We start from the raw sequence: 140,391 nt of genomic DNA on the forward strand, positions 1-140,391 counted from the left end.
TGTTAAAACGTGTCACTGTTGTTTGACCTTTCTCTGATGTTACCTGTTTACTTGGTTCTTTGGACTTCAGTACACAGGGTGAGTTTTAATGTGTGTGTGTGTGTGTGTGTGTGTGTTGACAGATCAAATGAGTCTTTGCCTGAAGACGACAAACGGAAGTGAGTCATCCATTTTGGATTTTCGGAGAACACACGTCATATCTGTTTCTGTATTACTCCTACCATTTATCTAAAAAAATAATTGTGTGTGTGTGTGTGTGTGTGTGTGTGAGATCAGAAACTATGGAGGTGTGTACGTGGGTTTACCTACAGACCTGAGCAACATTCCTCAAGTACAGATAGGATCACTAAGAGGTAACACACACGTTTATGCATTTACATCTATGTATTATATCCACATTTACACAAGTAAAAGTTACTCTCTCAGCGTCTCCAACAGCATTTAATAGTTTTAGTACCAGTTTTAACAGTGGTGCCGTCTTTCATTGGCGTTTGCGACGCCGACCTCAAGTAAAGGACACTGTGGAGGATCTTGCTCCGAACTGAGATTTAAAGGAAGAGAATCGCGTTCATTATGAGAGAGATTTCAAAGGCGCGGCCTCTCAGCCGTGCTGGTGGCGGGGCCCCTTCCCGACGTGGGTCCGTCAGTCGGTCCCCCATTGAGGTATCCCAACAGCCACACAGACCTCGACCCTCACTGGGGAGCTTCCGTCGTTGTTTGGCTGTGCCTCAGTAAAGCCTCACAGAGCCGCCGGCTTTTTATCCGAGCGGTGAACACTTCGTTCGTTCAGCCCGGTTCTGGTCTTTGTGCGTCGATAGGCTTGACTGGGACACAGAGACGCCGTTATCAGTTTATTTAAGATGGTTCTGGGTTGTTGTTTTGTTTCTTCTGTTTTTTGGAACATTTCACAACATCAGATTAAGCCAGCTGTGTGTGTGTGTGTGTGTGTGTGTGTGTGTGTGTGTAAGATATTGGAAACTGGATATGTAGTATTCTCTCCTGTACTCATGCTGCCTCTTAAAACACACACACACACACACACACGCACAGCCTCAGTTTCCTGTTGAATCTCCAGGGTCATGAGAGCATGGGAGAAAGAAAACACTGATCACTGCACAGGCTGCGTGTTTGTTGGTGTTTTATCTTTGTGACCCTAATATGTGTGTGTGTGTATATGTAAGTGTGTGTGAGAGTGTGTTTATGTATATGTATTTTATGTTTTATTAGCGCTACAAGTGTATTTAAATGATTACATGGTGTGTGTGCTAATGAAAGTGTCCTCCGCAGAGACCGATAGAGGCTCGTTGTCCCTCAGGAAGCCGCTGTGGGGGAACGGACTCTAATTTTTAATGAAGAGCCAGGTCTGTGCATGCTGGTGTGTGTGTGTGTGTGTGTGTGTGTGTGTGTTTTGACGACCTCCTCCAGCTTCTCTCTGCCTTTCCGTTAATTAGAGCTATGATGTCATGTCAGCAGTTAAAGGACCATGCTGGTGTTTTTTTTTTTGCATGTTCCAGTCCTGTATATTTATGTGTATATTTACCAGTGGTGGAAAAGTAACTGAGTACATTTACTCAAGTACTGTACCTTAAGCACAATTTTGAGGTATTCCACTTTATGCCACTATATACTTCTACTCTACTTCAGTTTATCTGCACATATTTAGTAGTATGTAGTTAATTAGTTGATTAATAACTCAAAACTGAATCAACAAATATATTATGATGTATTATCAAAGGTTATGATAAGACTTTATTCGTCCCTTGGGGAGAAATCAACAAGCTACCCAGCAGGACATACAGTCGTTTGGAGCTGCAGCAACTTGTTGATTAATCGATTAGTAGCGCAAAAGAAAAACGAATCGGCAGCGGTTACGATAACCGATTAATCGCTTGAGTCACAAACAGTGGATGTTTGCGGAGAAAGGAATGGGCGGATTAATCGATAAAGAAAAGAGTCATTGGCTGCAGCTCTGGAAGCACTTGATATCAGCGCCACCTTTACCAGCTGCAACCTCAGACGTGAACGTTAAAGCGCCTCCCCGGTGGTTCGCAGTATGATAGGAAAGAATCTAAGCATCTAATCCTGTCACAGGTAGAGGTCAGACATACTGGCCTTGAAATGTCCCTAAAGTACCAACAGAAAAGTGACCCACTATTATGCAGGATGATGTCTGTTATATCGTTAGCGTGACGGTCGTCCCAAAGGAGATGGAGCTTGTTAACTGGAGAGCTTTGGAGGTGCCGGTAGACCAATGGTGTGAGCCTCAGACGGAGCCCCAGGTAACTGGGGAAAAAAAAAGTCTCAATGTTTATTTGGGTTTAAACGGAGTATTTCCCCATTTAATTAGCAACAAATGATTCAGTTCTTTCCGGGGAAAGCTTCTTGGGAATTATCACGATACCATTTGGAGGTTGCAGGCCTGTAAAACTAAGCTTCAGCAAAAAGGGGGTAGAAATTCCGTTTTGTAAAATGTGCCCAAGTCGGGTTTTTCCATCAGGTAAAAACCAGCGATTGCGATTCATCTCCCGCGAGCTTCTGCACTTTTGGTTTCCGTGCTATACCTAAAAAATGTTTTGCAGTGAAGGGAAAGTATGGTAAGATGTAGTGGGGGATTAAAACAGCAATGGTCCTTTAAGACACATTCTCTCTCCCTCACACACACACACACATACGCATCTTTCAAAATAAAAGCTCTAAAGCTGCTGGTTATGGGCAAGTCATACACGGTGGATCACGGTCCCTCTGTCAGATAGTTACAGGCACAGTGAGACCAAATAATTTGTCCCTCATCAAATTCATTTATATCAGTTCTAGCAAATGAAACACAGTCCGTCTCCTGGAAGTGAACAGTGTTTGTGTTCTTCTGTGCCTCTCTGTGAACCGAAGGGCGTCGCAGAAGGGATGCAGCGGGGCGGAGTTTGGCGGCGGAGAGGAGGAGGTCCTCCGGGCGTCCCTCGGCGGCATCACCACGGGGGAAGAACGGCTGCACCCAGTGGCACAAGTCTTCTCCCCCGGCGTCCCCTCTAAGGAACGGAGTGACCGTGGATCCTGCCGCGGCGGCCCTCGCCAACCGGCTAAAGACTTGCGTGCTCTTATGGAAGCAGATGAGGTGCATTGAGGTGCCAGGGGGCTGCAGGTTTTCATTCCAACCCCCCCCCCCATTGCTTAAATGAACATACCTTAGGTTATTGGACTATTGGTGGAAAGGGCAATATTTTTTTTTTTTTTTTTTTAGAGGCCCAAGCGATCAACAAGTCGCATAATGAAAAGGTAGCTACCGGATAAGGACCGGGCTAAATATGGCACAGCAGGAGTGATAGTCAGTACTTTACTCGCTGTGGACAAATCCCATGAAAAGGCCATTTATCTGTTCACTTCAAGGATATTTCCAAGAAAGACCGACGCCATTCGGTACCAGTGAGAAGGGAAGTGGAGAATGAGATTTCATAAGATTTAGAGATTTCTAACAAAGTGCTTTACAGTATAAAAGTAATAAAGGCGAGATAAAGATTCTGGTTCATGGCATTTTTGGTGGTTCTTTTTTTTTCGTTTGCTTTGCCAGACCTCACCTGTAGTTTGGTTTTGTCGGGGACGTTAACCTGCTGAGTCTCGGGCCTCGGGCCTCCGGGGTACGAACCGCAGCGTGGCTCCTGCCGTGAGAGATGACGCCTTGAAATGCAGATGTGACCGGGCGGAGAGTTCGCTGCGGCGTCTGCCGGGTTACACGAGACCTACTCGGTAGGAAGGCAATGAAATAACCCGTTTTCGGGATGATCCTGGCCGGAGCATGAGAGCATAACAGGAAACCCGTGGAGGCGATATGGCTTAAAAAATCACCGTTTCTTATTAAATGTCATCTGTTCAGTGGTTCCCAGGGGAATATAACAATAATTCCTAATTAACTAGTCGCTTAAATTAATGTACTACTGATTAAAATAAGTAAACTGACGTCTAACATGTATCCATAGTATTAAAAAATAGACTTTTAGAAATGGGAACTGCAGACTTTTGAATGGCTTCCAGGGCTTTGGGAGAGTTGAGCGCCTGCAGTTGCCCCGTCAGTCGCTCGGGCGGACCAAGTGACTCAAATGCTGGACAAACTTCGGCGGGGCACCGGTGCGGATGAGGCGTGAGCCGATCTGTTCAAATAAACAAATAGCCCTGGAACGTAGCGGACGCAGCAGCCAACCACAGAAGCTTCTGTCCACGTGTCTCCACCCCATCAGCCCCTAAAACACCAGGGGCTGATGGGACGGAGTAGTCGTGTCGTTCAAACCCAATGATTGATTGTCTTTTTGGACAGTGGCAAGAGAAGGGAAATAGATCCCGTTTCACTTCTAGTCTCTAGCTGCGTCTGTGCAAAGGCGCATTTAATCATAGTAATAGTGTATTTCAGATGTGCTTTATTAACCATTACCGAGAGAAAGGTGGCATTGATTTCAGGCGCTCGTCCACCCCGGTATGTAGAAGAGTTGGATTTGGCTGTAATTCGGGGACATAATGAAAACCCGCCGCTTTGAATGATAATCTGAGTCTCACATGGCTTTTGCCTGCGAGCTCAACTCCCCGATTTAAAGCGTCTTCAGTTCAAGCGGAACAGTCAAGGAATTCACCGCTTCAAAACTTGGTTCGGGCAGTCCAGCTTCTGGTCTGTGTTATTGTCCGAAAAGCACTAGAGACAGACACCTTGTTTCTCCGTAGACTACAGGACACTGCCACTACCGAGAGGTCTCTTTTTTCTGGTTCCAGCTTTACAAAGGTGAATGTTTTTGTCGGTTTTCCCATCTTCCGCGACCTGTGCTGTTTCCAACGGATCCAAAGTGCCTGTAAACGTTTCCCAGAGGCCTCGTGTTTTCACCGTCTTTAAATAAACACGTTTAAATGAACGTTTTGGCCGGAGGAGGACAAGAGTGGAGCTTTTTTGCAAATCACCTGTCAGTTTCTGTCTCGGGAAATCAAGTGTTTGTCCTGCCCCCCCCCCGACGGGACGTGACTGGATTTGATCAACCGGTTTTCAGCTGCATCCCAGAGGAATTTGGATGGAAACACAGGGAGCGGGAGAAGTTTTAGGCTCAGGGGTTTTAAAAATTCAGTCAGGTTCTTGAGTTAAACGTCAGAACCCCGAGAACGAGACGCTCGGCGCGTCTGGAAACACAGCGACGGGTGTGTGAATACCGACGACCTCAGTCGGAGCTGCGTCCGATTTAGGAGCCCTTCGAACTGGACTCGTGTCTCCAGAGGAGCTGGTGTGATTTTCATCCCGTCTGGAACAACAACCTTGTGTTTTAAAGTGAGACTTTTTTTTTTTAAATCAGCTGTGTGAAAATGGAGGAAGTCAAAAGTGTTTTCCTAATCTGACTCCTAACCACGTTCAGAACTCACCAGGTCCGCTGCTGTACCGTCAGCTACAGGTAGGTACCGCCCTTCTCCTCTGAGCCTTCTCCATTTTTTAGCCTGTAGCGGTTTGTATTTCCACCCACCGGCACCGGGCAGTGTTTGCTGTCAGCAGTTCCGCCTCCCAGCTCTCTGAATAGATTTCTGGACATCGTGGACATCAGACACGTGTCTTTTGTCTTTGTCCCGCTGAACGTCCTCGTCTATTACTAATCACGCCCTGTTCATTTCACCACAGTTCAAGTTCCTGAGGAGCACAGTTCCCCGTCCCCACCTGTCATGTTCTTCCTGTCTGAATGGGGCCTAAAACCACATTTTCAGATCAGAATAGAAGAAATGTCCAAAGTAATACCCACTGAGCGGAATGAGGATGCGTGAGGATGCATGGTTTTCAGTTTTAAGCAAAAGTTTTTCTCAAAAGGGAAATTTTGCTGCTTTTCTCAGTCTCATGTGGTTTGTAAACTGAATGTCTTTGGGCGCTGGGCTGCTCGTAAAAACACACTCGGAGACGTCACCTTGGCCTCTGTCAAGATACAATGGACATTCCAAAAGGTGGTACAGTTAATCCATGGATTGAGAAAACAATCAGCGGATCGAGCCATGGTGAAAATAATTCTTAGTTCCAGCCCTTATACGTACTGGACCTGTACTTCTCATACCACCAATCTGCATCTGTGCAATCTTCCTCACGGCCCTCATTTAAAATACTAGGAAGGACTTTGCTATTGGAGAATATCAGTTTCTCTCTCTGCGGCTTTCATCAAACAACAAAAGTGAGGCCGCAACTAACGACTGTTCATAAGTGATTCATTTGCCAATTATTTTCTCAATGAACTGTTTTGTCTGCACAGTGAAATAAAACAGTGAAAACGGTTCATTGAAACTTCCCACGGTCCAAGGTGAAACGTTCACATGGATTTTTTTTGTCCGACCAACAGTCTAGAATCCAAAGATTTTCACTTCACTATCACGTGTGACAAAGAAAAGCCTTAAATCCTCACATTTAAGAAGCTGACAAACGTTTGGCCACTTTGCTTGGAAAATTTTTTTTTTTTTTTTTCCAGCCGATCAATTACAGTATAAAGTCAAAGTAATTATTGATATAAACTTTCAGTAATTAAAAAGAAAAATGCTCTTAAGCTGACAATAAATATTTAATTTGGACAAAAGCTCAGCTCTGATACAGTCTACTTGACGTCAGTTGATCCAGTTCACAATGACAGAAAAGCGTTTAATGGAAGAAACCACAAACTGTCAACAAAAACGACATGTCAGCTGGGATGTGCACAGGTGCATTAATCCATATAGGGCACAAATCAACGTAAAGTGCTTTGGAATGTGTGTGTGGTGTTTAACATACCGAGGTCTGTGTGGTTTTGAGGTTAGACTGAAGCGGGAGAGGAATGGTCTCACTTGTAAAGCTGCTATAGAAGCTCATTGTGTTTATCACACACACAAAAACAGCAACCTGGCAGCATGGAAGGGAGGCAACGGTGCAGTCGCGCTGTGAGCGACACGATCAACCAGACAAACTGCACGTATGTGCGCAGCAGGGTCTGAAGTTAACTTTGTGAAGGAAAAGGTTTTATCAACCAAACGTTGGGAGGCCCTGGTCTTGTCAGATGTTAAAGGTGAAACAAAGCGGGAGCTGCAGCTTTGGCCTCATCCTGTTTGATTAGAACAGACCCTCTGACCATAATGCTTAGTGTGAACGCCTGTTTGCTCTCTCTGTACCCGTTGGCATTGGTAGGACATTAATTCTTGCCATTTATCCACAGCTTTGGATCTACTGTGGACAAACGGCGGCCCTCGGTCATGCGAAGCCCTGACTTCCCTTTCTGATGACCACTTCCTCTCCTGAGGCCAGCTTCCTATACAGTTGTGACAGTTCATCGGGTCTTGGCGCCTGCGACTCCGGCGTGCAGGGGATATCGAAGTCGGACGACGCCTGAGACTCTGACAGCTCCTCCGGCTCTGATGGGAGGACTGGACCGTCGCTCTCTTTCTTCTGAGACATGGTGCTGGGCCTCGCGTCTCCCTGTTCCCGCCCCCCCTGCTCTGGTTGGAGGATCAAGGTGTCGGGTAAGCACGAGTCCATGTTCTGGGAGGAATGATTGGACTGAGAGGCGGACAGCGTCAGGCTGAAGTTTTCGTTGTTGTCTGGAGTTTCTTCTTCGTCATCGCTGAACAGTTCGGGCGTCTGGGAGCCCGTCACCCTGGAGGGGGAGGTGGTAGTGTTGGAGCAGCAGGATTGTGATTGGCTGGTCTGGCTGTCAGTCAAGATTTCTGCAGTAAAGAAGTCCTCCCATTTCGGATTGTGCGAAGCCTCTTTGCTTTCCTCCTTCATCTTCTTTTCCTCAGGGTCTTCATTCCTCTGTCCTTCTTTTATCACCTCCTCCTCCATGGGCTTTGTGTCCCCCTGTTCCTCATGCTCTTCTTCCTCCTCGTCCTCGTCCTCACCATTGGACTCAGTGCAGTCAACGTAGTTGCGTGCAACAGACTGTGCGTCGGTGATTGCCAGAGGTAACGGCTCCTCCACACACACAGGGGGTGCTGTTCTCTGAGGGCTCTGAATTCTCTCTGAAATGAGCAAATTAAGAAAACGTCAATTTCGTAAATAATCAATGCATAAAAAAAAAAAAAAAAAAAGTTCAACCTGCAACAACTGATTTTTTTTGGGGCAGCAGAAACAAGATGTGATGAACTTGTTAGCAGATAGTTGCTTATTTCCACATCGAGCAGTTACAGAGCAACATGATGATTCCTCTGGAGTTGTGTTTGTATCCACCTGATGAATCTAGGTCCAGTATCCCCTCCCTTTTAGCTCTGGTTTTGGCCTCGAAAGAGGGGCCGGTATACTCTGTCAGACCAGCATGTCAGATGGTGGGACAGCTTCGGAAACAACGCCCCCCCCCCATAACATCCCGGAACAGACGATCCGACATTCACATCCACTGCGCACTGTGATTGGTCAGGTGAGAGAGTACGCTGGGTTGGAACTTGAGACTTTTTTCATTTGTTACACCATGAATGTCTGAGAGACTGTCTGAAAATTGTCAGCGTCATCCCCATATTAAACGATGCTGCGTCTCTCCCCTCGACGGCCAGCTTTTCACTCCACCTTCCACTGTGGCCGTCAACCGTAAACTCCCTTGATTTCCAGCGTGGTGGGACGGCGCGTCTTGCGAACTAGTCCTGACCCCGGGCGTAACCCGGCCCCCGTGGTGCGAAAAGACAGCTGTCACGGAGAGGGTGGAGATGCAGTGTCGTTTAAAAACAGGAACAACGCTGCATATTTTCAGACAAGTGTGTCCGGGAGGACATTCATAGTGTTGCATTCAGATGTTCACATGAAACGTGAGAGAAATTACAGGAGGAATAAAAGAGAGCGCTGAGAGTCAAGTTCAAACCCAGCGTACTTCCTGTCCTCTGCACGGCTGACTCATCGGTGTGAAGTGGGCTTTGTAAGGTTGTTTTGGGAGTTAAGTTCTGAACCTCCTGTATTGGACCAACCAACAATTGTCATATTGTCAACTGACACGTTAGAAAAATATGGATTGTAGTAAATAAAGGTGACAGTGGCTTTAAGTGTTGCACCTTTTTTTACTTCGGGGTTCAGCCCCGTCTTCCTCCTCACTGGTGCCAGGGCCAGCCCGTCAAACAGGTCGTCGTCGCTCCCTGAGTCTGAAAACAGAAAAAAAACACATTTAAACATAAAGCTGCAACGAACTTATTTTTCATCATCAAATATTCCGCCAAGTGTTTGTGGTTTGCTCATTAATATATGTATCTATACCTATATCAAGATACAGGTATAGAAACATACCTATAGATCTCTAGAGATGTATCTATGTGTGTAATATCTTTCTGTAAACTGTCAGCCATTGTACCTCTGAATTAATGAAGAAAAGGTATTTCATATGTTCCCATCGTAAATGACCTCTAATCTGACATTTTATCATCGCATTTCTATTTTTACCACCACTTCAACTGAATTTGAGTCGTATGCTTTTGTGACCAGATTTGATGCTGAGGGCACAAAAATACTACGACATAGGTCAATCTGCAAGACGTTCAGTAAAAACCGACATCACTGTATCGTGGGTTGGCGCTGGAGGTGCTTTGAACCATCTAATTTCAATCATTCTTCAGTGCCTGTTTGATGTGTGGAGGGACCAGGTGGAAATGGGGTCTGAGCGTGTTCGAACAAAGTTAGAATGCACATAGAGCGTTCTGCAAATTTCTGTAAATCATACCATTTACATTTCATATACCATAGGGTGACAGGCATCACAGCTACAGGGGCCGTCACACATGTTTCTGTGGGGAGCACCTGTCACGGGTTTGTGTGTGTGTGTGTGTGTGTGTGTGTGCGCATTTGTGTCACCGTATGTAGGTTGCTCCACCCTGCTGCGTTTGAGGACTCCCAGAGGTTTGTAAATCGACGCTGCCTGATCAGACTGGTTCCTGCACATCAGCTTCAACCTGGTCAGACACACACAGTCAGTGTCATCAGGTTCGATAAGAGTTCAGTCATTTATGTAAACATTTATCACATTTTTGAAACTTTGGTTCTTCCACCAAAATGGTATCTTTGTGCATTTTATGTACTGAATTGAATTTTGTAATTTTTGTCGAGCAAAAGCCCTGTAAAATAATTCTAAAATATTCCCATAGTTTATGAAGCACCTGGTAGGATTTGGTGACTTTACAGTTACCTTCACATATTTTGACACCAAATTAACGAGTGAGCATGTCCATCACAAACAAATTTGTTCAGTAGAATTATCTAAAAGGAATGAAACTTCGCTTACATCCGTGTAACCTCAGCCAGTGTCCGACCAACAGGTATGACACTGGGGTAGATGTTGACTGGTTGAAGATACGTCAAGAAGTCTTTAAGCTGAAAATGAAGACAAACATTACGAGCATCACTCCACCTGTGAATGGGTGGATGAACAAAACAAACAAATCTACTTATCTAGTTTTCTTAACCAGATTTAACTTTTTAAAGTAAAAAAATAAAAATGTATATATAATTATTTCTAATGTTTACTGTTAAGCCACTCTGATTTTAAACCTATGATTTAAAATTTTTTTGGACGGCTGATAATATAAACAAAAGGCACCAAATCAGTGCTGAATCCAACAATTATTTTCATTATCAATTGAATGAGCATTTTGTCTGTTTGATTTCCCACAGTCCAAGCTGGTATTTTTAACAGTGAGCAGTCCCAAAGATATTCAGATTACTAACATTTACAAAAATAAAAAAGCAAATTTTAGAGGCTTGATACAGCAAATATTTGGTATTTTTGTTTAACAGTTATTCAATTATTTAGTCAACTAATCGATTAATCGACTATAGAGCTATAGCAGCTCTACTCCAAATTACAAGCTTCTTTCACTCTTGTCAGGATAGAAAAACAAAAAAAAACAAAAAAAAAACAAAACAAACTCTCCCTATTAAGACTCAGCATGGTGGTAAAACATAATTAGCTGAGCTTCAGGGTATTACCATAGATATTTAGTATGGCTCTGATCAGTTAAACAATAAATATCTAATTAAACAAACCACATTGCCAGGAGTAGTTCTGGGACCATATTCACAAAAACAGCCTAAGGCTAAACGTAACTCCTAAAAATAAAACGTGTGTCAGCCCTTTCTAGTTTAACCCTGGTCTGAGGGAGGGTAGAGGCAGTCCAGAGGACTCCTAAGACACTAAGACCTACCCACAATCAATCAGCTGCCGCAGGTCATTTACCTTGTGGCGCCAAAGTTTTAGAATACGACAACGATAAAACAACCCATCAACAGAGGAAGAGTTGTTCATTCAACCGCAAAACATATCGCATGCAGATACAACACTTAACATGGAAACATTTCATTTTGTGTTGTGTATGAAATCTTTGACAGTTTCTATTTGCGCTCCTGTGTATTCATGAGTACGACTTCACATCAGTGTTTAAGTCAATTCATACTAAAATAAAGTGTCTCTCAGAAGCTTTGTGAATAGCTCTTCAGAGGAAGCTCTCGGTGCCGTAAAAGAAGAGTCCTAGTGGTAAGATAGTAGTGGTGCTTTGTGAATACGGCCCCGAGTCTTAATAAAAACCTCACATTAAACTCACGAGTGAACAAAATAATGACTTGTCTATCCACAGCCACATAACTCTGGTTAATTACATTAAAATTAAAATAAATAAAGAATCAAAGTACCTCAGAGTAGGAGGAGTGGAAACTGAAACAGGCTCTGTAGGAACTGGTTCCTGTTCTGAAAAACATCAAAGACGCTAATTTAGTCCTCGTAGGAAACGATCTAAATGTGATTTCTAGTGAATTCTTCAAGCGTCCTCATTTATCTATCGCGTCATCCGGCTGAATGTGACCAAGAGTTAACATTTCTGCAGACTGAGACATCTGAAACGGCTGTTACCTTATTACAACGTTGGTCTTCTTGGTTCTCTCTCCGAACCACATGGTGGACGGTTTAATACTGATGATACGAAGAGGAGTCCCGTCAGTGGCTGTACAACCACATGGCAGCCTGTTGCTTTGGAAATACTCCTCATCCTACACACACACACACACACACACACACACACACACAATCCACATAATGACATCCTTTCTCATGAATGAACTTTTTAAAAGGAGCAGTTCAACATTTACTCACTTTCTTGCAGAGTTAATGAGAGGAGAGGGTGTGTTAATTAATCAGCTTCAGAGAAGCTGGTAGGTGGAATTTTGTTACCTCTGGACAGAGCCGGGCTAGCTGAGGGAAAGCCTGGATGTGTGTGTGTGTGTGTGTGTGTGTGTGTACACGTGGCTAAAGTGGGACCTTTGGGTGTCGACAGGCATGAATCTGTGTCCGGCGATCCGTCGTCACATAGCTCAGGATCTCTGGCATCTTCTTGAACATCGCCAGATTTTTGACATGGACCTGTGGGGGAAAATTACACAACAGCATGTATAAAACTTCAGTTGTGCTTTTACACTCTATGGATTTGTACATGAAAAGACATACGTTAGTGTAGTCAAGTGTGTAAAGCCCCGTTCGGACTGGATTTGTGTCCCATGGGGAGGTGGGGGGATTTTAACATTACCAAGCAAGTTCTGGAGGCGACTTTTCTCTATAATTTTTAATAAGATTTATGGACGTTTCTTCGTGATGGAAATCAGCGACAACAATGTCCTCGGGAAGTGCGAGTGAATAATATCAAAGTGATGTTTCTTGTCTGTTTTTTTCAGATTTGAGTTGTCAATTATGAATCCCGTTCGAACGGGGCTTGTCTGTCACCTGTGTGTTGAACTCTTCTCCCAGGTTGGTGAACAAGTATTCATATCCGTACGCAGCTTTACAGTTGAGCCACACGACATGATAGGAACTCTGACGGATCCAGTTTCCAATAAGCTGTGAGATACCGTTCAGACAGACCTCCTAAACACACACACACACACACACACACACACACACACACACACACACACACACACACACACACACACACACACATTACATCCTTGACAGTCATCAGTTAAAAGTAGCATGTAAGAAAACATATATTAAATATTAAAATGGTTCCAACAAAAATGCACATTAAAATCACAGAAAACTGACTCATTCTCAGTGATCTTATGAGTTTTTCCAATGAGCTTCCCATCACTGTGACTGTTCTATGACTTTCTGTAACTAAGAGAAAACACGTCGATAACCTAAAATGTTTTCCCTCTTGATTGTCTTTGCAGTTGTTAAATAAGGTAAGAAAAACAAGAATTAGAAATGAATTGAATTGAATTTATGTTGCATATTAAGTGGATAGCGAAGCCAGTTACGATTGTGTTGGCCTTTGGACTGAATATGTAACATATCAGATGTGGACCAATGAACTTTGATCCAGGTACATTATAGAAAAACTGAAAAACATGTTCACGATCAAATAATGTACATTTTTATTTTCAGGAGAGAAAAAAAATCTATGTCATTGCTTATTTCTCAGCAACAGGGCGTGTGTATGTGGGTTGTTTTTTTGTTTGTTTTTTAAAAAAAAAATCATTAACATCATCTGCAGGTGAGTGTATTTTATGCAATTGTGATTTGTGATCTTGTTATTTTTTTGTTATTTTTTCTTGTTATTTTGTAATGAAAGAAAATGTTTGAAAAGCCTTTCATGAGGGTCTTTCCACTGAGTTGCCGGTTAGTGAGGTAAATCTGGCTGGAATAGATGTCGTTTGTGGTGCTGCTGAACTGTATTGCTTCATTATCACGGAGAGGTGTTTCTGCTGGAGTGGACAAAATAATAGAAACACCTGTCGGTGTAATGCAGTACAGTTCAACAGCACCACAAACTACATGCTCCAAAATGACCACCCAGTTGAATCAACAACTCTTTCAAACAGTTTCAATCAAAACCGAACATCATAACCTTCATGAAGGAGGATTCGTTGCAGGACTGTTGCATTAGTTTTTACCTTAGCGTACCTAATAAACTGGCAACTGAGTGTATATGCTACTATAATTGGAAATTATAAGTTAATTGTAAAAAAAAAAAAAAATCCTTACTATCCCTGTCTAGAATACAGCTTTAAAAAGTCTTCATATTCCAGGAATCCCACAGTAAATAAACCTTATTTAAAATCAAAAATAAATAAACAAGTAAGTAACTCACCCGCGTGGGTATTTGATAGAAGCGTCGGTCATAGAAAGTGGAGTCCAGATACACAGTCTGAATATCTTTGACCCTGTGGAACATGAAACAGTGTGGAGAACTTTTTGAAGATGCAAACGGAAGAAACAAAACGCTTTTTCAAGCAATTTCAGCGCTGTTTATAGAGGAAAGTGAGCACTTTCCAAAAAAGTAAACCAATAATCCACTAATCCAATACAGTGAATCATGAGCTAGAAAGGTCAAAGTAGGCTTATACAGGGAGATTTAAGTTTAACAAGTGGGATTCGATTCTTGGGTTTGTGAGGGAAAATGTTAACTTAAATCTAACAATCTGATTTTTCCAAAGAAATGATCAAATCCCTAAACATTGACTGCCTGTCGGTCTTCCCCAGCACTGCCGTTACTGTTGAGACAGGAAACAGTGAGGGTTTTCATCGGAGACCGACCTGCTGCCAGAGTGTAGATGTTCTATCCTGGACGCCTGTCCAATGGACAACCTGAAGTCTCCTGTATACAACACGTTTCCCTTGGAACCCTCAAACAGGAACCTACACACACACACACACACACACACACACACACACACACACACACACACACACACACACACACACACACACACACACACAGAAACACACAAACCATTTCATGCTTTGACTTTTCCATTAGATTTCATAGCACTTGTTTGTGAAGTGGGACTGTCACTTTTTTTTTTCTTTTGACCTGCTTGAATTCAAAATTTAAAGTCTACAACAGCCTGTCTGAAGGCATTTGCCTTGTGGTCCAGCTCTTAATATCCCCCATCAGCCCAGTGCATGTCCTGTCGACCTCTCGGTAAACTCATCTAATAAATAAAAACAGAGGATGACGCCACAGGCAAAGCTGAGCTGAGCGACAGCGTGTGGAAATACTTTAGGTTCTTCACCACAAATGGCAAAACTGTCAACCGAGATAAGACAGTACATAGAAAATAGTAGATCTATTTTCTTTGTCTCTGATTTTATTTTTATTAATTTTTATTCATATCATATCAATAACGTCAGCTTATAAACGTAATAGTTTTGAACAAGGACTTTATGGTATTTAGATCAAGTTGCTCATGAAAAGTAAGTTGTGTCAGATTAAGTGGCTGGCTACAGCTGTCATTTACATATTTAAATCAACATTTAGGTAGTCCTAAATCAGTACCGGATCAGACTCTGGATCAGCAGATACTTAATGTTAAAGGACTGGGATCTGGGCCAAAAAAAAAAAAAAAACGTGAACAGACTTCACTGTTTTCATTCTAAAAGAATCTGCTCCGGCTGGTTGATCTTTTGTCTATAAAATGCCAGAAAAATGTGAAAAAAAAAAAAAAATGCCTGTTAGAATTTCCCACAGAACAAGGTGAGACCTTCAAATGTCTTGTTTTGTCAGACCAACAGTCAAAAATCCAGAAATCTTCAGTTTACTATCAGGTGTAACAAAGAAAAGCATCAAACCTTCAAGCTTGAGAAGTTAGAAACAGCAAATGTTTGACATTCTGCTTAAAAACATGAAATGATGAAATTATTATTTGATTATCAAAGTAACATGCATATGAATTATCTGTCAACAGACTATTCAGTAAATCAACTAACCAATGCAGCTCTACATTGAATAGTTACGATGACATGATCATGTCTATATTTCCCCCAAAACTCTCCATGCTGCTTTGTGGCAAAATATAAAAGACATGGCAGATCAGAGAGTGTTTAAGAATGATTTAACTCACATAACCGAGCCGGGACAGTGACCTGCAGGGAGCAACGTCACCAGTATCTCTTCTTTCTGTCACACACACAAAAAACAAAACAGACAGGATGGTAAAGAAAACATGCTGCAGCATATGCATGAGAGGTTTCATCTACACCTACATGTCCAACTGAAGGTTACTTCTTTCAGGAAAGTACGGAAACAAGAGAGAAACACGTTGAGAGGAAATAACTGGGAGCACAAACACCATGACCTGTCGGCTACTATGTGATCCCTCTACCCGACAACTGGAACCTTTATCAAAGCCAGAGAAAATGAGGAAATAATCAGTTTATACCTCTCCTGTTGCCTCGTCCACTATGGAAATCTGAGTTGGGCTCTCCAGCTCCAACGGAACCTGAACAGATCATTGATCGGGACAGAAATCCATCGTATAAGCAACAAAAGTTCCATTTTCACCACCCACAGCATCTGACGCCTCAAAATACCACCAGAGTGACGGAGTAATAGAGGGGACTTACAATGTATTCCTCCCAGAAAGCGTACTTTGAACTGTTCAGCAGAAGCTCTTTGGTCACGAAGGAGCAGTACAGCCGGACTGTACGACTGCAACAAAAAGAGAACGCGGGGCGAACGTCTTCAGTTCAGTATGTATGGTATGCTGTCGTAACTTGTTTGTTTGTTAAATCACTGCTGCCGGACATGACGGCTGCTTACTTGTCTGGTTGACCTCCGTGCTAAGGTCAGGGATTTTGAGACACACCCAGTATGTGTGGACAGTGCTTCACTGTACACTGGAGGCAAGAGTTTTTGTACGAGCAGGATAAATACATCTGTTTATTAACGTCTTTCTCAGATGCATACTTCAATTTTTTTTTGACTAATACAGGGCCCTTTTTTTAAACGGACATGCCGAATGTAAAATTGATTACATGAGGCAAACCTGGGGAAGAGCATTGTCAAGGTAAACTTCTTTTCTTTCGTTTTGTTTGACTAACACGTCTAACACAAGGTCCACTTTTTTTTCACCTCAATAAAAAGTGCGCAAACTCCATCTGATGATGAAGGCCACAGGATGTGGCTGAAAGCTTCAGAGAAAAGGGCAAGTAAGTGGACCTTGTGGTGAGAATTTTCTCCGCTGTTTCTAACGTCAAGAAAGAACCTTACAGCTCAAGTCCGGTACGTTCATTTTCAGGACAAACTTTTAATGCCAATAATGCTCCTTTCCTATGGAAACCCATTTACACCAGTAAAAGGAAAAATAAGGAAGAAAAGACAGTCATGGTAAAAATAATTGCTCATGGTACGTCAGAAGTTTGACTGATAGTTTGTAAATTATGATATAAAAAGTCAAAATATAAGTTTAGTAAGTTAATATTTGGACTTTTTATCCGGCAGCAAGTCAAACTTCTGCCTAAAAGTTTGTTCTGAAAATTACTAAGTCAAAATTTAGACAAAATTATGATAAAAAGTCAAAGTTATGAACATAAAAACCAATACTCTGATTTACTAAATCCAAATTATGTGATAAGCAGTCAAAATATAGACTAATGAGGTTTGACTCTTTCATAATTTAGACTTTTTTTAATCACAAACTGACTTAATAAGTCAAAATTTGTCTTAGTATGTGACAAAATCAGACTTTTTAGGCTCATAATTTTGACTTTTTAAATCAAATCATTTTCACCTTCTCTGTACAACTCTTGACATACCAAGTCATATTTGTCGAGATACCGTGAGCATTTTTTTTTTTTTCCCATCATGACTAACTTCTTCATTTTCTTTCCCCATATCTCTCAGGATGATTTGTGATGAGATGTCACTGCGGGGTCAATGAACTGCCCTCACCTGGACTGCAGCTTTCTCTTCAGCAGAGGTCCTTTCAGTCCTTTCATGTGATCTGGTGGAGAGTGATAACACCGAGGTGAGACTGATATAAACGGCGGGGGGGGAAACCTGCCGTCATGAGGCTCTGTAAATTGCAGCCACTGACACAATACAGCGTAGATCTTATAGACTTTAACCAGCAGCCGTGGCTGCCGAGGGGGATGCTAGCTAGCTGCCAGGCTCACCTTTGTGGCAGTGAGAGAGGAAATACGCCCGGGAATGTAAATTCTCCCTGTCGAACCGGTCCAGAGAAAGTGTAGGATACTCCTTCATTCGGCCTGCAAACGTACTCATCTTTTATGCCGAACCTTTTGATGGTATCTTCTTAAATTAATCATGTGTTGTTTTTAATGAGCGCGGCGCCGCTCGCTATCATCGCCGCCGGTGTTTGGTTTGGTTTGTAACGCCCACCGAATTAAAATTCCTCTTCTTCTTCGTTCCCTTTTAACCGCAGCTCAGGTGCCTTTAGCGAGCATTGCCGCCATCTATTGTCAATACAAACCCCGGTATTCTTATTTTTATCTAATCCCCTCTCTTTGGACATTTCACATTTTAGCGTGAATAAAAACACGTCGGAGTTTTAAATGCTTCCGTTCTTCAAACCCCAGCATAACAACACCCTCGTACCCCGACGCGCGGTAGCCCGGTCTGAGGGCATCTTGGGAGGGCATATCCTCTGGCGCCATCTGCCGTAAAGATCGTCCCACCAACGGGGAGGAGAAGGTTCGCGGTAACCAGGCAACCAAAGAAGCTATAGGTTACAACTGCTAGAAGCCACCGCTAGCCAACCGCCGCCTGGGAAGCGTTTTGAGGCAACTAAATAAAATAAAAAAGAGCGTGTAAGTAAACTCTCCGATGCTGCTGTTTTCAGAAATGAACGCGGAAATTAGTGATTAGTGATTAAATGTGACCGCGACTCTTTCTACGTTGGCGTAAAAAAAAAACAACAACAAAGCAAAGGTAACTTTTCGTCTGTGAAGCGCGACCCTCACGAAACTCCATTCAATAATGTCGCATTTTAAAGTCTCACTGCATATAGATAAGCATATGAAAATAAAACGTGTCGATATTCGCAGCCTTACCTTTTTTGGTGTTCATATTTCAGCTCGGCATACATTTAACAGATCAAACAGCGCTTATTCATACGGTAAAATATCGCTTTTTATAACTGCCAACCCTTTTCGTCTTTGAAGCACGACACTCGCGAAATTTGATTCAGTAATGTCGCATTTTAAAGTCTCACTTTTGTTTAAAGTATCATACTTCGATTTCGAGTTTTTACTTTTTTTTTCCAGTGTATTTTAGCTCGGCACACATTCCGCATATCAAACAGCGCTTAGTCTTTGTAAGATGTCATTTTTTTTACAACTGCAACCTTGTGACACTCAGTTTTTTGCCAAATTACGTCGCCAATGGCACCGCAGTCCAACCCAAACACAACTCGAAATTTCTTTTAAATAAAGTGCTCCTCGGTGAATAATTTATATGCCGAATTTGACAGATATGTTTAACCTCTTATGCATTGTTCTAATTTTTAAGAAAATCAAAAATGGAGCAAAATATTTACCCTGCCAGATTTAAAAAAAAAAAAAAAAAAAAAAAGGGAACCAATGAGTATTTTACTGTACGCTTGAAAACCTAATGAAAGCATATTTCTGTCATGCCTCGTCAGTTACCAGACACCCAGTCCATTGACACCAGGACAAAGCATCTCTGCGACATCTGGGCTGTCATCAACGCCATGTCCTGTACTACTGATAACAACGCCAAGCCAAAGTCCATGAGCAGAGCCAAAGGATGGACTGCAGAGGTGGAGAACCTGTTCAGATTCCAACAGGCAGGCTACAGAGATGAACTGGAGTACATACAAGTCAAACAAGGGGCTATGGTAAATATTATTCTCCAATTTTCTTTTTTGGAGTTGATTTGTTTGAGTAGTTATTTACTTCAGGCTCCCCCCTCATTTATCATTTATCAGCATTATACAAATATTTAATCTTTGGGTTATAACACAGTATAATGTAGTTGTACACAGATATAAGGACATTTGAGATGTTTATTATTTACAGTATTTACCAACAAAAATTAAGACATATGTTGTATTATTAGAACTGTGTTTGAATATATATTCATTCATTGTCTGTTTATAGAGCAGCCTCCACTTATAGCTGTCCACGGGGGGGTTATAGTTGTTAACAAATAGATTCATAAACTCTTATCTGCTAATAACGACATTACAGTGTGTTATAAACCATTTATTACAGGTTTATATACCTTCACCTATAGATTCTAAATAACGGGACTTAAAGTAAAGTGTTGATCAGTGACAACTGATTAATCATTGAAGTAATATTTTTAAGCAAAAATGTCAAATTTTCACCAGTTTCCAGCTTTTTCAAATGTGTATGTTTATTGATATTCTTCAGCCTCTATGATATTAAAGTGAATATCTTTTGGTTTTGGACTGGTGGTCAGACAAAACAAGACAAACATTTGTTTGTCATTTAAAAAAAAAAAATGTTTTCTTACATCTTACAGGTCAAACTATTAATGTACCAATCCAGATTAATCGATAAATATTAAAAAGAGAAAAAGACTGAGAAAGAACTGAATGTGAATGGAGGATGTGAGTTTTGAGTTTTAGTTTGAATATTCCCTCTGAATTTTAACTCTGATATTATTTCTGTCATCAAAGCAGCTCTGCCTCTGAAACATCTGCAGAAACTTGTCTTTTCTCTATCAACTGCAATATCATTCAGAGACAGTCCTGTTTGTCTGCATGTTGCCAGGCGGATATTTGCCGTACAGTACCCAAAAACACAGTAGGATGTCAGCACTGTCAGGAACGTGATACTGTGTGATATTCCTTCAAAATCACAAGATTAAGAGCTGTCACGAAATGCAAAAGTACCATGGTGGACGATGTCTTGATGTACTAGTGTAAACTTAGTTTTATACAGTAATCACAAATTGATCATGTCTCTCCCGGTCTGTGTTTCTGTCTCAGATTGACAAATGGCCAGAGACCGGCTTTGTGAAGAAGCTCCAACGTCGAGACGACACGTTTTATTACTACAGCAGGAAAAGAGAATGTCAGGACTGTGATGTCCATAAAGTCAAAGTCTATGCATATTAAGGTGTTCTGGACTCTCCCATCCGCCGAGGATGGAGCTGCATCATCCCACTTATCAATAGGATACAGCCAACACATGTCAACACACACAATAGGGCACAGATGACGCCCCCTCTGAAGGCGAAGTAGTGGCCTTTTTGTTTTCAATAAATGAACTTTTAAACTGCATATGAGAGCTGCTTTGTAGAGGCTTCGCAGTGTGCTTCTTCTGGATTGGGAGATTTTTGTTTTCCGCAGAGTGAACATAATTATTTCCCACACGAAAGTCCGTGTTTCTCTAAACCAGACTTAAGTTTGTAGAATTCATGTTCATGTTCAAGTCGAGCTTTCATTGTCATTTTCAGTCGTATGGGTGAGAGAGAGTTTGTGTGACCAAACTCAGCAAAGTTGCCCCTAAAGTTTGTTTTAACCAGATGTAAAACCAACAGTCAAGGCTGGATTACAAAGCAAAGCAGGTACTGCCTGGGCAATCGAGACTCTCAACGGCCCCAATGGCCCCAGACTGCAAAGTACGCATTTGTTTGGTAATATGAACTAAAGCACAATACCAGTTGAAATGTTACTGGCATTCTCTCTCCCTTTTCGCCTGTACCACATTCGCTTTTTTACCTTTTCTTGAGGCCTGAAGGCTTATTCACATTATCACAGAATAACAGCTTTTGCGTGCACCTTCTCCACTACTGTTGTTTGTTGTGGTCCAGCCAGAGCGGGGGGTGTGTGCCCAAAGTTCAGGTTTCTTGAACTTCGACCTTTGTGGGCCCATCCATTCGCTGCTGATGACTGCTTGAACTGAAAGATGGACTCTCCAGAACTGTAAAATAGCAATGCAGACAAAAAGGATATTCGCTTGGTGAAATATCAGCATGCAGATGGTCTTCTATGGGTAACACAGTTTGTTTAATCAAATACTGGAGTAGAAAAACAATATTTTGCTCCTTTTACTTGCTGACAAATATTCTCACCGTCTGAGGATTAAACAAACAACTCATCTGACTCTCAGGGAGAAAGAAAATACTCATAATTACTAAAAAAGGCAACGTATTCCTTTCATAAATCTGCTTTTAATCAAATAATAACCACACAAACTTGGGGAACCTGGGATGGGCCCTGGGGCCCACAGCTCATTTTTTTGCTTCAGGGCCCCTTGTAATCCAGCCCTGAACACAAGTAAAATGTTTGTACTGTACGTCCTGCACACCATTAGAGCTGAACACTAGGTAAAGTCGTTTGGCTACATGTCTGTTAGATAGTGGAGATGCAAAGAAGCTTATTTACCAGCCCTGCTGAAGAACCAGTTTAACTGTCAAACAATTCATTTTACTGCTGCTTTAATCTGTTTTATAGGCATTTATGCTTTGTTTTTTGTTTTTCTGACATTTAAGATCCTACAAACTATAAATGAGTTCCAGTTGAAGAGAGGGTGTATGAAGGCAGAATCGTCATGTTTGGGCAAAATATTCAATAAATTGTGTTAGTTCTGTTTTTTTTTTTTTTTAAATGAATCTCGTGTCTTAAGTATCATCATATGTTTTTTTTTTCTGTAATAAGATACAAGGTTTAATGAGGAGAGATTTCATGCCTACTCACTGTAACATTCATGACCTGTTTAAAAAATGTGACTTAAGATTTCTTTTCCTAGGATTAATCGAGGTCTGTCACACTCTCCTCATGTGATGGTAACATGAAGGGTGAGATTATGCGTGGACCCCCCCTCCCCCTCAGATCAAGAACATATCGCTGCATTTATCTGCCTTTGGAGGGAGAGATTTGTGCTTATTAATTTGTAATTAGAAACAAAGTTGAACCCTTTGTGCCGCGCAGAGAAATTTGCAAGCTGATGTGATCCGCACCCTGCTGCGCCACAGTCAGCCCTGCCACAGCAAGGCAGGTGAGTAACTCAAGATTGTATTTTAGCTTACTTACTTTACATCAAGTTACTGGGGATAACTTCATTTGACTTGACTTTTTCTGTTTTAAAGTATGTCAGGTATCTTTTTTTATTCCTAGAAAATAGTTGTTGGTGCCTGAAACACCGAACATCCTGCGTGTTGCAGCGGCTACATTAGTGCCAGTGTCATTACACCAAACTCCATTCAAAATTTTGACGATTTAATGTACTTTCTCAAGTTTCTTGGGAATGGGTTTACAAATAAGACAAACAAATCCACTGCGCTTTTTAATACTCGCCCGTTTCGATTAAATAAGTTTGTGTTGATATTGAAGTTGTTCTAAAAGTTAGAATTCATTAGAACAAGTTGTATCTTGTCGTTTTGCACACTGACATCTGCTATTTAAAAAGCTCGTGGGTACTTAGTCAACGGCACGTACAGTACTTCAATTATAACCCACCGTTAAATGGTTTGATTTCTGCACGAAGTTCGGCGAGCTGCGTGTGCGTGATGGAATCCGGCAAGTCAAGCGGTGCCGTGTTCGGCTCGAAAGTAATGGAACTCGCCTTTAACAGCCAGAGTTGAAGCTACCGGGTCGAAAGTCGTGATTTATTGAAATAATTCAGCCGGGTGATCTAGGTTATATTTTTGCCCGATCGTAGACTGCAGTCGCGTATTTTTTTTTTTTAATGGTCTTGAAAAAGTAGACAGTACATCTGCCAAACAGAATCAATGTTAAATTGCTTAATTTTTGAATGGAGTTCAGCGAGTTGCGTGGGCGTCAGTGGACCTGACCAGCCGAGCGGTGCCGTGGTCGGCTCAGCAGTGATTGAACTCGCCTTTAACAGCCTGAACTGAAGCTACCGGTCTTGCTCCCTTTAATTTCGACCCTACTACTCGGCTTTTCTGAAGTTATGTTTCCAGCGGAGTCAACACGGGAACTGTGAGGCAAGTGTTGGGGCTAAATTTGGAGGGAAACAACCGGGTTACCAGCTACTTAACTAACTGCGTTTTGCTGATTCTTGTCTAGTGGTGGAGGAGCTGCCTGGATGGTTAGCTTAGCTTCGTTAGCCTGCCAACCTGCTTTACGGTTGGCCTTGTAACGGGTAAAGCTCAGGTTAGCTAACATAACGTTATCGTTTAGTGTTAAACTCACCGGTTTACACCTGGTTAGAAGCACTGATTTAAAAAAAAAAAAAATTATGGGCGTTTTCTCCACCGTAACGGTAACATATGGTTGGTTAGGTTGACTTGACGCCCAGGTGAGTTATGTTAACTTACACGGCTAACGAGCTGTTTGGGCAAACTTAAACGTATTTGCTCGGCTATTGTTAGCGCGATAATCTATTTGCTAATCAAGCTAATTGGTCAGATTGCAAGTAAGTGTCTGTAACATTAGCGTTATGGATGATGGATGTGTCAGGCTGCTCAACGTGTTGATGGTTGACAGTCAGATTGTATCTCTCGATTGTCCCACGAAGATACACCGACTTCGTCTTGACTGAAGCCGCAACGTTATCTCCTCTCGGGGGTGTCCCTGCAGCTCTCTTACAAAACGACGGGGTCTTTTATTTTTGCTTTTATTTTATTATCATCATTATTATTAATTTAATGTATTTACAGTGCTCGGGCTTAGTTGTGAGGGGAGTGAGTAAAACTTAGGACCCAGGGCCCCAGTCATCAGAATTACATGTTGGCTGAACGAAGAGTCTGACAGTTCTTGCATCTAAAAACATTATTAGAGCAGGTTGAGACTTGTTTAATCTAAATAACTTGAGTTATTTTTTTTTATTTTTTTTATATGTATATAATAGAAAAAAATATCCATCCCAGTTTCTCAGAGTCCAAGGTGAAGGTTTCACGTCTGGTTTTGTCCGACCAACAGTGTGAAAGCCAAAGATATTCTGTTCACAGAAGATATAAAACAGAGAAAAGCAGAAAATCTTACTAGTTAAGGCTGAAAACATAAGCAAAAAAAAAAAAACTTTGTGGGGATTTTTGCTTGAAAAATGACTCAATCAGCTAATTGATTATCAAAATCGATTAATCGAGTAACTATTGTAAGTCTTAGTATATATTGTATATGTGTGTGTGTTGTGTCTTTAGGTTTCTATACTACTTCTGTGTTGCAACGTAAGGCGGCTTTCCACCTTTGTGTTATGCCAAGGTTATGATAAAGACCTAAGAAAAACAATGGCAGAGGTAATGTTTTAAAACCCCATAGCGAAGGTTTCCCACAGTAATTATAGTACATTGAGAAAAGAGGCTGGAATACACAGATCTTAAATGCCTTATGAAATCTTGATTATTGATTATCCTAATAACCACTGCACGCATGTGTGTAGTCGCTGATTGGTTTATTTGTAGGCGTAACAATGGGCATATTAAAAGGCCTACAGAGGCTGCATATGCACATGTCCCAGATTTCTGTTCTACGCCACTGGTGCTCGGTACGGACTGTCACTGCACCCAGATCTGGGTGGGGGGTTCAGTCTCACTGAATACTGAGAATGAACCAATTCTCTATGCTTATATTTATAGAAAAAGTGGTTGAATCACATGTCAAATACACACTAAAACCAGTGTATCTGCGGTACAGCTGAAACAATTAGTAGATTAACAGCTATTTTGATAATTGATTAATTGTTACAGTTGTTTGATGAAAGCAAAAATGGTCAATATGTTCTGCTCCCAAAGTTTCCCAAATGTGAAGAGCTGCTGCTTGTTTTCGTTTTTTTTATATCATTGTAAACGGGACAGTTTTTGGACTATTGGTCAGACGAAATGAGAAATTTGGATGCGTCATGTGCAATGGGCAAACTTTATAAATACATTTCTCATCATCACAGTCATTAAATTACCCTAAATGTGAATTTATTTTCGTTGTTCATTGATTTTAAATAGTTCTTTTTGGCAGAATTAGAGCTGAAACCATGTGACATTTCATTGGTGAGTCGATCATCAGATAATTAATCTTCAGCAATTGAGTAAAGCTATCAAGTAATTTTCTAACCAAGATGCCAAAGATTTGCTGGTTCTCAAAGGTGAATATTTGTTGCTTTTCTTACTCAGTTTACTATTATCAACGACTACCTTTGGGGTTTTATCTGTTGGTCGGGCAAAACCAAACACTTTGGAGAACTTGTAATGGGCATTTTTCACCACAAGACTTATCGATTAATCAAGAAAGTAATCGCTACATTAATTTGATAATGACAGCAATAACTAGCTGCTGCCCTACTCGTAACTAGTTGCTTTCTTGAGCAACAGGCTCAAATATTTTTGGATTCAGATGGTCTTCTAATAACCAAAGGCCAATATAAAGCTGACCTATATTCTCAGCTGTAGGAAAAGGACCGAACAGATAACCTAAATAGATTAGAGTTGTCTATGTTCCTGTACTTTCAGCTCACATGTGAACCAAATATTTTTCTTCTGAGCTTGGTTAAGTCGTGGGTTTTCTTTTTAAGAAGCCTAGTGAATCACAAGGCTGTGGAGGAATGTAGCTTTAGGCCAGGTTTATGCTAGTTTATAATGAAGCTCTTGTTTTCCACTGTGTGTTTTCTGCTGAGAAAGCTCTGCGAGGGTTTTATTTCCTTTTCTGCTGCCACCTCACCCAGAAAGGAAGAAACAACTGCAGCTGCTGTTGCCGTCTTTTATGAAAACGGTTGTTAAACTCTGCATCAAGACGTCGTGTGAAACTGTGGTGTGAGAGAAGTTTTTAATTTTTTTTTAATTTATTTTATTTTTTTTACCTTTTTAGATACGTTGTTATCCTGACCTCCTGTAAAATTGCCTCTACGGTTATGTACTTTATAATCCCCTCTGAAAAGAACTAGATGCAGAGACTTGGGTTTCGTTGTTCGGGTCTTGCCCAAAGTGTCAAACATACGCTGATGCCCCCAGGTGTGCAAACAGAAAACGGATGTGGGCTTGTTTCTAACAGCAAACCGAGCCTCACCCCCCCCCCCCCTTTCTTTCTTTTTTTTTTCCCTCTCAAATTCAAGCTTATAAAGCCTCCCCTTTAATCTGGTTTTGGTTTTCATTAAATATCATGGTCTTTTGAGACTAGAGAGAGCTACAGAAAAAGTTAAGGGATCATCTAAGTTATAATAATTCATCTGGAGGGAGATGTAAATGTCTGAACCAAATTTCATGGCAATCCATCCCATAGTTGTTGTGATACTTCAGTCTGGACTAGAGCTACGACGGTGAAATGAGACAAACTCTGCGATTAACAATCAGCATCATTATTGATCAACCAAAAACACCAAAACTATTGTGGCAAAGAACAAGGAACACTCTACATTTTGTCCAAGCACACTCATGGCAGAATGACGAGAGTAATGATGCCGCAAGAAGAAACCTGATTCAGGGCTCTTGTGCAGGACACGACTCTTGTTTTAAGACAGACTTGGAAAAATTGTGAACCTGTCCTTTTTAAAGCTTTTAATCGTGGGAGGAGCTCTACCTCGAGAAGTTCTGTTTTGGTCAGAGCACAGGCTCAAACCTTGTCTTAGTGAGACTGTCACTGAGGCTGAGTCAGTATGAAGAAAACTATTTTTGTTCAGATTTCAGCTTCTTTTATCTCTCAACACCATTTGCATAAAGATGGAACTGACTGCGGTTTGTTATCACACCTGAAAATAGAGGAAGTGAAGCGGGAGGAACTACAGTAAAAACCTGTTTTCTGTTGTATCTGATTTTCTTCAGAAGTGTTTGACCACTGTGGAAAGAGAAGCACCAACCCAACCCGCTTGAAGGAACTGTCAGTGTCGTTAATACCTTTATACTGAAGTTATGTTGTAGCACAACCAGAACACAGCTTATCGAAATTCTTGCCTATTAATCTACTTATCCTTGCAGCTTTAGTTGCTTTTCATCGGTCGGCGTTATGATTTCACATTTCTATTTATTGCTTTGATATTAGTAGAATAAGACACAGATATAATGTAACACTGGATTTTTTTGGGCTTTTCTAGCCAGTGCAGGATGTTGCAGGCAACACTGACGATGATGTGACGGTGTTTTTGCGTGATTCACCGTCAAGTTTCTTTTGATACAAACTTATCATAGTTTCACATCTTCTTGTCACACAGGTAAAGTAAGACGCCTACCAACCTGCCATAATGTCCCCATCGGTCTGTAGACACTGACGGCTTTACTGACACCGTGCAGAGGGAAGGCAGCTGGAAGCAGGCCAGCTAGCATGCAGCACTGGCCCGGCATTTCAGGGAGGTGGCGCTGCTGAGGGGTGAATGGTGGGCGGTGAGTGTGTGTCTGCTGAACCGGCCATGGATGACTTCACCACCAGGACGTACGGCACCAGCGGCCTGGACAACAGACCTCTGTTCGGGGAGACCTCTGCTCGGGTAGGACCCTGCTGGAAGTGCGTGGGTGTGGGTGTGGGTGTGGAAGTTGTGTTTTGTGTGAGTGAGACTTTGAATAATAGTAGTGATACATGTTGCGCCTTTTATTCATTATAGATTTCACTATTTCACAGCAAAAAGTGAAAAAGGTATTTGGTATAAAGACCCAGAATTGTAACAGGAGCACTTCGGGTTTCCACCCGCACCCAGTGCTGCTGCAGACGGGGAAATGGAAGTTATTTTAAAGAGACAAAATGTGCTTGTGTCGATTTATTGATCGACAGAAAACTTCGCTGAGATTGCTGCGCCTGATGAAAAGCTCTTACATTACCGTGTGTTCAGAATTGGCAGATTCATTGATAAACAAAATAATCATTAGATGTAGCCCTACTTTAAAAACATCCCTGGGTAGGATGTTGCAAAAAAAACGCTTGCATTCCTCTGGGTGTCTAATGTGTGTGCCTTATTTATACAATGTAGTTCAGGCGGCTGCTGTTTCTATATTTTTCTTACTGTCAACAAATACCATGAAAGGACCAGAGTAAGAGTAAGACCAACAACTTTGGCTGTGATCTGTTGGTTCCTATGGAAAAATGTAAATCTTTAAAAAGGCCTCAGTAATTTTCTAAAGCAGCTGGAAACTGTACTCTTCGGCTTGTCCACAACAGCAGGGCAAGTCCTTTAAATGCAAGTGTCCAAGACTGACTGACTGATAGTTACACCATTGGTCAGCTGAATGCCGTGTGACCGAGGGCTGAAACTAAACCAGCCGTTGCTCTTTCAAAGTGAGCTGCAACCGACAGTTTCTATTGCGTCATCAGGAGGGAGTTCACAGCCAGTGTTGTCAACTTAGATTTACTGACTTTTCAACCCCCTTTAACGTGTTTTCTTCACAAAAGCACCGAGCGACACATCTGGCGACTTTCTGGACGAACCTTTGCTACTTTCCGCAGAAGAGAGTCGCCAGTGTTGCCCAACGAGCGCGAGGTCGGGCGTTTCCTCCGCAGGCACAGCTCTCTATTAGTCTCATTCAATTGACCGCATCAAGTAAATGCAGCTGAAATCGCAGCACAGGCGTCGTCTTCGACTCATGCGTCAGGTGACTCCGTCAGACGGCGTTTCGGTTATAAAATCAGGATTCTATCAGAGCAGAGCAGCAGCCGGGAAGTGACCGCTGGTTAAGACGTGGCCTTAACGGGCCGCGTGTCAGTCACCGTTTCGTACTCGTTCCGTTTTCTGAGACCAGAAAGAGAAAAACGTGTAAACGAGAGCAGCTTTATCGTGAATCCAGCTGCATTAAAGTACTGTATATGAGCAGGAGAGAGGCAGACAGATAAAGGTCAGGCCAGACATGTACGAGGTGTTGACCTAGTTTTGTTAACCAACAAGAGGAAATAGCGTGTTTTAGTTAGGGACTATTTTCAGCAGCGGGTTAATCCACATTTGATGCTCTAGTGAGTATTTGGGGCAGCAGGACGGTGTGTGAGGGGCTCAGTCAGAATAAACTACAGTGTGTGTTCTCATGTTGATGAAGACGTACGTCACCTAGAGCAACAGTGGGAGTGACGTGTTTTTAACGACTGTGGAGCTCTATGGCTCAGAGGATTATGATATATCAGGCAAAGCATTAAGGGCTGCAACTCACAATTAGTTTCATTACTAATGAATCTGCTAATCTCTCATTTTTTTTCTGCTGATTTATTATTTTTTGATAATTTAGTCTATAGAAAGTAAAAAAAATAGTGAAAAAAATGCCCATTGCAACTTCAAGCCATCGCAGAATCCAAGTTGACATCTTAAATTATATTGTGTTGTTTAACCAACAGCTTAACAAGACTGAGAAACCCAAAGATATTCAGTTTATAATGATATGACGAAGAAAATCAGCAAATACACCCATTTGAGGGCCTAAAGACAGAGAATGTTTGGCATTTTTTCCTGTTTTCCAGTTGTTTCAACTCTAATAGCATTAGAGCACCATTCATCTGGTCTGTGTGTGCTCAAGAAAAACACAAGTGTGTGTGTTTACTTGTGCATGTAAAAGAAAAATGTCTGTCCAGGATTTTATTAGTTCAAACGTCTCGTAGAGTAAGATCATGCCAGAATTGTTATGTTGATTTGTATAAGCTGGTGAAATAAACTCGTGTCTCTCTTGCAGGATCGAATCATCAACCTGGCAGTGGGGGGATTTACCTCTCTGGTTGTTCTAGTAAGTACGGGGGGGGGGGTCTCGTCAATGGTTGGTGTTGTTCTGTTTAGTTTATGTTGACCTACCCAGAGAGATACCACAGCTGAATTCGGAAAACTGTATGAGGTGAACTGAGCAATTCAGCATCAGAAATCGTACTCGTTCTCTGATCCATAACTGGGTCAATTCCGAACCCACAGACAAGATACATGTATTTTTACATTCAGGGTGACTTACACTCTCCGAGCGGATCATTATCGCTGATGTCCACTGAGAATAAACGTCCACAAATCTGCTTAGGAATTATAGACAAAACACACGCCCTGTAACTCCAGAACTTGCCTGATAATCGTCATATTTTAAAGTTTTCTTCCGTATCACAGTAATCCAGCGACAGTTGTCTTTACATCCATGGGTACTCTGCGAACAGGAAGTGCTAATAGCTAATTCGGCTACTTTTAATGGTGCAAACTTGCCAAAATGTAAACAGCAGGTCTATCTGCCTTTTCGTTCCAACAGGTTTTCCATCATGCTTTATCTTAAAAATCCTTAAGTTTAACTTGGTGAGTGCTGCAGAACCCCTGAACAAATATAGTCTAAAAAGAAACCGGGTTCAAGTCGTAGCTCACCACTAACTGGCTGTGACATTATACCTCCTGTTCACATAACCCAAAGCATTGTGGGAACTTTAGTTCTAAAACTTGGCGCATGATTATCTACCAAACAGAAGTGAGACAAAGAAGTCACTGGAGTGGAAAAAAACCCATTAATAAAAAAAAAAAAAAAAGTATTTTTCTTCAAATTACTATATCTTGGAATGTCCCATTGACATGGTTCTTATATTACACGCTCCTCTATCCATTCACACAGTCATCTGCAATGTGTTTTTTTTTTTTTTTTTCCATTTTTGTCTGAGGGGGAGACCCACAGTGTGTGACTTTGAAAACCCCTGGCATGACACACGATGATCGCTTATTGCTCGTGTAAAGCCACTAAAGCAAATGACTCTTGATCAAGGTGTGGGTGGATGAAGGACAGCGAGGACCTTCTTTGTATTATGCATATGTCGAAAATGCAATAAGCAGATTAAAGCTGTAAGGGATCACCTACCGCAGTTTCTTTTGAATGAGAATATCGTCCTAATATTTCGCTCACTTGCGGTGAGATCACAGGAGTCCCGGCGGGTACAAAGCCTTCAGTTAAGCTGTAGTACAAGCAGTTCTGAGCTGCACTATGGCTTTGTGGAAAATGCGGTTACCGCATGTCGGGCCATTTATATGCTTGCACTTTGCGTGCCTTTAGTTTTTTGTTTTGTTTTTTCCTTCCGATATTACCACCAGACAGGGTATGTGGGGTCCTTTTTAGGTCTTGAATGGTCGTAGATGATCTGACGTTAAGGCTTCAGTGATTTAAAAGTCTTAAATGCAGATATTACACATCTTATTTTAGCACTGCGCAGTACTGCATTAGGGTTACTAGCACGCTGTGTATCATACCCGCTTTACTGAACGCATTAAGGGCTCCTCCGTTATTCATTTGCTTGTCCTCTTGATAGTTTCATAGCTTCATTTGTCAGTGTTGAAAAGGTGCAGAAAAGTCTCAGGTCTGGCAGAATGAAACCACACACACTATGACCGCAGCAGCCTCTTAACGTTTGGCCGTTCTCATGTTGGAAATCACTTTCCTAGTAGCCATCCAGATTTTTTCACTAACATAGGAGGGAAGGAGTGTCTGCGGCTAAAATAATGACTCGGCTGCTTTATCTGTACTTCTTCTGAATTGTGTTACTCAGTTTTTTGTTTTTTTTTCTTCATTTCTTTTCCCTCCCTTCCTGTAACTCTTAAAAAGGAGAGAAAGAAGAGCAGAGACTCGTGTTGATCATTTTTAAACTAGGAAACCCACAATGTCAGGAGTTTTAAGAACCATTAAAGGGTTTTTGGAAATTGAATATATTTAATAATGACTGTTTGTCTTCCAGGTGACTGTGATCGGTTCATTTGTGTTCCCCTCGTTGCCTCCACGACCGCTTAATGTCTTCTTTGCCGTGTGTATCCTGTTAGCCTGTGGATCCACCATAGTGCTGGTAACCGACACACACACACACGTTATAAAATCACACTGATAAATGTTGTAAATGTTGGACTTTTCTTACAAGGTCAGATCCTGTCCGGTCAATGTTTTCCAACAGTGATTCAGTGAAAAGGGATTAATTTAGTGCATATTCAGCTGATCTCAGCGCACTTGTGTTTTAGTAGCATTTTACACTGCATGACAGCCATGCAGACCAAACTTTATTTCATTACATTGCATCGTGGCAACAATGTGCCTTTATCAGAGCTCTCTAATCAAAATATTGTTACGTTTTATTCTGATAATCTGAACGTCTTGTGTGGTGGAGCGGGCCTCCCTTCAGGTTGTGTAGCCTCCACATCAATGTCATTCAATAAATAAAGAGCTGCAACAATTTACTGATTAGTCAAGCGACAGAAAATGAGTCCAATCTGACTATTTTGATAATGGATTAATTGTTTTAGGGCTTTTCAAGCATAATGTCCATATAGTTGCTGGTTGTAGCTTCTCAAATGTCAGGATTTTACCCTTTTTCTTTGTCACATGACAGTTTTTTGGATTTTGGACTTGATGGTTCAAGCAATCAAAGTAGACAAAAATCAGGAATGAAACTTCGAGGTGTTTTTCTGAGCTGTCCTCGCCCCCGGAGGACCAACGTGGTACTTGTAGACTTAACAGTGAAACAGGAAATTGTTTTGAAGAGGAAAAATGAAATCCACGTAAAACTCAGTTGCAAAAAGTCTACCTCCTTTTTAAATAATCCGAGGTTCTATCCATGTCTCTCGCCCTCAGATATTCTGGTACCGGCAGGGCGATCTGGAGCCCAAATTCAGGAATCTGATCTATTACATGCTGGCGTCCATCGTGCTGCTGTGTCTATGTGCCAACCTCTACTTCCATGACGTCAGGTAAAGACGATGGTGAGGAGGAAGAAGAAGGGAAGACATGGCCTTGACAGACAGAAATACGCGTGGAAGGACTAAATTATGGACCAACAGCGGAAAAATCACATGACCAAAAAATAAATTAAAAAAAAAAACAAAAAAAAAACTAATTTTACACACTAACTTGAATGGATTTCCCACTTGACCTGCAGAGGACTCTTGAACCAAAACCAGTGAGACTTAATGGTTCCAGCGAGATGAAAACTGTCTCGCTGGTGCCGAATCGCACACAAACACACACACACACACAGGACTTCACAGTGTAGAGATCATGACGTACTGTAAGAGGCCATAAATCTGCCTGGAGACAGGCTGCTGGAGGATGAACTTTGAGATACAAAGGTGTGTTTACATGCACATAAACATCATCATTAACCATCATTAATCATCATCTACAGTCACATCCTGAAGCACTTAAATTTTAGAGGAAGTACAATGGTTTTGATATGATGGGGATCCGATGATGCAACAGTTAAAGGAAGAATCTGCCCTGTCATCCTGTTACTGTAGCTCTCATTTGTCTGTAATGTTATATTATTATAAATTTGGTGTCTTTTACGTTTTCTTGGCCATCAAGTACCTGATTAACTATATTTCTATCTTTAAAGAACATTTCAGGGGCATATTGTTATAAGACACAAGTTGTGTTCTATTCCAAGCACCACTTCCTTTAAAAATGTGTTTTTCAAGAGCAGTCTCCAATAAAACGCCTTCTGAAGCCCCATTTGGACGGAATTAACAACACCGGCGGAGGTGGGAAATGAAATATTCACTGTGCTCAGTGGTAATTGAAGTTATCGGTCTGAACAGCATTATAACCATCAGGAAACGACAGGATATGCTCCGTCAACTATCCAGCGATAGTTGTGTGTACATCACGGATACGCTGCAAACGGGAACTGCTAATAGCAAACTCAGCATATTTTTAACGGGCACAATTGAGCAGAAGGTATACAAATATAAGCTTAAAAAAAAAAAAAAGCAGGGGTCACCGGTGCCATCCTCTAGCTGACCTTACAACAGCTCATTTGATGAGCTTTTACGGGGTTTTACTCTCCTGGTGGCTTTAATTTTTTCGTTGTCGTCATATTGGTTCCCACATCGTCCTGTATGTTGTGTGTTAGCAGGTTTCCATCTATCAGATCAGCAAAAACATTGTTGACTTCCTCTATTTTCACACAAAAGCCAAATTTGCCTCTGAGCTGACTTAAAAAAAAAAAAAAAGCAGAAGGACAAGCAGCTCTTCATATGGAAACATCTCCTTTAAAATACAAGGACTCGACTCTGGATGGGGCTAAAATCACCAACCAGCGCAGGTAACGTTGTAATGATCCCACTAGAAACATAAATCCAGTCCGAGTGGAGCTTGAGAAAGCCTTTGGCCACAGTTTGATGACTTTTTTTTTTTTCTTTAAGTCTTGTTCGCTGCCTGAACATGTTAATCACAACATGACGTGGTTTTCCTCTAACCAGGGTGAAAGTTATGAGCACGTAAACACACCGAATGAAGCAGAGCGAGGGTAATGGACCCTCCTCTTCCCTTCAGTACTCTGGACTGTAGTATAAACTAGCTAACACTGCAATAGCACAAGCAGCATCAGGGTTCTGTGATAAATATATGCAAAAGTTTGTATGTTTTCTTTTTTTTTCCTCTCGCTCTGCTTCTTTTCTGCTTTTTCAGCTTATCTGATTATCATGGTTAGATTTAATTAATTTTCCAAATCAAATCTTGCTAAGAGGATTCTTTTTTTTTTAAATTAGATTTAAATGCCGAATTACACTGACTGACTGCCAATTCTTGCACTAAGCGTGGCTGAATTACACTCTTGTCTAAGCCATACGTGCACACACACAAACTCAGGCCAGCTGACTCACCGATGAAAGTGAATAGATGTTTTCCACTGAAGCCGCTGCACATATAAAGCTGTAAAGGTTTCTATATCGTATTGATGTGTCTGCCATCTAATGTTTGCACTGTTAATCCTGCTGGGCCTCTAGGTGTCCGTCTTACAAAGTAGCTTCCAGTTACCGTTTGTCCATCAAGAACGAGAATTATAATCATGAAAACTCCTGGTACGGTAGGTTTATTTTCACTCGACACAGCCACTGTGTTAACATGTTCGGTTAGAACGCTATGGCTTACAGACCGATCTCTGTCCACAACGTGCCAGTACAAAAATAACAAAGGTCAAGCTGGGCTTGGTTTCCAGTGGCCCCATTTGTGACCTCGATATTCTGTACGTCGCTCCCTGATTAGCTTACATAGTGGTGTTCCCCTAAGGTTTGCGCGGGAAATGCTAACGACACCCTACGGGGCAAAAACCGTTCACGTCAGCCGCCGACTTCTGATTCTGAGTCGAGACATCAGGAATCTCTGACAGCGACGATATGTCCCAGTGAGAATGGCTCTCAGTAGAGCGCAGACCTCCGCCAAGGCCAACGTCAAACAACGTACACCAGACTTCAGCGGAAAAAAAATTCAAATTCATGGTAAATGATCTGGATCTGCCCCAAAATTGGCCCTGGCTCATGTCCCAACCCTCCACCGAGTTCGGAGCAAATCGGTTCAGTCGTTTTTTGCGCAATCCTGCCGACGAATGAACAAACACACACGGGTGAAAACAGAGCCTCCTTGCCGGAGGTTTTTAGCACTATCCAGACCCTACAGCTGAGGCTGATGGGACGGTTTTCAGTCTTGCAGGTATTTGGACATAAACTACTGTGTTGGACAAATTAAATATCGACCTGATGATGGCGCTAGAGAAAAAGTGATGGATCACCAAGGTTTATTATATTTCAGTCTGGACGAAAGTTGAGGACCGGCCAGCAGACGCTTCATCGTGCTGCTAGCATGGCTGAAAATCAAAACGTGACATCTTTCTTTTTTATCCAGCCGCAGGTTGGATCTTGAATGAATTCTTCGTGATCCCACAGATTTTCCCCCGTCAGCTCAGAAACCCGCGATCAAACATTACTTTTGCTCCAGGCAGCATTTTATCATTTCAGGCAGAAAGCAGACGCCTGTGGGATCATGGATAAAGAGCATAAATTTAATGTTTTGACCTCTCCCCTAAGGTTTGCGTACAAGAGTACTGAACTCAAACATGGGGCTAGGTTTTGAAACACAGCATAACGCTGAAGTTTCATTTGGACAAAGTGACTCTGGAATTCTTAAATTGAGCCAAACTAAGTTAAAGTCGGTCAAGATTCAATCAAAAAATCCGGCTGCAGCAAAAAGACCGATCCCTCCTCAGTCATTAAGACCCTGTAGATTCACCCTCTCTGCCCAAATTTAGAGACTGTATCTGAAACTCCAGATGAAAATTCAAGCTGCCCAAAGAAAACTGGACTCATCGAAGTTGAGTTGTTAAAGAAAATGACTGGTGTTACTCTGTTTCTTTGTTTGGTTTTTTTTTGTCAACAAATCTCATATAAAGACCAAAACCAACATTGTTTTTTATTGTCTGACTTTTTAAATCTTTAAAAACACCCCACAAATAGTTTTTTTTTTTTTTTTTTAAACTTCAGCAATGTCCTAAAGCAGCACAGACGTATCAGACTCTGGATACAAACATGACACTTGTTCATATGGTCAGTTCTTGGTTGCTTTTGGTCTTTTTCATGGGATCTGTTGACAATGAGAAAAACACAAAATATCAGCAGGCTTTTCCTTCAAGCCCGTCTCTCCTCTTTGGAATCCTTTTAATATAAAACGCCAGACAAGCTGAAGCTTTAAACTGTAAACGGCAACTCTCAGCTTTGTGTGCAGACGACCTGCAGTGGAGCTTTGTGGTAAACTGAGTCAACGTATAACTGACAACACAGTAACAAGGCGCTGAGTGCAAAGAAACTTCCATGAGAAGAGCCAGCCTCGCTGCGACTTTAGGACGGTCGGAGCCAGGTGTTTCTTTTTTTATTTAATGTTTTATGGAATAAATAATCGTGTACCCCGACTGCCTCTCTCAGTTTTTCAAGTACAGCCACAGCTGAAAAATGAAACCAGCAGAAAAAACTAAGACTCGATTCAGTTCGATTCAGACTGTTTGAGGTGCTGTGAAATCATAATTAGAGCTGAAACAAGTAGTCGATCAGCAGAAAAATAATCATTTAAGTCATTTTTAAAGCGAAAATACCAAATATTCCCTTAATTTGAGTTTTTTAAGATTTGCTGTTTCGCTCCATTCATTATCCAGCTAAACAGAGTATTTCTTTTTAGTTTTGGACCATTGGCCAGACACAAAAGGACACTTGAAGACCTCATTTTTGACTTTTGGAAAATGTAACATCCATTTTTCAATATTTTCTGACATTTCATAGGACAAAACGATTAATCATAAAAATAATCAGCAAATAATTCAATAAAGAAAATAATTTGTTGCAGCCTCAATCATAATCATGAGCTTGTACATTATTTTGTGAGATTCGGTGGTGGAGGAAGTATCCAGAGCCTTTACTTGAGTAAAAGTACGAATACCCCACTGTAAAAATACTCCATTACCAGTAAAACTATGTATAATCAGGACAGTTTAAGAAGTATTTAATGCAGAAAAATTGCCTGTGTAATTATTATATATTATTTCATTAACTCATTATTTCTCTTGCAGTATTCTGTGAGCAAATTTCTACTGTGGTAATTTTGGCATTTTTGCACATTAATTAAAATAGCTTTAATTTTCTGTCGATCAACCAATGGATTAATCAACTAATCGTTTCAGCTCTAATTTTATTTGCTGTTGGGCAGTTCAGTCTATGACAAAACTTAGCATTTCACAAGCTTTTCATATGTTTTGTATGTCAAGTCCTAAATCGGTAAAGTAACTAAAGCTAAACAGGTTGTGGTGGAGTAAAAAAGTACAAGTAACTAAAATGTGTACTACATTACAGGACTTGAGTCCATCTACTTAGTTACTTTCTAGCACTGGTGAGATAACATTAGAAAAATCCCCCTTCTTTGACTTTTTTGTTTGTTTGTTTGTTTGTTTGTTTGTTTTCTCCCCCACTAGGGACCAGTTAATTTTAGCTTCAGCCTTTTGGCATCATACCATGTGCATATTAAAGACCCTTTTAGAGGGTTGTCATTTTAACACGAGCCGCCTGGAAACAGCCGACTCACCTAATTAGAGTTAGTTAGCGAGCTGGCCACAGCTAATAAAATCTGTCAGCCGTTGTCACTTCAGCCGACAACGTCAGCAGATTCCGTCTAACTCCGTCTGGAAATGACCCATTGTTTTGATGGTTAATATGCCACAGTTAAATATGAACACACAGACTGTGATTTACGGCATACGTCCCACAGATAGCATCTCCGATGTCCACTGCTAAAAAAAAAAAAAACGCCCATAAATCTGCTTGGAAATCACAGAAGAAGAAAAAAAAAAAAAGAAGAGGCTTCAGAACCTGCCTGAGAATGATCACATTTTTAAGTTTTCTTCAGTATCACAGTGATCTGGTGATAGTTGCCCTGTACATCCACTGTACAGGATGTACGAGGTCGGAACTGATAATAACTAATTCGGTTACTTTTAATGGTCTTAATGTGCCAAGATGTCAACAAATACAGGCTAAAAAAAACAGCACTTACCTGTAGTCACTGGTGGAATGTAACTAAGTACATTTACTGAAGGACAATTTTGAGGTACTTTTACTTCACATGAGTATTTTCTTTTTCTGCTACTTTGTACTTCTACTTCACTAGATTTCAGAGATAAATATTGTACTTTTTACTCCACTACTTTTATCTGACCATTACACCTATTTTCCAGAGTAGGATTTTATCCGGCAAACACATGACGGGTTTACAGAATATGATGCAGCGGTTTACTTTTAAGCAAACCAGTGGTGTGTAAAGTACCTGCTATTGGCTACACATTGACAAATCACAAGATTACATAATCATATCCAATAATACACTGTATTATTACCAAAATAAAAAAAGGAGTGGTTCTGCTTAATGAATACTTTTAATACTTGAAGTATATTTTGCTGAAAATGCTTTTGTACTACCGCAGGACTTTTACTCGCAGTGGAGTATTTTTTTCTACTTTTACTTAAGTAAAGAACCCGAATACTTCTTCCACCACCGCCTGTAGCTTTTACCGGGTCTTGCTCCTCTTTAATTTTTCTCTGTTGTCATATTAGTTCCCCAATAGGCCTATATGTTGGCGCCAATGTATTTCTAGGTGCAATCACATTAGCGCTTTTTTTTTTTTTCCTTCATCCATTTTCACACAAAAGTCAAATTTCACACTGAGCTGATTTTAAAAAAAGTAGAAGGACAAGCAGCTCGTCACTCTGAAAAAACCCCAGAGATCCATTTTAAAATACGAGGACATCGCTCCGGACGGGATTTATTAATCATTCAGTTTGCCACTAAGAATCTCCTCTTCATGTTTCCATAATTATATGTACATATTAACATGGTTTTTTTTAAAGGGCGAAGGTCAGTTCACATTCCGGCCCGATGAAAGTGCCCAAATTTACATCCATCACAGCCTTTAGAGTCTCTTTGGCACTGCAGAAGCTGTGAGGACGTCTGCTGAGGGCTGATGGCCGAGGGCTAGCGCAGCGCCGGGTTCACATTTCATCCAGGGGTTCAGCCTGAAGCTTTAAACACATGAGGTTCCGTTTCATTCACAGGCCCCGCGAGTCTGCTCTAAAAGCGTTCCCTTCCTGGTTTAGAACAGAAGAGGAGTCTGGGACTTTCACTCACAGTTCAACACACAGACAGGTGCTGTCTTTGTCGGTGGCGGCGTTGACCTGTGTAGCAGCAACAGTAGGTCTTCGCCGGGGTTAACAGGCTCCTCCTGTAGTCCGTCTAACCGCCGTCTGCCACGATGAAAGTCCAGCTCAGTCGGAGCCGTCCTGGTTCTCCAAGATCGGATCTGAGGACACAGACAGAGAACAAATGCGTAGGCAGATTTGAGCCATGGGTTCTCTCCGCCGATGTTAGCAGAAAAAAAGCTCGGCAGTGCCGGGAATCGAACCCAAATGCTTTTTGAGTGCCAACCAAAATGGGTCCTTAGCACCGAGTATCAAATTGTGTCAAGTACCAAAAGTTGCCAGAGCGTGCTTGGTCAGATTCTTCCTGAGGAAACCCTCCAGAAGTGAACAAATCGCCTGTGTAAATGAGCAACTCGCACCTTCTCCCACAATCTACGTGACACTGTGCCAAGCGGCACTTTGTTTTTGTGGGTATCAGTATCAGAAAAGAGGGATCCCAGGGAGTACAACAAAGATCTTCTCCTCCACAGACATTCATCTACCGCAGGTAAAGGCAAAGCTTCCTGTCCCATCACTAGTAGGCAAAATACCGGAACTATTTTTTTTTTTTTGGTCTTCCTAGTTGTTGCATCGGAATCCCACGATGCCACTCAAAGCAATTCGCTCGTGTCCCATACAAAAATAATTTGGGCAAACTGTAAAGAGCCCATGAAGGAATTTTAAGATTTCAGGCAGGAATGACCACCGACGTGAAAAACTTAGTTTGGATGAAGTTGAAAAATTTTAAACTGTATGCAAACGAGAGTGAAATTCACCTGGATAATTTGCAGAAAAACCGACTAAGAAAGGAGACGTGATGTAGTGGTGGGAGTAGAAATTGATTGTTTTTACCTGCAGTGGAGGAGAAGATCTTTGTTCTACTCTCTGGGATCCCTCTTTTCTATCTCTTCACCTGCTAAATGCTCATGTATGTTCACCAGCTGGTCTCTGTCTGTGTCTGTCTGCTGTTTGCTGCTGAGCAGGTGGTGGACGGTGGCTTTCTACAGCTGTTTATCTGAGAACGGTGCTGTGAGAGCGGTGAGAGGGAACCGGAGCAGTAAAAGAAAAGTTGCGATCCCGGAGAGATAAACACTGAGCCGAACACTCACATTAAAGCTCTGAAGGGAGCTGAAGATTCAGCTGATGATCCTCTGTAGTCCATCACTACCAGAGGCTCCTCTCACACTCTCCCATTGTTTTCACGTTGTCATTTGATGAATTGTTATTAAAAATTGTGGCATTATTGGCATCAATGTAGAAAAATGTCACGCTGCCCTAAAGCTCAGATTTATGTAACCTTTCTGCAAAGTAAATCAACCTTGATCTCTCAATAGCTAAAAGCTGCAACACGAATCCAAGGGACCTTGACGGCCTCTTTTTGCTCGGGAAGGTCAGTGTCATCCCCTGCAGACCTCAGGAGTGTGTGTGTGTGTGTGTGTTTGTGTTACCTGTCAGTGTGCTGCTGATGTTGGGAGGAGACACAATCAGCACAGCGCTGTCAGAGGTTATCCCAGAATGCACCACTGGACCCTCAACAGAGGGGGAACTCAGCTCCTAACACACACACACAAACCCATACACACACACACACTGTTAAACAACTTAATGTTCATTACCGAGGTGGTAGAGGCTGGTGGCGTCGAGCTGGAGCGCATGAAATTGAAAGGAGTTTCCAAAAATGTCTCCACTCCTTTTACATACAGTGGTGGTGGGGGTGGTTGGGTGATGCCATAATGGAGATGAGACATGAGAAACGTCTATGAAAAGAAGGCGAAACAAAGGAGCTAGAAGGAGCAATAACTGACCAATAAGAGAGAAAACAAAGCAAAAAAAAAAAAAAAGTGTTTTCATCATCTCTAGTCATTTGTGATCAGTCTGTATTATGATGTTTATTATAATGTCAGAAAAAAGAGCTAAAGGAAGCTGTATTACGTAAGACCATGTAAATTATGGATTTGGAATCAAAAACTCAATATTCATAACCTGGATCAATATTTGAGGCAGAACAGAAGGACCACGGTCCATGTTGATACCTTGTCAGTGAAGCCATCCGTCATTGGCTCCTGCGTTCCCCTGACAACGCTCTCTGAACCCTCCAGGAGACTTGTGGCATCGAGGTGGTCGTCCTGGCTCCGCCCCTCTGTCTCCACGACCAGCTGTGATTGGCTGAGAGGGTCGACGGAGGCGGGGTCAGAGGTGACTGTCTGGATGATGACACCATCGCTAGAGCAGAGGCCGTCCGTCTGAGGAGGGAAAACACACACACACACACACACACACACACACACACACACGCTAGTTACATGACTTTATTGACATTTATATCACATTTCTGTATATAACAACAATTATACAGGAATATAATTAATCAAATAACTTGGACCCATGTATGAGCAGGCCTGCATGTACCTAGGGGATCGAGGAGTCAGGGGGCCCAGGGCCGAAGCCCCTGCATGAAGTGACTGTTGGTATTTCTTGTTTGAAAGTCAAAGAGCTCAGTTAAAAGACTATAAAGACCAAAAAAGAACGACAGAGAGATTCTGAGGGACCCAAAGAGACACAGAAGCAGCAGTGTCATCTGTAGTCTCATGTCTCTTTCCTTCTGGGAGTCCTGTGTAGGAGGGGTTGGGGGCCTTTTACTTGTCTGTACCCAGGACCCCACTGTCTCTTAATCTGCCACGCCTGGCAAAAAACATGATCGACTGACCAGTCACGGAGCCAATACTCGACTTGTTAATTTAAGTTTCAGCTAAAATCTAAAACTTGCCCTTCATGAGTCGACGAGCTTCCAATCAATTGTTTCCTGAGAACCAAAACTAACTGGGCAGGCTCGAAAAAAACCAAACATTTAAGACCTTTGTAAACAGCCTTCAAGACTTCCTGATACCTTCTAAGGCCTTTTTTTTTTTAGGTGGGAGCTGAACGATGTTTAAGACTTTTCAACACCTGCAGAAACGCTGCGTTTACCTGCTGTAGCATACAAACAGGGCAGGGCTGAAAACATACCACAAACACTGAGGCGGCGACTGTCTAAAACTGACCGACAGGCTGTGCAGGATGATGTGTTCGTGTGAGGAGGGAGAGGAGCCCGTCGTCAGGGTAACCGTGCTGTTATTGGCTAAACTGAGCGGAAGGCCCTGACTGGTGGAGAGGCTGAGCGGCAGGCCCTGATTGGACGTTGTCTGGAGGTAGTAGGTCCCCGGGGTGCCGGTGGGCTGCAGGTGGAAGGACTGAAAGAAAAGATGAGGGAACATCAGAAATGCAGGAGGGAAACCAACACTTAAAGTGTTACCCATATAAAATAATATCTACTAATACTGGCTATTTATCAGAATTCCAGTAAAAGTTCGTTTCCTCCACTCACATGATGGATTTGATGCAGTTTATCAGAAGTACATCAGAGCATCTGATCAAATCTACTGAAACATTTTAGTTGGCTCTAAAGGAAATCCGCTGCAAGCGGCGTGTCTGCGTGAACCAGGGGCCTCGTTTAGAACCACTGCCTCACCAGGTGTACCACCGAACTCCCAGTGCTAGACGGGTATTATCGCACTCAAACCAGTCCCTCAATTACATCTACACAAACCCCAACTCTACTGCCAGCCATGTAATACAGTGGACAGATCCTAAACCACCGTTCCAGGAATCGTGGAAGCCTGTTTTTATTTGGAAATATTTGGTCATTAATCTCTCAGAGTGAAGCCGTGACATTAATGCATCCATCTCATCTTGTAATTGATATAACTAAGTCATCTATATTTTTTATGTTCCGTTGAAACTGAAAAATTGCAACAATAATAAAGCAAATTAACAAAAGCCGCTTTGGAGTGGCACTCATGAATCACCACTGTACCTTTATTTATCTTTATTTATCGTCCATGCATACTTGGGGGTGTCTTGTGAATCTTAGACAATTCCAGCTAACATCAGGTTCAGCATATTAAAGCTTTACAGGGTAACTGTATCGCCTGTAAAATAAGTAAATTAATAAATAAAATGAAAATAAACAAATAATAAAATACAATCTTACCGGCAGGATCTCGAAGGTCTGCAGGGATCCCGTGTTCAGGGTGATGGTTTCACTGTCGCTGGCTGCTGCGGAGGAATCCGAGGCTTACGGAGAAACACGAGGAGAGACACGGTCAGGAATCAGTGACTTACAGGACAACGCTCGGTGCCAAGCGTTCAAAGAACATCTGCAGTGTAGCTGGAATCTAGGTGGGTCTAAGAGGAAGACGACAAGAGTCTGGATGAAGCCAGGCTCACCCAGGTGCGTGATCTGCAGCGGGATCTGCACGGGAATCTGCAGCGCGGCCACAGAGCTGGGCGCGGGGCTGCCACCGCTCTCCTCCAATCGGGTGAGTCGGATCTGAAGCGAGGAGGAGGAGGGACTCCCCGGTCCGGATCCCGTCTGTGAGGACGCCATCAGCTCCTGGAGGCCCTTCAGGAGGACTGGGGACACACACGTGCGCTTGATTTGTCTAACTCTGACTGCAAAAGCCCCAGACGAGCTTCGGACAAACTTCAGGATAAATTCCTGCACAAAATGACGACTGTGGACTTTGCCCCCCCCCCATCACTTACACTGACACCGCATTGGGAAGGGGTCTTTTAAGGGTCAGCGTTAACAGGATCTGTTTCAGTTCTCATATGGGCACCTGATTACTGTTTTTAAGACAGACCTAAAGAATTGTGAACTTGTTCTTTAATCTGGACTCTGTTACAGCTAAAAGGCCTAAACCAGCAGATCTAAGAGGCCTTTGGGGACAGAGAGCGATTAGAAATTCACTTATGTGCTCCGACTTCTGGTCATGTGACGCCTTCTAACTAATGAGTAGGATTTTGTTGTGGGTTTTAAAAGAAACTGGTAACCAGCGCAAAAAGGCTGAAACTCTGGTCACTGTCAGGAGCCTGGCAGCAGAGTTCTGCACAGTCTGAATCTGAGCCACCGACACAGAAATAAGACAAACAAATGTCAAGGAGAGAAATTGACACCATAATACGTGTGTGTGTGTGTGTGTGTGTGTGTGTGTACCACTGAAGGGGATGTCCTTGTGATTGGCTACTTGTCTCTTGATGCTCCACCACTTAGATCGCAGCCACTGAGGCGATCGGACGCTGCTCCACCCGCCCGCAAGATCCTCCCAATTGATTTCATTCTCATCCTCCACCTCCAGCTCCGATATCCTGAAACACATCGTTTGACTTTACGGATTCGAGTAGTTTATACGGCGGATTTACGCTGGGACACGCGCACACAACCCTTCTGCACCTGCGTACGAGGTTCAGGTCGTCCTCCTTGGTCCACTCCGTCCCTCCGCTGTGTTTCCAGTTCAGGTAGTTCAGCCACTTCGACCGACACTGTTTCTCCGAGCGCGTGCGAACCTGATCGGCGACCGACGCCCAGGAGACGCCTCCCGTGACCGCCGACCCCGGCGACACGCCCGCCATCTCGTACACGACCTCGGCGAGACGCCTCTCCTCCTCCTCGCTCCATTTACCTGTTTCAGAGAAAGACCAACAAAAAAAAACAAGTGAATTTTATTTGAAAATATCTTTATCGTCTTTATCTATTTAAAACTTTTTAATACCACACAGAATGTAATTTAATACCTGTTTCACAATCATACTGGTCAAAGTCTGAAAGTATGATGGAAAACCTGCAGGGACAATATGATCTATGATTATTTTATTATTGTACCACATTTTTGTGAGTCCATACCAGCTGAATATAACAACAATTCCTACTGATCTAATCAATTAATCACTGAACACGACCTGGACCCGCAGAAGCGGCAGAAAGCGGATGAACGGATTAACCAATCAATAAATAACCTTTTCATTTAAAAAGGTCCACATGTGAATTTTACATAACATCAGAGGTTCTGGAACAATAGTGCTGATTGTACACGGACAAAAAAAGATTTTACAACTGAGGTTACTGCCTAAAGCTGCCAAGAAAAATTATTTAAATGAAATTCAAGACTTTTTCATTCTTCCAAAGGCCCTTTTTAATAATAAAGGTTAGAGATAAACCAAACATATTGGGCTTTTACTGAAGATTCATACACTAAAATCAGTCTGATATGAGTTTAACACTGAAGTTCCCGCCAATACCCAGTATCTATAAGTGTGATCATTTTGTGCCAGTCCAGCTGTAGTTACTGAATCTGACACCTTACTTTTCAGAAGCTACTTGATCCAAACGCTGAAGGTCCGGATTGATGAAAAAATATTGAGTTTATAAGGTTAGATTCTTAGTATTTATCAATGAAAGTTTAACCAGGCGAACGTGACTTCTGAATTCGACGCGTAACGATCGGCTTAGCACAAAGACCGGAAGCAGGGGGGAACCTGCTAGCCCGAAGGAAAAAAAAAAAAAAAAAAAAAAAAAATCATCCTCCAACGAATACAAAACGGGATGATAGCAAATTTCAGACTTTTTTGAAGAAGGATTTTTATTTTGGACATAATTAGCGAACACACACACACACACGCTCCATTGTACCTGTGTTGCATGTGTCCTTCATGAGTCGGCAGCGATCTTTAACAGAAGAAGCACTGCGGCCCAGAGCTGCTCCGATGGTCGCCCAGTCGTTCCCGTGCTTCTCCCTCAACCTGATGACGAACATCAGGTATAAACAAACCTGATTTTTTTTTTTTTTTAATGTTAATAGACACACAGAGGTTTTACTCACGATTTTAGCTTCTCTATCTCATCAGGAGTATACCTTAGGGGGGGAAAATAAAAAACAAATTACAATTCTACCTCAGAAAACGCTTAAGTTTCGGTGAGTTTCGCGTCACCTTTTCTTTCGTAAACTCACTTGCCGACGTGGTTGCGGTTGTCGTACATTCGCAGAACTCGTCTGTAGACGGCGAACAGCGGCCTGTTCAACCCCAAGGCCACGGAGCGGTAGAAGTCCTTCCTCTCCTCTTTGGACATCTCAAAAATGATCTCTGCCGGGTCTTCGATGCCCCGGTCCTGAAACGCGGTGCAGTCAGACAAAACATGTACAACGAGTAGGCAACAGAACTAAAGACGGTGATGAAAGCAGACACAGCGACAGGAAGTAGCATACCTTCACATATCGATCGATGTTGCTCATCAGAATGTCAATCTCCTCTTTAGACCACATGCCCTGCTTCCACTTATGACCTAAAGTGGAAGGCATGTTTTAATAGACACTTTACAAGGCGTCTCACTCATTTGCTTTCGCTGTGTGTCGGTTACGTTTACATCGCATGACCCGACAGTTATCAATACACGGTAAAATGTGACAAAATTCTGCAATTGTGGTTACAGCCAAGTCAAACCTGCGCAAGGAAAAAAGAGGAGTTAATAGAATAAAAAAGGGGATGAATTAGGGACAGAATATTTTAACAACACTAAACAGGGTCTTCTCACAGCAGGATCATTCTGTCCTCTCATCCTTTTTAAACTGAATAGAGAAGAGGATGAGTAACATAACTTCCCTCTTAGCGCATTTTAAAATCAGCCACTTTTCACCCCACTTGTCAATTGCCACTTGCTAAAGTCGCTCTTACTGGTACAGGACGCCTTTGCAGTTTTAAAATTTCCACTTTCCAAGCTAAGATTAGTCGGTTTACAGGAAGATCGTGTACTTCTGCTCTGGTACGGCCGCCTGTATGTAGCCGGTGAGGTGAGACCCAGGGCAAAAAAAGAAATGAAAAAATTCTATGACAACACAGGAGTCTATAAACATTTCTATCTCTTCTATCGTCCTCTGAAGAGTCTGAAGAATAAAAGTGAGGGGGACATGTCCTCCCCAATCCTTAGTGGAAATTATGCTCTTGTGTGTACCTTTGTTAGCCAGTGTGTCTTTGTCTTCTTTCGTAGTGAACCAGGCCTGACTGACAGGTGACACCTCTGTCTTCTGATTGGGCGAGAAAGAGTCCTCGTCCTCCTGCAGAATCTACACACAGACACACAATATAGTATATAAACTACAAGCAGTCCTCAAACAACTAGTCCATTAATTGTTTGCTCAATCAACAACAATTTTGATAATCAAATATTAATTTAAAGAATGTATTAGTCAAAATGAAAAACAGCTTAATTTATCCAATTTTTGAATGAAGTTTGGTGCATCTCATTGCATCACATATGACCTGTTTCTTATGAACCTACAAAGAAACAGTGGGAAACAAGGGTTCTCAGAATGGTAAGTGATCACTCACACACACACACACACACACACACACACACACACACACACACACACACACACACACACACACACACACACACACACACACACACACACACACACACACACACACACACACACACACACACACACACACACACACACACACACACACACACACACACAGGAGTGGAGCTGTTCAACGAAGAAAAGTGAGAAAATTCTGTTTTAATCTAATTCCACAGTCCCCTACGGGCGCATAGTCGTTATTATTACTAGTCCTCTAATGGAAAGGACGTCAGACTTCCTCTTCCTGTGCTCTAATTATAGGTTTTATTTAGAACATTTATAGCCGTGTTTGTTGCTTCCTCACGTCTGTTCTTCTCTTTCATCGACAACAAAGTTTAACTTTCTATTTGTGTTGTTATATCAGTAACACTGTGTGACCGTCTGACGTTGCATGTATCTGCGCTAAGTATCAGAGCAGGTGTGTTTTTTCTTTTAAACCGTTCTTTTGAACGTTCGACAGTTCAGAGGCTGAGCGTCATTTCCTACGTCCTCAAATCTGCCTTCCCTCGAATGATGGAAAAGCGGAACCAAGTCGGCCGAATGGAAAGCACCCGATGTCCCGGCTACTTCCACGGCTGCTGCCCTGTGGTCAGACCTCACCTCTGACCACCCTGACATTACTACATTACGGTCAATTCTGGTTTTGCAGGGACACCAATGCACAAAAACGGTAAAAAGGAAATAAGATTGGCTCTTTGGAAGGCTGAAAAGCAAGGGCTGGTTCATCTAGGATCCAGAAAAATGCAGAAGAAGAGATGGAAAAACGCGGAGTTTTACCAGTACCTGAATCTGAGCAACGCCGTCGTCGGAGAGATCACCATCTGCTGTGGCCGTCATCGTCACCTCGAAGCCTTCATCGTTCTCCGACACTGTGGAGAAGAAAGAGGGACAGAAAAAGACATTAAAGCTACAGGGCCAAACATCTTGTGTTTATTTACCCAGAACAAACCTTTCATTAGTTTGGCGGTGTCATTTAAAATGATCTAGAAACTGATGAGTGGCCTCCTCCACAAGAAGACCAAGTATTTTCAGATGTCTAACGATTTCAGGAAAGTGAAAATCTAAACTTGTTAAAAACAACCAACATTTATTTGGTTCTACTCGTCTGGGTCACACTCAGTTCTCACCACGAGCGGGTGTTGAATTGCCCTGGGTTTTGCCTCTCAGGCTGTCCTAGTGTAGTGGTAGAGGTTGTTACCTGCAGACATTACTCAGGGCTAGAAAAAGGTACTGACAACCTTGTTTCTAGCAGATTATTTTTAGTCTACAGTTAATATTTGCCAAAAAAAAGGGTCGACGGGGTTTTTAGACGTTACGTCAGCAACACAAATGCAAAACAGTTGTGTGTGTCTCACTCGGTAAGGTGACCACAGAGAACTGAGGTGTGTCCAAGTCTTCCTGTTCTTCTGTAGAGAGACGCAGTTTCTTCTGAAGGGGCTCCAAGTCCTCATCTACACACACACACACACACACACACACACACACAATTAACACATATTCTTTACTATCAGACGCCAACACTTACATTGGCTGATTGACATAAACGTACAGCTGCACTTAACAATTATTTTAATTATGGGTTAATCTGGCGATTATTTTTACGATTAATTGTTTTGTGTATAAAATGAAAGAAAATAGTGAAAACTTTTCTTTCTCACAATCACATTTTGCTCAAGGAGACGTCTCAAATCAATGATCCGCAGACCAATAACCCAAAGAAAGAGGCAGAAGTCAGGGAACCCTTTGGAATGACCTGGTTTTCTGCATTAACTGGTCATAAAACGTGATCTGATCTTCATCTAAGGCACAAGTACAGACAAACCCAATTTGCTTCAGCTGATAACAAAAAAACAATTATAATCGTCCGTGTGTTTATTGAACACACCCATTAAACATTCACAGTGCTGGTGGAAAAAAGATGTGTACAGTGGAATTGTAATAACCGGTCGAACCTCCTTTGGCAGCAATAAGCTCAAACCAGTGCTTCCAGTAGCTGCGGAGACATCATTAAACATCATTTCTTCAAGTCCACTCAACATTTTCCCAGTCAGTGCTTGGGGAGCGCCAAGTCGCTCTTTGGCAAAGGTCATGTGTGCAGTGATGTGTTTTTTTGTGGAGCAGCAGTTTCCTCCGTGGTCTCCAGCAACGGATACCGTGCAGCCGTGCTCCGCGTGTGGTGGACTCATGACCAGAGACGTTGACCAGCTCCGGCGGTTCCTTCAAGCCTTTAGCTGTTACTCTGACTTTCTTTTTTACCTCACTGATCATTCGCAGCCACAGAACTAACCCGTCGCCATTTACAGACAGCCCGTCTGACCGTGGACTGGCTGATGAATATCTAAATTCCTTAAGACGACTCTGCGAACCTTTCCAGCTTCACGCGAATCAACAATTCTTGATCCGGAGTCTTCTGAGATCTTTTTCGCGAGACATGGTTCACGTCAGCAGACGCTTCTCGTTGATAACAAACCGAAAATGTTTTAGAAGTCAAAGTGGCTCTGACCCAGACTTCCAACCTACACTCTGAATGTTTGAACGATCTATTCAATATGGACAAGAGCAACACAATAAATTGTGTGTTATTAGTTAAAATAGATTGTGTGTGTTCATAATTGTGACTTAGATGAAGATCTGAACATAATTTAAGACAAATTTATGTCTTTCCAAAGGGTTCACTTGCTTTTTCTTGCCTCTGTATATTCAGTTTACTATCACGTAAGAAAAAGAAAAGCAGCTCACAACTGAGTTGGAACTAGAATGAGAATTGTTGTCTTGTTCTGCTTCGATTAAAATAATAGTTGCAGATTCATTTTCCGTTGATCAACTAATTGATTAATCATTGCAGCTCTACAAAAAAAAATCAGTAGCCAGATATGTAATTAATACATATTTGATGCCAGATGAACCTTTCTTTGTCAATCAGAGCAAAAAGGAAATAAAAGCCAGTGTGTGTGTGTGTGTGTGTGTGTGTGTGTTAAAGCACCGTTGGGAGGACAGTGCAGTATGATGCTTCCGTCACTGTCCTGGGTGAGTGTGACGGACTTGACCGTTTCTAACGTTGCAGCCTCCTCGTCCTCTGCCGCTGAACTCATCCTGCGCCTGCTGATGGATCAAACACACTCACTGCTATTACCCAGCCACAGGTTCGAGTCGCCATCGCAGACTTAGAGGCATCGGCAGCTCATAAGTGCCGGTGAGGGAAACCCTTTTAATTCTCTCTCCGTAAACACTGTGCCATAAAAAGAGGCGGCACTGATCATCAGACAAACCTGACTTACAGTACTTCACGTATATATATATATATCTCAAATTTTCACACAGACCAAGGTTTTGTTTTGTCCAAACAACAGGCCAAAACCCAAAAATACAAAACAGAGAAAAGAAGCAAGTCTGAGAATATTTGGTGACTGTTGCTTACAAAATGACTGAAACCAATAATTGATGATAAACGTTGTCAGCAGTTATTTAGTAAAGTAGTTAATTTTTCTGTCAATCCACCGATCAATTGACCAATCGTTGCAGCTCACCACATTGTATAGAGTCATTTTGTAGCATATTGGTTTTAGAACAGGCTAAAATGTTTAATAATCTGCACAGAAAACAATTTGTACATTAGTTACTCAGTGCTAGTTATAGAAATGATGGGATATTTGTTCAATTTTTAGGTATTTGTGTCAGTGCCGTGTGCTTTCATTGCATATGAAAAAAAAATGGAATATATATTTATTCAGATTATGTATTAACTGGGATCAGAACTGCAACTAACAATTATTTTCCTTATTTATTTAATTGGCAGATAGTTCTCTAGACTAATCAATTACAATATCAATAAAATAGTGAAAACCAGGCACTATAATTTACCACAGCCCAAGCAGACGTCTTCAAATGTTTTCTTTTGTCCAACCGACAGTATAAAACTCAAAAGGTATTTGGTGACAATGAAAAGCAACAAGATCTCACATTTAAGATGCAGGAGCCAGGAAATGTTTGGCATATTTTTTACTTGAAAAAGACTGAAACTATTGATCGATTATCAAACTAGTTTCCAATATATTTTCCTGGCGATCGACTAGTTGATTAACCGAATAATCGTTGCAGCTCTAATTGTCATTGTCTTGGCAAAGATAACAATGCTCAACGATTAGTCTATTAAGTGATTAGGACAGAAAATTAATCGGCACCTCCTTTAATACTTGAATAATTGCCTAGGTCATTGTTTTAAGCATGAAAAAAAAGACTGAGACATGTTCTGGTTCCAGCTTCTTAAATGTGACATTCTGATGCTTTTCTTTGTCATAAATGATCATCTTTGGAGTTTTGGACCGAGGGTCAGACAAACCATCACATCTGAAAACGTCACCTTAGGCTGTGGGAAATGACACCGGGCGTTTTTCACTATATTACTACATTTTATAGACAAACGGATTAATCAACAATGAAAATAATCTTAAATTACAGCCATAAATATTATAAAATGTTTGTATATGCACACGGCTGGTGCTGAGGGAAGAGATGTGACCATCTGCGTGTACTGAGGGTAGGTAGCAATACTTTAATGAATAATGGCTTTACACTGATACAAAAGTCCCAGGTGATTAGCAGCAACGTGAGATACCCGTAAGTAGTCAAGTATTATCCAAAGGTCGCTCTGCAATGTCATGACAGCTATGAAGATACCACTGCGTACTGACTATGTAGGGAGCCCTAACTTTATCACATGCCAGTTAGTGGGGTTTGTTTTTTCTTTCTATGCTTTAATTCACGAAATAAAAAGTAACACTGCATTTGCGTTTGAAGAAAGGCTCATTTTAGTGTCTTTCTGCTGCTGCGGGGATCAATAAAAATCAACGGAACATTTAAAATGCCCAAACTACTGCACACAACTGTATATTGAACTTTTATTGAGTAGACATAACTGGACAAAAACACGTTGTGCTTGCTGGACAGCGCGTAAGCCAAATTGTAGGCTGGATCCCTTTTAAAAGGTTTTACTTCAAGTCGATATTGGTGATGCGTTTATTGTTGGGCGATCGGCGAGACTTGTGTAAAATCGGTCTATTTTCAAAGGGAGTTTTGCGGAACGCCCCGTGCACCGCTACATGAGCACCGGCAAAAACACTGGGACTCAGCGCAGAAACGGATGCGTGGTTTAAGTTTACCTACACCAACGTTACAATACATTAAACGTGTATATACTGGTTTGAAAACACAAAGGCAGTACTGCAGTTATGTTAAATGACGGTTCCAGGAGACAAACAACCAGCGACGGACACTGTCGGAGAAGCTCTGGCGCAATGCTAACCATTAGCATCCAGCAAGCTACCCCGCTAAATGAAAGACGAAAAGTCTCCGGCGCCATGTTAGTGGACAAGGAGAAGCTTGTGGCGTCTGTGCGGTTTTTGACGCTGTTCTGTCGCTTTATTCTTTGTTTCTGCGGCGATTTTTTTTCTCACTTTGGGCTTTGTCTGCTTCGACCAAACAGAAACTGAATTTTACTTTTGATTCGGATACTTACTTCCTGTTTTTGGTCCGGGGACTTGTGAGTTACCAGGATGAAGGCAAGTGCCAGGATGGAGGCTCGGCGTCCGAGGGCCCACGGCCGGGTTGCCAGATAGGACGATTCTCCGTAAACGGCAGCTGTACGTGGTCTATTTATCTGTAACCACAACTAGTTCGATATTAGTAGTTCGTTTAAACTTGTACAATTGTGTTTTATTTTTACATTAGGAACTAACATTTGTATTTACAGCGGTTTTAGACCTTTCCGCTCCATTGATATTTTTGAAAAACTCCGTTTAAAGACCCATTTCTTTTCTTTAATTTGTATTTAAATAAATATGATAATAGCTCGGTCTTATTTGAGAGCCTGCTTGTGCAGATATTTTCACATGCAGCTCAGTTTAGGAGAAAATAACAGAAAAGTCAACCGCGACTTTACTGAGCGTAAAAGTTCACTGTTTACCTTGGACATAATTCCGACTCAAGATCAGCGATGAAGGCCGAGATGTGGTTGAAAAAGCCCCGTAAAAAGCCAGAGAGTGGAGCCTGAGCTGCGATGCAGTTCGGTTCGCGTTTAGGAGCCAAACCTGGCAACCACTGTGTCAGCCCCAAAAATCCGTCCGGGCAACAACCGGATTTATTTATTTCTTGGATTGACTTAAATACTGTGAAGTAAATATTGAAAATCTATGCTAACGGACAAATAAATGTGTTTAAATTTTAATGTATATCCTACAACTACATTCAGTCGGCAAACGCGGCGTGATTTGTAAAGACGGCAGTGGTTCCACCTTTTCTTCCATGGGACCGCTATCGGCGATGTACGCAACATTCAAGCTGCAAAAATCCAAACCACACAATTTGACACGTTCGGCTATAATTTAGCCAAGACATGGGGGAGCAACCAGTGAGAGTGTAAGTTTACGTCTGACCATTATAAATGCTTCGCCGGCGGCTTTACTTACGTCCCATCGCGTCGCACGGTCGAAACCTGCGATGGTTTTCTAGTCTGTCTCAACCATGATGTGACCGGGTGTACGTTAAAACTTTTCGTGTGTATGCGGTGCAAACGGAGGCTTCTCAACATGTTCCGGCCGTGGTAAAAAAAAAAAATAAATAAACAAACAATAATAATAATAAGTGGGTCACATTGTTCCGATTGTGACCGCGCTTCAGATAAATCCTATACAAAACGCGACGACCCTCGCCAAACCTCGTTCAGAATTTTGATCATTTAAGGACGCGCCACTCATCTTCACATTTACGCGCATCATAAGACGTGATGTAGGAGCAGAAGTGACATGGAAAGCGTGGACTGAAAAACTCGGCATACACGTAGGACTGCAACGATTAGTCAGTAAAGCAAATGAACCGAAGAAGAACAGCCAACGATCCAGATAATCGACTAATCGTTACAGCCATTTTTTTTTTTCAAGCAAAAATTCCTAATTATATCTGGTTGTAGCTTCTAAAATGATTATTATTATAGTTTTGTCCTTTTTGGACTGTCGGCCGGACAAAACAAGAAAAGAATTTAAAAACTTTTTAAAGACAAGGGCGGGCATCGGTCATGTCGTGTCTGCTGAAGTGAAATGTTGTTCTTAAAATCCAGCTGTAATGAACGAGGCACCACCGAAGTCAGTTCAGCGACTCTTCAGACTCTCAGCCGACAGAAACCAAAGTTATTTGGAGTCTTAAATGCTTCTCTTAAATGCTTCTCTCATATATATGTGTGTGTGTTGTCTGTGTCCCATGGTGCAGCTTGGCATGCGGGGACGTTGAGGGCAGGCTGAACGCTCTTTTCAACCGAGTCCAGACCATCCAGAAGAAGACCGGACAGTTTGATGTGAGTCAGTGTGAGATTCCAGTTTTGGGGTCCACGTCCGGGTTCAGAAATATCTCTACCCAGGGGCATTTACAGAGATACAGGTGAATCAGCCTGAGCAGGCGGATACATTATTCCCTGTTTTACCGTTAGGTTGGTAAGCATCATTTACCGGAGCTAGTTTTAATTATACTGTACCCCACCTAGGGGTTGGGCCCCTCCGAAGGCTCACGAGGTAAATCTGAGGGGTTTCGAGAAGAGTTTTTTTGTGAAATATTTGAGGGTTTTGCCACTTGAGCCTCAGACTAGCGGTGGAACGTAACCAAGTACATTCACTCAAGTACTTTACTTAAGTACAGATTTGAGGTACTTGTGCTTTAGCTGAGTGTTTTCTTTTCCTGCCACTTTCAACTTCATTTACGTGACGGCTTTAGCCACCAGTTACTTTACAGGTTTAAATGTTTGCATGAGAGTTTATAAAATTTGATGCTTTGCTGTAACCTAAACTGCACAGCAGTGCATACAAGTAGAGCTCAAACAGTTAGTTGATTAATCAACCGGCGGAAAATTGACTTGAACTATTTTTCATGCAAAAATTCCACAATTTATTGTTCCAGTTTCTCACATGTTTGAATTTTCTGCTTTTCCCCTTCAGTCATTTTAATCTTGTTTTTAATAAATTGGCAGTTTGGGCTGTTGGTCACCGGACAAAACAAAGCAGTACGAAGGTGCCAGTTTGGGCTCTGGGTAACTGTGCCGACATTTTTTTTCACTATATCCCGAATTTTAACGAACAAAATGATCGGTCAGTTAATGGAGAGAATAATCAGCAGATGAATCCATAATGAAAATGATTTTTAGCTGCAGCTCCATACAAAATAGTAAAGGGCAAAAAACAAAACAAAACAATTGGCCGAACCACCACCTCAACCAACCACGACGGTAAAGTGTCGCTGAAACCTTAACGCGTCGGTGATAATCATCTAACGAGGGACGATACTATATTTCCTAAGTTTTGCGTTGACGTCCGCTGCTTTTCCCCCGCAGCTGCTGCTGTGCGTCGGAGAGTTTTTCGGAACGACGCCGGAGGCCGAGGCGGAGTGGCAGCAGTACAGAACCGGAGCCAGGAAAGGTACGAACCCCTGGACTGACCGGCCGTTGCACCCGTTCACCGGGGTCACCCCATGAAACGGTGGTGTTTGTTTGTTTTTTTTAAAGATGAGAAAAATGTACCTGATAATCGCTGGAGTACCTGGGAAGATTTCAGGTGAACACAAGCAGTGACGCCAATGTGCCTGAAGATTGAACAAAAAACAGCTTGTATTTAATTCAGTAGTGCAGTGAATAATTATTTCATTTATCCAGAAAGCGTCTCAGTCAGACATAAAGTTGTAGTGAAACACAACTGCAGCGTTCTTCTCTCTTGTTTCCTTTGCCTGCTTTTTTTAAATGGAATAATATTGTTATGAGGAATCGTGGAGGCTGGAGCCACGTGACCACGGTGTTCCGTTGCTTTTTTGCCGCATTACTTCCTCTTATCTTAAATTAAATGACCGCCGGTCACCTGACCTCTTCTTTTGTGCCTCCTCAGTTCCCATCCACACCTACATCCTGGGAGCAGCGAGCCAGGAGACGGCGAAGAACTTCCCCGGCGCTGACGGCTGCGAGCTGGCTGAGAACGTCACGTATCTGGGTGAGACTCTGCCGCGACGCACGTCCCAGTGGTGGGGGGGGGACGCAAGCGAGGGAAACGTGAATGCGATGAAAGGGAAACTCCAGTGTATTTAACTCAGGCGTATTTCCCATAAATGCGGCTGTTGTGGATTATTGGTTATTATAATCTGTTTCTCCTGGTTTTAACAGGGGTCTAACAGAGATGTCGCACTTTTTGTAAAGTCAGTCAGGTTTATCCTCAGGTCATTTTGCCGACTGTTTCTTTCAGAGCGAACACACACTGGTAAAAATGGGACCGATCCATTTCATTGTGGTGCGTTTCAGGTCGGCGAGGTGTGTTCACGGGCGTGTCGGGGCTGCAGATAGCCTACGTCAGCGGCCGGGAGGCCCCGCAGGAGCCGGCCCCGGCTCACTGCTTCACGGCCAAGGATCTGTCGGCGCTCGTGGCTCCGCTGACCAGCAGCTCCAGGTTCAGGGGGGTCGACATCCTGCTGACGTCGCAGTGGCCCCGAGGAGTGTGGCACTACGCAAACAACCCGGTAACAAGGAATTCAAGTCCAGAATATATAGGTATCGGAGTCACTGACAGTTGACTGGATGCTGTTTCACGTGTACGTGAATAGATAGAAAATAGATAGAAAATTAGTTTCAAACTGGATTCAGTCACATCAGCGTGTGGAACCTACTTTAGGGCTCAGCAGGATTGAATTTCTTTTATATCCTACTTTGGTTTTTAACTTAAAATGGAAATTTGAACGTCTACATTTTTAGGACTGCTGTCAAACGTCATCCGCTGAGGAAGACTGTGTGATCTGATCAAAAGCCCCAGAGATTGTTCTGTCAAGGTCAAGAGCGAACGTTAAGCCCCCGCTGTTGTTTTCATGCGTCTCCGTTGCAGGAAGTGAACACCAAGTTCTGTGGAAGCGGCTCCGTCGCCAACCTGGCAGACAAGCTGAGACCACGATACCACTTTGCTGCACTAGAGGGCGCTCACTACGAGAGACTCCCATACAGGTAGACCGTCCGGGACTAATGCCCCGGTGGGAGGTGGGGAATATTCGCTGTGCTGGTCGCTCCGGGGCGGCATTTTAACCCCGGTGAGGTGACGGGATTTGGTGTGTAACAGATGTGGACGTTCAGCAGGACAGAGAGGAAAGACAGACTCCCCCTTAAATGAAGGACCTAAAAACTTCCTCCACTGCTCCCCCAGTGGTTTTACACTCCCCCCCCATGTTAAACTCAGTAAACTGTAAATGTGTTCTCTCCGTTTCCATCCTCAGAAATCACGTCGTCCTCCAGGAAAACGCTCAGCACGTCAGCCGCTTCATCGCCCTGGCGACCGTCAACAACCCGGCCAAGAAGAAGGTGCGTTTCGAACGTCGGTTTTTTGACCGAACAGCGGAGGGATCGTGTTTTATCTAAACCGGCTATGCAGACGTCAGATTCCCAGACACAAGGCCGAAAGCGACAGGCTCCTGCCGGTGCCCTGAGAACAGAGGGAGTCAGTTAATGTTTGGGCGCCGAAATCGCACCCCTCCTCCGGGTCATAAATCTGAACTCAAAGACATGAAACACGCGTTTTCAGGTCCAGTGTGACGTACGCTGCCCCGTGACACAATTATTTCTGATGTCCACTGCGAATAAACCCCCGTAAATCTGCTTAGAAAATCACGGGGGGGGGGGCACTCCTTACAACCCCAGACTTGCCTGAGAATCGTCTCGTTTTTAGGTTTTCCTCAGTGCGAAAGTGATCCGGTGATAGATGTCAGTACACCAGTGGGTACAATGCAAACAGGAACCGCTAGGAGCTAATCCGGCTGCTTTTAATGGTGCCAGTTTGCCGAAACGTTGAACAAATACGAGGCTAAAAATAACAGGGCTCAAGTTGTAGCCCGCAGTGAAGCTCGCGGATTCCATGGCAACATTATACTTCCGGGAAGATCAGTTACATCTTGGAGCGTGAATAAATAAATAGAAGCATGACACAGAGTAATAACAGGAGTGACAAAATCCGTGTGTGTGTGTGTGTGTTTCCGTCCACAGTATCTTTACGCCTTCAACATAATCCCCATGAAGACCATGGATCCATCAGAGCTGGTGAAGCAGCCGCAGGACGTGACGGAAAACCCCTACAGACGCTCCACGAAGGACAAGACCGACGAGCCGAAGACGGGCTTCAGCACCGCAGAGGAGGAGGTACAGAGTGTGTGTGTGTGTGTGTGTGTGTGTGTGTGTGTGTGTGTGTGTGTGTGTGTGTGTGTGTTGTGTGTGGACTTGTGTTAACCATGTTATAGAGACGAAAAAATTTGGCCTCCCACAAAAAGCAGGAGGTTAAATTTTAGGGTTAAGACTTTTGGTCTATTGTCCTTTTTTTTTTTTTTTTTTTATCGTGTTTTAAAAAGTTGTTGTTACAAACTTCCCATTTAAAAGAGTTTAAAACGGCGCTGGACGTCTTAAAGACGCTAAATGTGGCCACATGGACGCTGCTCTATTCATCTCTTTTCTGCCAGTAATGCGTTTTTATTTTGGAAAACTCAACCCCTGCTGCCTCCGTCCTTCCTGTCGTCTGTCCAGGAGCCGGCCCATCAGTTCTTCTTCGACCTGAGCAGGAAGCAGGGGGGGGCTCCCCGGGGCCGCGGCAGGAGGAGACACCCGGACGGAGACGGACGGGGACGAGACCAGCAGCATGATGGGGACAGGCTCGATCAGGGACAGCCCAAGAAGCTGCGCCGGCACCGTGAGTCCCGATAAGACGAGACAAGAAATGTGGCAGAGGGTGAAATTTGGATTGAGGGCAGTTAAACCGAAGACCAGACAGCTATTTGTGCAGGCGTCTCAGCGTTAGACATTTAATTTGTCCATAGCAGGTATGTCAATAAGATTAAGCTGAACACGTGACACACATTGACATCATTCAGCGTGACTTCCACTTCCTGCCGATGCATTTATCTCCGAGGTCCATCGCCCTTAGATCTTGCTCGGAGGATCCTAGAGGAACCTGCCTGGGAATCTTCTTCCGTATCGCAGTGATCCCGGGACGGTTTTACTGTGCGTCCGTGGCTGCGCCGCAAACAGGAGCCGCTAATGGCTAATTTGGCAAACTTTTAATGGCACCCATGCTGAAAAGCGAGGCCCAGTAGAGAGAACCTGCCCCGTTTGATGAGCTCTCCCGGGGTCTGGGTCTCCCGGTGGTTTCGAATTTAGAGAACTGGTTCCGAAATGCGCCCACGTGTTTGGTGTGAGCGTGTTTCCATCTGGACTCGGAGCGCTCCAGCAGCCCGACGCTGCAGTAAGCCTTCAAAATAAAATGCGTGTCCCAATTCATTGCGAGGTGAAATGGAGGCAGTTGATGCAAAAATGGTGAAGTACATGTAAGAATGATTTCCTGTGCACTAGTGTACCCGTACCTGTTCCTTTCAGGTGGACTACCCCCCCCCCCCAAACAGGGGGATGAAAATGTGAACTAACAGAACCGGCTGTATTTTAATTCCCCTTCCTGCTTTGTTCCGTGTAGCTCAGCCCACCGGTCCCTGCTGGTTCTGTTTGGCCAGTCCTCAGGTGGAGAAACACCTCGTCATCAGCATAGGAACACACGTGAGTTGATACCGTAGGTAACTATCAGTATACATCCAGCAACGAAGCAACAATTAAAGTGGCTTCGATCCATATGTTTGTAATGATGACGATAATGCATCAGGCGACGATGGCGGAGCAGCGCGCGCGGCGTCTTTTTTTCGACCTCACCGAGCGGCCGCTGACCTGACCGGAGCGATTTCCTTTTGCAGTGTTACCTGGCTCTGGCTAAAGGCGGACTGACGCCGCACCACGTGCTGATCCTCCCCATCGGTCACTACCAGTCGGTGGTGGAGCTGAGCTCGGAGGTGGTGGAGGAGATGGAGAAGTACAAGTCGGCCCTGAGGAGCTTCTACAGGAGCAAAGGAGCGCGCTGCGTGCTGTTCGAGAGGAACTACAGGAGCCAGCACCTGCAGCTACAGGTAGAAACGTAGAAAACCCAAAAAGACATTTTACACAACAAACACAAACGACCTAAACGTTGGTCTCTCGCCATGTATCCAATCTCCTCGTCGTCACCCGCTGCGTCTGAACGCCGGGGCGAAGTTCGCATGAGGTGACGCACTCTCGCCGCACGAATAGGCCTTTTACTTGACACAAAATGACAAGAAAGGCATGAAAGACAAGCGCAGAGATTCGAAGAGACCAAAGAGGGACGTCATTTGACCACTAAGGGACAGAAACCCATGATAGAGAGACAACACGACCGCGAGACGGTGAGGTGACACGTGCTGAAGTTTCTGTTTTTTTTTCTGTCCTCGTTCAGGTCGTCCCGGTGCCGCTGGATCGCTGCACCACCGAGGACATCAAGGAGGCGTTCACGGTCCAGGCTCAGGAGCAACAGATGGAGCTGATGGAGATTCCTCAACACACCGAGCTCAAGCAGGTACATGCGCAAATATACAGCCCGCACACACACACACACATACACACGGATTAAACAACTACACACATGCACATTCACAGAGTTTTTGTTTTTTCTCTTTTTCTTCTCGTGTTCCGCTCGCTTTTGATTTCTGAACACGATGTAGAGTAGTAAATACAAAAGCTGTATTAAGTGTGTGTGTGTGTGTGTGTGTGCGCAGATTGCTCCTCCCGGGACGCCGTACTTCTATGTGGAGTTGGACTCGGGGGAGAAACTCTTCTACCGCATCCAGAAACATTTTCCCCTGCAGTTTGGAAGGTGAGCAAAAAAACCCCGATCCTCGAGGAAAGAGGAGGAGGAGGAAGGAGGAAAGAGGAGGAAGGAGGCTCCACAGATGCAAAAAGAGTAAATTTGTTTAACGTGCAGAAAGCGACAGGTTGAAAAATGTTTCAGGTCAAAGGTCAATCATAGGCAAAACTTCCAGACCCCGTAGCTCTACAGACGTGTGTCTCCTCACTACGTTCACTGTGTGTGTACTGTTCGGGCGTACTTCTGGCCACGTAGTGCGGCGGTCAGGCACGAAGCACCACCGCTCGCCCGCAGCGTTTTTAATCTGCCGCCTTGTGAACGCAGGGAGGTCCTGGCCAGCGAGGCGGTGCTGAACATCCCCACCCGAGCCGACTGGAAGGAGTGCAAACAGAGCCGGGAGGAGGAGGAGGAGAGCTGCCGACAGCTGAGGGACGACTTCCAGCCGCACGACTTTGCCTGGGACGACTAACGCAACCCCCACCCCCACCCCCTAGCCTAGCTTAGCACAAAGACTGGAAACAGGGGGAAACAGCTAGCCTGGCTCTGAGGGCAGCAAAGTCCACCCACCGCCTCCTCTAAAACTCACCGGTTGACGCATTGTATCTTGTTTGTACGGTCATTCGAGCTTTGGTAGCGTTGGTAGGTGGGTTGTGTTACCTTTGGACAGAGCCAGACTGGCCGTCTCCATGCTAAGCTAACTAGCTGCTAACCCACTACAGAGGCATCGAAGTGATATCGATCTGGTCATCTAACTCTCAGCAGGAGAGCGAAAGAGAGAAAAACCGTATTTCCCAAAATGTCAAATTATGCCTTTTAAATTTGGGTTGTTTTTTTTTTTTATACGAGTGTTTTCCTTTTATTTATATCTGACAGTTGTTGCTGCAACAGTGACGGAGGAAAATAAGATATTTGCAGCAAACCATGAGTTTTATAAGAAAGATCATGAAAGTCTCAGTTTAAAGTTTCTACAAATGATCTCAAATCTTTATTTTTCCGTCTTTTGTTTATCAAAGTGAAGTCGAAATTCACAGAACGAATAGAAGAGCCTGCAGCTCCATAACTGGCAAGGAGCAGGGGAGACGGACCCAGAACCTCACTGTTCGGCGAGTGGCTTGGTCTTTTTGTTTTTTACGCTCAGATGTGATCAAAAGTAATCATGAGTTCCAGTGTTTAAAATGTGACCAGTGTCTGTTTTGGATCGATGTCAGTTATTCCTGATACACAAAAGACAAAAAAAAAAATAAAATCAAAATCCAGGTTTCAGGTTGTGTAGGTGCTGGTTAAAGACTGAAGCTCTAAAACATTTTTATAAATGCAACTCTGTAAAGAAAAAGAAAAAAACAACCTGCTGAACAGCAGCTCAGCAGCCTTTTCTATGATTTATACGGAGGCTCTTTTGTTTTACTTCAACTCTGAGGAAAATTGTTTTTAAATCTATTTCTTGTATTTTTTAAATGGACTACAATTAAACTCTTTATTTTGGGATTACTGGTGTCATGTTGGTGGTTATTAACATGGAGATGTTCTCATCCCGGGTCGACGGTGAAAATACCTCGGAGGAAGCCGCAAACTCAGCGTATTTTTTTTTTTAAATACAAAGACTCAGTTTAACACAAATCAGCATTTATTAGTTAATTTATTTGGCAAAGATATCAGAACTGCATACATCAAAATATGTGCATAAAACGCCATATTTCTGCTTTTTATAAAAAAAAAAATTTAAAAAAAGCTTCCCTCATGCAACTTCAAAAATAAAAACATAAGTCACACAATAAAATACATTTAGCTGAAAAAGCCTGTTAGATTACAGGTCACCACAGGCAAACTTTAAACTCTTCACATAAACTGAAGTGAAGTGGATTATTATCCGAAAGGAAAAAACAGGAGTGATCCTCGGGGTTCTCCAGGGGGCGGCAGAGCCATACACGTCTCTCTTTGTCTGCAGCTGTTCTCATTGATGAAAAGTGGGATTTGGCTTTACTATACGGGGCACCAGACTAAAAACACTACACCCATTCGTTCGGTTTACTCTGGAAACAAATTCGACCTCCCTGCAGACAGAGTGGAAAACATGAAGGGGCGTCACTGCGCAGGCGCCATACTCTCACAGGTTGACGTGGCCATCCCGTATGGAGCCAAGCAGGAAACTAAGACGACTGTTGTTATTACTAAACTGACATAAGCAGCGAGTGTAAAACTGACACGAGTTAAAGATGGAGGGGGTTCCTCTGTGTGTGGGTGTGCGGCTGTGGTTCTTTTTTTGTGCTGGTTCAGACAAAGTCCCGGGACCTCTTAATGGCACAGCAGAGCATCATGCTGAAGATCATCCCAAAGATCTGTGGAGAGACGGAGCAGAGCAGGGGCATGAAATAACACTTTGCTGAATATGAAGGCGTTGTGTCTTCATTTGTAAAGATCATCATGGAATAACACCTTTGGGTCGTGGTCTTTTACTTTTAAAACCATCTTCTCTTTCTTTTTCTGTCATTTTTAGACTAACATGCATTCAAAATGTTGGCCACGGACACAGCCACTGATTTCTAATCTTGATTATCACTCGACGTTCTGTTAAATCTTCAGACTCAGCGCCACAAGCAAGATTTCGGTTGGTCCCTTAAGTGCCTTTAAAAAGGAGAAGGAAGAACGCCAGTTCGCCGAGAGCCGGAAGGGAAGATTGATACCACTCAGGTCTGAGAGGTAAATATGAAGCTATAAACCGGCAGTGGAAGAATGTAACAGTACATTAAATAAAATGTGATTATTTGTTATAGGTTAAATAACCCAACCTGACATACAAGTAGAGCTGGAACGATTAGTCAATTAATCAATTAGTTGATTGACAGAAAATTCGCTGGGAACTATTTTGATAATCACTGAAGTCGTTTTTCAAGATTCAAGTTTCTCAAATGTGGAAATTTGCTCTTTTCCCTTCTAATTATTTTAAGCGTTTTTAAGGTTTCACTCAATTTTTTTACAAACTTATCAGTTGATTGAGAATATAATCAGAAGACTAATCAATAAGGGGGGGGGTATTACACAAGTCTACTTCCTCCACCACTGATTAACCAGCTGCTGAGAGAGTGGGATCGGTCTTCTCCTCCCGCTCTCCCGTTTTCCCGCAACGTGTGGATTTCTATCGCAACTTTTCCCGGTCCGGTCACGGCCCACAGACTCACCATGATGACTCCGATGCCGATGCCGACCCCGCCGATGATGTGCAGCCTGTTGTTGAACATCTCGTCGATGGCAGCCGGACAGCTCTGACAGGAGGACAGACACGATTTACTACCGCGTACGCGAACCACCTGGTGGCTCAGCGCCGCTGCCAACAGACAGGAAGTTAGTCGGCAACAGTTCTGAGAATCGATTAATCGTCACAGTTGGCACATTTTCTTTGGTTCAAAGCCTCTCAGATGTGAGAATTTGCTGCTTTTCTGTGGTTTATGTCATTTTACAGTGAATTTCTGTGGAGGTTTGGACGCTGGCTTCAGCTAAACAAGCTGAAAACGTCACCTTGGCCTCTCAGGACATGTTTTACAGATCAAGCAAATCGATTAAAAACAAAAATGCAGAGAGAAATGCGTCATTAACAGGCTACTTCCGAATACATTTTATTTACCATCAAATACTTTGCCAAACGTGAGGCTTTTCTTTTAATCAATCACATTCATGTTTAAACACAGTTCTAATGCTGAATAACAAACGTTTATTAAGGGAATTCTCTGAACTGAAGAGGTCACACAACAGCAGCAGAGACGCAGATATTGCAGCACTGAGAAGAGTCTGCGTGTGCCCAAGATGCGATTTAACATGCGATGGATCCATTTTTTTTTTTTTAACATAAAAAAAAAAAAATCAATCCTATTGGCACTAATATCTTTGAGGATCAATCGGCCCCCAACTTGTGTTTGGATTTTACACATTTTTAAGAATTTGAGAGGCTCAAGAGTACATCTTGTGTATTTGTCTACTTTTGAAAACTAAGACCAGGAATATACTGTTTCCATGTGTCTTTCTGTTGCGTTACCGTGGTGATGAGGACCTCCAGTCCCTCCTTCTTGGGGCAGATGTCTCTGGCGGCATCGATCACCGTTCCTGTCGGACCGCAGCAGTTCAGCTGTGAAGAGGAAACATTACAAAAGGTCAGAGAAATCATGCGATCAATTGATTATCCCTTTACGATTAATCGGCAGGGACAGACACGCGCGAACCACATGCGCAGAGGTTATCAGACGTGATCTGTAAAACCGCGCGCAGACTGCAGGACTTTGAAAATCTCTGAGTTGCTGTGTTGCTCGCACAACAAGACATTTTTTTGTCCCAGACTGCCGTCCTGCTGATCTAAAACCAGATTAATTCATTACAAGACGATTCCACTTAGAGATAATTTAATCCAGCCGTGGACGAATCATGAGACAACAGGGACCCGACTGAAAAGCACACGAAACTCATACAAAAACCGAAGTGTTTAGATTTTGTTTTTTTTTGTTTTTTTTAATCTCTTGGTGGACCTTTTGGGTTTCTTTGCGGGTGTTTTTTTTCCTTTTTGTGGACGTTTTGCGTCTATTTGTGTCTCTTTTTAGTCGGCTCCGTCCCTGTGTAATCTCTTTGCATCTCTTTCTGGTCCTCTTTCATCTCTTTGCAGTCATTTAAGTCATCAGGTGTGTGTGTTCTCACTCCAAAGTGGATGAGGCGGAGGGTCTCCTTCAGTGCTTCTTGTTTGGTGTCTTTGTAGTTGTTGTAAGTCTGTTTATAAAACTCCGTAACATCCTCCACCACCTGAAAAAACAGAAAAAAATTAATACAAATTCTGTTTAAGTTACAGATCAACTACCGACATCAAAATCCGAGTATGTGTGTGTGTTTTTGTTGTGTACCCTGTCCTTGTTGGAGAGACCCCAGATCCCGGCAGCCACTTCCACAGCGAAGATGAGGAGCAGGAAGAGGAAGAACTGAACAAGGAAACAAGAGTCAGGTTCCTCAGTATTTTTTCTGCAGCTGCAGAGCTTGTGTACAGTCATTTGGAACCACAATTATGTTAATTAAACCCCGATATTCACATTTTCGGTTCCTCTGGGTGCATTTACCGTTTCCATTTTCAACCATTTCATAAAAGCAATATGCATGTCTACCACTCCAAATTATAACGTACAAATTTACGCAGATGATACCGTTTTATACGCCACGGGCTCTTCTCTTAATCTGGCCTATGCAAATCCGCAGTTTCCCGTGTGTCCGTTCACGATTAAACTGTACATCTTTGCTCTTGTACGCAGGTCTCCCTTGAAAAAGACTAACCGTCCGCATAAAGGATTAAAACATTTTGGATGGTGATATGGCTCCGTACTTGGTACTATTCATTCCCTCCACCTGTAGATCTTTTGAAACGGGAGACATTTTGACTTGTCATAGCAGGAAAACTGTTAAAGATGGCTCAGTCGCATCGAATGTCCCAGTAAGCCATGACAGTGATACCAGGACCCTGCCACTACCCCACCTAAATGCACTGCAGTCATTTTTTAAATGTCCTGCTACGAACGGCTGCGAACGGTCGACTCGCGCTGTCATGACGCGAGTGTTTTTCCACCGCACCACAGGGCAGTTTTATGATTATTATTATTATTATTCGCCCTGTCGCATCGACAGCCACTACGAAACACCTGCCTGGCTTGTCAGTGGAAGATAGCTAATGAGCCATTAACTTCTGGTGTTACGCTCATTCTCCCTTAGAGATTTAAATGGTAAATGTTTCCACGCCTCGCGTCAGTGCAGCTACAGTTGGAGTGCGTTGGAAACACGTCTGATTCTCAACAAAGATATTTACCACTAGTTTGTCTCCGAAGTTTACTGAGACACAGTGTCATTTTCTGGATTAAAACTAACCCCCTAAGCTAAAACACATTCCCTTTTTCAAAAATCAGCCGATCGAAGATTTCAAAACACTCAAATATTGAAATCTGCATCGGCCTTAAAAATCCAGAGAAAAATTACAGTGTCCAGATGTGCAGAGACGATAGAGACTTACATTATCTACACGGACTCAAAGCTGATAAAAAAAAAGTACATCTACTAAATCCTGAGTTGGAGGTGTTTAATATTAAAGTATTTTGCGTTTTATATTTGGAATCACTTTGGATCAATTTGTAGAGATCAATTCATTAAGAAATTTCTGTTGATCAGAGACAAAAACCCCAAATGAAATCTGATTTCATTGATTCCTTGTTACACGAAACATGAAAACTTAATTTTCAAACAATTAAACCTCAGGCATTGTAAGACTGACAGTCACCAGTCTTAAAAAAATATTATACATATATTATACTATACTATACACACACACACACACACACACACACACACACACACACACACACACACACACACACACACACTTTGTCCTATGGGTTTTTACTTTGAGTCACCCTGTTGTGGCTTTTTGTGCCGTCTGATCAAACAATATGAACCGAAAGAATGACTCACCAGTCCCAGCATGCACGGCGACTCTTTGATGGCTCCGCAGCATCCCAGGAAGCCCACGACCATCATCAGAGCCCCCGCCGCGATCAGGATGTACACACCTACGGCGCCGAACACATTAGAGCGTCAGCATAGATGTGGTGACAAGAGTAGTTTTTAGAAGAGATCAGGATAAAATATTCAGACAACATTTTAAAATAACTGATCATTGATCCGATCAACACGGACCTAATGATGCTAGTCCACCTGGTCAATATCCAGCTTCGAACTAACCAGGGCAGCAAGTAACCACGTTTTTTATTATCAATTAATTGGCTGATTATTTTATCTGTTAAATCAATGAAGTGTTTATTCTATAAAATGTAAAATAAATAAATAAATAATAATGTAACACGATCATCATAATTTCCCAGAGCCCAAGCTGATGACTTCAAATGTTTTGTTTTACCAAAACAGTCCAGAGCTCAAAGACAAAGAAAAGATTCCACGAAAATCCTCAAACTTGAGAAGCTGGAAGCAGCAAATGTTTGGTTTTTATGTGTAAAAAAATTAATTAATTTAACTTAACTAATTAAAATAGATAAATGACAAACAACAGAGCCAATTAATGTTTCTTTCAATCATCAAAAAAAAAAAAAAAATAATAATAATAAAAATCGATGAGTGGACTAAACATTGCAGCATTAAAACTAACTACAACTTGATGCAGATGTTATGTTAATCAAAACAAGTCCAACTGGGGATTATCAGACTTCCTTCAGGGTGGTGTTTGACTGACTGGGCAGAGTGTTTTTCCTCACATATCCCCAGCTGTGGTATGTAACAAATAAAATTCCTGTGGGCCAAAACCAGCCCTCTGACCAAATCCTGAAACATTGGGTTGAGTAGATTTGCATTGGACGGCCAGCACTAGGAGGAGAGGAGTCCTGGCAGCTCCAAACTTCTTCCACCTCACAACTATTCAGGCCACTGTGCTCCTGGGAGCACTCAAAGCTTTGGAAATGGTTTTATATCCTTGCCCTGATCTAGGCCTCGCCACAAAAGTGTGTCGCGGAGGACTGCAGAGAGTTCCTTGGGCTTCACGACTTGGTCTTTGTCCTGAGATGCAGTGTCAAGCTGTGAGACCTTATATACGAGGAAAAAAAAAAAAAAAGGTGTGCCTTTCTAAACTATGTCCAATCAATGAAGTTTGCCACAGGTGGACTCTAGTCAAGTTCTGGACGCATCCCAAGGATAATTCAACCAGACAGGATGCACCCGAACACAGTTTGGAGAACCACAGCAAAAGGGTCTGAATACTCTTGTAAATGTGAGTTTAGTTTTGGATTTTTAATAAATCTGCAACGTGTTTTCACTTTGAAATTTTTTCCAATCAGTTTACAGTCAATAATCCATAATGACAACAGGTCGTTCTTGTCTGCCTCTCGTACTGTAAATTTACTGTGTGGATTTCTAAACATCAACTGTCAACGCAGTGAGTTAGAAAAATGATTTAGAGCCATTAATAATGATCCATCATCGTTATCGTCTCTTCATGTGGCTTTTATGGGAATGAATCATTATTAAATGGGATGAAAATGTGCAGGATAACAACCACAACCACAGCGCTGTTTTCACAAGAACACTAACCACACCACACACACAAAAATATTCAAAAATATTCCTCCTCCGGCGCTTCGTTTCTCCAAAGCTGTTATTAAGATGTTTGTCATAACAGACCAATCCTTTGTCGCCCGACTGCCCACTTCACTTCTCACTTTGATGGAAGAGAAACACAAAGGGAAAAAGGGAGGGGGGCCAGTCCGTCTTTCTCTAACAATTCCTCAGAAAACACGAAAGTTAAGAAACAAAGACGTCCTTGTGCGGCAGAGAATAATGAAAGCTGTGTGTGTGTGTGTGTCAGAGAGAGAGAGAGAGCGAGAGAGAGAGGCTCCGCCAGGCTGGAGGAGCCCACTTCGGCCTCGGCCGCCCTGTCTACGCCCTGCTGCCTGGTTCTCTAATCAGGTTGTTGCTGCCGGAGCACTGCCCCCGATAATAAGGCGACATCCATCAGGTCACATTTAACAAATACATGAAACAGCAGTGGTCTTATACAATAAGAAAAGTACGTTAAGTACAGCTGTGTTGCACATATCGCACTTGATTTATCCATGAGGGGGAAAAAAAAAAAAAAAAAACACTTTAAAAAGGATAAGTGTGGCGATATTCTGTATTTTTCTTATCGACAGCAAATAAAACCAACAATGTTTTAAATCGGTCTCAACACTTTGACTCCCAGTGGCGGAATGTAACTAAGTACATTTACTCAAGTACGAATTTGAGGTACTTGTTCTCTACTTGAGTATTTTCTTTCCACGCCACTTTGAAACTCTACTACACAACATTTCAGGGGGAAATATTATACTTTTTACTCCGCTACCGTTATTTGACACCTTTAGTTACTCTGGTTACTCTACAAATTAAGATTTTGCAAACAACACATTTGAAAAGTTTATTAAATATGATGCTTCGTTGTGGATTGAACTAGCCAACAGTACATACGAGTAGACCTAAAACAAAGTCGATCGCTAGATCGACAGAAAATTAATCGGCAACTATACTTGGATTATTGGTGAAGTCGTTTTTCATGTAAAAATGCTGAAAACTCTTCATGGTTCCAGCTTCTCAAATGTGAAGATTTGCCGCTTTTCCTTTCAACTATTTGAATAATTTAAATCATTTTTCATTTTTAAAGTTTGGACTGCTGGTTGGACAAAACGGATCCTCGTTATTTGCGATCCTCATTTCTTTCTGAAAATCACAAACCATCAATCCAGTAATCGAGAAAATAATGAGATTAAACTCACCGTCAGTTCCAGTCCTGTAGAGATAAAGATTAGCTCCACTTCAACCAACTACAGCAGTAAAGTGCTGCTTATAATTAACGCCTCAGTGATAATTATAAAAATACAATACTGGGGCCATTTTTATGCATTGAGTACTTTTACTTTGAACACTAACATTTTCCCAATGACACTCACATACTTCTACTTAACATTTTCAATGCGGGACTTTTACTTGTAAAGGAGTATTTCTACAGTGTGGTATTACCACTACTCTGAGTACTTCCTCCACCGCTCCTAAATGAAAGTACACCGTTTACCCACAGAGCGATAAGGGCATCGTAAAACATACATGCTAATGACGTGCACTTTACACTGGACTGCTCTTAACGCTCTCATAACTTCCATGAATGACAGAGGGGAAGCAGCACTTCCTGTCCTTTTTAAAGCTATGAAGTACCTCGACTATGACCAGAATCAACTGAGGTGACATCAGGGAATTAAAAAAAAAAAAAAAAAAACAACAAAACAAACATTTGTTTTGAATTTCAGTTAGGATCTTCGATTGAAATTCTTTACACTTTCAGCTGTGTTCACCAAGTTAATTTGAGGCTTCTTAAGACCTTTTGTTGACACCACAGAGAATGCAGTTTAATACCCTTCTCATAGTCATACTGGTCAAATAAACGGAAAACCAGCAGGGACAAAATTATTAACGTATATGGAATTGTTGACATTTATATAATCACAGTGTCTGAAACTCCAGAAAAAAAAAAGAATTGGAAAAGCCTCCTGTGCGCACAATCAACTGGCATAAAAAAAAAATCACAATTTTACTTCATAAAAGTGTGTAACAGCGCCAATAAAAGCTCGCTATCGGATATTAAAAAATATAAATAAATAAAAAAGTATATTTAATTATTGTTACTGTTTACGGTAGGCAAGAGAAAACATTTAATGCTTTTGTCAATGAAATTTAAGTTTATTAATAACTTCTATGGCCTTTTATGAGGAAACTGAATTTAATGCATTTTAAGACTTTAAGACCAGCAGATATGTTGCATATAGAGCTGAAACGATTAGTGGATTAACCAGTAAAATTAAATCGGCAACTATTTATTTGACTGATTAATCCTTGGAGTTATTTATAAAGCTATAATGGAAAAAAAAAAAAAAAGCTGAGATGTGATACGGCTGCATTTTCCAAAAATAATGACCCAGAAACCACAGGAACCACCTCTGATGTATCCTGTACTGCAATGCATTATTTTGTTTGTGGGGCTGGTATTGTTCAGACAGAGGCCAATTCAAAAGCAATCTCTCTTTAACGAGCATAAACACATTTTTCTTCAAACCTTTCTTCTCTCATTAATAATATGAGTCCCCCTCCACTGACGCAACACCAGACGTTCATCAAGGCCAACAGGCTTAATCGCTCTTCGAGTTATTAAAAAAGTTCTCACTTTAGCATGTTGGACGGCAGATATTTAAACAAAGGACTTGTCACTTCTTCTGCAGTCTGAAGTGGTTTCATGGCTTCAATAATAATACGAATAAGCTGGTCTGTTTGATTAAAAGATTCGTCAGCTGCAGAGCTTTACAAATCTGTGCGTTTTACCAAATAGTATACAGTAAGTTTGGAGACTAAACCATGTGCCCTCCCTGTTGGAGCCCTGGGCACATACCCACACCTTTCACCCCTGGGTATATCTGTAAAGGCTGTATTTTAATGTCAAAGACCTTACCAGTGAAGAAGACTGTGGGCGCCTCCTCTCCTTCGAACAGTCCTGCCGTCCTGCTGTCAAAACGGAGCCAGAGTCCCACACTCAGCACTCCAGTACCTGCCAACTGCACCAGAAAGATATATCTTTACTTCACAGGAGGATTTTTCCTATTAAAGAAAATCTCATTCGGTTAAATCAGAGAATTCTGTGGTACCTTGTCTAACTATCATACTTCTTTTTCTGCCTTAAATATCTGGGAGGATGAGCTAGGCGTGGCTTTGGATGAAGATACAAGGGCCTGTATTTGCAACAGAATAAATTTCTCATTTATTAGCAACAAATTTCAAAAGAGGCTAATCTTAAGTTGATTCCTGAATTTTATCTTGCTCCAGTGAGGATGCATAAGGTCTCGAAAGACAACTCCCCAAACTTTCCTGGATGCAAAAGTAAACGAGGGAACATTCAATGCACCTTTGCAGGCAGCATCAAAAATTAAGTTGTTTTTACAAATGTACTAATGCTTCCACCGTATCAATGTTAGCTATAGAGGTTAATATTAATCCAAGCCTGAACTTTTTTCTAGATAACAGAAAAGGTAGGATATTGATCATGACGAATTACAAACTGTCTTGTGTTATCATGGAGGGAAAAAGGGTTAGAAAACACAGGGATGGATAGCACTGAGGTAGAACAAAAGAGCACAGCGTTGAGGAATGTGAATGTGAAGTGACACCCACTCGTTCTCCACAACAGGCAGAGCATCCAGAACAACCTGATCAACAAGCAGCTCGTGCTTTTGAATTAGACCCTCATTAACACTTAGGCATCTTCAGTCTGTGAAGGAAGATGTTAAGATGAACCCTCATTATTCTGCCTCATATTTTCCAAATTTACCAGCGTCATTTACACTTGATTAACTTGTGGATTTTTTTTTCTTTGCAGAACGTATGAGGCCTTGAAAATAAAGTTAAAGTAATTCATAGAAAACCAAACATGAGAGCAAACATCCTGTGTATGTGAACCACCACAGTGTTTACCACAGTAATAATGCACTAGAATGACTCATCTCCTCAGCAACCACCAAGCAGTTTAAAAATCAACTCTCTGTTGCCGCCCAAAAAACTTTCATCACCTCCTGCAGTTTGATCCTGTTGCTGTGTTGCTGAAGCAACGGGAGACACAAGTTGGACGCAAAACATTTGCGGCAAATGGCAACCTGTCCTCGGGATTCTCCCATGAACAAGTGGGCGCAAGTGTGAAACCACATCTGTCCAATCCCAACAATGTGAACTGGGGCGCGTGTCACGGATCGAGTTTAGCTCAGTCCGGTTCCATTTGGGGTTCCCCACCTTCACTGAGCCCGGAAAAGGCGGCCGTCGTGGTTAACCAGTCTTGGCTAAGCCTGTCATCAACTGGATGTTTAAACTCTGGGTTTACTGCTGATCCGGCTACAAGCATGTTCATGTGAAAGAGGTGGAGGCGTTCATTACAAAACGACATGCGTCAGAACCATGAATTAAGTACTTTATATGACATGAGATCAAGCGGTGACATACCCACGGGAAAATTCACGATTACAGCGACAAAAGACACTGATATTAAACAAGGTGAGAGGTAAAGAATATGATCACATAACTAGAGCATAATAAGCAGCTGTGGAAAAAAATATTTTCCAATATTAAAAGGCTAGGGCTCTAAATAGGAGTGGTAATTATTATATAGGTAGTTAAACTGATGATCGTAATGAATTCTCAATAACCTGCATGTTCTCATCTAGTATCATAATTGTATCACATGCTTTCTTTACATCTGTAAGAAAGTGAGTCATCTGCATGGGAAAATGAGTTCATGTATGGGATGCACCCAAAAATGTCTTGGTCATGAGCCAGCTCACCGCACTCGCAGGTTTGTGTTCGAACTTGTTGCTCTGACAACAGCGTCAAACAAATTTAGAACGAGGCAGAAAGACAGACAGGCGGGCAGCAGGCAGGCAGACAAAAATCCAGATTCATGTTAAATCATTGTCAATCTAATCTGGATAACGAACGGGGCCCAGGCTGGCTCCTCGCAGTTTGCCGTCATGTAAATCATTAATACCACTTTATATTGCTTTATGAATTCATATAGGGCTCCAAATGGCAAAAAACAGTATCTACAGTAACTACTATTTACTGTTTTTGTAAGTAAGTATTTTCCATTTTTTTCCCAGCCTTACTACAGTTTAAAGGCTTATATGATTAACTTTTTATATAATCACATTGCTACAGCTAATACACTCAACTGCCTGTGATGGAATATCTATGCACAAAGACTTCCACAGTAACTGGAAACAAACCTCAGCGTGAGTCATGTGCAACTAATGTTCTAAAGAAAAGTTACTCATCACCACGCCTCACAACCTGTCATCGCGTAATCCTGTGGCTCAAACTGTGGCTGAGCACAGGGCTGATTCCCTCGGTGTAAACAGTACAGTCAGAGTGAGCCAGACACACCGTCGTCTGTCGTAACCTTCACATGTTGCCCCCAAACTTAAAAATGCGGCTGAAACTCAGGATCGTGGTTTTTTTTTTTTTTTTTTTAAGTTTCAGTTCTTTATGGTGAATGCGTTCCAGTTTATTTATGGTACACTCAACTGACAATTTGCCGTTTACTGACGGGTGACAAATTAAAGAAAGACCAACATAAAGTGTCTCAGTAAGGTGCTGGGACACCACGAGCCGCCAGAACAGCTTCAGTGCTCCTTGGCATTGATTCTCCAAGTCTGAGGACCTCTACCGGAGGGATGAACACCATTCTTCCAAAAGATATTCCCTCAACTGGTGTTTTGATGGTGGTGCTGGAGAGCGCCGATAGAAACTGATAAGACTGTTTAATTGTAAAGAAATGATGAGATCGCACGTTCTCGCATATGTTCCACGGCATTCGTCCATTGGTTCATTAATAATTCGACAATCGTTCAGTGATCGGTCGTGTTGTACTTTGTTTTTTTTTTTGGTAGCGCGAGAATGTCTGTCTATCACACATCACACATTCCTCCTGCCACAGCTCAGCAAAGAAACACTGTGCAGGGACCCAAAGAGAGATCATTTTGCTTTCATTTAACTCAGACTGCTGAAGCATCGTTATTAGCTTCAGATCAACTTTGGAATCTGTTTTGTACGGAGGAAGGACTGCGGAGTTTGTCCCCCCATTACTTAGATTGAAAGTGCATTAGAAAAGGAACTTTAGAGTCCAGTATGTACAGGAGGAATGATTGCTGCGAGAAATTTTAAATGTACATATGGCCGTGGGAGTATTGGTTTAAGACAGACTTGATTAATGTAAGTCATTACTCAACCTCTGGGGACCATGAATGTCTGTAAAAAACTTCATGACAATCCATTTAGTAGTTGAGATGTGTCAGTCTGGGCCGACCGACAGATCAACACCGCCACGCCCAGCAGACGTAACTGTGCCGCACAATCCCGAGCGTTCACGTCACTGTCATCATAAACGTAAAAGGGGAAATGTGCTCACGTTAGATTTTAAACTCCTATGGTGCCACAGCCTGCTGATTTCTTAACACACAGTATGCACAAATGCCATATTTTGAGAAATATGCTCACCTAGAGTCAAACGTGATCACGACAGAAACAGGTGCAGGGTTTAACAGCCTAGCCTCTGTCAGGTGCTTTGCATACGGATGACTCTGAAGTAAAACTAATCTAGTTAAGCACTTTCGATAAAATTTTGCCATTTAGTATCTACTGTCCAACTTAACAATACAAAATAGAAAGAAAAAAAAAAAAAAAAAAAAGGGAAGGAAACTTGAGTTCCCTGATTGATGACTGGTTGTAATGTACAGTAAAAACACGCTCAGGAGAGTTGGGGTGTTTGTGTAGAGGCAGCAATGAGGCTTCTTAAAGAAGGAAGCTGCACTTTCCCTGGAAATTCACATTAGTTCTCATTGACCGGGAAAGGCACTATGCAGCCCCATAAGCTGTACGAAGAAATTAATTTCTGGGAGGCTTTTAGCCCGTGTGACACAGGCTCGTTGCTTTATAAACGCCAGATCATCAGACAGCCTGACATTTCAACACAATCCCGTAAGAGTTTGTCACAAAAAGGAGAAGAAAAAAAAAAATCCTCTGAGACAGGATGCAGCGTTGACTGTGGGACGTGTAGCCTTGAATTTGAGAAACAGGGACACTTAAGGCCGATTGGCTTACAGTCCTGATTCCTGACAAACAGCTCAGTGATTACACTGTGGAATAAACAGACCCATATAAATTGATGTTTGTCTTCAGAGGTGGGGACATCCTCAAATATGCCGTTGTCTCATTTGTCTGATCTTGTCTCATCTGTTACACACTGAAACTGGAGACTCAGCCTTGACCAAAAACGGTCATTAAGCGCAGCCCAGGCGTAAACAGGCAGTATCAGCAATAACACAGCAGGCAGTGTGGATACTTGAGAAAAATCTCCATGTGAAGTACACTCTTACCGCAGTGCTGGAAGTAGTACTCGGATCCTTTACTTAAGTAAAAGTAGCAATACCACAGTGTAAAAGTACTCTGTTACAAGTATTAGTCCTGCATTCAAAAGTACATTACCAGCAGTGGTGGAAAGTAACTAAGTACATTTACTCAGGCTTTAGCGAAAGTTTGATGTACTTGTACTCATTTTTGTGCCCACAGGTTATTGGGGCTTCAACTAAGGATTATTCTCATTATAGAGTAATCTTCTGATCATTTTATCTGTAAAATGCCAGGAAAAAAAAAATTATAATCTGTTATAAAATCCCACAGCACAAGCTGACGTGATCAAATGTCTTGTTTTAAGTAGCAAGGCCACTGTGTGTAACCAGAGGTGTAGTGGTGTGTGTAGGTAGGTATATATCGATTATTTCCCACTGAATTGTTGTGAGGCATAAGTATAAATCTGGCTAACTGGAAATAGTCAAGCACAAGTACTTCTAGGTTACGGTACGGTACAAACATGACCTACTTTACTTGAGTCGATTTACTTCGTTACATTAGACACTGCATTTACTTGGCTGGGGTCACAGAACACACTACCGCGCCGTGCGTAACACGCAAGAGGCTACATGTCTGGTAATCTGTACTATCTGCTCTCTCTTTATCTCCATGTCCTGAAAAATAAGATCCCGTCCTGCTGTCGCAATAAAAAGTCAACCTTTTTAAAAGACCACCCTGGAGTATTTCTGTCAGAGAGGATAACTTACAAAAACAGCTATTTACCGAGAAATGTGCAGCTTGGTTGACCTATATTGACGCTGAATTTGAAATCAGAGAAGCCTAATGGCTCAGAAACACCATTCAGTGTCTGACAAAACTCTGCGCCCAAACTTAGAACTTAGAGCTTAGAACTTTAATTATGGACTAAGTGGACAGTTCTTTACAACAACAACAACAACAACAACAACAACAAGGTGAGGCAGCTGGTAATATGGCAAAGAAGAACATTTACCAAGAAGTATATGCTTTTTAGTGGACTATATTCAAGTCTAATTATTCAGATTAAGTCATTAAGTTACCTTTAAAAATAAGATTGTCAGTTTAATTGGTTATAAAACTGAGGATTCAGCATCTGAGGACAAATGAAAACAACTGATATTTTACATCTTGATAAATGACTCATCCACCGTATTTATTTTGACACTGAGTAAAACACCAAATCTATCCAGTGAGTAGATATTTCACACACTTGTAAGAATGACACTACGAAAGTGAAACAGCTTAAGAGTAAGACTGTTGTTGTCAGAGTTTGAGCAATAACACACGTTTATCAGGTAACTTCCTCGTACCGACTGAAAAGTCTAAAGATAATTTTCAAGGGCAACCCCAAATCATCAAATGATTGATCACATGACCGATCACTGGACATAAGAGCCAATGAGAGATAGATTAACCCTTCATGTGCCATGTGCTTTTCTTTAAAAGAAAAGTCCATTTTATTGGTGTGAAGTTTTTAAGTCTCTGCAAATACTTAACAACTAATATATTCATAATGATGGATGGATTATATATAAAAATAAAAAAAAATAAAAAACCCCAGAGGTCTGACTTTCAAACAAGAAATGGGCCAGCACCCATTCAGTAATCATTTCATGTTTATAATGTATAAATATATAAACAGGGCTGAAATAACAGGAAATTGAAATAGAAACTAAACTCTGCTGCAAGACGCTCTGCTGTTGGGGGACGAGGTTCGTCAGAGAAATCAGATGAAGGAGAATTTAAAGTTCCACACTCACACATGCAGACAATAAAGAATTATTCTTGTTGTTTGTTTGGGGCCTGATGAATGCCATAAAACAGAAAAAGTGGTGCTGTGAAATGTTCAAATCCAAATAAAATACTGAAATTCCCTCTTATTATAGGACGAAACAGAACCGTTTTCTGCACTGCAGCGAATGAGGATCCACTCTTAACCAATTTAGCCGCCCTCTGCATCTCTGTGACATTAAGGAGTTTGAGAGTAAAAGTGAAGGATTTTTTTCTTTTATCTTTCACTTAAATGCATAGTTGTACTTGCAGTTCTTAGACAAGCCCTGATCTGTCAAAGCTGATTCAACATTCAAAGATAACATGTTGTAGAGTAGTGTTTTGTTACTCAAGCCTTAAAACAGGAACACCACGTGTTTTAATACCATGCCAGACATTGTTCCTTCAGTTCTTATCAACTTTTTCCACTAACGCAACTTCCTGATGACATACAGTCACCTGTATACCCCTGAGGACAACCAGTGAATTTAGTCGGCTGATTTTTCTCTGGTTTTCACTAAAGCCGTTATTAATAATCGCCTCGAAAAAGGCCAAAAAGGTTGTTTTTCGTTCAGAAGTTTTATCTCTAAAACATTGTTCTAATGTTTCTACTAGGAAGCAGTGAGGAAAAAGTAAGGCTCGTAAACTTTTAGCAATAGTTTTGAGCTTAATTGAGGTTGATTCAGCATTGTTTTACCAGCTTTTATGTTTTCTCCACTCACAGTCAGTTAAAAACACAGTTAAGGAGCAATCCAGATTCTCAGCTCTGTCAAACAACCGAACAAAAACTGAAGGACTTAAAGCTCGTTTTCAAACAACACTGAAACCAACCAAACCACTTTACCACTAGCTCTACAGTCTCATGTATCAACCACAACTAACGCTGTGTAAGTGACACTACATACCCAGAAGAGAAAGTTGAACGCAAACATAAGGTATTTGATGCACTGAAGTCCCCCCATGGCTCTCGTTTGAAGATTTAGAAGAGGAAGGTGTGTTGAAAGTGTGTCCTGGCTGAACTGCTCCCTTGACTGTCAGAAGTGAAAATACTGGTAGCTGCAGTCGTTCTTGTTTTTTTTGTGAACCACACCCTTGTGTGGCTCACCTGGGAAATACTTAGGAAGTGAGGGGGAGGGAATGGGTGGAGAAGAGAGCTGGAGGGGTGGGGCTGAGGGGGAGGAGAGACATGCAGTAGTTGCCTGTTGGCAGTGGATTTCAAACACGGGACCCAAAACCCCTGCTGATTTACACCTCGGACGCCAGGTGGAAGCAATTGACGAGCAGCTCATTACGAACCCAGCTGCCACCTGAGCACCAAGGACCCCTGTTCAACACACGGCTAAAAAGTCAAAGTCAAAGATGAGAGTGAAAATCCTTCACACTGTGGTTGAGAGTGTTTTTCTCAGAGGTTCTTAACAGCACCGATATGGGCAATAAGTGATATTTACAAGTCTGGTGTATGACGCAGCCGCAACACATACGGTCAGAAACCGTTTCGTATCGACGTTAAAAAAATCTCATCCTCACAGTACGGATGGACAAAAACCAACCTCTGCCCATAGTTCTGCAGACACATTCAATATGTGGAATATCAAACCTCACTACATGAATCAACTTAGACAGCAACATTTAAAAAAGCAAATGTCTTCAGAAATAAATATGGTTCTTCCTATTATTATTTATATTTTTTTTCATCATCACATCTGTATCACTATGGATTTTTTCCCGAGTTTAGTCCACTGAAGTGGACTCTCTTTATCGATTAATCTGTCTGAATAAAGGCTTCACAGGTGTGTTCACAAACACCTCCTGGGACTGGGATCCAGTGATGTTTGCTGAGGTAACTCGAGCTGCCGCCCATTCCCAGTGGACCCAGTGAAACCAACAACACCAGCTTTGTCTCCAAGCTGCTGGAGCCTCCCGCATCTCTGGCTCCCTCCCTCCGCTTCCCCCTCTCTCTTTCTCTTAGAAGATGCCTTCAGTGACAAACCAGCTTTGCTTTTTAAAAGGAGGCTGCTGTCCACACCGCTACCTGTTAGACTTGTGGGACATGTCCAGGGTCTTGAAAAATTTTTTTTTTTTTAAAAACCCACGAGATGATGAGAAATGTGAGAGGAGATTGTTGGCAAAAGGCAAAAAAAAAAAAAGGCAAAGGAGAAGCTCGAGACTGAAGAGAAGGTCAAAGGTTTTAGGGAAAGAAAGTGCTAAAAACAGAATGAAAGGGAAGAAAGAGTAATGAGGAAGAAGAAGCATCGATTGCACAACCTTTCTGTCCCCTGATGACAGATTGGGCTCAATAACACCCCCTGCTGGATTATTTCTGAACTACTGCAAGACTGAAAAAGGTTCAGAAACATCCAGCCATGGATCCAAAGTACTGCACCTAAAACAAATATTTAATTCAGCCGTGAATAAAATGATAGTAAAATAAACAGAGGTCATGACACTACCGATATTGATCTGAGAGCTTGACAATTTTTTTTTTTTTTCTATCACCGAGCAAATGTTAGAATTAGTTGCACATTTCCTCTTTGGTGAGTGTTACTATTATTATTTATTTATTTATTTATTTTTTAGCCACATTGACTTCATTGTGGGTTATTATGGAAATGGCACTTACATGTCAATAGAGCTGAAATGATTAGTCGATCGACAGAAAATTAATTTGCAGCAGCTCTGATAATCGATTAATCATTTTAGTAACTTTTCAGCAAAAAAATCGATTAATCTGCTGAGTATTTTTTGATTAATCATACATATATATATACATACACACACACACACACACACATATATATATATATATATATATATATATGTGTATATAATATGTATATATATATCTATATATCTATCTATCTATATATGTGTGTATGTTAATGTTAATGTTTCAGTTTTGCCAGACCCACAGTACCGGTGTTTTCTTTGAAACTTCTATTTTGTTGGCAGCTGAGACCACAGAGGCATGATGTCAGACCATGCGTACTTTTTGCTAATCGAGGTTGAAGGGAGCCTAGTCTGTTTTTTTTTTGTTTTGTTTTTTAGATCACTTTTCTGTACTTGACAAACGTAAATCTAAAAATGTGAAAATGACCACACTGTGAACGAATGTTTCACATGAACAGCTAGAGTGAGCTAGAGTTGGAGGCAAGAGCTGGAGAGGAGGTTAAAAATTCACAATCATCAGCTATTGCTATTAGGTTTTAACCTTTTAAATGAAGAATGAAATATTTCTTTGATATATAGCCTACACGCAATTCTTTTCAAACCATAAATTTCCGTAAATGTTCTGGTTTCAGTCTGTAAAATGGAAAGATTCCCTGCTTTAGTTTGCCTGAAGATATCTGAAGTTGTCATTTTTGGCTCTGGGAACTTACGATGCACATTTTCCACTACTTTCTTACATTTTATGGGCCGAACAACGACTCGCTTAAACAAAGTGTTTGGCCAATTAAATGGATTTGAACTGACCTGAGGAAAAACCAAAGTCAGCCCAGTTTTTGCTGGAGGACTTTCATGAAAACAGGTGAAATAGGTTTTTGTGACATTATCAGTAACTTCACTGATGAATCTATAAATGGCCTGAGCCCTACAAGGTTGGCAATAATAAAGATGAAAAACGGAGTAGGGCTGCAGCCAACTAAGTAAACACAAACTATGATGACACCACAGCTATTGGCATCGTTTTAAATCTTTCAAAAGAGGATCAAACTAATTTGTTTTTCATAACAGGTTTGGTCCTATTCTGATTGCACGGGGTGATATGAGCTGCATCCCTGCATCAACGATGCACAAAATAAATAAATGAGTAAACATTTTTTGAAATTATGAGACTCGTGGAACCGTTTGCTCGGTTTGTCAGAAAAACAGCGGCAGATGCAGCAATCGTGTCCATTCTCTTCCGGAAATGCAGATGCTGCAGTTTGGTCTGAAAGGGTGTTGCTAAACGCCCTTGAATAGAACCCTCCGCGCCGAAGAAGTTAGCTTCGGACTTGCTGCGTCTGATCCGGCAGTTTAAGGGGAAAGTTAAGGGGCCGTTAAGCGACTGCGCTGGGCGACCTTTCCTCCATTTTTTTTTTTTTTTTTTTGCAGCTCTCACTCTTTCAGGTGAAGCCTTAACGCTGTCTGAAACCCACCTTCACATCTGTGTAAATCACATTGGACGGGGTCGTCGTCGCCCCCCCCACGAATCGGAAGTTAACTTCAGCGTCGTCCGTTACACACGGAAAGACCGAGTCCTGATAGGCTTTGAACGCCAAACCCCGTCCAGAAGTCACTGAATTTAACGTTTCTTCGGTTATTCCCCAACGTCCCTTTGACAAAAAAAATATCGCTCCAGTGCACAATAAAATAAAAATGCTCTTCAATTCGGCGCACATTACATTTTTAAATTTGCACTAATGTAATGAAAATGTAAACTTTTGTTGGCGCTGCTTTGGTTTTCCCCAGTTGGAATCATAATGCAGTGTCAAACTGTTAGTCAACTAAAACTATTACAAAATACTTAAAAGTTGATTTTTTTGTAGATGTGGGGGAACAAACGGTTATTTTTGTGCCGTTCTGTCGAGTTTTTTTTTTTTAACGTTAACGGGTTAGCTAAACCTGCTACTTACTCACTTTAGATGTTATTAATTAAAGGACATAAATTACGAACGTTTTTAACGGAGTTTAACCCATTTTTTTTTTAACGGGAACAGCACGGGAGCTAGCTAACATCTTCACGGGATTTTTATTTAATACTGTGACACTAGCGTGTAACCTAGACGCATACGCGTTTGTGCGTTAAGATATGGGCATTTTTAAATTTTGTTACTTACCCAGAAGACGAAATTAAAGATGAAGAGGGCGTATTTGACGCACAGCTCCCAGCTGCTCAGAGCCGTCATCCCTGCTACGTCTTTTAGCTTGTTGGCGGTTATTAAACTGTCAAATATCTCTGTGTATATGCGTATCTCCCTCAATGTTTGTCGGTCTCCGGCTGTTGGTTCAGTGCGGACCTGTCGCTGTCGATTCGGCTCTGCTCGGCTCCTTTCGGGCAGTCCCGTCAGGGGTCGGCTGGTGGTGCAGCAGCTGCTGGGGGGGGGGGGCAGAGCCGATCAAGTGCTCGACGCCCACAGAACAAGACAGAAATAGAGAGATTTCTGTCTTCCTCTCTGTCTTCCTTCTTTCTTTTTCTTTTGTTTGACCCTGTTTGTCCCTTTTACAGCAAATCACGCGTCCTTTGATTAAGATAAATGTCCAAATTACGGCCTATTGATGTGAAAGAAAGAACCAGAAACCGGCCCCAAAAGCCCCATGTTCACTTTATATCAACTGGTTGTACTACTACTACTACCACCAATAATAATAATACATGGTAATAATCTTTATTAATACAGCACCTTTCCTTCAGAAAATGCAGCTCAAAGTGCTTTTACATTTGACCTGTTAACAGACTTCCACGTTTTTGTGCACAAGCTCAAAAATAATGGACAAAAAAAAAGAAAAAAAGGTTCCTGTTCCTCAGCCCTTTCGATCATGGTCATGACCCGGGTTTTCTTTGAAATGAAACCCTTCAACTGTTACAACCAAGAAGCCAGAATGAATATGAGCGATACTGAACCAGTTACATGGGGAACAAACTTGGTAGAAATGGGAAATTGCCTGTCAAAGAATGTTTTTAAAGGGATTTCTTGTTTCTCTTTACCCTAAATACATGTCTAAGGTTACTTGATATTATGTGTTAGCCTATAACGATGTGCTGTGGCAGATTAATGGATCATTGCGTCAACAGACAGGCTTAGGCCCTAAAGGCAACGCTATCGATTGAGGTGTTAAAGTGATTAAAGAGCCCGACATATTTGGTCCCATTTTTAGATTTTTGACTTTGAACCTCGCCCATCGGCCTTCAAAGAGCCAAAAGGGTCAACACCAACCACAACCACTGTGTTTGCATGTGTGTGTGTGTGTGTGTGTGTGTGAGGCTATAATCTCTCTCTCTGATGGGAAATGTGACTGTTTTCTTCTCCTTCTGCAGAACAAAGATGACAGTGTCTTCGGTCAGCCCACAACTGTTGTTTGCAGCTGCACGCAAACACACACACACACACACACAAACACACACAAACACACACACACACACACACACACACACACACACACACACACACACACACACACACACGATGATGATGATGATGATGAAGGAGTACAGTGCGACCCAGCTGAGCACACCCGCAGCCAAGGGAGTAATATAACTCTGAACACTGACAGGTTTGGCTAAAACGGGGTAAAAACATGCAAAAACAACAATATTTTCCGTCCGTCTCAACATGTGATTTAATATTTCATCTCACCATCGATTCCAGTCAATACCAGATGTATATCAATTGTGTTTTTGTACCTGCACACACTGGTTTTGACTGATATTTGTACAAGCTGGATGATATTTATTTGTGTAAATTGTTTTACATTTGTTTGTGGCCTGGACATTGTATTTTCTGAACAGCATAAATTACTCAAAAATCATCCTACACATTTATAAATCTGTTTTCTGTTTTTTATTTGTGGATCTATTGACGCAAACCTCTCTCCTTAAACCCTAGTGTTGATGTTATTTTTTAAAAATATTCCTGTTGGGTTCCTGTAAAGTTGTCACCTTCAAACTGTCAGAAGTTTACTGTTATTTGTACAAAACAATGTGATACGACATGAAATGACATTCAAAACTGCAAAAGACACATTTTTATTAACAATCAGTAACAACATGCGACGTGTACGTTCAAAGGAGCTACAGTTGAGATCTGACCATGTTTTTTAATTTGGTCAAACAGCCCAACAGTGATATAAAAAAATAGCAACAGGTCTGTGCATTGTCTCTATGGAGAGAAATTTGTCTCAGTATGGATGAAAAATGCTTCTTGATCTACAATAATAACAAGATTTACAAATGTTAATGATGAGTTGTGAGTAATTTACGGTGTTGTCCAATCCACAAATACCAGCCAATTTGCACAAATGTAAAACAATTTTACGAATTATCATCCATCTTCAATAAATATCAGTAATTTACATATGTCACAGTCGCTCTGATCCATTAATGCACGTTGCGTTTAAGTGCTGGTGAAAACTCAAAACAACCACAGGAAGACACAAGACGACCACACAAAAAAAAAAAAAAAAAAAACACAAAATGACCACAAACTGCTACAAAAAGACACAAAACAACCACAGAAAGACACAAAACAACCACAAAGAGACACAAAACTAATACAAAGAGACACAAAAATGACATTTACATAATCTCTTTCAGTCTGGGGTCTCGCTCCTATGTACGAGGGGCGGGGGGCCTTTTGCTTGTCTGTGCCCAGGGGCCCATTGTCTCATAACCCGTCCACGATCTAGTCTTTATACTGTTTCAGAGGCATTTCCGTCCTGCGGAGAGTAAGGTTGAAAACACTACAGTTTTGGGAATTTCGTGAGATAAAATTGAAAAATATTTAGACAATCACATCTTCAGTCCACAGACCCAGAAGAGCCAGAGCCCAGTTTGTGCCTCTGTGGCGTCTCAGTCTTCTCACTGAGCTGCATGAAAGACCGAGTGTGTGCCTCCCTAAAACAACACTGCCTTCATCTCCTTCGTGGTGTGCTCGTGTGTGAGGCGGCGTTCATCTCCCTACAAAGCTCCCCTTCAAAGCTCCAGCCACCGCCTCGCCCCTGTGTGTCATGAGGAAGACGAGGCGGAGGAGGAGGAGGATGAAGGACGCGGCGTCGCATTTTCAACATTTCTTCAGGTTTACATCAACGCAGAATGTGATTCAAAGAAAAGGGCCCAAAGTATATCTAATAATATACACAATAAGACATGTCAATCTAATGTGTGAGACTCTGACATTCGTTTCAATCCACTCAGATGAGGGGTAGTGAGATAGTCTGCGCTCTACCACCCTCTAGTGGTGGGATTTGGCATGCGCAACAACACCAATCTGAATATTATGTGACTGCGAATACATTTTTATTATCAAAACAAGTGCACATACAGGGTTCACACACTCGTGCTCTCTGAGTTTTAGGACTGCGACGTTCACGCTCCCAGTCCCCCGGTTCTGCCACATCCCAGAGGTGTTCTGCTGGATTCGGGTCTGGTGGTTCTGCTACTTTAACTTAGATAAGTGATCCGAATTCTTTTTCCACCACTGACCCTATAACTCTCACGTGGTCTTTTACTTTTACTTTAACTGGGCTTACTTTGAGCACATTTAGCTGATAGTGCCTCTCTACTTTTGCTTGAGCAAGATCTTAAATGCAGTAGTTTTACTTGTAATGGAGTATTTCTACACTTTGGTATTACTACTTTTACCTAAAGTAAAAAATCTGAGTACTAGTGGAGTAGAACAAGTGAGATTTTCCTTTGAGAAAAAGACTATGATAAATGATTAATTGATTATAAAACTTTTTATTAATTAATTTTTCTGTCAATGAATCTGATTGTTTCATCGCTGGTGCACTGGTTGGTTTCTAGGTGTCTGGGGAAATAATGAAACTAGCATGTATAGCGAATGCGTGTATTACTGAACTGACCTACCAGGCACCGACTGCAAGACCCAGTGTGACGTGGCTGGTAACATTTCTTGATGGAAAGCCAGTCAAACGGCTACAAAGAGGCGTAAAGGTGACACAAAACAACCACAAATAGAGATAAAAATAACGGCAAAGAGACAAATAATGACTACAAAGACACAAAGATACTCAACAGGAACACAAAGTCATGTATAACAACCACAAAGAGACACAAAATGACTACATAGACACAAAGATACTCAAAACTACTCCATAAACAAACAAAACAACCACAAATAGAGATAAAAATAACGACAAAGAGACAAATAATGACTACATAGACACAAAGATACTCAAAACTACTACAAATCAAACAAAACAACCACAAAGAGACCAAAAATGACCACAACAAGGGGGGGTGTAAGTCTCATAATGGTATAATCGAGGTCAAGAGGGGCCCAATATCAGTGTGTGCCCCGGTGCCCTCTAGAAGGTCCGGCCCTGCTCAGTGGGAGCTACACCAACCAGCTCAGAGCCGCTTCTAAATTATGAACTAACCATTTACCTTCTAGCCAATCAGAGACGTTCCTCTTCACTGCCAACCAATCGGAGAGCAGTATGAGCCGGTGCAGCGAGTCCGCGGCGGCTCACCTGCTCAGTCTGTGGTAACGGGACGGGAGAAGCGGGAGGAAGCGGCCCATCACCTGTCCGGTAGTTTTTTTTTACCTCCGCGAAGTGCGAAACTTAACGGATGGAAAGCGACAGCGGACCACCTGCCGCGCGCCGAAGTGACGGGTGACGTCCCCGACTCGTTACTACCTGCCCCGCCGTTGCCGCCATGGCTCGGACCGGCTCGGGGACCCTCCTCTCCCGCCGGAACATCAAGCTGGACTCCTTCCTGAAGCGGAACACGGAGCGCGCGGTGTACGAGCGGATCCGAGCCTACGAGCCGTGCGTGGTGATCTCGGAGACCGTCAACAAGGCGTACATGCACGTGGTGCTGAGCGACGAGCGCGTGTACCTGACGGAGTACCCGCCGCGCACGCTCACCGCGGCCGTTGACTTCAGGCGCGTGCGGGACATCGAGCTGGTGAGTTTAAAAAAAAAAAAAAATCACTTTCTTCCTTCTTTCGCTTCAAGGTAGCGGCTGAAACTAACGATCGTCTTTACAGGTGAAACGATTAAATCAGTTAATCGGGGGGCCCCGACAGTATCAGGTTCCCAGCCAGGAACCCACCGCCAGTCTAGAGCTGAAACGGTCCATTAGTCGGGTGACAGAAAATTAATTGGCGGCCATCTTCCGTAACTGATCTGGGAGGTCTGGTATTAGCTTCTGAAATGGGAATATTTGCTAGTTTTACAGTTTTTATATGATAAGAAACTTTGGGTTTTCGACAGTTGGTCAGTTAAAAAAAACAAAAAAACAGATGAATATGTGAACTTGGGCCTCTGGGAATAATGATGGGAAACTTAACGATTACGTTTTTCTTATTATTATCGATTAATCTGTCAGTCATTTTCTCAGTCAATCAGTTAGCCATCTGGCCAATAAAATGTCAGGAAATGGCGAAAAATGTCCCAAGTTCTTAAAGCCCAAAGTTCAAATGTCTTGTTTTTTTTTTTTGTCCAAAATCCAAAGATGTTGAATTTACCGTCATAGGTTAAAGAAACCGGTATAAATGGGGAATTTTTGACATTTCGTTTAAAAGTGACTTTGACGACTAGCCTGTTATCAAAATGGTTGCCAATTCATTTTCTGTTCATCGGGTTTTTGATAACTGACTGATCGATTTAAGTAATTTCTGGCAAACATTGTCTTTGAGGTTTTGTAGTGGTGTTTCGGGGGAGGGAATAAACGATCGTTGGGGGCTTTTTTTTTTTTTTTTTAGACTTATTGGTTAATCCAGAAAGTAGTCAGCAGATTAAATAATGAAAAAGCTCTTCCGTTACAGCCCTAACCGTGACCGAAGCAAATTAAATGACCTGTATATCACCTTGCGTGCTCATTAACTAATGAGCTCCTGCTGTTTGATCCCTCGTAAACTCCTCAGATTACAGATCGGTTGCTTTGATTTAATGGTGTCACTTCACACCCTCTCTACTAGGTAATGCAAGGAGAGGGTCACATTAATAAAGGACACCACGTACGTAAAACTGTCTCTTGTTACCACTTTTTATTTTACTTTTTTTTGGTGGTGCTGCTGGTTACCCATTCTGCCCACTGTTTGTGAAGTTTGTACATTTTTTCCAGTTCTTGAAGACCACATTGCCCCCAGATTTGCCATGTGGTCATTTGATTAGGGCTGCAGCTAACAACAATTATTTTCATTATCAATTTATTGGAATTTTTATCTTTTTTTATTTATTTTTTGGATAAATCATTTAGTTTAAAAGCAGAACGTGACGTCTTCAAATGTCTTGTTGTGTCCAAATACCCAAAAATATTTAATTTGCAATGATTTGTGACAAAAAAACAAAAAACAAACAAACGGGAAATCCTGATTTGAGAGGCTGGAATCAGAAAAATATTTGACATTGTTTCACAATTTTTGCTTGAAAAAAAAAAAAAAAGACTGAAAATATTAACCGGTTAATGAAATAGTTGCAGATCATTTTTCTGTTGATCGATTACTTTGGGACAGAGCAGGGAAGAGACGAGAGGCAAAGACACCGTGTGAGGTGAAAGGGACAGATTCAGTTAGTTACTGTAGTTTGGCTGCTTATCCCATCCTGTCTCCAACAAGAGCACTTTGGTTAATGTTAGGGGAAGATTGTGGTTTTGGTTAAATGTAAAGAAATACCTTGTGTCTCAAATCCATGTGGACTTTTTCTGTTTTAAACCAGACCATAATCTTTCCCTAACCTTAACCAAGTGCTTTTAGTGCCTCAACATAGCCATACAAAAGTTTGATTTGTGAAAAAACATCCATAAATCTCCTTAGAAATCAAAGACGCTTCAGAACCTGCCTGAGAATCTTCGCGTTTTTGAGTTTTCATCACTATCACATTAATACAGCGACGGTTGTCTGCACGTCCATGGGTACAAGGCAAACAGGAGCTGCTAACGGCTAATTCGGCTGCTTTTAATGGTGCCAATTTGTGAAAATGTAAAATAATATAGACACAAAAGCCTCAAATAATTCTGTCTCAAATGATAAATGTATGTAATTTTGGTCATTATCTGGAAAGACATTTTGCTTTTCCTAAAAATGTGTATATATATTTGTTTAACATTGGCTCTTATGTGATGAGATATTCCGGCATCCAGAAGAGAGGCCGAGTCTGTGTGTGGCAGTATCGTTCTCTAATTCCCTCTCCCATCATCCTGTTATGTCAGAGGTCGAAGGTTTAACGTCCTCCTCGCAGAGCTGATCCTGTCTGCATTAAACCGTCGGATTACGGCCTGTGTTGAACTGTGGTGCCCTCACTGTGGCTTCCGCTGGTGTATTTTGTTTGTTTCTTCTGGTTATTGTTGTTTTGTTTGTTTTTTTATATAGTTTTCTATATAGCGGCAAGGATTCAAGGCTTCGCCTGGATCTTCCGGGGTTTGTCCGCTTCAAGCAGATACCCCCCAAAACTCTGTCGAAATGGAGCCGAGAGGCAAATTTTTTTGCAACTAATGACTAATTAAAATATCCATTCATTTGTCATGTTCAGTCTACGAAATATAAATAGAGGTAAAAAAAAATAAAGCTCCATTCAGACTGGATTTATTTCTCAGGTGGAGGTGGGGTGATTTTTAAGATTACCCGCTCTGGTCAGGGATTTTAATCCTGTCCAGAAGGGGCCTACGTGGGTAATTTTAAACCCCCACCCACAGTAATAATTACAGCCACAATCACCTACTTGTTTTTCTGTGAACTCGCCTGTCCTCCGGCAATGGCGATCTCGTCAGGGCGGGGCGTCCTTGTATTAATTGTTTAAAGGAAGTCACCAGTGTTTTTTGCGGATCTGATAGATGGAAACCTGCTAGCACACAACGTGCAGGTCGATTGGGGAACCGGTGTGACGAGAGAAAAAAAAATGAGTTAAAGCTCATCACATAAGTTATTGTCTGTCTACTACATGTAGGTACGGGTATTACTTCAGCGTAGTAGCGTATATTTGTTTACAATTTCACCAACTGGCACCATTAAAAGCAGCCGAATTAGCCGTTAGCAGCTCCTGTTTGCCTTGTACCCATGGACGGATTCTCAAGCAGGTTCTGAAGCGTCTTTTTTTTTTTTTTTTTTTTTCTACGATTTCTAAGGAGATTTATGGACGATTATTAATGATGGACATCAGAGACAGTGATGTCCTCGGGGGTTGGAAGTCACACTGAATGACTTCAACGTGCCTTTCGGTCTGTGTGTTGAAATTTGACCAAGTTGTGACCCTGAGGAGGACGACGATGACCCCCCATCACGTTAATCCCGATGAAGGTTTCATCCTGCTCTTTTTTTTAAATTCATGTTTGGGCCCCGGTAGATTGATTTGCTTTGTCGTTTCTAAAAAAAAAAAAAAAAATCAATCTTTCTACGCAGCCTTGTGAGCCTTTTCGTCCGTTTCATCCATGCAGGTCAACGACCTCCCAGATTTCCTCAGCGGGAAGGACAGGGAACGCTGCCAGCACATACGAGTCGTCTATGTGACCCACAAGCCTGCCGCGAAGGGGCGCGACTGGTTGAGGAGAGACGGGGCCGGGGGGCCGCCTCCTGCAGCCCCGTCCTCTCGCAGAACCAGCCACTGCCCATCAATCGCACGCACCTTAGAAGGTAAAGGCCGAGCGGGGTTGTTTTTACGGATGCGCGCGCCTGCTCCGAAGAAGGTAGAAATGCTGCTGAGTAATAGTCCGTAGAGTCTGTAGGAAGAAGATTAGCCCGGTTTTAGCAAGTGTGAGACAATCTTTTCTGTTCCGAGCTGTTATCAGCTGCTCCGGCAACAAACTGAAATCGGTATTACTCTTATAAATCTCCATTAAACCCTCATGTTTCAGTTATATTCTGGCGTTGAGACTTTGACAAGACCATCAGTGTACTATTGTTTACCTCACAAGACACAAAAGAGTTACCGTGGTAACTTTCCAGAGTTGTAAAATCCTCTGTTTTTTTTTTTTTTTTTTCTTTAGTTCCCAACGAGTCCAAGTCCAGGGCGAGACGTCCCGGGAGTCGTAATCTTCCCCCATTAAACTTTCATTCATATCGGATCAATAATTTAAGCTGATCGGCTTAATGGTTTTGAATCAAGACCTCCAGTACTTGGATTAAGGGAGCTTTAGTGCGTCTGATTACTATTTAATCAACATTTAAGTACTGGACTTGGTCACTAACTAAGACTACCGATCAATCACATGGCTGTGAGCGTCAGTGGAGGAAATTTTTTTTATTTATTTTCTTGAGAAGCTGCGTCGCTACTTCAGCTGTGGATTTTAATCGGGGCTGGAGGTCGGGGGGGGTCCGATCCTGGTGAAGGACTGAAGTCTCGTGTGGCCTGGATTTCTTCACCTGTAACTTTAACCATCCTTTTTTCTTTGTCTCCCCCTACAGGACATCCTGCAGAAAGGTGAGCATTACACACACACACACACACACACACACACACACACACACACACACGGAGGTCTTTGATTTGTCAAACGATACCCATGCATGGGAGCCGAGACTGGCTGTGGTTGCGCTTACTTTTTAAAGGAACTCTCCGCCAAAAAAACACTCGCTGCCTTGTTGGTGAACTGCTGTAGCTGGAAGGCGCCAGTCGGTCACATTCGCCCCCCGCAGCTTCACTTTGTGAACCGCCGCCCGCCATGCCAGTCAGCGAAAAGTCACTGAAGAGGGAGAGTAACGGACCAGAGCCGAGTTTGTTTGCTAGCGGGACAATAAGTGCACCCAGTTTATTCAAAAGAGGTATTTGTGACATTGACTCCCATCTCACCGACGGTCTCACTCCGACGGAGACGGTTAAATAAAAGCGAGGCTGAAACATTTGGTGGCTTTATCGATTAGTCACCATGGACTCTGAAGGGAATGTTGTGCCATTTTTTTTTTCTGACATCGACCAAACAACAATGGAAAATAATCTGCAGCCCTAAATAAAAAGTCAATGGTGCAACATGGGTACTAAGCTGTGAAAGTGGCTCTCAGCACTGTCAAGACGGTTTACCATTGGTCAACGGCATGAATGTGCAGGTCAAAGTTCACCAAAGTTGAGCTGGACGCTGAACTCAACACGCGGGTTAACTTCCTTTCCATTTAAATGAATTGATTTCGCTGTGGTTTTTGAATCCTGATGGTGTGTCCAGGCCTTTACAATGGATTCTAATGGAGATCTACAGTCGCTCAAAAAAAGCCTCAACATGTTAATAGAAACTTAAAATTTAGAAATTAACCAACTCATTGTTTAATCTATAAAACGCCGAAAAAAAAAAAATTCTAAAAAATACTCATTGTAGTTTCCCAGAACCTAAAATGACGTCTCTTGCGTCTCGTTTCATCCAAATGTATTTCATTTAAGCAGCACATCCTCCTATTTGAGTTCCATTTCTGTTCCGAAGGCTCGGCTTCTTCTCTGAGCTGCTGCCTTCTTATTGATGCCGCACTGCAAGTAAACGGGTTTGGCAACTCGGTGGCAAAGCAACGTTTGAGCTTTATCGGGGACGTTTGAGTTTCTGCGCTCAGCTTAACACTCTTTAGTCTGTTTAGCCAGCGAGCCTCAGTTCGAAGCTACAGTATGCTGAGAGTTTAAATTCAACGGGGCTTTGAGTCGAATCTTCGTTTGCGTGCTGTCGTCCTCCAGGGTCGGATTCGGGCAGTGGTTGGCTTTGTCCGAGAGGAGCCCGCAGTCTGGCAGTCAGGCTCAGGAAACCCCCGCTTCAGGTTTTAGCCGCCCTTCGTGGTGAAGCTTTGTGTGTCCAATCTTGCATTCCTCCGCCGCTGTCTGTCCAAACGCTTCGGCGCGGGAGTCAGGGAGACAGACGAGCTCTGAGAGCTGTAAAACCTTTACAGCTGCTGTTGTCCACGGACAGAGAGAAGGAAGCTGCGGTTTAAGACTTTACAAGTGTACATACCTACATTTATACACAGTGGCCCCTTCACTTTTTGCACACTTTCATTTGTTGTAGATTTAATTGCCATTTTTTCGCCCATCAGTCTACTCTCAGTAACATGGCCGTCGGGGAGCACTCAGAGCCTTGGAAATGGTTTTTATACTCTTGCCCTGATCTAGGCCTCGCCAAAGTTTTACCGTGGAGGTCTACAGAGAGCTCCTTGGACCGCTTGGCTCGGTTTTGGTCCTGACGGTTTTTGTCCAATCAGTAGAGTTTGCCACAGTTGGACTCCAGTCAAGTTCTAGACGCATCTGGAGGATAATTAAAGAGAACTTCATGATTCACCTGAACACAACTTGGAGCAAAAGGTCACAGCGAAGTGTCTGAATACTTTTGTAAATGTGAGAGTTTAGTTTTTGGTTATTTTTTTTTTTTAATATACATTTTGGAGGGAAAAATCCCTATAAAGATGTTTTCAGTTTGTCACTATGGATTATTGAGAGTAGATTGATGGGGGGGGGAAATGGCAATTTTATCCATTTAAAATCAAATCTACAACAAATGAAAGTGTGCAAAAAGCGAAGAGATCTGAAAACTTTGTAAAGCCATTTTGTGTGTGCGCGCGCAGTTGTAGGGGATATTAGTGTTTTTAAGATGACGGTTCACACTAAAACACCAAAACCTTTTGGACAGACGGTCGTCTTCCGCCGTGTTAAGTGAAAGCTGTCTCACTCTGCCTGACTTTTTAATGACCCTCCTCAGTGTCTCAGGTTCGCTCATGACTTATTCACCCAAGAGAGGCGAGTTCCGCCTCGGTTCACCTGCTGCTCGTTAACATTGTTCACTGAGCTGCTCCGCTGCAGCAAAGAACCACCATCAGCAAGCAAAATATGAAACCTCTCAGCTGATATCCCGGATGAAGGGACTTTAAAGTTGAAAAAGGAAACACAGATGCAAAAGTTTTAGCATTTTTTATTTTTTTTATTCAATTTTTTTGACTGTAAAATGGTCCAAAATAGTGAAAAATGCCAATTAGAATTTCCCAGAGACCAACTTTATTTCTTCAAATGTCTTGTTTTGTCCAAGCAACGGTCCAAAACCCAAAGATATTCAGTTTACAATTGTATAGTACTTGGGCTGCAACTAGCGATTTTTGTCATTGTTGATCAGTCCTCATTTTCACGATTAATCAATTAATCCTTTGGTCAGAAAATAGTGAAATCACAGTTTCTCACAGTTACATTTTCCTAAAGCCCCATGTGATGTCTTAAAATGTCTTTGTTTTGTCCGACCAGCAGTCCCCAAGGACGTACGGACGTTTTCTGTAAAAACTATCATGCTCATGGGTTATGGGGGAGCGAATAACTGAATGTCATGTGCCGGTTTTCTATTTGAAATCATGTCGTTCTCTGCATCCAGTTTTTTATTCGGTGAAGTCAGCTGGAATTAGTGTAGTCCTCTAATTAATCTTAAGTAGTGTTTTTTTTTTGAGAACCTCCCCTGTGCATCAGTCAGGAAACAGTTTGTGGACCGTGAGGAGACTGTCATTGAACGCTGGTTGCCTGGTTACAACAAAGTGCCATAAAACTTGTGTGTGTGTGTTTGTGTTTTGTGTGTGAGTGAGTTTGACGTAAACAGCGGAACATTTAAACGCTGTCCCACGCCGATCTGTGTCGTTGCTCAAGTGCAGTTCACCCTTGGGGGGGGGTCATCACACACACACACACACACACACACACACACACACACACACAGTTGTCTTTTTATACTTGAGAGGGCCACCAACATAATCCTTAAACCTTAAGCGTCACAACTAACTGCCTGGCCCCGACCCCAACCCTTACCCAAACCTGAGGCTGATTCTGAAGCTTTGGACAAACCTGAAGACCAGCTGAAATCTACGAAGACTGGACAAACCACACATAAGGACTGTTTCCACCAACTTAGTTTTTTTTTTTTTTTTTTTTGTGTGTCTTTTGACAGTCAGGACGGAGCACAGATCTTATGACCGAGTACGTACGCCAGACATCACCTCGAACGGCGCATAGACAACCTCTCAGAATGCCGGTCATCACGTTTTCTTGTACCAAACAAACACGGACGGCAACCGGCAGTTTGTTCTGTTTATGTGCAGAGACATTTGTGCTGAAGAGGCCAAAAAAAGCACAGAGTTTAGTGAGACACAAGCGCCGTCATCAGTCACAAATATGATGTTTAAATAAATCTTTATGAGGACGACGGGCAGCGACTGGATCTGAAGACTTAAGATTAGAATCTTTACGAATCACACACTATATGATTTTTGTCTGACTGCCAGCTGACCCAGACTGGGAGAGACCTGGTCCAACACGGTCCCATCAGTCGTCGCACCCAAACCCACACACACACACACACACACACACAGCAGCAACGAATGATCTTTGGGGACATGGAAGCAGTTTACAGCCACTGAATCGCTGTGTTCAAATTACCGAGCAACCTGCTGCTTCACTGTCAGCGACGCTACAAGTCTATGCCCACGGCGGTCGGGCCGTGTCGCTCATTACACACCACGCCTGCTAACGTGTTCGTCATTTTGGGGGGAAGAAAAAAAGACACTAAAAAAATATGTGGTCAAAAAAACATCTCATGTCACATGGCATGAAATCAGCATTAGATCATACAAAAACATAGTTGAGATTGAAAGTTCATCCTTGACTTTGGTGACAGTACGACACACACAGACCCCACCCGAAGGTCCGTTTAGTAGCTGTTTCGTCTCCACCGAAAACCACAAGGTTTGGCCCAAGGTGTGTGTGTGTGTGTGTGTGTGTGTGTGTGTGTGTGTGTGTGTGTGTGTGTGTGTGTGTTTTCGGACGATAACTCAGCTCTGTGGCACTGAGGAGTAAGATGTATCAGGCTCTGGATACACACACGATACTTGTTAGGAGGAGACATTCGTTATTGGTTTGGATCTCCTTCATAGGATGAGGAAAAATACAGAACCTCACAAAGCTGAGCCTTTTATGTAACAGCCGACTTTTACCTCATAAGCAGTAAAGGTTAATCTCATCTGTCTTTTCTTGTCTCCCACCGCCCCCTCTCCGTCAGGAACCGGACTGAATGGAGGAAAGAGGAGGTCCACATCTCAAAGCCCGCCCGCTCTGCCTCCTGTCCGAACCCTGAGACTCTGGGCCTCCTGAGGGTCCCGCACCCTCCGGGCCAGCCCCCCTCCACAGCGCCCTCTCTCTACGACCCCGCCAGCTCCCCCAGCTCGCCTCCGTCGCCCTCGGAGCAAAGCCTGAAGACCCTTGAGAGAGGTCAGGTATGGACAGGAAGGGTTGTAACATCAAGCCCGTTTTTTAAGAATGGTCTACAGTTGGTTTTTCCCAAATCTTAATTACGCAAATTTGAGCTGCAGCAACTAGTCGACGAATCAGTCGGTCGACATGACACAAAATTTCACGGCTATTTTAATCGTTTTATGTCACTTTTCAATAAAAGGGTTGCAGGCAGCACTAACATTTCTCAGCACAAATAACCGGGGAAAACAAAACAGTACTCTGTGAAAACAGTTATGAGACGAGGTTGTTTCTGCTATGTTTGAAAATCAGATGTGTACGTGTGCTCTTCGCACCGTGGTTGGATTAAAATCCACCGTTTAGAAAGCGTGGCGGTCGGAGCCCTCTGTAAATCAGTCTTCAATCATTTCCTGACCACGAAACCCGACGTTTGTTTGCGTCGCTGATGTGTCTCAGGTGCCGAGGAGGATCGGTTCGGTCCTGTCTCGTCTGCTGAGAAGAGACTGCGCGACCAGCGGAGAGGAGAGGGAGGCTGAGCTGCATCTTTACGCCGTGTCGCAGACGTCCAGACTTTACCTGCATCTGCAGAGCTCGTGGAACAGTTTTATTATTGTGAGTGAGGACCGTTTTTGTCCCGATCAAAGGGATTTAATGCCGAGGGTCTGTGTGTGTGTGTGTGTGTGAATGTCTAAAGGTGGTTCACAAATGTCACTGTACCCCTGTGTGTTTTCAGAGGTCCACGCTGTTGTTAGACCCGCTCTACCGACGAAAGTGCAGCGCTTCATCTGACTCCTCTCCTGGAAAGCGACGTCCTGCCATCAGGTAACAAACTCCGCTGTGACAGTGTCCGTCCAGTGAAAAGGTTGCATGAAGAGTCCCAACCTTGTTAAAAGCACACAAACACACACTTACAGCTGATTTTGTTTTTTAATCTTTTATCTCCATGTAAAACACTTTTATGCAACACAAATGAAATGTGCCACACAAGTTAACTCGAAGTAGAATGGCTACTGTGTGTGTGTGTGTGTGTGTGTGTGTGTGTGTGTGTGTGTGGTGAGCTTTTTCCGATCGACCGATGGAGTCCCAGTCTCTGGTGGCAGATGTCCGGGAGCTAAGAGCGGCTGACGTTTTTGTTCCATCTCTGCCGTACCAGGAAGCCTGGCTGTGTGGCGCAGGCAGCGTGTTCTGTAGCCCTGAGTGTGGAAGACTTCTGTAGACTCTGAAGACGTGACTGTAACTGCACAATTAAGGTGTGTGGGTGTGTGTGTGTGTGTGTGTGTGTGCGTGCGTGCAGCTGGGAGCGGACGGCTCACCTGTTCGCTCAGCTGAGCTCTGAGCTGCTGCAGGACGGGATCGGCGTGGAGAGTTTGTACCTGCTGCTGCAGGAGCTGAGGACTGGTGCTCACCGCAGCGTCCCGCTACGCAGACTCTTCTGGAGGGTGAGACGCTTGCGCTTAGAAACGCACGCCACGGCACCGGAGGGGCCTACAGCGCTGCCCCACACATCATGTCGTAGCGCTGTGAACAAAGTTAAGAGCACAGAATGACCAGAGAGCCACCAGAGGAAATTATTCTGAGGCGGAAAGGATTGTTCCCTGTTGTAATAAATTCATTTTCGTTTTCAGCTTTCCTTATAGGCATCTTTTAAACTTGTTTCACAAACTTTAGCCTCATTAAACTTTTAGCCTACAGGTATAAAGAAGACAAAAAGTAATGGATGGTGCTTTCGGTTTAGCGCAGCTCTAGCAGACAACACATTTGCTTTGTCCTGATTCGGTTTGGGAGCGTTGCAGGGTGACTGCGTTTCCCCCCTCTGGGATGAATATTCGGTCGGACGCTGCGCTTGAAGCACACATGCAGGGGGATTTGCAGGCCGGCAGCAGTTTGACGCGTTACCCGTATTTTGCCGCATTTTTCCTGCATCGTTGAATGAGAATCCAAAAGGGTTGTAGACCTGGAGTCCTGCATCCTTACCATCCATCGCGCCTGCCTTTTTCCTCCAGTTCCCTGAGTCGTGTCTGACCCCTGGTGGCGCCTGCTGTGCACTACAGCCCATCAGGTTAATATTGCGAGGTTAATAAGGGAGAATATGTTGACATTACTGAAAATCCTACCCTGGGGATCTCTAAACACCGTGGGTATGTCTTCATACTGCGATACAGCCCGAGCCTGATAATTAGAAAATACAGTGTAATTGTCAGATGAATGTAGCGGAGTAAATGTGGAGAGAAACATAAAATGGAAGTAAAGCCCGATTACCTCGGTACAGGTTGCAGTGGAACTGGGGTCTAATTCTCTCTAAAACTCTCCAAAAGCCTTTCAGAGAAGTGAAAACCAGGCAGAATGTCCCCCCTCTGGTCCTGCCCAAAGACACGAACCGGCAGGGTCTCACGCTGCACGTTACCTGTGGTGTGAAGACTTTTCTTTGTGTGTTTCAGTCCAGTGAGGTGTGTGTGTTCCTGGTTCGGACTCTGGAGGAGTCTCTTCACGGCTGTCAGAGTCTCAGCGGCGTCTACACAGCAGATCAGCTACTGTAAGCTTAAGAGTGTGTGTGTGTGTGTGTGTGTGTGTGTGTGTGTGTGTGTGTGTCTGATCTTAAACCTTTACTACAATCATTAGGTTTGTGAAGCTGCTCCGTTTTTCACACAACACACTTATCGCCGTTTAAGGAGCAACGTAAAGAACCACACTGGTTGGAGCCAAATGACAACTATCATGTCGCTTCCCAAAGCACCAGCCGTATTACAACCTTTGCAGTATCTTCGAACATTTTTATTCTTTTATAATATTAATTGTCAAGATGAGATTCTCAGGTGATGCAGCCACCTTTTTAAAATTCAGTGCTTTACCTGCATTTACAACTCAGGGTGGTTATGGGCGGGTTTTTATCCCTGGTTAATCTTGGCCTGGATCCTCAAGATGGTGGGAACTCTCCTGAGATTCTGGTCCATGTTGACCTGATGGCATCGCATCATTTCTGAAGATTTGTCAGTCTCCTGTTCTACCACATCCCAGAGGTGGTCTACTGGATTCGAGGTCTGGATCTACTGGGGAGGCCACCGGAGTCCACTGAGCTCACGGTCGTGTTCACGAAGCCGGTTTGAGACGACTTTTGCTCGGTGACATGGAGCATTATCCTGCAGGAAGTAGCCGTTAGAAGATGGTGAACTGTGGCCATGAAGTGAAGCACATGGTCGGTAACGACACTCAGACAGGCTGAGGCCTTCAAACCATGACTGACTGGTACTAAGGAGCCCAAAGTGGAGCCAAGAAAACCTCCCTGCACCATGAAACCACCAGCAGCAGCCTGGACTGTTGACGCGAGGCAGGTCGGGTCCATGGATTCATGCTTCTGACGCCAGATTCTGACCAACCATCTGCTGCCTCAGCAGAAATCCAGATTCATCAGACCAGGCCACGTTTTTCCAGTCTTCACCTGTCTAGTGTTGGTGCAGCCTGTGTCCACTGCAGGCTCAGGTTTCTCTTCTTGGCCGACAGGACTGGAACCTGACGTGGTCTCCTGCTGTTGTGTGTGAAAATCCCAGCAGGTTCAGAGACCCTCGAACCAGCTCGTCTGGCACCAACAGTCAGTTCATGGTCAAAGTCACTGAGATCATATTTTCTCCCCGTTCTAATGTTTGATGTGAACATTAACCGGAGCTCCTGACCTGCATCTGCAGGATTTCAAACGCTACACTGCTGCCACGTGATTGGCTGACTGGACAATCGCATGAACGAGCAGGTGTCCCTAATAAAGCGCTCGGTGAAGGTACATAAATGCGCCACCAGGAAGGATACACAGATCCCGCCACGATTTTTAACCCAAAATTAAGTAGCTGGAATGAAAACCAGCGCAGACGTGTGCTTCATTATGATGCCTCCGCTGTGTGGAGCAGTTTTCTCTGAGAGTTGATATTGATATCATGCTAAAATGAACTGAAACCTCTGGACCCTTTAACACTAAACCTGTACGGTCACTTTATTACTCTGTCTGTTGGTCCTGATCCCTTTTCTTTAATAGCGTTTAACTGTGTGTATTTAACTCAGTAACTACATGTTGACGCTGCTTGTTGCAGGTTTACCGATTAACTTTTGTTTTTTAAAATCTGACACTAACACGAGGCTGCTGTTTGTCGTCAGACTCAGCACTCTGATCGTCCAGACGCTCGCCGTCATGTTCAGAGAGACGGAGGTCGAGGTGGCCAGACTCAGCCTGCTCTCCGCCAAAAAGTAAACACCCCTACCTGTCCCCTGTCCGTCTGTCTGTCTGTGTGTTTGAATATTATCAGTCAAACCCAGTCCGTGACAGGTTGACTTAAGCCCCATCCAGACCGGATTAAAATTGAAAGCATAATGAGCATGTTTTTATTTGTGTATCTGTCACAATAAGATATTCTACGTAGTATATTCAGTAGATTTTATTTCAAGTATTTCTACAGAAGGAAAAACCTTGAGTAAAATATCGAGTTCCTTCCTCAGGTAGACTTCCAGTTTATTTCAGGCCCATCCGCTTTCCTCAAGCTCTTTTTATTATTTTTGTGTTTTGTTTTGTTTTTTTTTTTTGTTGGCTACATTTTTGAAATACAAATAGAGAAAAAAGAGTGGTAGTTTAAGGTGGACTGGAGAATGTTTTACCAGGTAAAATTTAGCTGCACGTTGCTGAAAACCTGATCTAAGTGCTGGTCCACTGCACCGATGTGGAACTGAAAGGATTAGTTGATTGATCGACACCATCGGTTCTGATCAGAGATCAGTCGTCACTCGTTCCCAAAAGCCTTTAAAGAAGAATTAGCTGGTTCCGGTTTCTGAAACGTAAGAACGTGCTGATGAACTTTTGTGTAATATCTTTGTAAATTACATAAAACATTTTTTTTTTTTTTAGATTTGTTTCTGATAGTCATAATAGGCACATTTAACCATCTAAAGCACCAAATGAATATTCAACAGATTATTCAACAATGAAAATGACAGTTAGTTACAGGACTCGTGGGAAATGTGCGTCGCCTTGTAGCCTAAATTTCTATCTGGTGAAATTTATTCACGATTTCTTAGAAATATTAACTTTTGGTGAAAATATATAAAAATGAAAAGCTGAACACTGGTTTGGGAGAATAGCAGCAGTGATGTCAAACCGAAAACGTTTCTAAAAAATTCTAGAAATTGCCAGAATTCAGCTGTTGTTCAGCGGTTTTCTCCCCACAGAGGTGCCCTGGCCTCCAGGATGCTGCTTGCCTTGACTTGTGATCCACGTCTACAAACGCAGAACCGAGGATCTCAGACCGACTCTGAGGTGAGCTGCTTTCCCCCCATGTGAACGAGGTCGTCGAAACCTTTTTTTTCTTTTTTTCGGATGACTTTGTCATGGTTGTCTCTGTCTCCGTCAGCTTCAGGCCTTACTGTCTGACTACCTGGATGCTGCCTGCTCTCTGCTCTCTGAGCTGCTGCTTTTAGGCCACGAGGTGAGTTCCTGGGCTCTGTCCCCACCGGGGCTCTGTCCCCACCTGGGGTGTTCAGACATTAATTTAAAAAAAACAAAAAAAACCAATAAATTTAGCTAATTATTTTTATTCATTTCAAATAATAGCTTATCTGTAATCAGGGTATCTGCAGGTCTTGGAAAGTCTTTAAAAGCATTGAATTCAGTTCGTCCATAAAAGGCTTCAGAAGGTACTGAAAAGTCTTGAATCTCGTTTACAAAAGTCTTAAATATTTTTTCTCTTGACTGTCAGGAGACATTACACTCCTGCAAAATAAAAGTGGGATTGTGGTGGCAGTGGATTGTGCTGCAGGGGGGTTCTATGAATGAATGAATGAATGAGTCTTAATTGGTTAATCCATCCGTGTCACATTCATTAGATTAGTTGTATCATTAGGAGGTATTGTTATACACTGCTGGGAAGTGCTGACAAAATGAGATGCAATACATAATGTAGATGAAATTGCGCTCCGTGTGGTATTAAAGGTCTTTAAAAGTCCTGAATTTAGCTTGAACTCTGCAGAAACCCTGTATGATATTTGGGAGAGGTGTTCATGTTGTTTTCAACGCATTTCCCCAAAGACTGGGAGACGTTACAGAAACAAACCTTTTTTTTTTCTCGCATGCAGGGAACATGAAAGGTGCGCGTGCCTGCGGATTCCGTGTCAAAGAAAGTAGCATGATTTCTGAGCTGCGTTAAGCTCTGAGGAGGAGCCTTGATAAGAGCTCAGTTCTCTTGAAAGGCACAGGGAAATGATGTTCAACATGTGTGTTTCAGACCAGCAGGTGTCTCTCTGCTGACAGCCTCCTGTCCGTTGGCTGGATCCTCCGAGTCCTGCAGCCTCATCCTGACACGGTAAAGATCAAAACAGACGCTGAGACTGAGGACGGGTTCCACTGTGGGGATTGTTCTGAATTTACTCTGTCTGGCCACAGTCTAACCTACTCCTGTTCTCTTTCTGCAGCTGCCCTTCGTCGGTCACCAGGCCCAGCAGGTGGTGCTGGTCCTGTCAGACCCGCGGGAGTCTGTCCTGAGCCCGGCCCAGTCTGTTCTGTTGTTCCAGCGCTGTCGCCTCCTGCTGGCCTGCCTGCAGTACAACAGCCAGCTGGCTCAGCACCTCCGATCGCGCTTCAGAGAGGAGTTCAGGTTCGTTCTGCTGCTGCTCTTTTCTGCTCAGGATTCAGGAGGGTGATGACGGACTGTCAGTCGGTAAATGCTTCATTTAACAGCTGTTGTAGGCATGTTGGACAAACTGTGTTTTAAAGAGTGAACAGTAACTAAGGGGTGCGGGCCTTAGCGAACAGTTTGTCAATGATGGAAGCCTTCAGAGACCCACATCAGTCCCGTGTTAATGCCAGTGTTTTATCCCCAGTCGCTCGAACAACAGCGTTAATGGTTTAGTTGGGCATCTGGGCTGAGGGATCACCCGCTGTCTCCCCCCTCCTCCCTCCCCAGGTACTTTGTGAAGCCGTCCTGTGCTGAGGAGAAGCTGACGTCTCGCTACCCCATCAGCTCAGCGACTCTGCGACTGGTCGAGCATATTCTGACTCTCATGCTGCACGGATGATCGCACAACACCACACCTGTGCTTTTATACTGTGTTCTGTCCTGTATGTTGTCACCCAGATTGAAAGAATAAGGACTTGGAAGAGTGTGTGCCTTTACCAGAGTCTGAGGGATGTTTTGCTTTGAGCTGGGAGGCCTAAGTATGTTCTTCTGAATGTATTTACAAATGGTCTCAGGCCAGGTCATATTTATCCATTCTAGACATATGAACTGTTAAGTATCGTCTGTCAGCTGTCATCATTCCAGAAAGTAGAAATCAGTAGAGCTGTGGCACCTTGTTGCCAGGTATTGCTAATATGCCGTCAGGTTCAGATTACTGTCCATAGATTGATGTAAATTAATGTTAAATGTACTTGTGTGTCTGGTGTTTACATTTTAGCCTGTAAAAAGTGCAGAGACTCCTCGGCTGATGTGCACTTTATATATACACTGTGGTTGAAGTTGTCTTAGTAACAATTACAGACATAATTTTGGGTAAATATGTTTTGTTTGGTTTTTTTCTTTTCTTTTTTTACTAAGAACAATTTGGATATTAACATCTGTTTGCTAGCTATGTTGCAATCTATATTGCTCCACACATTTTTCCTCAAATTGTCACAGTAACACTTGATACCCAATTTTTGGTAAAAGCCTCATCAATGCTTCCCATCAATAACCCCTCAATTTATATAATAATACCTAAATTTTGGTAAAAGTTCAAACACACCTGGAACAATTAACTGGTTTATGTTGCCAATACATAAGACTAAAAGCACCAAACTGTGTCAGACTCATATCTATATAAAACAGAAGCTTTTTGTATTAAATCACTGCTAATAATTGAAACTGCATGTAAATGCAAATTAGTTATGTTTACGCACTCAGTCTTTTCTAAGATGAAGGTGAATTTTGAAACCAAGTTACCATTTGTTAGCTAGCTACATTAGCTTACGTGTGGGCTAACTTACCTATGTTGCTCCACATATTTTTCCTCAAAATGTCTCAGTAATGTTTTAAATAAGTTTCAATTTTTGTGAGGAAAATACATTCCAAAGTTTAGAAACATGACAAAAACCACTGACTCGGGGTGAGTGGCAGATATCAGGTTAGCTAATGTTACCTTTAGCTGGCAAGCGTTAGCAGTCGACCTTTTTTTTTTTTTTTTTTTTTTTTCCTATACCACAGTACCAGTACTAAAACAACACATTTTACCTTACTTTGGGAAATAAACATGTCTTCTACAATTCCTTTTTAACAAAAGATGCCAAAAACTGAAATAGTCGAACAATAAATTGGCTTCAAAAATTAACATTTTATTTAAATCACAACCTATCTGATAAAATGATATCTAAAGTTTACAATGCTATGGTTTTCAGTAATACTTTCATTCGGCTATATAATACGATCAGAGTAGATTTATGGTAAATTCTTAGCATTATCAAGCTTTTTTAAAGTTAACAGCCATCACAGTCTACTGTCCATACTGACAACAGAAAAATACAGCTTATCAACTCTAAAATAGCCTCATCAATGCATCCCATCAATGACCCTTCAATTTATATAATAATAATACCTACATTTTGGTAAAAGTTCAAACACACCTGGAACAATTAACTGGTCTATGTTGCCAATACATAAGACTAAAAGCACCAAAATGTGTCAGACTCATATCTATATAAAACAGAAGCTTTTTGTATTAAATCACTGCTAATAATTGAAACTGCATGTAAATGCAAATTAGTTATGTTTACGCACTCAGACTTTTCTAAGATGAAGGTGAATTTTGAAGCCAAGTTACCATTTGTTAGCTAGCTACATTAGCTTATGTTCGGGCTAACTTACCTATGTTGCTCCACATATTTTTCCTCAAAATGTCTCAGTAATGTTTTAAATAAGTTTCCATTTTTGTGAGGAAAATACATTCCAAAGTTTAGAAACATGACAAAAACCACTGACTCAGGGTGAGTGGCAGAGATCAGGTTAGCTAATGTTACCTTTAGCTGGCAAGCGTTAGCAGTCGACCTTTCCCCCCCCCCCCATAACACAGTAAAAAAAATACCAGTACTAAAACAACACATTTTACCTTACTTTGGGAAATAAACATGTTTTCTACAATTCCTTTTTAACAAAAGATGCCAAAAACTAAAATAGTCGAACAATAAATTGGCTTCAAAAATTAACATTTTATTTAAATCACAACCTATCTGATAAAATGATATCTAAAGTTTACAATGCTATGGTTTTCAGTAATACTTTCATTCGGCTATATAATACAATCAGACTGGTTCTAGATCAGAGTAGATTTATGGTAAATTCTTAGCATTATCAAGCTTTTGTAAAGTTAACAGCCATCACAATCTACTGTCCATAATGACAACAGAAAAATACAGCTTATCAACTCTAAAATAGCCTCATCAATGCGTCCCATCAATGACCCTTCAATTTATATAATACCTAAATTTTGGTAAAAGTTAGAACACACCTGGAACAATTAACTGGTCTATGTTGCCAATGCATAAGACTAAAAGCGCCAAACTGTCAGACCCATATCTATATAAAACAAAAGCCTTTTGTATTAAATCACTGCACTGCATGTAAATGCAAATTAGTTATGTTTACGAACGCAGTCTTTTCTAAGATGAAGGTGAATTTTGAAAGCAAGGTTACCATTTGTTAGCTAGCTACATTAGCTTACGTGTGGGCTAACTTTGTTACCTATGTTGCTCCACACATTTTTCCTCAGATTATTCCAGTGAATCTTTAATAATAATAATAATTTATTAATAAATATAAATGTGTTTTTGTGAGAAAATACATTTCAACATTTAGACACATGAAAAAATAGCTGACCGAGAGCAGAACTAATGGTCAGTGTAGCTACTGTTTGCTTGCAAAAAGTTATCTATATTGCTCCACACATTTTTCCTCAAACTGTCAGTGAAGTGAATCTTTCATTTTAAAAATACATAAAGTTTAGAAACAGGAGAAAACAACTGACTCGGGGTGCAAGTTAGCTATCAATCAGTGTGTGCGTGTATAATTTTTTTTTTTTGGGTTTTTTTTCCTGAGTTATCTCAATTCCAGAGTTAATTAAAAACTGATTTTGTGTCTTTCGCAAATTATGTATTGAAGTGTCCTAATACAGGAAAATAAAGGGCTCAGAGGAAAAAAAATTCCTATTTGATGCGGCTTCGTCTACTATTTTCTTGTATGAGGACAGTTGTGCATTGTCACATATTTAACTGGGTAACTATACAGTGCGCAAGTTAAAGCAGTTTCATCATCAATCGGAAATAACACAGCAGCTAGTGATCGGGTGGGGCAATATCAAATCCTTATCCCACAGAAAACATAAACTAAATTAAAACTACCAGTGTGTAGGATTTAGGGGGATCTATTGGCAGAAAGGCATATTCTTAATTCCGTTTTCATTAGTGAATAATCATCCGAAGCAAAGAATTGTTGTGATTTCCCTCGTTTAGAATGAGCCCCTTGCAAATGCGTGCGGTCAGTACAGGGAGGATCCAATACTATGCGTCGGTGTCGAGGTAGTAAGGCACGACCGGCAGTCCGCGTGCGCGCTGTCGCTCACAACTGTGCTTTGGGACGTGGACTGCAGTACAGATGCTGCTGCAGAAAACTCAAAATCTTCTTCCAGGAGTCCTCCTGAGCGTCCGAATGGGGTTTGGTTTGTCCTCCCCACAGCAGTATCACTGTAACACACATTGTTATGTTTGACTACTCCACACACATTGTTATGTTTGACTACTCCACCGCGCAGTGAAGCTGTAACTACTAAATATAAAAAACCTAAAATCAATATCTTTGTTAGGGTTTTAGCGGATATGTAAGGCAGAATAAAGACTGGACTCCCAAGTCCTTTAACTTTTGTGAGAGTCAGCATAAACATCTATTCATTTCACTGGCCACGTGAAGGAACTGTTGGTACAATGTTTCAGTACATTGATTACAAAGTCCCCCCGCTCGGGGGATAGTACTCTCTGAAGGGTCAGGGGTGTGCTTTTTTACAACGTCAGTGTACTGATTTGCTTAATCTTCCTGGTGCTTATCAATGCTCCGGAGGAACTTTTACCCTTGAAATAGTTCCCGGAGTTCTTGGGAAAGTCAATGTTTAAACTGACTGCTTGTTTTACTAATTTCTCCAATACTGGCAATAGATGAACATCCTGCAAAACAAAAACAAGGCTCCTGCGCGCGCGAGCGGGTAAAACTCACCTTTCTCTCTCGTGCTGTTTACTATGAAGTTAGTAGCTCTGAAGTGGGGCGAGAAGGGCGGCTCGATCAAATGTCCAGTGTTAGGGTACGCCAATCTGGTCAGCAGGTGCTCCTTACCTGCCGCACGCATCCTCTGAGCGATCTGGGGGTCAAAGGTCAAATCAAAACCACACGAACTGATTTTACTCCTGGAGTTTTGAATCTACACGTGAGCCCAGCGGTGAAGAGGACCAACAGATCCAGTGAGATTTTGATCCACAGTGACGTATCAGGACCTTTTTGAGTTGATATCGTGAACTGGTTAGCTAACAGTTGCTTATTTCCACATTCAGCAGTTCGGGAGTGCCCGCTCTGGTTTTTGGTCTCTGCCAAAACAGTAAAGTTGTGGGCTGGACAATTAAACATTGAGTGTGACGGAGTAACTTTAAAATATTATGCTCTTCGGACTCGTTTGACAAGTTCTTCCTCCAGTTTGCGATTTTTGAACTGCTCCTGCATCTAGACCCCCCCCATTATCAGGTGTGTGTGTCTGTGTGCACTCACATCCTCAGCCACCTCCAGCGTAGGCCAGTTCTGATCATCATTGCCGTTCACCAGCAATATTGGACAGTTTATTTCCCCCACCTAGCACAAGGAACAACTTTTAAAATGTGTTTAAAAATAGTTCAATAGCACACGTACCAAAAATGTCAGGCACAGCGTGCGCAGATGAAACGAGAACATATGAAAGTTTCAGCATCTTTGTGTTCGAGCTCCTCATTGCTACTGTTCTTGATACTTTATCCTGATATAGCAAATGGTAAATTGTTGACTAAAGGTGAATCTGTCTCCTCATGACTCGATCTTCCCCTTAATCTTAAGACGGCAAACTCTGTGATTATTTTTGAATAATCATTAAACAAGACAACAACAAAAAAAAAAAAAAATGTATTTAAAAAGTTTAATATACTATATTTGATGCTCCTAAAAGCGAAGTTTTTTTTCAGGGTGACTGAATGCAGCATGACTAAGTGCTGAAGTTTCCCCATCAGCCGTTGCTCTTTCAAAGTGAGCTGGCACCAACAGTTTCTATTGCGTCATCAGGATTGAGTCCACAGCCAGTGTTGCCCGCTCTCCGACTTCGTCGCTAGATTTACCGACTTTTCACACCCTTTTCGTTACTTTTTTTTTTTTTAACCCAGCGACAAATCCAGCGACTTTCCATGGAATAGAGTCACCAGCGTTCCCGCACAAGCGCGAGGTCGGGCTTTCCCTTCGCCGCCGTACCTCTCTCTCTGTCTCATTCAACTGGCTGCACAGCAGCTCACACAGACGTGGACGTAACTTTCTCTCTGACTGATCGTTTTACAAGTAAATAAAGCCGAGATCACAGCGCAGCCGTCTTTAACGTTTGTCGGACGGCGTCGCGGTAATACAAATCCGGATTCTATCAGAGCAGAGCAGCAGCTGGGAAATGGCTTGGAAGTGACTGCTGGTTAACATGTGGCCTTAATGGGCCGCGTTTCAGTCTCTATTCACAACAGAAAGAGAAAAACATGTAAATGAGAGCAGCTTTATCGTGAATCCAGCTGCATTAAATGACTGTATATGTGAGCACAGAGAGCAGGAGAGAGGCAGACAGATAAAGGTCAGTCCAGACATGTACTAGTTTTTATAGTCTGATCCTTGTGTGTTATTAGTGCATGTACTTACGTCCACTTTATTTGAGGGATCCCTAATAACTGCTAGACCCATATCTCGCCATATCTGATGGTTGTTCTCGTCCACACGCAACTTGTCAGAATTCCTGCCGTCACATGCAACACCTTGAGTCACTCCACTGTACAACTTAAAGTACCGCAATCATGTTACTGACACACATAACACCTACTTGGCAATCTCATTTTGGACTCCACTTAAGCTCTTCCCGCGCATGTAAGAGTTGCTGCAGCTGACACAAACACAACAACGAGGCTGGAAGCACAACACATTGAAACATCATTAGACACCGATCCTCCGCAGTCAGGCCCCAATTTCCTCCAGGAATCTGCCGACTCCCCGGCCCTCCGTGGCACGTCGTTAACAGCCTTTTATTCACAGCTAAACAAAAAACTCCCAACATATTCAGCTTCTGACACTTACTTTGATAAGAGTGCTCTCAGCTGCCAAGTACATGGCCACGATGGAGCCAAGGGAAAGACCAAAAATTCCAACTCTGTCTGGCATCACTTGAGGATGGTCCTTGACGATGTTGAATGCTTTCTGTGCAGAGGCAGATGAAAACGGGGACATGAAAAAAATCCCGGATCTCAAGCTTTGTGGGGCATGAGCTGAGTCGTACGAGCTGTTTGAAAATTCCTCGTCAAGTTCTTAGTGAGTAGGAGTAAGTTGCAGACAAGTGAAGAACCTTGAATGTAGGGAATCCCTTCCGCATCTTTAAGTGGTTAAACCAGAGATAGAGTTTAAGGACAACAACTGATCATTAGAGTTCCAACAATTAGTTCTCTAATCAATTGGTCGAACGCAACTATTCTGATAATGACTTAATTGTTTGAACAATTCCCATTCCAGCATCTTAAATGTGAAGATATGCTGCTCATTGTCACATCTTCTCTATTATAAATGACATATCAATTAATTATCTCAGGGTTTTGGGCCGTTGGTTGGTCAAAAGCACTTTGGGCTCTGGGAAATTGTGATTTTATCTTTTTTTTTTTTTTGGACAAATTAAGAGACTAAACGATTCATTGATAAATCGAGAAAACAACTGGCATATCAATCGATAATGAAAATAATCATTAGCTGCAGCCCAATTGATTAATCTGCTGATTACTTCCTCAGTGAGTCACTTAATCGTGTGGTCTTCACAATGTCACAAAACAGTTAAAAATGTCGCATTGGTGAGAATGGCATTTGTGCCTGATAAATGACTTTAACGATTAATAGATTATCAATATCAACTAATCGCTTCAACTTTACATCAATTTAAAATTGTAAAAAAGCAGCTTAAAAATCAACTTACGGCTGGAGTAGAAAAAGTAACTGCAGTAGAAGAGCCTGTACCCGCATGTACCCGAGTATCGTATCAGAACGGTGAAACAACCCACGCCTTTCACACAAAATGTGGAAACTCTAGAGGTAATGAAATAAACACAGACCTCAAAATAGTTGAACTCCAGCTCTGCCGACTGCAGCTCACCAGGGGCGAAGTACTCCAGCGCCAGGGCAGCATAACCCCGGGACGCCAGCAAGGCAGAGCGGTACTCCAAAAGCCCTCCACCACCTCCCCACATGTCCAGCAGCCCGGGGAAGGGTCCTGGACCTGAGGGGAGGAGAAACGGACTTCAATGACCTCATTGACAAATCATTCATCGTAATTAAACCGAAAACGGAGCCAGAGGTGGAAGAAGTACCCGGATACTCCTGCGTTTTTAAATTCGTACCTATGAAAAAGTGCGGCAGTATTATCAGTTACATGCGCCTAAAGTATCAAAAGTAAAAGTACTCATTTTGAAGAAAATCAGCCCAGTCTTTGTCTTGTCTTATCATAAATTATATTATCAATACTGAAGCATCAGGGCTTCAGCAGCATTTGACTGTTGTAGCTGCTCCAGGTAGAAAGAGTTTTAAATACTTTAAAGTTAGGTAGTTTTCATCCAGTGGTTCCCAACGTAGGGGTCGGGTCCCTCCCAAGAGTCACTGAAGTAAATCTGAGGGGCCGTGAGTTGGTTAACGGCGAAAGGACGGAGCTAACTTTCCTACCTGTCCTTGGTTACAATCCACCTCTGAAAAAGAACAACCCAGCTGCTCTGACAATCAACAGACGTAAGATAAAAAAGGTGCTGCGGGTGTACCTGGAGGTATGAACAGGGTCCCCCGCACTCCTTTCTGTCTGATCTCGATCCGCTGGACCCCCGGGGCCTTGTACCATCTCTCTGTCAGCACCGAGGCCAGAGGAGCCTGCTCCCTGAAGCCCTCGTGTCCACTGTAGACCGAGATGTTGATCAGCATGGGGGTGCAGACGTTCATCTTTCTTAACCTGCCGAAGTAAAGACCAGGACATCAGGGAGTTCTGCGCTCTGTAGAAGTCTGCTGTATTTTACTTCTCAACGCACATTTGGAAATCGCTCCGTTCACACCGGATTTATGTCTCCAAGCGAGGTGAAGTGATTTTAACATCACCCCCGTCTTACATATGTATGTGAGTAATAATTACAGCCACAATTACCTACTGCCTATCTGTGAAGTCGCTGGTCCTCCTGTAATCTTAGTCCCATCCGCATCGACGTCTTTTTATTTTAAAGTGGATCTCTCCGTTTTTTTCCATCTACTTTTTTTTTTTTTTTAAATCAGCTCAGTAGGACCAGTATTAACACCCACATGCTGTACAGGCCTATTTGGGATCCAGTGTGACAACAGAAAAAAAAATTAAGGCCATCAGGAGATAGAGACCCAGTAAAAACTCATCAAATGTGCTGTTTTACTGTCAGCTACAGGTTGGTTCTGGTGCTCTGCTCTGAGTACCGTGTTTTTTTGGAGGGTTTTTTTGCCGATATTTGTTTACATTTTCACAAACTGGCACCATTTAAAAAGCAGCCGAAATAGCTATTAGCACTTCCTGTTTACAGTGAGCCCATGGATGTACGGACAGCTATCGCTGGATTAATGTGACACTGAAGAAAACTTAAAAACGTGAAGATTCTCAGGCAGGTTCTGATCTAATAGTTGACTGACTGACCGACACTGCCGTCCATTGAGCCATGCCGGCAGCGTGGCTAAAAGCCCAGTCAAAGACCTTGCAGACAACTCACCTCCGTCTACACGGTCTTTGATTTTTGTCAAGCTGCAGATTACGTTACCTGAGGCCTTTGCGGCTGCCTGGGACAGGGCGCATGCTCCACAGCAAGCCCATGGGTTCTCGTCCTGCGTACGTGCCCCCGAAACTCAAATCCTCTGAAACTGCACAAGCAAGAAATGGTCACCAACGAGAAAAAACAGAATATCCAGGATATCAAACGATCAAAAAAAAAAAAAAATCAGCTGCGAAGTCAAGGATGGTCAGCAAGCGTCTTTGGTGTTTTTTTGGTGCGGCGTATATGACTCCACACATGTAAGAGACACGGAACTACCAAAGAGAGACACAACCAACTGCAACAGCCTGAAACAGTCTGCGTGAAGATCTGAGAACAGCTGAAAGTGTTAACATAAACTTAAAACCCCCCCTTCTTTAGCCTGGCTTTTAAAGAGAATGTTTTATGGCCGTCATTTTATTTCATAAATCTATTTTATTGGTTTTACTGTCACGTTTTCGACATTTTTCATTTATCACAAAAAAAAAAACACCACCACCAGTTTCAGGAGGACTTGACAAAAAGAGGACCAGAACCCACCGGACACCGTTCCTCTGTGATCACTGATGAAGTGTCCGTAGGCCTCCCAGTAGTCCCGGTCCTCGGAGTGGTGGAGGGAGCGGATCGTTACCGGAGATCCCGGGGGAAGGTTCTCCACCAACACCTTGAACTTCTCATCCACCAGAGCCCGAATGGGGAGAACGGAGAGAATCGGAGGGACGGTCTGGGACATGATCGACAATCGTCTGAGGAGAAACACAAGCACAGGTGTAAATGATTGGGCGGTTCCACTGGTTTCACAGGCTGCATCGGTGATGGATTTTAAAGGTTAATTTGTAAATGAAGACTTGTTTATTTTCTCTTTGGTTTGACTGGTGACCAATTGTCCAAACGGGGTTATATATAATATGCAGTACCGAGCCAACTGTGTTTTTGGCACGGACTCTGAACCATCACAAGGACCATCAGGGAGGCATGTGATTCGGGCCCAGATGCGTTCTGCAGCAGGACAGCGAGGCCAAACGCACAGACAGAGTCATAAAGAACTGTCTGCAGAGACCAAGAAGGACAAGGAGTCCCGCAACAGATGGTCTGGCCCCCACGGAGCCCCGATCTCATCATCACGGAGTCGGTCCTGGGATCACACGCAGAGGCAGAAGACACTGGGACAGGCTGAATCCACAGAGATGCTTGGAACACCCTACCTGTCAAGTGCCTGAAAAGCTGTACCGCGGAGAACTGCCGCTGGTTCAAAGGCAAAAGGGGGTCACAGCAAATCCTGATTAGATTTAGGTTGAGTTTTTTGTTGTTGTTGTTGTTGTTGTTGTTTACTGCACTTTGTTTGAATTTAATTGATAAATAAAAATGATTCACTACATTATTTTTTATTTCATTAACTTAAAAAAATAGAACAGAAATCATCTCTCAGCCCAAAAAATAAAAATCTTGAGCTTGAAGTGCCACAGAGGGGTCACTAAAGTCCTGACTCTGAGACTTTTACTCTGTTAATGACACCACTGTGTGCCGTCCCCGCAGAAGACATGGGACCAGGTCTGGAATCAAAAACCACTACACTTAGACTTGTCAAACCTGGACTAGATTACCACATAAAAAAAACCAAAAAAACACCATTTCAGATTAGTGAAAGTTTCACTCGAGGAGGCGGCTCCAGAGCGTTAGCTCCTGCTCGTTTAGCCGGAGGGTCCGTGTCGGCTAGCGGACGTTACCTGTGGTTCCTGCGGCCTGCGGATGGACTACAGCTGGAGCTCCACGGATCCACGCAGCGAGGCAGGTTTAACCCGGGGCTATCCCCACACAACGGCGGGGCGGCAGCGCACACACGGCCCGGGTAATAACCGTAGCTCGCCCGGACCCGCGGTGTTACGTCTCCTGAGGTCGCGCTGCGTTCACGGCCCGCGGCTGAAAAATGGCAATTTCACCTTCAGAGGAAGGGAAACAGGTTGAGTGGTTATTTATTTATTTATTTTAACACAAATCCTACTTAAAGTAGTAAAAAGTCAACACTGTAAGGTTGGAAAAAAAGGGCCCTGTGAGTGTAGAAATTTGTAGAATATATTTGTAAAATATCTGTAGAAATATTTTATTTTATTTTGTGCCCCAGTCTCATCTTTCGATAGTCGGCCTTGAACTAACACGTTCCGCCTTCCTACGAGCGGCTCCTTCCCTGAAGCCCGACTCCAGGTTTCTCACAACCACCCAGCCGGAACAACGTGAGACATTCACTGTGTCACCGTTTTTTTTCTCTCACGGGACCGGTTTGATGCATCCTTATGACCGCGAGGCCCGGCTTTCCAATCCCACAGTTGGCCGGTAAAAGAGGACCCTACAAACGCAAACTCTGAATGAAAAAGAGAAAAAGCAATTTCACGAAAGGACTCACGGAGTTTTAGCGCGACCAGTCCGCGAGGGCTCAGAGCTGCGGTCTCTGAGTGCACGTGGGCTCCGCGGTGCACTTTGGTCCCTCTCCGCAAATTCTCCGCGAGGCTGCGGTTCCTCAGAGGACTTTCCCCAGACCCCCCTCCCACATTGTGCTGAAACCGCCCTGGGGGGGGGGGTCGTCAGGTAAAGTCCGGTCCGGGGGGTCGGGGAGGCCGAGGCCTGGGCCGAGCCAATGATCCGACTTACAGGGTAAAGATTTGTATGGAAGTAAAAGAAAATAACTTTTTGAGTGCAGGACTCTTGTTTACTCTCAACACCCGAGTAAAGTAAAAGTACCTCCAAATTGTACTTAAGTACAGTATTAGAGGAAATACTTAGTTACATACCCCAACTGCTTCTTTGTTTTATTTATTATCTTTAAAAAGAAAAGGCCCTGAATACACCTGGTACATCTCTGTTACAATCCTTTTTTTGTGTGTGTTTGTGCACATGTGGTATGTCCATGGGGCTTTTTCAATAAAGTTAAGGATCCAAGAAAAAAAAAAAAAAACACCCTCTGTGGACTCCGGATCAGGGGCAAAGTCGCTGATATTAATGCATTGGACGAAAGAATGTGTGTGTGTGTGCGTGTGTTTGACCACTAGAGGATGTTGTAATCCACATCATTCCTCGCAGCGTTTTGTTCTACTCAGTGATTTCAGTCAAAAGGCTTCCCCCCCCTCCCCTGAGGTTTGGAAAACACTAAACCACAGACCTCAGTGTCAACCGTTCTCACTTTTTCACTCTTTTTTTCTTTTCTTTTTTTTCAACCTTTTGGCAGAAAACAGCTCCAAATGAAAACTTTCCTTTTCCCCGGTCATTAATATCTGTGTACTCCTCATTACATTCCTGGGCCTAATGGTACAACTTCATCCTCTTTCATTATATATTTTTGTTTATATCACTCCCAGGTGTACCTACAGTAAATTGCTTCTTTTTTTTTTTTTATTAGTTTCTATGCTATTGCTTTTAAAGTACCCTGTCATCCATCATTGTACTGCATTTCATTTGTGCTCCTTGCTCATTAATCCTGACGTTATTACCGCTATTTATCTCTCGGACCCCTTAGCTGTCGCGTGATAGCTTTCGGCCGGTTATTCAGCGAATTTCATTCATCACTTCCACCTGACAGGCTGTCCGGGGGTCCCGGGAAGGTGACTGCCTATATCCTGGGACACCAACGGTCGCAGGCCGAACACTGGCTTTATCTCTCGCGGAAGACCCATTACGGTGATTAAGTGTCGTCCCACGAGCCGCAATGCACTTGCACATTTTCGTGCAGTCGTTTCTGTCGGTGGCCTGTGTGGTCTGTTAACTCCTCTGAAAGGTCCGGCGTCACGCCGTCTTAAACGTCTCATATCGCGTGGTCCTCCCCAGAGATGAAGATGTTCGCAGCACATTTCAAACACGTAGAAAGATTTGGCGAGAAATGTCAAGACAACACTTGACATTTCTGTGTGCGTCAGTGTGGCGTTCTTGACTTTTTTTCTGAGTCTATATAAGTATAAAAATTGCAAAAGACAATGTTTAAGTGTTCATGTGACATTTGTTTTTTTTTGGTCAGATGAAGTACCCCCACGGCCCCTCTCAGATGAACTCAAGTACCCATCGTGCTCCAAAACCCTTCGTTTGAATTGATTTTAAACTGGATGTGATTAAAGTATTAATGATGAAGTTGCAATATGTCATTTATTCAATTGAACTGTCAGTGTTTAGGCTGGTTTGGTGTATACACACACACACACACACATATACATATATATACATATATATATATATTTATATATCTATTTAAATCAATTTCTTCCTAACAGACCAACTCCACAAACTTTGTATGAGAGGACCGGGAATAACTGACGTGCACCTTGAAGCTTAAACCGCGATGATGGAAATCCTAAATTAAGCCGCGGAATGGCCCTTTTAGTGCCCACACAGGCTGCAGCTGACTCGGATCACTTTGATATGATCAGATTATGTGGGCATCTTTCCACTGGACTGTTTGCATTTAGTGTCAGATAAGGTCTGGATCGCAGGCTGTTATAAATTAGCATCCCATTGCTATTTAGTGGCTTATCTGGTCTGGATTTTACACCGGCTGATACATAAACTGATACAAGAGGCTGACATTTGGTCTTTCAATAAAAATGATCCGAGGTTCTGTCTGCATTTCCCCTTTTCAATCATTTTCACTGACCTTTTTTTTCACAGCAGACATTGTGTCATGTTACAGCAGGAAAAGTACAGTTGAATTGCATCTACATGGACACGGGCATTATAAATTAGTGTTGTCAGTGTGGTGGAGGAAAAGTAGATCTTCTCCCAAACACATGGAAAGTACCAGAGCCTAAAAACTGTACTTAAATTTACTTGAGTAAATCTACTTCATTACCGCATTTCCACCTTTCTGCAGTTTCATAGTCATTTAATAAATGAAAAACAATTAAAAGAAAATCAGATTAATCACTCTTGTGCTTAAAAGTAATCTTGTTAGATCTTGTTAGATGGCAGCGCCGCTGCCTAGGTTCAAAATCAGTGTGCACGTTTATGTTTTTATATTATTTCTGTATCCTGGGTTACGGTGTTTTTGTGTCCCGTGTTAAGCTGCCTGCTATTTCAGAGGCCTCACCACCCGCGCAAGCAAAACATTTTAATGGAAACACTTTAATATCCTGGATTATTTTTAGATTAAACGCTTGGAAATTAAGGAAACTTAACAGGAGGCACAAAAGTATCCGATGACGGCATCTCACCGGCGCTTTCGGTCACACGCCGAAGCTCCTGCAAACAGGCGGGAAGCGCTGACGTTAAATCTTTCGTGTTGCTCAAGAGGAGGTTCAGTGTTCAGCCACTCTGTGATCTAACGTGCCTCCTGCCCTCGTGTCGCTGGTTCTGATTACTCTCCGGCCAGTTTCGGCCCTACAGGCACCCCGTCGTGTAAACTCACCTTGACATGCAAAAGCCTAAAAAAAAAAAAACACATTCATCAGAATGTCTCCCAGATGTGAGAGTCTTACTCAACATCAGTCCGACAGAAAACAGTCTCCCTGTTATCTGCGCCTTCCGCAGTTCTTCTTGGCATTTTAATTTCTTCTATATACAACTTGCAGTGCAAACCTTTAAAGGAAAACCTCTCATATATCTTACTTTATTTAACTCTACATGTCCCCGGGGCATGTTTTCAGATAAAGGTTTACATCACTTAGACTTGTAATCATGACTTATGTGCACATAATAGCTTTTTTTTTTTTATGCATGAGGAAACAGGCCGGGTTGATGTGCTTGATTTCTGGCACAGATGGAAAGTATCTACCCAAGTGTTAGTGTTATTTCCATTTCTACAGTACTTTCCCTCCTGTTTATCTTAACCAAAGGTCACCTTACTATTGTTTTAACGGGTTGTTGTATATGGGGGCAGATTTCCCTGTCTCGGTTCAAGGGGGGTCAGGAACGTTTTCGCAATGTAATTTCTATGTATGAATGAGCCATCAGTGAAATCCTTACTGGTTCCTAGTGGTATTTAAATGAAGAAGACAAAAGTGCGTGGGCTGTAATATATAATGCGTGAAGAAAAGTGTCGCTAACGCCATTTTCCCCAAACTTCGGTTTTGTTTCCCAGTATTGTAATACAGTAATTGTTAATCGAATTGTAACAGAAAAAAAAGTTTTTAACTCTAAAGTTTGGATCGTTGCAACAGATAGTAAAATAAATACATAAAAAATATGTTTAAAAAAAGACCTGGATTCAACTTTTATCGGTTTTATCGGTAAAAAGTAACTGTAAAGGAGATTCCCTGAGAGAACTGATCCTTTCACGTAAAGAGATTTAAAACAAAATAACTGATAGTCGACAACTTGTGCTCGGGGAACCTGCGCTGGGCATTTATCTTTATTTTCTGACATTTCATCAAGCGAAAAAGGTACACTAATAAGCCAAAGAAGAAAAATGTATAGGTTTTAAAAAAAAAAAAAAAAAAAAAAAAAAGCCCTGAGAGGAAGAATGAGGGGGTTAATTCAAGGGTTTACGGAGACTGACAGAAGGACTGAATGCAAATTGAGGAAAAGGAGGTGGAGTGATGTATAGAAAGATATAAGGCACTTAAATCCCTGGCACAGGATGGGGCTCCACCCGAGGTCGTTAATGATGAAAGCCGCCTTCTTTTAAAGACGCTGGCCTCGCTCTCGCCACATTAATCTGCGCTTCCTGTCTTTAACAATGCCCTTCCCTTTTTCCTGCATTAAGCTCTATGATAAAAGGCGTCCCTTTGGACAGCGTGAATGATTCTATAGTAAACTGACATTCCTCTAAAGCAGACACGAGGCTGTGCACGCTCTGCGTGGTAACCGCGTGGATAAACCCTCGATTCATTCACAGTAGTTAGGATTTAAGTTACTTGAATGGGTTTGCAGGTTTTAGGCCAAGTCCTGCTAATTGTACATAAATTGCTTCGCTGATGCCAAATTATATTTTCGTCGGCCCTGGGCAACTTTATTGATTAACTGTGAATGTAGATGGGTAAAATGATAATGATATTTTTATTCATAAGTTTAAGATGGATGGATGGGTGGATGGATGGATGGATTGATGGATTAAAAGTAAATATAAGATGGATAGACACAGACTTTGCCCGTAGAACTCTTGAATCTAAAAGAAATAACATCTGTTAAAGTGCCTCTTGTTGCATAATTATGATAATCGCTGATGAGACTAAAATAGTTAAGTAAGCAGAAGCTGTATTATTTACATTTTTGTAAGGGAGATCCAACTTAATTTGCATAATTCTTCTTTCCGCTGTAAGAAAATTGAGATATTGAAAATGTGCCAGGTCTGGATGTGTTTGTGAAGAACATTTAGATGTGACCCTACAGGGTTTATTATCTGCAGCCCTTAGCTTGTTTTTAATGAGTTGTGGAGAGCTGCTGTACCAGAGGGTGCCAACATAATCCCCCCAGCCAGAATTTTTGATGTTACACTGTCAAGCAGAGGTGCTTTCATGGGTAAGAATTTAGACTTTTGACACATTTTGCAAAGAGTTTTAGTGAAGTAACTTCCCCTGAGAGCCAATTATATGAGATGCAACCTAAATACTTAACAGTTTTAGCTGCTATTACGGTCTGACCAACCTTACAAACCTTAATTGTAAAACTTGATATTGTCTTTGCTTGACTCAAGATCCAAATAAAACAGGCAGAGTTTAATTCATTTATATATAATACAAAATATAATGGCCCCAGGACATTCCCCTGAGGGACCCCACAAGTTATAAGCTTTGAACAACTTTGGTGAGGTCCCATCACCGTTTACTGTGGTTAAAGGCATCGGGACGCATGACTTGTTCACCAGTTTAAAGGGTAATTCTGGTATTTTTAAACCTGGGCCTTATTTTTCCATCTTTTTGGGTCTAAATCATTAATAGGGACAAAAATGTTTGGAATTGGTCCAATATTGACCAAGAACGGTTTAACCAGCAACAGTGAAACGGCTGCAATGTAATCCAACTGGGCATTTGTCCGCGTCAAGGTATGTTCACTAAAAGTGTTTGTTTATACCATTGAACAGCTCAGATTGTTAGTATAAGTCTTTGACAACATTATGGAAAAGATCCCTACAGACATGGACCTTTTTGTCAAAGAGTATGACCCTTTGTGTTTAACCAGAAACAGCCGTTACATCGCTCTGCTCAAAGCCAACAGGCTCCATTGGAAAAAAAAAACACTTAATTTTACCTCACAGAACACAGGAGTTGATGGTCTACCACTGCCGTGACCATTTTGACCAGGACGACTACTGTCAGCCATACAGGAGAAGAAATCCTGCACCAAAGCACTTTTTTCCTGAAGAAAAATGCCGTTCCAAGAGTGGAGAGGCCTGCTGCAGACAGAGTGGAGGTAACGTCATTAGCTACAATCATTTCGTTGACCTGGTACTTGATTCTGGCAACTGAGTATTTTTACATGGCTGTGATGGTACTTTTACTTAAGTAAAGGATCTGATTACTTCTTCCACCACTGAAAGTCACACCGTACCACAAACAAACTAACCGATCGAGGCAGCAGTGGCAGTATAACGGCTGTTTCTGGTTAAACAAAAGGGATCTTACTCTTTGAGTCAGTAAAAAGGTCCATCTCTGTAGGGATCCTTTCCATAACGTTGTCAAACACTTATAATGGTAATCTGAGCCTGTCAGTGAACACAGCCAACATAGTGTTACTGGTATTTGGTACTACCTAATTCCCGGTAATATATATTCCCTCCGATGACAAATTATGGTGTATTACCACAGATTAAAGTAACCCAGCTGAATGAAGTAGTGAAAATTAGCCTAACCTTCACCTGCTGCAGCATCACAGTGATGTACACCTGAATGCTTTAATAACTATAATCCAATAATGTAATACATAATATTCTGAAATGGTCTGTCCTGCATAATGAACACTTTTACTTTTGCTACTTTAAGTATACATCTTTTTTTTTTAAGTGTATTTCTATGTTAATACTTTTGTACATTTCGTTAAGTAAAATTTTGTATACAGTAATTTTACTTTGTAAAAGGGTATTTATACAGTGTGGTGCTGCTACTTAAGTAAAAGATCTGAGTACTTCCTCCAGCACTGCCTTTAATTTTAATCCCGGCCGGAATGACATCAAAATCAAGTAAAAAAAAATATATAAATGTTATAAATATAATAAATATTTAAATAAATAATTAAATTTTAATCTAATAGCTGGAAACATATAAACACCAATATGCAGGCAAATTTGGGAACCCATATAACAGGAAAAAAATTAAAACCTTCAGGAGAGCAGGACCCTTTAAAAGCTCATCAAATTTGCTGCTGTAATGTCAGCTACAGGTTGGCACTGGTATTCTCCTGTGAGACCAGCTTTTATTAGCCTGTATTGGTTTACATTTTCACAAACTGGCACCATTAAAAGTATGCCGAATTAGCTATTAGTAGCTCCCGTTTACAGTGTACCCATGGATGTAGAGACAACTGTCACTGGATAGCTGTGATGCTGAAGAAAACTTTAAAAAGTGATGATTCTCGGGCAAGTTCTGAAGCGTCTTTTTTTTTCTTCTTCTTCTGATTTCTAAGCGGTTTTATGGGCGTTTTTCGCGATATCCGTGGTACCCGGACGAGCTTGTCCCGTACTTTGACTAGTTACCTTCAAATTTAAAGTATGACATCTTGGAAAAATGTTTATTTACTTAATTGCCGAAAGTTAGCAGACAACCGGCGGAGACTCCAGGAACTTTCTGGTCCCAGCCAGGTAATACTCCGGCCCCATAACGCCCCATTTGGTTTTTGTCGTTTTTACGGGTGATATGTGTTAATTAATGAGCTCTAGAGGGGCTGTCAAAGGGGACTGTGTTGCCTTTGGATCGAGCCAGGTTAGCTGTTTTAACGTGTTTCAGGTCTTTATGCTAAGCTAGGTTAGCCATAGCTTCGCGCTCACCTGTACCAATCTCCGTATCTGTCCTTGGTAAGGAAGCGTATAAGCACATTTTCTATTCCTCTGTAGCTGTTGACCTTTCTGCTGAAATCACCCCCACACGAATAGATGAGGCCTCTACACTGAGTACTGCGGCCTCACAGGGACACTAGCGTGGCTGTAAACTCTTGTTTCCGTGGGTGCGGCGTCGCCATTTCTGACTATTTAATGACACAGACACAATTCTTGTGAAATTTTTAGTGGTTTAAGAAGTAGCAACACCACAGTGTTAAAAGTACGCAGTCTAAAGTAAAAGTCCTGCGTTCGAAGTCCTACTAAAGTAAAAGTACAGAAGTACTGACCGTTAAATGTGCTTAAAACATCAAAGTAAAAGGATTAGTTCTGCATAAAACTGTGAGTGATTGACTATTGCAGTCATGTTTGTGTAGGATACCATTAAATATTGGACCAAACCAGGCTTAAAACACCAGTGAATATTGGACCAAACCAGGCTTAAAACACCGGTGAATATTGGACCAAACCAGGCCCAAAACACCAGTGAATATTGGACCAAACCAGGCCTAAATAACCAGTGAATATTGGACCAAACCAGGCTTAAAACACCAGTGAATATTGGACCAAACCAGGCTTAAAACACCAGTGAATATTGGACCAAACCAGGCCCAAAACACCAGTGAATATTTGTGATGATGCTGTCTTGCAGTGGGAGGGTCAAACAAGACTACGGGGGAACTTGTTGAACTTCAGATTTGTGGCTGGGAGGCACTTTCAAACTCATCAAGTGAGCTCAAAGAGGAAATTATAAATTATAGCTTCTCTTATCACCACCTCTCAGGCTCAGCGCGGGGTTCAGTTTTCAATTCAACCTGCAGGGTTTACGTTTTCCTGTAAAAAAAAAACTCAATCAAAAATCACAAGATGAAATGTGTTACACAATGGCTTCCACCTGCTGTGTTACATAATGGCTTCCACCAACAATCACTGTGGCCTTTACAGCATCAATAACATTGAAATTCCTGCAGCTGACAACCTCTCTGCTGCTCTCTCTGCCCTGTCCTGCGCATCAGTTTGTGATTGCAGCTCCGGCATCTGTTTCCTTTATCATTTCAGACGAATCAAGGCCGGACGTTTAAAGTGTTCAGCCCCTCGGTCGGAGATGAGAGAGAGGATTCATAGACCTACAGTACATACGGCACCCTGCGCTGCAGCCAGATGGAACGCATCTTTTTTTTTCTCTTTTTTTTTTTTTTCTCAACAACTCCTGGTTTCCAGTGTAAGTAGAAAGGGAGGAAATCCCGTGAGAGTGTAGGAGCAATGGTGGATGGTCGTTCAAAAAGTGTGGTTTTAGTGGTGCTGAGTAGAGACCGACTGATAACCGATTTTGATATTTGAGGGTTCAAAGAAATCTGATAATGATATATTGACCGATGTGCATTTTTTTCAACTGAAACACATTATGTAAACAAAGATTTTTGATAAGGTTACGTGACATGTGTTTCCGTATATGCAAACAGAGAAGCAGAAAACAGTTAGACATCATATGAGGGTACAAGGAATTACATTTATCTTTCTTCAGAACATGTGCAATATATTTATATATATTTTTTAGAACAATACACAGATGACAGAATACATTACAATAATAAAACATCTTTAACGACGACGACAACAACAACAATAACACAAATCCGGGAATGAAGCTGAGCTGTTAAAGACCCTGATGCAAAGCAATACGAGAGTGTGACAGTGTGTCAGTGTGTGTGCGCAACTGGACATTATAAACAAGATCAACCAAAAGATGTATATTTACAGGGTTAATATTGTTTATATTAAACAAAGTGCAATTTTAATTATCATCAACATAGTGTATATTGATCATTAAATTTGTTACCTTTGTCACTCTTCCATTTAATAGCCACAGCGGCTGATGATGGTTTACACTTGAACAAACTCACATTAACTGTAACATGACTTGTAGCGTGACTGTAAAAATAATTAAGTTCAGGACATAAAAATTCCAAACTAAAGTATAACACGGTACCGAGGAGACTGTGCTAAAAAAGGGAGTGTGCCTTGTAGAGGTGATTAATCAACTAGTAGATGGACAGGAAATTAATCTGCGGGAGAGAGATTAATGATGATGAGAGTTTAATGTGTAATAGTTAAAGTTGTTTTTTTTTTTTTTTTTTTTGGTCTTCTATGCAGTGGTGGAAGAAGTAAAAGCAGCAATACCACACTATAAAAATACTCCATTACAAGTGAACATTAAAAATTTTACTTTAAAGGTACGGAAGTATTAGCAGCAAAACATACTTAAAGTATCAAAAGTAAAAGTCCACAGCGTTACATGTTTATCTTATATTTATTTTATATTTATAAGCTTAGTTTTAATATTGTCAGAGTACTACTTTTTATAGTTTAATCTATTATAATGCATCATGTTTTATAAGATGATCATGTTTTGTTTGTAAAACCGTAATCTGAAAAGTAACTAGTAACCATGGCAGTAAAGTACAATATTTCCCTCTGAAATGTAGTGGAGTAGAAGTATGAAGTCGCATAAAAAATTAATACTCAAAGTACAAGAAACTCAAATTTTAAGTACACTGAAAGTACAGTACTTGAGTAAATGTAATCACTTACCCTCCACCACTGCTACTTTGACAGTAAACTGAATATCTCTTTGTGGGCTTGGACTTTTTTTGAGATGGAACAATTAATCAATGATCAAGAAAATAACTGATAACAAAAATAGCTGTTGCCCTCGTACCTTTCGTAAATGGAGTGCTGATCGTGCTGTATTACATTTTATGTGCGTGTGTGTGTAAAGCTGCAAATTTAAAGAATTATATTTGCATAGTTTGACACATGGCGGTATGAGTTACTGACAGTCAGTGATGAGCATACGAGAAAATTTGTTTTCAAATTTTCACAAGTTTTGCGTAAATACACCTCCACTAATTCGTATTTTAATGTTATGTCGCCCTTACTGCTCTCATGGCATCGCTCTCGGCCGCAGGAGGCAGCTGTTTTCAGAGAAACGGCTTTAAAAAGCCATTGTCCACAACCTGCTCAGCAGCAAACAGCAGACGGACGCAGTCAGAGGCCAGCCGGTGAACGTAGTGGAGCATTTAGCAGCTAAAGACCCAGATATTTCCGTCAGGAACTGGTGGAGACCAAAACCAGAGCTAAAAGAAGCGGGAATACTGGACTTAGATTCGTCAGGTGACACAGACATGACTCCAAATGAATGATCATGCTGCTCTGTAACTGCTTTGTCAGTGATGTGTTCATAACTTGTTTCTGCTGAAAACTCAGTCCCACACACACACACACGGTCCTGCTGCCCCAAGTACTCACAAGAGCACCATGGATTCATCCACTGCTGAAAATAGTCCCCAGCTAATGCACTTTTTCCTCCTGTTTGTTTAAAAACTACAATATCTAGCTGTTTCAGGAAATAACTGTGGGGTGGGTTTTTTTAAAAAGATTTATGTTTTCAGTAGGAACCAATGGAAGGATGAACATGTCTTTTCGTGGTACTATCCTTTAAGTCTCTTAAAAATTAAGCTTGTAAACTTGCCACAGACATTAAAAAATTATACCCAATCTCCAAGCAAATATACAGAATTGTGCATTAAATGTGAAACATGTTCGTCCATAGGCGTACTCGCTGTAGTTTACACACAACATCACATTTGGTTTCATTCAAGCCATACATGGGAGAGTTTATTCTCACTGTAAAGTTTATTTACTCGTGTAGTTCTGGTTTGGGGAGCACCTCCATTTGAACAGCGGCTAGTATGTTTCCTCATTAGGAGTCAGACTGTACTGAAACAACCCCATAAAGACATGTACTGTATCTTGACATATGAAAGCCAGCAGTTTCCTCATGCGTCGCAAAGTGAATCTCAGTGTGGGCAGATGCTCGTACTCAGCCCTATTTCATAGTGTTGACACTTAATCACAGCAAAGAGCACAGACAAGAGCGGCATGCTAATAGCTGAAGTTAAAGTGGCTGGATTTGTTTTACACGCCAAAGGATCCAACCCAGCGGACTGAAACGAGTTACTAAAACCTTTTTTTCCAACAGCAGTGTGAACCTAAACAAACCAACATCAAAAACTGCCACGGAGTAAACTTTTCCACTCTGGTTTGGACCAAAGAGAAAAAAACCGTAGGTGCGACCGCACCTTCAGATGAGATCATACCTTCCTTCTCTGCTGCAGACCAGCAGATTTAAACAGCTCATGTTTTCTGTGTCGTCTTAGCTAAGCAGACACACACACAGACGGCGTTTCCGGTGGTCAGGATGCAGATGGGACCTGCGGATAGTTTTTAGGGATGGGATTGAGGTCTCTGAACGGCTCCGAAAGGCGTGGACCCTGAAAGCGGGTCAGCAGCGTTGTCCGGCGGATGCTGCTATCCGAATCCTGGTGGCCGAACCTGCTCCTGAGCCGGCGGTAGCACGGCAGGCTGCCGGCAAAGTCCGAGAGGAGGTGGCCGCTGAAGATCATGTAGATCCAGGGGTTGCAGCAGCTGTTGAGGCTGGCCAGCAGGGCGGAGAGCGTCACGGTGGTGTTCTCAGAGTCTGCAGGGAAACAGGAAGACATATGAGGCACGCTCTGAGATGTGAACAGCTGATCTGAGGTGTTTACTCTTTCTCTGGAGGGAGTCGTGCTTTAGCTCTGAGTCACCGACCCGCCTGTTGAATGTTTATTCTCACCTCCAGCGCCAATTTGAGCCTTCCTTGGTAATCATTGGTAATCATTTACATTTTGGACTTTAGCACTGAAGACTGCTGACAATATTACATAGTATTGACGAATTTTAAAAGGAAAAATAAAACTCCTATTAATACGTAGTAATAAATTTAGGCCTGTCTCCAGTTTTAACTAAATCCAACAGTCTTGTTGGTTTATCTGAAAAGTCTCAGTCCTTCTATCTGCAATCCTGGTGGCATCTGTATGTTTGAAACATTTGTGTTTGTCATAGTAGTGTGGATCAAGATTCAGAGATCCGTCCTGATAAACTGGTCAAAGTTTGATTTCAGTGCACACGGAAAGGGATGCTTTTTCCAACACTTTTAAAATTTTTGGATTTAAGCCGCTGCTGCCGCTGCTGCTACAAGGACGAGAACGCTACATCCCTCTGAAAATGCATTACCGTCAGGGTCAAAAAGCTCAAAAATGTCTGAAAGCAGCACTTGGACTGTCATGAGTCAGTAAGACTCTCTTTGCAAGCCATGACGAAATTCCTCAAGTGGGTGAGCAGCTCCTACAGGCTGACTGAGGCAGGTTTTTACAGACTTATAGGCTGGAAAGTAAAATTCTTGTGAAAATCATGCTACACTGACTGCACATGACTGAGTTTTAATAAAATTCCAAACACCCGCCCTTTTTAATTTATTCTGTGGACAGTTTGCAATGTTTCCAGCTGAAAAACACACGACAGAATTGTTCCAAAGATAAATTAGTAATACAAGTATTTGGCCTTTTAAACTCAAATGTGCAGTCAGTGCAGTGACACATTCAGACATTTTTTTCCCAATTAAAGTATTTCCGTATTTGCTGGGGGATCGTCCACACCTTTACACCTGCGTTTTAATTGATAGTTTGAAAAGGTGGAAATATTTTTAGTTGGAAACTTTGCATGTGGTAAGAACTGATGGTCAAAGTTTTAATGTGTCCAATACTTTTTTTTTTTTTTTACAGTCAGGCACCTGTAAAATAAGGCTTCAGCTTTACTTTGTGTTTAGTGCTGATTAGTATATGTTTGCTGCAGCGTTCGCAGAGTTAAAGCTGGAGTGCGGGATTTTTACATATGGGTGAACGTCTGTCACATTCAAGCCCTCGCCATACAAGCTCATAGAGGTCTGAGTAAGCCTATCGGCGCCAGGTGAAATCCCGTAAATGTCTGTTTTTTCGCAGTATACTGGAGTTTTAAATCCGGCGTCTGCGGCGTCACCGGTAGCGATGCGTTTGACGTCAACCGGCCACGTTGCCAGAGCTGGAGAGGGGAGCAACAACCACGGAGACGGAGGTGGTTACTATACTCTTGGACAGATTGCAATTGGTAAAATATTTGTAGCACGCTTTGTAGTTAGTACATTTACTCTACCTAAATAAGAATTGATTGTCCTGGAACTGGAAATTTCTCTGTATTTGAGAGTATTTGTGTAATTACTCTCGCTGCAAGAAGGGGGAGACACTGCAGGTTTAAATTTAAGACATTTTTAATACCAAATAGGGTGAAATTTAGTACCTGTTTCCCAGTCATACCGGTTTGAAAATGATTAGTTGTATGCATGAAAGAAAGCAAAAGCGCGTGAGTTTATGGACATCTATATCACATTTTTGTCAGTACTTCCCAGCTGTTTATAACAATAACTCTTAATAGTGTCCTTTAGTAATCGTTAAACACAAGCTGGACCTGAAAAAGCAGCAGAAAATGCACGTATGGAGGACAGGTGGATTAGCAGATTAAGAAGATATAATTCATTAAAGGTTCATATATAAACTTTACATAAGGTTAGAAGTCTGGAACGATAAATATCTTAACTCACATAACTGCCTACTGCCCATACATGAAATTTAAGACTTTTTAATACCTTCTACGGCCTTTTTTTCGCGGAAGTCTGTCCTTTTAACGATTTTTCAGGACCGGCAGACACCCTGGGTCAGCAGGCTGACGTCGGCATTAAGGTCAAAGCATGACCATGGCGCTGGGTGAAAAGCCAGAGGATCACCAGAGTCAGTAGGATCTATCCTCTGGGGACCATGAATGCTTGCACAAAATCCCACGGCCGTCTGTCTAATAGTTGTAGAGGCATGTCAGTCTGGACTAAAGTGGTGGACTGACCAACCTCTCCACTTGGTGTGGCTAAAGATAATGATTCTGTGGAGGTTTCGCAAACACATTTCTTCCTGATTGGAGTGAAAATCAGAGTTTTTAACCAGTTTCTAAAGCTGTGTCTTTGGTCGTCATAACAACACCTTCCCCTGGATGGAATAGAGGAAAAAAAACAATTTTTCTGGAACATTTTGTAGACTTTTCTGTAATCTTTGCGCGTTTCTTGGGAAATACTGGTTAATTATTCCTCCCTTCAGGCTCCTGAATGAACTCAAATGAAAAGAAAAAAACGTTGGTAGACAGAGCAGGAAACTCACCGTCCCAGGAGAAGGTCTCGTCCCACACCGACCACATCTGCACGGTGAAGAACGGCGCCCAGCACAGCACGTATGCCACCACAATCACGAAAGTCATCTTCACCGTGCGTAATTTGGCCCGCGAGATGGTGCTGACGCTGCTGACCGAGTTCCTGCCCAGGATCCCGTCCTTAGTGGCCTCCGCCACCGCGCCCACGCTCTTTCTCCGGGTCTTGTATTTGAGGTTCCTCCAGATTGTGCGGCAGATGAATCCGTAGCAGAACACCAGCACGACCACCGGCACGAAGAAGATTCCGGCCGTGAACCAGGTGATGTACGCGCGCAGACCCCACGGCTCCATAAAGTGTCCCCAGCAGTCGTAGACGGCCGAGCCGGGGTGCACCTCGCTCAGGGAGAAGATGAAATACTGCGGGGTGCTGAGGACCAGGCTGCACGCCCAGGTGGAGCCGATCATGATGTACGCGCGCTGCGTGGGCTGCTGGAGCGTCTGCAGCGGGTGGCAGATGGCGATGTACCGGTCCAGGGTCATCATCACCATCATGTAGGTGGAGGCGAACATGCCCAGCACCTGCAGGTGCTTCACGATGCGGCACAGAAAGTCCGGCCCGTAGAAACGGAAGGTGATCTCCCAGCACAGCTGCGGCAGCACCTGGAAGAAGGCCACCACCAGGTCCGCCAGGCTCAGGTGTTTCATGAACAGGTGCATGCGCGAAGGTTTCCGCCGGGTTTTATACATGGCCAGCAGCACGCTCAGGTTCCCCACCACGGCCGCGAGAAACGCGAGGCTCAGGACGGTGATCTCGATCTTGGCCACCTCTTCGTTCCGTCCAAACAGGTCGGTGGCGTTTCTCCTCCCGCTGATGTTCCCAGCGTCCGCGGCGGCACCGGTCTCCAGCTGCTGCGTGAAGTTGAACAGCTCGGTGCATTTTTTGCCCGTGTTGTTGCAGGAGCTCTCCGAGGGGAAGAGCATGGTGGACGCCTCTCCTCCGCACGCACAGAGGCGGCTGCAAGCCTGTGCGTAACCGTCGCCGCCGGACACTGTGGCTTTCAGACTCCTCGATTACCCCAACACACGCGGGGTGATCACCGGATGGATGCACGAGGAGTGAACCTGTCACAAATGGGGGGGGAGAAAAAGAAAAAAAAAAAAACCCACTACAGAAAAAAGCAATTTATTTTTCCACCGGTGGCGCACAGCAACTCCAGGTTTGATTCCGAGCTTCACTGCTGCAGAACCAGTCTCTTTTAAAGGCTCCTTGCCCTGCTAGCGCACCACAGACCAGCCCCCCAGTCCTCCACCAACACACTCAAAACAAACATACTTTCACCCCCACCCTCTACACGAAAACACACACACACACACACACACACATTTCCTCTTCCCTCCCACCCACTAAACAACAGACAAGATAAAGTGGAGCCTGCTGGGAGGAATCTCTACTGTATTTCCTTCATCATGGCTTTAAAAGATTATGGAGGAGGATATTACCCTGAATTCAAATTAAAATGGAAATTGTTAAAAACCAAATGGAAAAAGGAGGGAGGACAATTAAGATGATTTTTATTAATATTTTCTAATGTTTTTGTTCTTTCTCAAGTTTCAAGCGTTTGCATTTAAGCTTCTTCATTTCCCGTTTCAGGATTTTAAATTCATCCCAGTTTCCCGTAGTCCAAGGTGATGTTTTCTAATGTCTTGTTTTGTCCAAGCAACGGTCCAAAACCCCAAAATATTCAGTTTACCAAAACAAACAAGAAAGACAGCCAGAAAATCCTGATAAGTTTTGGGGTATTTTTCCTTGAAAGTCTTGAAACAGTTAATTGCTAATTAATAGTTTAAATTTTCAATTAATTCTCTGTTAATTAATTAATTAATTGAAAAGTCATTTCTGCTCTATTGGGCATCATCATTTCTTTCATAACTTTGTACCGTATCCAACATTATGTTAGTATTCATGTATTATTTCATATTATAATCTGACATACATTATTTTGCAGCTCTCACCTGCGAGTTTGATGTTTTTCTCATATGCTATCAGTCGAGTATTTTTATAAATAAATAAAATACAATACAATGTAGGGGCTGTCCGAGCGTCCTGTCACACTCTCTCCAGGTAATGAGGAAGAGATTTATCTGCCAGTCAGAGACGCCGCTGCAGAAGCCAAAGCCTAAGAGGGTGGGTTGAAAATGTGAAAAATCACCCACAAAATCACCACACCTCCCTTAGAGGCACCAATCCAGTCCGAATGGGGCTTCAGTCTCGTGTCCTCCAATCTTAGCCAAATTTGGTGCGTAATATATTTTGATGCAAAACTCTCCCACTAATGAAACCAGCCTAACCATGGATCAAACCTTTCATTCCCAACCCAAGGCCACAGGACATTTGCTAAAAGCTGAGTAATGATTATAAACTATAGCTCTAGGCGCGGTCTTTGCTGCCATTGAACTTGCTGCCACCTGCTTGAGCTGCATCTTGCTTCATCTCACCCCCCCCCGTCACAAGATCAAGATGATTAGTTTGAAGGTCAGAAAAGCTTGAGCTGTCGTCTTTAAATGTCTTGTTTTTGTCCGACCAATTGTCCAAAAACCAAAGATGGTAAATTTACAACAATATAAAGCAGAAAAAAAAGCTGCAGACGTTCCTAACGTTTGACAGGCTGGAACCACAAAATTCTTCTTACTTTTGATTATGATTATTTCTCTATTGTCACCAAATGGATTAATTAACTAATACCTGGAATACATCCAGTTAGCATCTTATTAACACCCCTCCCTCACCTGAATATTGATTTAACCTTCCATTTATTCTGACCCTGACATGCTGTTTGTGTGTTTGTGGAGGAGGAGCTTTAACAAGTCTGTGCAGTATTAATGTGTCTATGTGGCGATAATCTGATAACCGCAACACACAACGCTTGTTATCTCAGCGTTGAATGAGAGAACAAACTGCTGCCTTGCTGAGACAGAAGTGGAAAACTGCTGCAGGCAGATACATGGAGTATCAAAGTTACAGCCTCCCTTCAAAAATCCACACAAAGGTTTCCTAACCACCGCCTGAAGTTCAATGCTTAAGAAATATTCGTCAAACAAGCTCATCTTTTGTCCGTCGCCTCAGTGAATTCTGTAAAAGACCAAACAAAGTTTACAAGAAATCAGTGACTTAATTAGACATGAATAACAGAGAATAACCACTTTAAATGGTCCACTGTTGTGTTGGTGTGAATTGAGTCCAAATTAAAGAGTTTAGCTTGAACAAAGTGTCACAAAAACACTCTTTCACCTCCGCCCCAGTAATAATTTCACCCACAATTACCCACATTTTTTCTGTGAACTCGCTGGCCTTGCTTTAATTTAAAGAGGACCTATAATGCTCATTTCCAGCTCTATATTTTTATTCTGGGACTCTGCTCAATTATCTTTGAATAATTCACAGTTCAGAAAAACTCCTTATTTATCTCAAACTGGCGGTTATGCAGCCCCCCAGTTGAACCTCTAAAACAGGCAATATTAGCTCAGGCCTCCTTAAGAGGCGTCCTTAAAAGACCGCTTACTTCCGATTGGCCAAACGTCCGGAAACCTGCCGAGGGGCAGCGCGCCCAGCGCCTGTGAGATCCACCTCATCCTCCCTCTGGTGTGGAGGTCCTGAAGGCAAACTGTAAAACTAAGTAACTAGTAACTAAAATTAAGTAACAGAAAATAATTGATTGGAAATGGCAACTTCTCAAATCCATCCGTGCATGTTCGAGCCTGAATCTGATCCGGAATATGAGAATGGACAGCACGAAGACACGCGGCAACAAAGACTACATCAGGACGTCTCTGTTCTACAAATGTTACGCCCACTATTATGTGACATGAAGGCGGATTTAGGCTTTCAATCACAATCCCTCTAAAAATATTTTCTATATATGCCCCTGGTAATAGTTGTACAAGTGGGAAATGCACGTAAATGCTGAAGGAAGTGGAAAACGTCTGATGTCAGGAAATACAAAACTTAGTAAAGTGTCATTCTCCTGTAGCCAGTGTAGTAAGTCAAATATAAGGCTAAGAAAACACAGGATCAAGTTATAGCCCCCAGCAAAACTCACAGAATCCATGGAAACAGGATAGTTTCTGTCGTAAAAGTTTACATCTGTTCGTGTATGAGAAGACTTTTAACCTTTAATGTGACATTAAGACTTTGTAGAAAAAAATCATTTAATACTGATATACTGATAAATAAGCACACATGCCTGTGTATATGTAGCATGGACAAAAACCCCTCCCCTTAATAAGATTAAAAAATTGGGCTATTTTTTAAGTCCAGAATCCGCGTAATAGTACACCAAAGTTTTCTAACACGTCATGTCATGGTTGTTTAATTCATACAATAACTGAAGTTTAAAATTGATGTAAAAATTTTTTTGCTGTTTTACGGGGATTTATGAGAAATTCATTGAACTTCCTTCCTGAATTGTTGTTTCCGCTATTTGCTTATTGCTTTTTTCCCTTAGAATAAAACAGCAAAATTAATTTATTGTATACTAAAAATAAAAACAGTACACGATGACAATTAGTAATACTTTAATTATTTGTTTTTAATAAGCCTCCTGCACATATTTTCCGACGGTAAGCGAGGACAAAATCTATTTGTCGCTGCTTCACGAGACCTTGTATCCTCCTCCTCCTGGCAGAATTTCATCCTCTGACACTGGAGTAAAGCACACCATAATTTTCTTGCTGCCTTACAAGGCCACAACTTACTATCTTAATGTTCAATCTATATGCAAGGAGCGCGAGTGGAGAGAGGGATTTGGAAGTCACCGAAGCCGACTGTGTTTTTCATGTCAAGTCGTTGTGCAGAGACAGAGCCAGCTGCTGATGCAGACCATTACATAATGTTGTGGTTAAACAATGGTGGGTAATGGTCAGGGCTGTCACGAGTTATAGATTTATTACACTGTGATTATGAAACCTGTCGGACTCAAACAATAGTGATACATTACCCAGGCTGGTGGACACACTGATAAGAACTCAGATACTGGCACAAATTGGAAAGGGCACATGTTAGACACAGTTATTTAGTCACAAACGCACTTTTGTTTTCCGTTTTTTAAAGGCTTATGTCAACAAAGTTACGAGAATAGATGTTTTTCCACTCGGTTTCGTTTATCCTGTCATAAAACATAGACAATACAAAACACTCATCCAAATATTCACCTAAACACAAACCAAAAAAAAGAGACAAATCAATCAATCAATGAAACATGTTGATAGTTTAGTTTTTATGTCCAGATATCGATGTATCCGTCTCGGCGACTTCTGCCTCCACCCCAGTATAATGGAGGTGAATGGAATTTTGTTTGTGCTGCTCAAAACCTTGAAATATGCATTAAATATTACGACAGTATGGTTAAACTGCATAGTCCAAAGACCTCTCCGTTAAATTTATAAATCCATACTGTACAAAACAAAGATTACGACAGTTGTAGGCTCAAAATGCTTAAAGGACATAAAAATTAAAAACGAGACAGAAATTTCACTGATGAAAACAAGACTAACATGTTTCTAATACTCTCATACATATGCATACCAATGGGACGGGAATTGAACGCTTCAGAACTTGCCTGAGAATCTACCCATTTTTAAGTTTTCTCCAGTGTCAAAGTAATCCAGTGATAGCTGTCAGTACATCGAATGTCACGTAGCAAAAAGGAACTGTTAATAGCAAATTCAGTATACTTCATTTTCCAAAATGTACTCAATTATATTGGTATTTAAGCTCATATTTATTGTATTGATATGTAGGATAGACAAAAACCCTCTCCTGATAATACTACCATCCACATCTCTCAGTGACATTAATATCTCCCACCGTCTCAAACCATTGAGCAAATAAAAGCAAATTAGATCAGGTAAACCATATTGCCTGGCTTCTCAAATAGCGATGGCCGATAACCGCTTTGTAACCCTTTTCTCATAATTACGAGATAAGGTCTTCAAGTTTTTACTTCTTTTGTGAATGCACAGCGCATCCATATATCAGCAGTGTTTCGGGAATTATATTGGCTTTTCATTTAATCCTGAGTTTTCTATTCACGGTTTTTCAGTGTTAACCTGAGTGTTGTTTATTTTCAGGGTTTTCTCTGCCAGATCAGGCTCTCAGAGTCTTCCTCTAACATATCCAACATTTTCTCTCATTATATACTCTCATCTCTTTCACGTGAATATAGGCAAACATTAGCTTGGTTTTGGTGGGGACCGTAACAGTGTGGGCTATTTCTGAATTATTACAACAAATCAACATTTTCCTGGCCAACACTTTGTCACTTAACAGCTTTTTGCTGCAGCTGAATCATGTCTATACGTTCTCAGATGTCTACAGGTGATGAGTGACTTTAATCATCATTAGGTGGGGAGTTTTGTTCCAAAATAGATTATGTGGGTTTTCCTGAGCCAGAACTTTCAGCATCTGTTCCAGGTGGATCATTGGTATTGATCTACTGCACCATTACGACTCACAGATGTGGCCATTTCCTGCAATGGGACTGTAAATAAATTCCCCTTATTGCCCCTCTGTGTTTAGCTCTCAATATAAACTATGCATTATCCCAATCAGTCTGCTGGGCTTCTCTATTATCTCCCCGGGTCCAGTTAGAACAGTTCAGTGCTGCAGTAATTCAACCCTGATTCAACAACGGCCCTTGGGGGCCAAATGTGAGGAGCCAGAGAGGGGAGAGAAAGAGGAAATACAGCAGAGAATGATACAGTGAGAATGACTATGAACTGAGAGGCTAGTGATGGACCTCTTCCAACACTCAAACCCTGAACAAAAGTTACACTAGTGCTGGTAAAATACAACCAAACAACTACTGATGATTTTATGATTCGGATATGCACTGGGGCTCATCATATTCGTTCAGTTTTTCAAGACAAATTGGTCAGTAGTTACACAACTTTTAGTGCCTGTTAGTGTTAATAATTTTTTCACACTCTGATTTAAAGCGCAGCAGGCAGCTGTTTTCAGATAAAAAGCTGTAAAAAGCGACTGTCCACAACCTGCTCAGCAGCAAACAGCAGACAGACACAGTCAGAGACCAGCTGGTGAACATAGTGGAACATTTAGCAGCTGAAGAGCCAGTTGTTTCTCTTCAGGAGCTGGTGGAGACCAAAAACAGAGCTAAAAGAGAGGGAATACTGGACTTAGATTTGTCAGGTGTTCACAAACACGACTTCAGATGAATCATATTGCTGCTCCGCTGCCCCAAAGTAGCAAAAAAAACTGTTATATCAGGTTTAACTACTTGAATCATTTCCAAGTTATTTAGTATTTCTGTTACTGTCATGATAACATACATTGTGCATATATATGTGTGTGTGTGTGTTTGTATGTGTGTATATATAAGTTTTTTTATTAATCTAAAAGTATACACAACATCAAAAGTAAGTTAGTGAGTGAGTAAGTGACACACGTCTTGATTTTGTGAGTTGTCAGCTTTAATGTAGCCTAAAGCTTAATATTTTAAAAGGATAATGGAGCATATTGTTTGACTGCCACTCGATAACGCACATATCTAAGTGTGTCCTGCACTCTGTGGCCTGAAATCTGCACATCGCCAAATAGTCAGAAATTCAAAATACTGGAAGTACTTGATCCATTTAGTGGCTCAAGGCAACATAACAGCTGAACGTCCCAGCACTAAGTAAAAGTGAGAAAATGGCCCTTAATTGAGTGTTTAATTTTTGTTTAAGTAAACTTAACGAGGTACTTGAGTTAAATGATGAACTGACGAACACTGCCATTTTCTGGTGAGGGCAGTCTTTCTTTTCTGTGGCTTTTTCTTTGTAAATCTCTTTAGATAGCATAAAAGGTACGTTACTGTCACAGAGCTGGAACATGGCAGTTTCTAAAAAAATGTGATTTCAGAGATAAACCATTTTTACAGAAATACTTTAGGGGCTTGTCTCATATTTAATAAAACTCCAGCTGTTTTACAATGTAGTGTAAAATAAAATTTCCCTATATAATGAGTAAAAAGTAAGAAGTATATAAACTCCAAAAATGGAAGTAAAGTATCTTTCTGGAAATGGTTTCATAGATTAAATGTGCAGGACCTGTCAAAAGAATTAGCTGCTCTGGGTTTGAGTGAGTTCAGCCACGGAAAACTTCCCAGCCTATATTTAGTGTTGATCTGCTGCAGTAGGTATTGTTTCCGTGTGTGTGTGTGTGTGTGTGTGTGTGTGTGTGTGTGTGTGTGTGTGTGTGTGTGTGTGTGTGTGTGTGTGTGTGTGTGTGTGTGTGTGTGTGTGTGTGTGTGTGTGTGTGTGTGTGTGTGTTATGGTGGTAGATGTGTGAGTTTGGGAGCTGAAACTTGTAGAAAGAGCTATTTACAAATCCGACCTTGCACCATTGTTATTCTCCTCTAAAGTCCTTGAGACTCCAATAGATTAAATGTCATATTTAAAGCTCTCAAAAAATAAGAAAGGCTCTTAACGTGAACGGAGGCTTAAACAATAACAATGAGGCTCTCAAAAGCCGTTTATGCTTTGGTTTTATGGCAATTAAATAAATACAATTTAAAATTTTATTCGAGTATTTCATTTTCTGTTTAGAAAAACTTATTAAGGTCATACCTCAAAGGTTTTACTACAAGTACAGTCCCAACAAAGATGAGTTATAGTTCCATCTGTGTTGTGACATTAGGAATAATAAGGATCAACATTTAACCCATATTTTACAATAACTGTGCAATATTTACAGTGATTTTTTTTTTCCAGTATTTGTAGCATAAAAATTCCTCGGTAATGACCATGTTTTTGTTTTTTTTCCGAGTCTATACTGGGGAAACAAAAATTAAATATTGTTAATATTTCCATTTCCTTTCGACAATATTAAAAGATGGAATTCAGGGATAGCTTGATGAATGTTTTCATTTAATCGTTGTGAGAGGCTGCTGCACCTGTTGCATCATGATCCTAATGAAAGATTCAGATTTTATTTTTTTGCTGTAATGTTTTATTTGCTTGCATATGTTCATATGTTTACCCTAAGCAGCAAATTTTGGACCACTCAAAAGTTTGCTAGTTGTGACTGTCGGTGGATGTTTTTAAAAAAAAT

At 42.2% G+C, this 140,391-nt stretch overlaps 9 protein-coding genes and 1 long non-coding RNA gene across 20 annotated transcripts; 5 read left to right on the forward strand and 5 right to left on the reverse strand.

Annotated features, from left to right (window-relative positions):
- Positions 1 to 6,438: 6,438 nt before the first annotated feature.
- Positions 6,439 to 23,792, reverse strand: dclre1c (DNA cross-link repair 1C, PSO2 homolog (S. cerevisiae)). 4 transcript variants are annotated; one of them, XM_040144486.1, is made up of 17 exons: positions 23,711 to 23,792; positions 21,778 to 21,780; positions 21,485 to 21,626; positions 17,644 to 17,695; positions 16,317 to 16,401; positions 16,133 to 16,192; positions 15,815 to 15,870; positions 14,508 to 14,609; positions 14,062 to 14,134; positions 12,693 to 12,833; positions 12,234 to 12,335; positions 11,829 to 11,965; positions 11,612 to 11,666; positions 10,209 to 10,297; positions 9,782 to 9,879; positions 8,992 to 9,078; positions 6,439 to 7,974 (listed from the first exon to the last, which is right to left on the reverse strand). In XM_040144486.1, the coding sequence occupies exons 3-17, from the start codon at positions 21,576 to 21,578 to the stop codon at positions 7,208 to 7,210; spliced, it is 1,998 nt and encodes a 665-aa protein (XP_040000420.1). In that variant the 5' UTR covers positions 21,579 to 21,626; positions 21,778 to 21,780; positions 23,711 to 23,792; the 3' UTR covers positions 6,439 to 7,207. The 4 variants fall into 4 exon arrangements, with proteins under 4 accessions (XP_040000420.1, XP_040000413.1, XP_040000404.1 ...); XM_040144479.1 differs by lacking the exons at positions 21,778 to 21,780; positions 23,711 to 23,792 and adding an exon at positions 23,165 to 23,256 and having other exon boundaries at positions 6,440 to 7,974; XM_040144470.1 differs by lacking the exons at positions 21,485 to 21,626; positions 21,778 to 21,780; positions 23,711 to 23,792 and adding an exon at positions 17,868 to 18,133 and having other exon boundaries at positions 6,440 to 7,974.
- Positions 16,867 to 21,569, forward strand: meig1 (meiosis/spermiogenesis associated 1). 3 transcript variants are annotated; one of them, XM_040144566.1, is made up of 4 exons: positions 16,867 to 16,901; positions 17,596 to 17,719; positions 19,355 to 19,570; positions 20,690 to 21,569. In XM_040144566.1, the coding sequence occupies exons 3-4, from the start codon at positions 19,424 to 19,426 to the stop codon at positions 20,816 to 20,818; spliced, it is 276 nt and encodes a 91-aa protein (XP_040000500.1). In that variant the 5' UTR covers positions 16,867 to 16,901; positions 17,596 to 17,719; positions 19,355 to 19,423; the 3' UTR covers positions 20,819 to 21,569. The 3 variants fall into 3 exon arrangements, with proteins under 3 accessions (XP_040000500.1, XP_040000489.1, XP_040000510.1); XM_040144555.1 differs by having other exon boundaries at positions 16,878 to 16,974; XM_040144576.1 differs by lacking the exons at positions 16,867 to 16,901; positions 17,596 to 17,719 and adding an exon at positions 18,262 to 18,521.
- A 4,034-nt stretch (positions 23,793 to 27,826) lies between the features above and the next one.
- tmem243b (transmembrane protein 243, mitochondrial b) lies at positions 27,827 to 34,499 on the forward strand. Its single transcript, XM_040144539.1, has 4 exons — positions 27,827 to 28,076; positions 30,232 to 30,282; positions 32,240 to 32,344; positions 33,124 to 34,499. Exons 1-4 carry the CDS (start codon positions 27,963 to 27,965, stop codon positions 33,241 to 33,243), a joined length of 390 nt encoding a protein of 129 aa, XP_040000473.1. The 5' UTR covers positions 27,827 to 27,962; the 3' UTR covers positions 33,244 to 34,499.
- A 1,658-nt stretch (positions 34,500 to 36,157) lies between these two features.
- On the reverse strand, positions 36,158 to 54,900 carry dmtf1 (cyclin D binding myb-like transcription factor 1). Of its 4 annotated transcripts, none has more exons than XM_040144445.1 (18): positions 54,739 to 54,900; positions 53,790 to 53,930; positions 51,258 to 51,376; positions 49,630 to 49,725; positions 49,058 to 49,143; positions 47,860 to 47,971; positions 47,117 to 47,193; positions 46,862 to 47,019; positions 46,733 to 46,765; positions 46,543 to 46,652; positions 45,307 to 45,535; positions 45,070 to 45,221; positions 44,301 to 44,486; positions 44,065 to 44,147; positions 43,076 to 43,264; positions 42,068 to 42,277; positions 39,985 to 40,156; positions 36,158 to 36,296 (listed from the first exon to the last, which is right to left on the reverse strand). In XM_040144445.1, exons 3-18 carry the CDS (start codon positions 51,364 to 51,366, stop codon positions 36,247 to 36,249), a joined length of 2,052 nt encoding a protein of 683 aa, XP_040000379.1. In that variant the 5' UTR covers positions 51,367 to 51,376; positions 53,790 to 53,930; positions 54,739 to 54,900; the 3' UTR covers positions 36,158 to 36,246. The 4 variants fall into 4 exon arrangements, with proteins under 4 accessions (XP_040000379.1, XP_040000386.1, XP_040000371.1 ...); XM_040144452.1 differs by lacking the exon at positions 54,739 to 54,900 and adding an exon at positions 54,237 to 54,353; XM_040144437.1 differs by lacking the exon at positions 54,739 to 54,900 and adding an exon at positions 54,237 to 54,347 and having other exon boundaries at positions 53,790 to 53,942.
- Positions 54,349 to 63,301, forward strand: cwf19l1 (CWF19 like cell cycle control factor 1). Its single transcript, XM_040144505.1, has 14 exons — positions 54,349 to 54,688; positions 55,535 to 55,619; positions 56,646 to 56,730; positions 57,190 to 57,291; positions 57,597 to 57,811; positions 58,171 to 58,286; positions 58,553 to 58,637; positions 59,316 to 59,468; positions 59,847 to 60,009; positions 60,787 to 60,866; positions 61,058 to 61,267; positions 61,612 to 61,731; positions 61,931 to 62,028; positions 62,344 to 63,301. Exons 1-14 carry the CDS (start codon positions 54,666 to 54,668, stop codon positions 62,486 to 62,488), a joined length of 1,680 nt encoding a protein of 559 aa, XP_040000439.1. The 5' UTR covers positions 54,349 to 54,665; the 3' UTR covers positions 62,489 to 63,301.
- A 324-nt stretch (positions 63,302 to 63,625) lies between these two features.
- Positions 63,626 to 84,338, reverse strand: LOC120803313 (CD9 antigen-like). 2 transcript variants are annotated; one of them, XM_040151664.1, is made up of 8 exons: positions 84,126 to 84,338; positions 73,064 to 73,166; positions 68,500 to 68,597; positions 66,897 to 66,971; positions 66,697 to 66,798; positions 66,047 to 66,136; positions 65,196 to 65,279; positions 63,626 to 64,355 (listed from the first exon to the last, which is right to left on the reverse strand). In XM_040151664.1, exons 1-8 carry the CDS (start codon positions 84,192 to 84,194, stop codon positions 64,290 to 64,292), a joined length of 687 nt encoding a protein of 228 aa, XP_040007598.1. In that variant the 5' UTR covers positions 84,195 to 84,338; the 3' UTR covers positions 63,626 to 64,289. The 2 variants fall into 2 exon arrangements, with proteins under 2 accessions (XP_040007598.1, XP_040007607.1); XM_040151673.1 differs by lacking the exon at positions 84,126 to 84,338 and adding an exon at positions 80,214 to 80,493.
- Positions 84,339 to 88,467: 4,129 nt separating this feature from the next.
- c2h12orf56 (chromosome 2 C12orf56 homolog) lies at positions 88,468 to 105,670 on the forward strand. Of its 2 annotated transcripts, none has more exons than XM_040150437.1 (14): positions 88,468 to 88,936; positions 92,405 to 92,600; positions 93,372 to 93,387; positions 97,958 to 98,171; positions 98,605 to 98,760; positions 98,882 to 98,970; positions 99,443 to 99,587; positions 100,587 to 100,681; positions 102,289 to 102,378; positions 103,351 to 103,438; positions 103,533 to 103,607; positions 104,403 to 104,480; positions 104,590 to 104,771; positions 105,081 to 105,670. In XM_040150437.1, exons 1-14 carry the CDS (start codon positions 88,685 to 88,687, stop codon positions 105,190 to 105,192), a joined length of 1,788 nt encoding a protein of 595 aa, XP_040006371.1. In that variant the 5' UTR covers positions 88,468 to 88,684; the 3' UTR covers positions 105,193 to 105,670. The 2 variants fall into 2 exon arrangements, with proteins under 2 accessions (XP_040006371.1, XP_040006378.1); XM_040150444.1 differs by lacking the exon at positions 88,468 to 88,936 and adding an exon at positions 89,874 to 89,990.
- Positions 105,671 to 108,248: 2,578 nt separating this feature from the next.
- LOC120801764 (peroxisomal succinyl-coenzyme A thioesterase-like) lies at positions 108,249 to 116,070 on the reverse strand. Its single transcript, XM_040148990.1, has 11 exons — positions 115,963 to 116,070; positions 114,776 to 114,981; positions 114,245 to 114,344; positions 113,240 to 113,424; positions 112,544 to 112,707; positions 111,528 to 111,647; positions 111,277 to 111,359; positions 111,099 to 111,192; positions 109,950 to 110,030; positions 109,407 to 109,548; positions 108,249 to 108,883 (listed from the first exon to the last, which is right to left on the reverse strand). Exons 2-11 carry the CDS (start codon positions 114,966 to 114,968, stop codon positions 108,759 to 108,761), a joined length of 1,287 nt encoding a protein of 428 aa, XP_040004924.1. The 5' UTR covers positions 114,969 to 114,981; positions 115,963 to 116,070; the 3' UTR covers positions 108,249 to 108,758.
- Positions 116,071 to 123,509: 7,439 nt separating this feature from the next.
- On the forward strand, positions 123,510 to 129,419 carry LOC120803853. Its single transcript, XR_005709385.1, has 4 exons — positions 123,510 to 123,944; positions 125,238 to 125,400; positions 128,221 to 128,308; positions 128,399 to 129,419. It is a non-coding gene; the product is annotated as an uncharacterized LOC120803853 (long non-coding RNA).
- LOC120803844 (arg8-vasotocin receptor-like) lies at positions 127,749 to 132,381 on the reverse strand. Its single transcript, XM_040152818.1, has 2 exons — positions 131,297 to 132,381; positions 127,749 to 128,718 (listed from the first exon to the last, which is right to left on the reverse strand). Exons 1-2 carry the CDS (start codon positions 132,264 to 132,266, stop codon positions 128,435 to 128,437), a joined length of 1,254 nt encoding a protein of 417 aa, XP_040008752.1. The 5' UTR covers positions 132,267 to 132,381; the 3' UTR covers positions 127,749 to 128,434.
- Between the last annotated feature and the right edge of the window lie 8,010 nt (positions 132,382 to 140,391).

Source organism: Xiphias gladius, chromosome 2 (genome assembly GCF_016859285.1).
Source record: "Xiphias gladius isolate SHS-SW01 ecotype Sanya breed wild chromosome 2, ASM1685928v1, whole genome shotgun sequence".
Taxonomy (NCBI): Eukaryota; Metazoa; Chordata; class Actinopteri; order Istiophoriformes; family Xiphiidae; genus Xiphias; species Xiphias gladius.

Excerpts from the sequence above, each read along its gene's own strand:
- dclre1c (XM_040144470.1), bottom strand. The coding sequence starts at position 17,976 with ATGAGTACGTTTGCAGGCCGAATGAAGGAGTATCCTACACTTTCTCTG. Across the intron at positions 9,880-10,208 it reads CTGGCTGAGGTTACACGGAT|GTTGAAGCTGATGTGCAGGA; the intron begins GTAAGCGAAGTT and ends GTGTCTGACCAG. Across the intron at positions 9,079-9,781 it reads GGTGGAGCAACCTACATACG|ACTCAGGGAGCGACGACGAC; the intron begins GTGACACAAATG and ends TTCTGTTTTCAG.
- c2h12orf56 (XM_040150437.1), top strand. The coding sequence starts at position 88,685 with ATGGCTCGGACCGGCTCGGGGACCCTCCTCTCCCGCCGGAACATCAAG. Across the intron at positions 104,481-104,589 it reads TGCAGCCTCATCCTGACACG|CTGCCCTTCGTCGGTCACCA; the intron begins GTAAAGATCAAA and ends CTCTTTCTGCAG. Across the intron at positions 104,772-105,080 it reads CGCTTCAGAGAGGAGTTCAG|GTACTTTGTGAAGCCGTCCT; the intron begins GTTCGTTCTGCT and ends CTCCCTCCCCAG.
- cwf19l1 (XM_040144505.1), top strand. The coding sequence starts at position 54,666 with ATGGGGGAGCAACCAGTGAGAGT. Across the intron at positions 58,638-59,315 it reads ACAACCCGGCCAAGAAGAAG|TATCTTTACGCCTTCAACAT; the intron begins GTGCGTTTCGAA and ends TTCCGTCCACAG. Across the intron at positions 61,732-61,930 it reads AACACACCGAGCTCAAGCAG|ATTGCTCCTCCCGGGACGCC; the intron begins GTACATGCGCAA and ends GTGTGTGCGCAG.
- meig1 (XM_040144566.1), top strand. The coding sequence starts at position 19,424 with ATGTCCTGTACTACTGATAACAACGCCAAGCCAAAGTCCATGAGCAGA. Across the intron at positions 19,571-20,689 it reads AAGTCAAACAAGGGGCTATG|ATTGACAAATGGCCAGAGAC; the intron begins GTAAATATTATT and ends TTTCTGTCTCAG.
- tmem243b (XM_040144539.1), top strand. The coding sequence starts at position 27,963 with ATGGTGGGCGGTGAGTGTGTGTCTGCTGAACCGGCCATGGATGACTTC. Across the intron at positions 28,077-30,231 it reads TCGGGGAGACCTCTGCTCGG|GATCGAATCATCAACCTGGC; the intron begins GTAGGACCCTGC and ends TCTCTCTTGCAG. Across the intron at positions 30,283-32,239 it reads TTACCTCTCTGGTTGTTCTA|GTGACTGTGATCGGTTCATT; the intron begins GTAAGTACGGGG and ends TTTGTCTTCCAG.
- dmtf1 (XM_040144445.1), bottom strand. The coding sequence starts at position 51,366 with ATGAGTTCAGCGGCAGAGGACGAGGAGGCTGCAACGTTAGAAACGGTC. Across the intron at positions 47,020-47,116 it reads ACATCGATCGATATGTGAAG|GACCGGGGCATCGAAGACCC; the intron begins GTATGCTACTTC and ends ACCGCGTTTCAG. Across the intron at positions 45,536-46,542 it reads GAAGGACACATGCAACACAG|GTAAATGGAGCGAGGAGGAG; the intron begins GTACAATGGAGC and ends TCTCTGAAACAG.
- LOC120803844 (XM_040152818.1), bottom strand. The coding sequence starts at position 132,266 with ATGCTCTTCCCCTCGGAGAGCTCCTGCAACAACACGGGCAAAAAATGC. Across the intron at positions 128,719-131,296 it reads CGAGACCTTCTCCTGGGACG|ACTCTGAGAACACCACCGTG; the intron begins GTGAGTTTCCTG and ends GTTTCCCTGCAG.
- LOC120801764 (XM_040148990.1), bottom strand. The coding sequence starts at position 114,968 with ATGTCCCAGACCGTCCCTCCGATTCTCTCCGTTCTCCCCATTCGGGCT. Across the intron at positions 114,345-114,775 it reads TCACAGAGGAACGGTGTCCG|TTTCAGAGGATTTGAGTTTC; the intron begins GTGGGTTCTGGT and ends TTGCTTGTGCAG. Across the intron at positions 110,031-111,098 it reads ATCCCTCAAATAAAGTGGAC|GTGGGGGAAATAAACTGTCC; the intron begins GTAAGTACATGC and ends TCCTTGTGCTAG.
- LOC120803313 (XM_040151664.1), bottom strand. The coding sequence starts at position 84,194 with ATGACGGCTCTGAGCAGCTGGGAGCTGTGCGTCAAATACGCCCTCTTC. Across the intron at positions 73,167-84,125 it reads TCTTTAATTTCGTCTTCTGG|TTGGCAGGTACTGGAGTGCT; the intron begins GTAAGTAACAAA and ends TTTCTGGTGCAG. Across the intron at positions 66,137-66,696 it reads TCCGCCTCATCCACTTTGGA|CTGAACTGCTGCGGTCCGAC; the intron begins GTGAGAACACAC and ends TCCTCTTCACAG.